This window comes from Scyliorhinus canicula, chromosome 9, assembly GCF_902713615.1.
Source record: "Scyliorhinus canicula chromosome 9, sScyCan1.1, whole genome shotgun sequence".
NCBI lineage: Eukaryota > Metazoa > Chordata > Chondrichthyes > Carcharhiniformes > Scyliorhinidae > Scyliorhinus > Scyliorhinus canicula.
Genome location: NC_052154.1, coordinates 22,254,045 through 22,398,223, shown reverse-complemented (window position 1 = coordinate 22,398,223; position 144,179 = coordinate 22,254,045). Strand labels below are relative to the sequence as shown.

Sequence of the window (144,179 nt, the reverse complement as noted above, 5' to 3'; positions counted from 1 at the left end):
TATCACTATGGCAACATTACTACAAGAGGCTTGGGTTGTCAACTGCAAGCTTGGTTCCTGACTATGGAATAAATTATTATTTGCATTGAATCTAGCTACAGATGGAATCTGTCATTGCTGAAGATCTGGCCCCAGCATTGGGAGTGATGTGATTGATACATCCCATATAGAAATTAATCATTGCCTCAGACTGGACCGAGGGTACATGCTGCTAACATAAGAAACTGTATGAATAGGGAGACTGGAGCTTTGGAGAATTGATATGGCACAATAACAAATCACAGTTACCAATATTACCACTGCGAGCTGAAAAGCATTGCAACAAAGCTGTGAACACCTTTACGAGAACACAAAATACCTGTCAAAATTTAGTGACATAAATAACACAGGAAAAATTTCTAAGGCCGCGAATCTCTGGCCGCGTTTGGCTCTCGCTGGAGCGCAAACTTGCCAGAGAATACCGGGAAGCCCTCCAGCGAGCCTCCCAACAGCCTCGTGAGACGTCGGACTCGGAAAGGCGCCCCAAATGGCCGGGACCAAATGGGAACTAGGTCATAAACCTACTTAAGGCCAACCGAAGCGGGATCCACCAGTCTTCCATGGTTCCCCAGCCTCAAACGTGGACCAGGTGGAACGGCACCCGGGGGGAATCTCCCGGGCCATCGGACACCCCTCGGAGGTCAGGGTAAGTGCAGGATGGCTCCCTGGTGTTCCCCCTGAAACGTGGGCACTTTGGCACTGCCCAGTTGGCAGCTTGACACTGGAACCCTGGCACTGCCAAGGTGCCCAGAAGGCACAGCCAAGCCAGCAGGAGCTTTGTCTGGGTGCCAGAGTGGCAGTGCAAGGGTGCCTGAGTGCCAGGGTGGCACTGCCAAGAGCCAGGGGGTGAAGGGGGGGAGAGTACAGGGCAACTAAGTAGGGGCCTCCGGGAAGTTGGGTGATTGATGGGTGGGGGTCCTGGAAGGGAGGGAGTGCTGTAAGGGGCTTGAAGTGGGTGGCCCCCAGGGACCCCATAGTGGGGTGTCCTCACTTGGGGAGTGTGGGGTAGCGAAACCAAAAGAGAAAATGCTGGAAAATCTCAGCAAGTTTGGCAGCATCTATAGGGTGAGAAAAGAGCTAATGTTTCGAGTCCAGATGACCCTTTGTCAGAGTGTGGGGTCATGCCCATGTGTGTGGGGGATGTTATTGTCCATGGGTGGGGGTACAAGCTCACTTAGAGATCGGGGCACCCTTTCAAAATGGCGGCCCGATCTCGGAGTTCAGCAGACCAGTGCTGAAAAATATTCTAAGTGTAGCCTAAACCGGTGAGAAACTGCTCAGGTCCCAAAAAAGTGAGTAAGTGTCATTGAAAAGCGGTGAGGAACTCTCTGGCAGAGCCAGCGGGAAACTCCCTGAAAAATCCGGTACAAATTAACTTGGAAATTTTGGGGAGAATCAGGCCCTAAATGTTATTTTGGGCGTGATTGGCGAGGTGTTTCTCGATGTCCGCTTTGGCAAGATCGTTGCCCACATTTAGCGGCACTTAGTGCCGTAAACGAGCCTCCATGAGCTTCTCGCTGTCTCACCATCTGATTTACCAGACACGTGCATCAGTGCCTCGCCGCTAACAAGTATTACAATCCGAGACCAGACCCTTACAGTGGCTAGGATACTGGACCAAAACCTTATTTTAAGACTGTGTGGAAAGAATGATTCACTCAAGGAGTGACTGCATGAGAAAATTTGACCGTTGGTATTTCTAAAACAAAGGTTTTATTATAAATACTATATTAATCTTTTAACATCGCATCCGAAAAAGAACAGCTTTCAATTACCCTTTATACAACTTCATATTAAACAACAAGAGAAAAGAAACATACAGCTCTTAATCTAGCTTAAAAATAAGAAGTCTTACAACACCAGGTTAAATGCCAATAGGTTTGTTTCAAACACAATTTCGGAGCACTGCTCCTTCCTCAGGTGAACCTTTCTTTAACCTAATGTTGTCAGACTTCTTACTGTACTCACCCCAGTCCAACGCCGGCATCTCCACATCATAGCTTAAAAGTAGCAGGGCATAGAGTAATACTTGCGGTACAGGACAGCTTCTGGTTCTTGGCAGACCCTTTCAGACTCTGAATATCTTCAAATAGCTGCTTCAACTGGGTTGCTTCAGCCTCTTCCTTGTTTTCAGATAAGACTGCTCTGCATTTAAGACCAGTTGTAGGCCAGATGTTTGTTTACCTGTGGAGTGGAGCTGCAGAGTTTCAATTCTTTGCCATGGAAGTATCGGGCAGGAGTGGAATACTCCTTCATAGACCAGTAAGGAGGCTACAGAAATAAGTTATTCTTACTCAATACATCAATTACAACATTCGGCATCAAATTTGACAGCAAGTGTTACCATCCAGTTGTTATAAAATCTATTTGGAGTGAATATGGGTGGGTTTCCCCATGCCGCGCCGTTTGGGAGAATCGCCATGCGCGATGCCAGTCCGTCGCTGTCCCACCATTCTCCCAACCGGCGAGAACGGCATCATCGAGGTTGGCGCCGTGCCCTGCCGGAGAATCGCCTGAGGTGCTAAGTATGGCGATTCTCCGGGCCCCCCGCTATTCAGCGGCCCAGATAGGCTGAAGTCCCGAAGCCATTCACCCCTGCTAAATAAATTTGTCAGCCAGTCGTGCTGGCTGACGATGCGGAGTGAGGTAGATGAGCGGCCGGCGTTCTCTGAGGCAGCATGTTGTGGCGGGGGGAGGGGTTTTGGGGAAGGGTGCCGCCATGCTTGGGGGGGGGGCAGGAGGGGGGAGGAGGGGAGGAGGAGGAAGGAGGAGGGGATGGGGGAAGGAGGAGGGGCTGAGGGAAGGATGCCGCTATGCTCGGGGGGGGGAGGAGGAAGGAGGAGGGAGGTGGAGGAGGGAGGTGGAGGGAGGAAGAGGGGGGAGGAGTGGGAGGAGGGGAAGGAGGAATAGGGGGACAGTGGCGAAGACACGTTTGCAAGTTGGGGTCATGCTGATGAGCAAAAACCACTGGCGCCGCCATCCCGCGCGGCCACACGCCTTGACCTTGGGTGCGCCCAGCCCCCCCCCCCCCTCTCACTTGGTACAGCGCCTCCAATCTGGCATGGCCCTACCTCCCAGTTGGTGGCTCCCCCAGCAAAGGGGGAGGGGGCACGACACGTGGTGGGGGGAGGGAGGAGTGGGGTGTGGCCCGGGGGAACTCTCGGCGTACTTACCCTGGCAGCCCTCGTGACGTCGTGGAGCTTCTTGCGGCACTGGTCTCCAGAGCGGGGATGTGCCACACAGCACTGACGGCGATGCCCACTTCACGCCAGCTGCGTTATACTGTGCTGGCCGGGTACCGGTGGCCACGTCTTGGGCACAGGATCGCCCTGCGCTCTTCAACTGCGTCCAGCAATGCCTCCAGGTCATTGTCCCGGAACCTGTGAGCGGCATGGCGGGGCTCGGTCATCTCTCTCTGTCGGGGCCTGTGCGCGGATCGCGCACGTTAAATGATGCGGCGCGGCATCATCCGGGTGTTGCGCGATGACTGCACTGCTCTGGTGTCAGTCCCACCGCGTTTCTGGCGGCCCCACTGCTGGCCCCTTTTTGGGGCCTGAATCGATGCTGCCGGCGGCTCGTTTGCGCCGTCGTGAAGCGCGACTGCGTTCACGACGGCGCGGACACTCTGACTCGCCATCGAAGAATCCCGCCCTATATCTCTCATCCCATTTTGTTCCCCATACATCCAAACAGGCAATTTCCTCCAACTGAAGCAGTCTTATTCTTGCTCAATCAAATCTGTTTTTTGCTCAATCAAACTGTTTTTTAATCTTTGTCCTTTCTATCTACTAATCTGCTAATACATTTTTAGCATTCTAATTACATATTGAACTTTGGGGATGACATATGCAAAAAAACATCTGCCTATTTCTCTGAATGTTAATAAGGTCACTCGACATTCTAATCAGGACTTTCGTATAGTGATTTGGAGGAATTTGACCCTGAGAGTAGCCCTCTTTTACTCATCATTCCATTGTAGCATTTGAACATTTTGCCTAATTGTCAATTAAATACTACACAAGCTGAATCTTGTGAACTGTCAATCTCCATCTGTGTTAACAGATTCCCTTACCACCTAGATAAATGTTTATTTGGCACTTCAGTGACCAGCATAAGAATGTTTGACCTTGCATTAGTGATGTTTCTTTTAACCCTACTGCTGTTTAAGTTTCAGGTTTCCAATTATTGGCAGCACGGTAGCATTGTGGATAGCACAATGGCTTCACAGCTCCAGGGTCCCAGTTTCGATTCCGGCTTGGGTCACTGTCTGTGCGGAGTCTGCACATCCTCCCCGTGTGTGCGTGGATTTCCTCCGGGTGCTCCGGTTTCCTCCCACAGTCCAAAGATTAGGGTTAGGTGGATTGGCCATGCTAAATTGCCCTCAGTGTCCAAAATTGCCCTTAGTGTTGGGTGGGGTTACTGGGTTATGGGGATAGGGTGGAAGTGTTAACCTTGGGTAGGGTGCTCTTTCCAGGAGCCGGTGCAGACTCGATGGGCCGAATGGCCTCCTTCTGCACTGTAAATTCTATAATCTATGAATTATCATGCAATCTATCACTCATATTGAGATAATCTTCATTATAATTAAAGTATTTCTCCTTTGGAATGGTTTACAACTGCCTTCTAAGTTTAGCCTGTTGTTATTTTTGCAGTCAGTTTCATTGCATTTAAATTCCAGTCGTTTAGGATATGTTTCACATTAACTGGATGTACATGTGGAGCCAGAGTTATGACAACAGGGAAAGAAAAGTATTACCCTGGATCCTGATTGTGTAAGAAGGCAGTTAGCACAGTCTGTAGGTGACGTGTGACTGATTAATTGTCAGCCAGGGACAATTAAGGAATCATTTGTGAAGGAATCTACAAATGATAAATGGTGTGCAGTTCATTCCGAAATTAATATTTAGTTGTTTATGGTTCTTTTTTCTTTACTGAATATTTCACTAAATTTGTAGGCAGTAAAAAAAGAATTAGTTTTCTGCAAGCTATCAGTAAGTGCTTAAAACAGAAGCACCTCATACATTAACTAGAAATGTTGAGATGTAGAGTTCATATTACATTGAAAAAAATCTAATTTATACTACTGTAACATTTATGCGCCATTAAGTTGTGCCTTGAAGAACAATAGAAGGTGACAATTCAGCCCATTGTTCCGAGGTTGGCTCCTTGGTAGTGTTGTGGAAATAATAGAGACAGAGGCTTCAAACCTAATTTCAGGAATTTTATTTAACACAATATCGTGGAGAGACTGCGGTAGGCGAAATAGCCATTCCACAGTACTCTGAGTTATACAGTCAAAACCATTATTCTTTCTAGTCTGAAATACATAAAGAAGTAAACAAGCAGCTGGCTGGCCATTGTTTATATTAAATAAACCATGGAAAGTACATACGATGAAATATGTAGTACGTATGTTCTTGCCCAAGGCTAAAAACAATTCTAGTACACATTTTGTTGTCCGTCGGAAGAACATCTTGTTACCATAATAAGGCCGAGTCGAAAATACTAAGTAGATTTTGTTTACGTTACCTGACCTAAGTTTTGTTCAAAAGCAGTGTTAAAATATTGTCAAGCATTCCCAGCATGCTTTGGCCAGTGCCTTTTCTTGAATAGCAACTAATATTAAGGTATTCTCTAAGCGTGCAACTAATCCTCGTATTAACTTCCCTTCCACAATTAGCAATATCAAGAACAAATACAAAACTAATGGCTCACTCTGCTTCAAATATTTATCTCTGAAAGATACAATAGTCTCTGTCTCAAACACCCTCTCTATCGGAAATAATATGTTCCAAAAGTTCTCTACAAATATAAATTTTTCCTCTTTCTTTTCTCATTCCCTCACTGACCATTTTAAATTTAAGCTGCACTGCCCCCCCCCCCAACCCCCGAGCCCCAATCACATAAATCTTTCCATATTCACTCAATAAAAACCCTTTATAAAGAAAAATCTCCTTTTAATACCTTTTTATCTTTCACTGTCTGTGTGACAATAGTTCCCCAAACCTCTATTCCAAACATTATTTTTTTCACCCCTGTCAAAGTGCTTTTGGTCTTTATTTTATGGATTTGTCTTCCCACATTCAGACTTTCAGGGAATTATGTATTTGAACCCTTAGATTTCTCAGTTCATCCAAACCTTTCAGCGTTTTTTCACTGAGTATATACTCACATTCCTTATTTTTCATTTCAAAATGCATTAACTCAATACTCATCCACACTAAATTGAATCTTCGATCTATCTGCCCATTCTGCCAGCCTATCTGTCATTTTGAAATCTTTTACAGACCTCTTCGCTGTTATTTAATCCCCCAACTTTTGTTTCATCAACAAATTTCAACTTTTTGCTTCCTATACCAAAGCTGGATCAGCTACATCTACTAAGAATAGACTTCGGACTGTGTCACTTCCAAACCTTTCAGTCCATACGACACCTATTCAACCGGACTTTTCAAAAATAAAACATACTGTCGGTGCAGGAAATCTAAAATAATAACAGAAACCGCTGGTAACACCCAGCAGGCCAGGCAGCATCAATGGAGAGAGGGGAAAAACAGAGTTACATTTTCTGGTCTGTGGAAAAAGGTAGAAACACAGCATGTTTTACGCAAGCACATCATCAGGGAAAGAGGTGGGTGAAGGAAGGAACGTAATGGATTGGAAAACCAGCGTGATTAAATGACAAAGTGGATGATGGGGCAAAGCAAAAGAGATGGTAATGGGACAAGTAAAGAAATTATTAACCTAGAGGAGCTGAAAATGGCAATTGCAACATCATTACCAATAGCTGCTGTCCAAAAGAATGGGATCAGTATTTCTAAGTGGAAATTGTTGAATTCAGTGTCTGGAATGCTGTAAAGTAAAAGATGAGGTGCTGTTCCTGAAGCTTCTATGTAACTTTATTGGAACAATGTAGAAGAAGGAGGACAAAGAGGTCGGAGTAGGAGTTGGTGGAGGGGGGGGGGGTGCTCGGGGTCATGCTTTGGAGGTGTGATACTGTAAACACACCCTGAATCACTCTGTAGATGTTCATCAGTGTAAAGAGGCGGAGTGTGATTGCCTTGTGCCTTTTATAGTGAGATACCACCCCTGAATGTCCTGCCTGTTCATTGGTCATGTCCTGTCCTCTGTGTTCATTAGCTGCCTGTCTGTATCATTATCTGCATGTCTGCATATCATGACATCCGGTAGACAAATATTATTTTCTTCGTATGCTCTATGGGACCTGCACTGGCATGAAGATTTTCCAGTCGTACATGCATCAACTTTTTGCAGGCCAGCCTTGCAAGTTCATTGTAGGTAACATCCTGGTTTCAGGTTGCACTACACAAGAGCATGTTGCACATCATTGTCTCATCCTTGACAGGGTCAAGACCATACAGCCGAAGTTTAACCCTATGAAATGCAGATTCAGGATCAACCAGTTTCCTTACTTGGGTCATTTACTCACTGCCAGTGGTGCAAAGCCAGGACCAGATAAGATAATGGGTATATGACCAATGGTATAAGAAGTTTTCTTTTTCAGTTAATTCCGTGTTATAGTCAAGTCACTGGACCTCTTTGTCAGCTCCTCCACCAGGATGTTGAATGGTGCTGGCAGGAGTAGCACACAGCGATCTTCAACAGACTCACACAGACACACGCAGCCCAATCAGTGCTACAATACTTTGATCTGTCCTTATATCAGCAGATGGCTCTCAGTATGGACTCAGTGCAGCCTGCATCCACAATAACAGACCAACATTCTTTGTTTTAAGGGCCCTCACTGACACTGAGACTCGTTATGCAAAGGTCAAAAAGGAGCTCCTTGCTTTAGCCTTCTCCTGTCAGAAATATCAAGATTTCATACATGGTCATCCTGTTGAAACAACTCATCAGCCACTAATAACTATCTTTAAAAAGCGTCTTCATACTATGTCTGCACAATTGCAGCGCACAATGCTAAAGCTGCAATGTTATAATCTCAGTATTATCTACAACTGTGGTAAAGAGCTGTACCTAGCTGATGCCCTCTCCAGAGCTTTCTTATTCACTGCAGGCCAGGCAGATTGTAAGGAAGACATAGACAGCTTGACCATGCCCAGTACCTCTCCACCAGTACCATCACCATACCCAGTACCTCTCCGATCACCCTTGGCACCTTTCCATGCAATCGCAGAAGGTGTAACCCCTGCCCCTTTACCTCTTCTATGCTTAACAACCCAGGCCCAAAACACTGATTCCAGGTTAAGCAGCGTTTCACTTGCATCTCTTCCAATTTGGACTACTGCATTCGCTGCTCCCAATGTGGTCTCCTCTATATCGGAGAGACCAAACGCAGACTGGGTGATTGCTTTGCTGAGCATCTTCGGTCTGTGCGCATTCAGGATCCTGACCTTCCTGTTGCTTGCCATTTTAACAAAAGACCCTGCTGCCAAGCCCATATGTCTGTTCTTGGCCTGCTGCAATGTTCCAGTGAAGCGCAACTCAAACTGCAGGAACAACATCTCATCTTTCGGTTAGGCACGCTACAGCCTTCCGGCCTGAACATCGAATTCAACAACTTCAGATGAGCAGCTCTCCCTCACCTTGACCCATTTGTTTTCATTTCATTTTAACTGTCTTTTACCATTTCTTTCTTTCTTAATTTCCCCCTCCCCAATCTTATCCACCTTTCCTTAACCTTTCTCCTCTTCGCTTTGCCCTTCCCCTCCCCCCACACCTACAGTTCATCCTCTGATGTTAGTTTCCCTGCTGCTTGACCTTTTACATCTTTTGTCCTCCTGGGTATGCCATTAGCACTCTTTCCCCTTGGTTTCTGTGGCCATTAGCACCTGGTTTCCCAGGGTTTCTGTGGCTCATCTTTCATTCTCATCCACAGTATAAATATTTCCCACTTTCTCTGTCTGTTAGCTTTGACAAAGAGTCATTGGACTTGAAATGTTAGCTCTTTTCTCTCCCTGCAGATGCTACCAGACTTGCTGACATTTTCCATCATTTTCTCTTTCGACAGCTTGACAACACAGGTGCTGTACTCTCATAGAATCCAGGAATTCAAAGATGCCTTACAGGCAGACATCACATGCATGCAGACAACTGCACAACATCGTCAGGAGGGGCAGATCAGAGTCCCCAAGGGACTTTCCCCATGTGTTCTGCACATACTTTGTCATCAGTGATTAAACAACCACACAGGATGGACTGATACTGCGTAGCCAGCGATTTATCATTCCTGTTTCTCTTCAGAGGTACTCCACCCAACAACTTTACCAGGAGCACCCTGGATTGGAAGCCACCAGTTACAGGGCCAAAGAATCATGGAAGCATGGTCTCCAGATTTGCATCGTGCAATGCACTCAAAGCTGCATCAATCAAAAGAGCCACTGTATTTACATGAAGTCCCGGACCGCCCATGGTCTGCAATCTTAAAATAGAATGGGAAATAGCATTTAGTCTCAGTTGATTTGTATTCTGGGTGGTTTGAACCCAACTACCTGCCAAACATGACGAGTAACACATTCGTCAGCAAACTCAGGAGACGTTTCGCCACAGAAAACGTCCCTCAGAGGATCATGACAGACAATGATCGGCAATTCGTCTCCACTGAATGTAGAAACTTTTCACACGCATGGAATTTTGAACATATCACGAGCAGCCCCCTATGCCCACAGTCCAATGGCCTGGCGGAACGGGAGCTACGCTCATCTAAGCATCTTCAAGAGAAATGTGCCCGGAGTTGTAAAGGTTTCTGTGCTCCTCAGCTCGCAAAGCCTGTGGCGTCAGGGTCTTCCCTCGTCAGCACCATGACTCTTTTCCAGCTGCACCAGGACCACAATTCTGCTGCAGCCCAAACATGAAAGCAGTGTCAATGATACCTCTGTGCAATGGCGACTGAGAAACGAAAATGCACTATTAGCGAAATGCCCTCAGAATAGGACTTGGTCAAACGGTCAGGATTCAGATTTTTTTCACAATCTTTACATCTCACTGACAGCACAGACAAATAGGAATTTTGTTGATGCCATTTCTTGAGCATGTGCAATTGATTTTACAATACATTATTCTGCGGCTGTATAGCTTTACCGTTGATGTCCTATTTTTATATGCTGCCATAAAATTTAACTACTTTCAGCACACCCAATGGTCTGGAAGCTATATTCAAAATTTTAAAGCCACTTTTGAATGATGATTATAACAATATTGTTTTATTGTACAAAACAACTATTAAGTTAGGTGATATCAGGCGTTCTCTGGAATGTCTGCCCAGTTTTGGAAAGCTGTTATCAGATGTAATTTAAATATTTTAAATGGACAGGAGTCCACTTGCAATGTCTAGGTCAGTAAACAATAAGGACGGCACAGTAGCACGGTGGTTAGCACTGTTGCTTCACTGCGCCAGGGTCCCAGGTTCGATTTCTGGCTTAAGTCACTGTCTGAGAGGAGTCTGCACGTTCTCCCCATGTCTGCGTGGGCTTCCTCCGGGTGCTCCGGTTTCCTTCCACAAGTCCTGAAAGACGTGCTGTTACGTAATTTGGAAATTCTGAATTCTCCCTCCGTGTACCCGAACAGGTGCTGGAATGTGGCGACTATGGTCTTTTCACAGTAACTTCATTGCAGTGTTAATGTAAGCCTACTTGTGACAATAAAGATATTATTATTAGATTGCACGTGGCCATAACAAATTGGCGATTATACGCAGCCATGCCTCGTGACCAAACAATGATGTCATAGCCTCGGTGGTGCCCACTATGCACGCAGCTGCTGTAACCTCCTACAGGTTTCAGAACCAGCATCAACTGATGCCACAGCATTCCAGTCATCCAGCCTTCAACACTGGCCCCGTACACCAGTGGGTATGCAGCGTCCTCCAGAAGCCGATCCAGCGAGCCTTGAACCCACTGACACTGATGGCATGCCCCAGGTTGTACACGTTGAGGACACCCAGTCTGAGAAAAACTACAACACAAACAACCAGCATAACCACATGCTTAGGGCATGTGATCAAACCGAACACAAGGTTCCACAACTGTCTGCAACTTGGCCTTCGAATCTCATCTTTACACAACACAAAGGTGGGGAGAGGGGGGGAAGGAATTGTGATGGGCTATGTCTTGTTAGCCTGTTAAATCTGCATGTTATAAAATTGTATCTGCACAGTTTCTATTCACATCTCACGTTACATCTCAAGACCACTGGCTGCCCCAACTTCACCTGGGAAGAGGTAGACTGAGTGGTCATGTGATGACATGGCGCTATAGTGGTCGGGAGTGCGGGGCTTCTCCACCAGAGCGCAGGCAGGGTACAAGCATGGTGTAACGGCTTAGCTCGTAAGACTAGCTTGTTGTCAGTGTTTGGGAACTCAGTATTTCTACGTAACCACCAAGCAAAGCTCAGTCCTGATGTCTTGTGTGTAATCTATCATTTGGTTAACTTTCATAAATAATAGAATGCGAACAATCACTTCAAGTCCTTGTGTTGAAAACAGCTAAAATTATTGAGTTTGCTTCATCTGTTAACTGGCCGCATCTATTGTTATAATGCATGATGTGTACCTAACATGCACAGGAATGAGAGAATAGTTAAAGTACTGGCCTGTGCCAATGTCTTCAGCAACCTTTTTAAATCATTGTTTCGAAAAAAGTCCATAATGCTGTACTTCTCCTTCATTGTAAAATAAAACATTTATTACACACAAGTAGCTGTCTGGCTGGAATAATTGTTCAACAATGAAAGGTCTGAGAAGACACTGACAAAACCCGAAATGTTAGGCACGATTCTCCGGAAAACTTTCTTAAGTTAATTTGTGGCGGGTTTTTCAGGGAGCTTCCTGCTGGCTCTGCCGCCAGGTTTCCCGCTGCTATCCAATGACACTTAGTCACTTTTCTGGGTCCCAGGGAGTTTCTCACCAGTTTAGCCCACACTTAGAGGGCACGATCCATGACCAGCGTGGCGATTGAAAGCCGGGAGACCTCAGTCCCGCGATGTATAACAGCTCGCGACATTCAACGCAATCTCGCCCACAATAGGCGGGATAACCTATTAGCAAGTCTGCATATTAGAGCGAGGCAGTAAGCTTTACTCTGATGTGCACGTTCCCAGGGTACCTGAGGCTTTGGGATTCAATCCCGTCGCCTCGGGGACCTGGGGCGAGTGTGGCTTGGAACTGGTCCTCACAAATAGAGACCAGGTGGAACGGCACTTGTGGGGGACTCCAAGGGGATCTGAGGCCCCCAGCTGCATTCTGTTTAGGCCGGTTGGTACCCTGGTGCTACTGGTGCCAGCTGTGTACAGTGCCAGCCAGGCACCCTGGCACAGCCAGCCTGGCACCCTGTCAGTGCCACCTGGGTGCTAGCCCAGCCCTGCCAAGGTCCCAAGCTGGCATTTTCTGTGTATGTGCAATTGGGCTAGAGATACCCACTGTGGGTGTTGGGGGGAGACCGGGGGACCCACTCATGTTCCGTTCGGCGGGGGTGGGGGGGTGGGGGTGGGTTGGGGAGATCATTTCGGGGAGATCAGGATGCCATTTTTAAATTTCGCTACAACGGGGAATACAGGCGCGCGGAGCTCCCCATTCTAAAAAATGGGGTTATGTACAGCCTCGGCTGCGTGTTCCCGTTAGGCTCCTTGTTCAAAGTGATTTGCGTTGAATAGCCTTCTGTTTCTCAGCACTGCGAGTGCCGGGAAACACTCGGCTAAAGGCACTTGCTCGGGGACTTTGTTCCCTTTTGGGAATGTCGCGCCCAGAATTACTTTTAGCACTGGGGAGCTGAACTCAGGGATCGGGCCACCATTTTGAAGGGCGCCAATCTCTAAGTGAGCTTATGGGACCCCCCACACATATCACACACAGGAAATGCCACCCTCCACACACACAAATGGGCACTAACCCACACCCCCCAAGTGAGGACATCCCATTATGAGGTCCCTGGGGGTATTCCCGCTTCAGGGTACCTCAAGCCTCCTTACAGCACCTCCCTTCCAGCACCCCCACCCATCACCATCCCAACCTCAGAGGCCTCTACTTATATGCCCTGCATTCCCCCACCCTTCAACCCTTCCACCCATGATCCCCTCAGCCCTGACCCTTGGCAGTGCCACCCTGGTTCTCGGGCACCCTTGTACTGCCACCCTGACATGCAGGCAGTTCTCCTGATGGCTTGGCAGTGCCACCTGGACATGTTGGCAATGCCACCTGGATACCTTGGCAGTGTCAGAGTGGCAGTGCCAAGGTGCCAGCTGGTCAGTGCCAAGGTGTCTGCTTTCCAGGGGGAGGGTCAGGGAGCCTCCCTGCACTTAGGGTCAAGGAGCCTCCCTGCACTTAGGGTCTGTGATGGCCCAGGGACATTCCGGGTGCCGTTCCATCTGATCCACATTTGTGTGGACTAGTGCTGAACGCCGTCCATCTGCAGTCTCCCTGGGGAGGTCGGAGAATCAATGGGGGCCAGTGGAGCCTGGCAGGTAGGTCATAGAATTTACAGTGCAGAAGGAGGCCATTCGGCCCATCGAGTCGGCATCGGCTCTTGGAAAGAGCATCTTACCCAAGCCCACACCACCCTATCCCCATAGCCCAGTAACCCCACCCAACACTGAGGGCAATGTTGGACACTAAGGGCAATTTATCATGGCCAATCCACCTAACCTGCACATCTTTGGACTGTGCGAGGAAACCGGAGCACCCGGTCTGCCTCATCCCATGAGGCGCGGAAGCTGTTGTGAGTACATTAAATTGGATTTATGGTGTAACCTCCCTCACACAGTGCAAAAAGAGGTTGAATTACATCACAAAAGTAGTTTGGGTCATTCAGGATCCAACACTAATACTCCCTCTTTATCTCTTAGACAGCTTCACTCAGCTCTTTACCTATCATATCAGGATGTGGTGGAAACTCTCTCCTGCTAAGAGTAACTTCTTTACACACTCGACAACTTTTCAATTCACAACTAGCCTCACTTCGCCTGCCACAAGGGCTTTTGCAAGTCCTCAAGGACTATTTTGTAAAGGAACAAGGCACAAACATTGTCTTCTCTCCATTCAAGGACAGACATGATTTACATCCAGAACTGCAGAGGAGAACTAGCACAAAAATATCCGTAGTCCACAGAAAGACAAGGAATGAGACTTATTAAAACGACAAGAGCCTGTGGCAGTTTAGCTTGCAAGAGACTGTTTGGATGCAAAGCCCTTCATGTGTAATTTTGGCTTCTTTTATTGTCTCAAAGTAGTGCTGTGAACCTTATTCTTTATTTCTTCAAGGACTTTTATCACATTGCGACAGCCAAACAAACATTTTGGTCTGTCACATGGAAGGTGCCGCCTTGGAAGAAGAGGACATTGGGTCAGTAGCCATGACCATGAGGACATGAGGATACAAGAGGGGAAAAGTGTCATTCCTCCACGGAGGAAAGAAGAATAACAGCCCTTGCCAGAGAAGAATAGGAAGCCAGATATCAAGAGTCCAGGTAAAAAGGGCAATGTTTTGGGTGCAACAATCTTTTATATGGGAAGGGGAGATTGTTCCATGTGTAAGAACAGCTGTCGTCTTCAGTGTCTGCTTCTGTGGGAGGTTTTGTTGCATGGACCAAAGATGCCTGCCCCCAGAGGCAGCCTCATGTCATAGACACATGCGTATGGAAAGCCAGAGATGTCAATCAGACACATCAAAATCCAATCATCCCCATTTTCACCTGAAATAAAAGATACAAAGCAGCCTCCTTTTCCTAGTGAACAAATGACACATTTGCATACATGATCCTGTGGGACTGTAAGTTACCCAAGACCGTTTTTGAACTGCTACCTTTTTTGGAGGTGGGTCAAATTTTTTGAAACTGCTGAACTGATAGTTTTATCATAATTAGATTATTTGCAGGTTATTCACAATGTTCCCTTAAAGGTTACTTTTTAATCAATAAAAATGAATCATGTCTATCAATTGCTACCTACCTCTAGATTGAAACAAAAAAACAGACCATACAATATGGGGAGGTAAAACCATTAATATATTAGAAACGTGGCTACTATGTGGCTGATGGTTCGCCAATATAATCTCTTTTACTCAGTGCCATAAATCTAACTTGGAGAAAGAATCTGAAGATCCCACTGATAGCTTTTAAGTGTTTCTCAATGTCCACCTTTATTTATTCCGCAGTAGGAACAAGTAGAAACACTTACTACCAATCACTCACTCACATAAACTTTTAACAGTTTCAAGGTTGACTTGAACACTTGGTGCACTTTTAATGATAGAGGTTTTGGGTTAATTGGTGATGCCATGCAGAAGCATAATTTTGACATTGATTACCAGATAATGGGGTTTCAAGTGTTCACTCGTGTTTCTTAAGTACAAAATCAAGATAGGATTTTTTTTTTTTGCAATGGGCCTGCACCGAGTGCATGAATTCACCTGTTCTCCTCACAGATATTTAGATAGATAGAGAAATACAGCACAGAACAGGCCCTTCAGCCCACGATGTTGTGCCGAACTTTTGTCCTAGGTTAATCATAGAATTTTGGACACTAAGGGCAATTTTTCATAGCCAATCCACCCAACCTGCACATCTTTGGATTGTGGGAGGAAACCGGAGTACCCGGAGGAAACCCACACACACACGGGGAGGATGTGCAGACTCCGCACAGACAGTGACGCAAGTCGAAATCGAACTTGGGACCCTGGAGCTGTGAAGCAATTGTGCTATCCACAATGCTACCGTGCTGCCCTTAAGAAGAAGTTAATCTACATTCCATTATTCTACCCTAATCCATGTACCTATCCAATAGCCGCTTGAAGGTCCCTAACGTTTCCGACTCAACTACTTCCACAGGCAGTGCATTCCATGCCCCCACTACTCTCTGGGTAAAGAACCTACCTCTGACATCCCCTCTATATCTTCCACCATTTATCTTAAATTTATGTCCCCTTGTAATGGTGTGTTCCACACAGGGAAAAAGTCTCTGACTGTCCACTCTATCTATTCCCCTGATCATCTTATAAACCTCTATCAAGTCACCCCTCATCCTTCTCCGTTCTAATGATAAAAGGCCTAGCACCCTCAACCTTTCCTCGTATGACCTACTCTCCATTCCAGGCAACATCCTGGTAAATCTCCTTTGCACCTTTTCCAAAGCTTCCACATCCTTCCTAAAATGAGGCGACCAGAACTGCACACAGTACTCCAAATGTGGCCTGACCAAGGTTTTGTACAGCTGCATCATCACCTCACGGCTCTTAAATTCAATCCCTCTGCTAATGAACGCTAGCACACCATAGGCCTTCTTCACAGCTCTATCAACTTGAGTGGCAACTTTCAAAGATCTATGAACATAGACCCCAAGATCTCTCTGCTCCTCCACATTGCCAAGAACCCTACCGTTAACCCTGTATTCCGCATTCATATTTGTCCTTCCAAAATGGACAACCTCACACTTGTCAGGGTTAACCTCCATCTGCCACTTCTCAGCCCAGCTCTGCATCCTATCTATGTCTCTTTGAAGCCGACAACAGCCCTCCTCACTATCCACAACTCAACCAATCTTCATATCATCTGCAAATTTACTGACCCACCCTTCAACTCCCTCATCCAAGTCGTTAATGAAAATCACAAACAGCAGAGGACCCAGACCTGATCCCTGCGGTACGCCACTGATAACTGGGCTCCAGGCTGAATATTTGCCATCCACCACTACTCTCTGTCTTCTATCGGTTAGCCAGTTCGTTATCCAACTGGCCAAATTTCCCACTATCCCATGCCTCCTTACTTTCTGTACAAGCCTACAATGGGGAACCTTATCAAATGCCTTACTAAAATCCATGTACACTACATCCACTGCTTTACCTTCATCCACATGCTTGGTCACCTCCTCAAAGAGGTCAATAAGACTTGTAAGGCAAGACCTACCCCTCACAAATCCGTGCTGACTATCCCTAATCAAGCAGTGTCTTTCCAGGTGCTCAGAAATCCTATCCCTCAGTACCCTTTCCATTACTTTGCCTACCACCGAAGTAAGACTAACTGGCCTGTAATTCCCAGGGTTATCCCTATTCCCTTTTTTGAACAGGGGCACGACATTCGCCACTCTCCAATCCTCTGGTACCACCCCTGTTGACAGCGAGAACGAAAATATCATTGCCAACGGCTCTGCAATTTCATTTCTTGCTTCCCATATAATCCTTGGATATATCCCGTCAGGCCCGGGGGACTTGTCTATCCTCAAGTTTTTCAAAACGCGTAACACATCTTCCTTCCTGACAAGTATCTCCTCGAGCTTATCAGTCTGTTTCACACTGTCCTCTCCAACAATATGGCTCCTCTTGTTTGTAAATACTGAAGAAAAATACTTGTTCAAGACCTCTCCTATCTCTTCAGACTCAATACACAATCTCCCGCTACTGTCCTTGATCGGACCTACCCTCGCTCTAGTCATTCTCATATTTCTCACATATGTGTAAAAGGCCTTGGGGTTTTCCTTGATCCTACCTGCCAAAGATTTTTCATGCCCTCTCTTAGCTCTCCTAATCCCTTTCTTCAGTTCCCTCCTGGCTATCTTGTATCCCTCCAGCGCCCTGTCCAAACCTTGTTTCTTCAGCCTTACATAAGTCTCCTTCTTCCTCTTAACAAGACATTGAACCTCTCTTGTCAACCATGGTTCCCTCACTCGACCATCTCTTCCCTGCCTGACAGGGACATACATATCAAAGACACGCAGTACCTGTTCCTTGAACAAGTTCCACATTTCCCTTGTGTCCTTCCCTGACAGCCTATGTTCCCAACTTCTGCACTTCAATTCTTGTCTGACAGCATTGTATTTACCCTTCCCCCAATTGTAAACCTTGCCCTGTTGCACGCACCTATCCCTCTCCATAACTAAAGTGAAAGTCACAGAATTGTGGTCACTACCTCCAAAATGCTCCCCCACTAACAAATCTATCACCTGCCCTGGTTCATTACCAAGTACTAAATCCAATATGGCCTCCCCTCTGGTCGGCAATCTACATACTGTGTTAGAAAAGCTTCCTGGACACACTGCACAAACACTACCCCATCCAAACTATTTGATCTAAAGAGTTTCCACTCAATGTTTGGGAAGTTGAAGTCACCCATGACTACTACCCTGTGACTTCTGCACCTTTCCAAAATCTGTTTCCCAATCTGTTCCTCCACATCTCTGCTGCTATTGGGAGGTCTATAGAAAACTCCCAACAAGGTGACTGCTCCTTTCCTATTTCTGACTTCAACCCATATTACCTCAGTAGGCAGATCTCCCTCGAACTGCCTTTCTGCAGCTGTTATACTATCTCTAATTAACAATGCCACCCCCCCCCCCCCCCACTTTTTTTTACCATCCTCACTAATCTTGTTGAAACATCTATAACCAGGGACCTCCAACAACCATTTCTGCCCCTCTTCTATCCACGTTTCCGTGATGGCCACCACATCGTAGTCCCAAGTACCGATCCATGCCTTAAGTTCACCCACCTTATTCCTGATGCTTCTTGCATTAAAGTATACACATTTCAACCCATCTCCTTGCCTGCAAGTACTCTCCTTTGTCATTGTTACCTTCCCCACTGCATCGCTACGTGCTTTGGCGTCCTGAATATCGGCTTCCTTAGTTGCTGGACTACAAATCCGGTTCCCATTCCCCTGCCAAATTAGTTTAAACCCTCCCGAAGAGTACTGGAAAACCTCCCCCCCCCCCCCCCAGGATATTGGTGCCCCTCTGGTTCAGATGCAACCCATCCTGCTTGTACAGGTCACACCTTCCCCAGAATGCGCTCCAATTATCCAAATACCTGAAGCCCTCCCTCCTACACCATTCCTGCAGCCACGTGTTCAACTGCACTCTCTCCCAATTCCTAGCCTCGCTATCACGTGGCACCGGCAACAAAGCAGAGATGAGAACTCTGTCTGTCCTGGCCTTTAACTTCCAGCCTAACTCCCTAAACTTGTTTATTACCTCCACACCCTTTTTCCTACCTACGTCGTTGGTACCAATGTGCACCACAACTTCTGGCTGCTCACCCTCCCCCTTCAGGATCCTGAAGACACGATCCGAGACATCCTTGGCCCTGGTACCCGGGAGGCAACATACCTTTCGGGAGTCTCGCTCACGACCACAGAATCTCCTATCTATTCCCCTAACCATTGAATCTCCTATTACTATTGCTTTTCTATGCTATTCTGGAACTTGCTGAGAATTCCCAGCAATCTTTGTTTTTAGTTTAAGATTCAGTCTGCTATCTCAATCCCAACTGTAATAAGTATCTAAAAAAAGCACGAAGACCATACTGACTCAGGTTGTGTGTGAGTGCCTATCTCCTTATATGTAGTGGTGTGTCTCAGATGGGGAATTGGCACTCTCTTCTTCTGCAAATTACTTTCCACCGTGTAATGAGGTTAAAATAAGATTGGAAATATTTCCCCAATGAGGCAATTTTCTTTTAAATAATATGTCCATTTTTCCCAAGTGCTTATTAGTTCAAATCCATTTCAATCCAACACAAATTTGGGGGCAATTTTGACTTGCGGCAACAGAATAAGACAAGCGATATCAGTTTGACTGCCCGCTATACGAGTCAATGTTCCTGATTTTTATTTCCGTTCAGGTCGGTGTGTAACAGATGGCTGAATCAATCACATTGTTTTACACTTATCAGTCACAGTCAAAATTGTCCCCATTGTCCTGTTCTGCTACAAAAAGGCAACATATTTAGAGAAGTCTTTTTGAGTTTAGCAGGGTTTCACTTTCAGCAGATGTGATTAGATTACTGAGTTACTTCCATCAGCCCCTTTCTGCACAATGTTATTTAGTCCATTATATTCCAAATGTGCTCACTGAGCAATTTCTGTAGGCATGGTTTTCCGCACCGTTATTTATTGCTTCCAACCTGAAAAGCATCTTAAAAATATTGTTTTGCACCTATTTAACATATATTAAAAGCATCTGATATTTTGTTGTTGCACAGCTAGCAAGGCAAGACCTAGGTTTATGCTGGTCAGGTTTCACTCTGTTTAACCTTTCAGCCTCTCATGAGACAATATCTCATTAGACGCACATTCGCTTCTCTCCTCACTCCCAGTGCATTTAATGATACATGTTTTACTGCAAGGAGCTCCTATGGCACCAGCAAGCACAGATTACCATCAGAAACCAAGTAGTACCAGAAAGTAAAAGTCTATTTATGTATAAATTTCAGGGATTCACATAGATTTTGAACAGAAATTGATGAAAGGATTTGGCCCTTTTTTGGAAGAAAGAGAAGTATTAAACTAAGTGTGACTCGATTGTTGTTGTTATTTTGCTCGTCTTTTGTTTGAAGGCTGACAAGACAAGTGCCAATTGCTAAAATAATTCAAAATTCTATTAGCGTGCGAAAAAAGACGGCAGCATTTGATTAAAAATTAAAGCAGGCATCAGCATGATGCCTGCTTTCTGGGCCCCCTTTGCCAATCAGAGTGCCCATCCCTCACATTTCTGCCTTGACATGTCCACCCTGTCATGTTCTTGTGCTAGCTATGGCCGGTAGGAATGATACACAATAGAACATTGTGGTTGTCACCACTGTTTGTATATATTACATATATGAGAAGTAATACGGTAAGGCTACAGGTACGGGGTAGATGTCTGCCTGCCGGCTCCACCCATTAGGTGGAGTATAAATGTGTGTGCTCACCGAGCTGCAGCCATTTTGGCAGCAGCTGCAGGAGGCTACACATCTCTGCTTAATAAAGCCTCGATTACTCTCTACTCTCGTCTCGTCGTAATTGAGAGTGCATCAAACATCTAATTCATAGAATCATAAATTTAACAGTGCAAGGGGGGCCATTCAGCCCATTGAGTCTGCACTGGCCCTTGGAAAGAGCACCCTACTTAAGCCCACACCTCCACCCTATCCCCGTAACCCATTAACCCCACCTAACCTTTTGGACGCTAAGGGTAATTTATCATGGCCAATCCTCCTAACTTGCACATCTTTGGACTATGGGAGGAAACCGGAGCACCCGCAGGAAACCCACGCAGACACAGGGAGAACGTGCAGACTCCGCACAGACAGTGACCCAAGCCGCAAATCGAACCTGGGACCCTGGAGCTGTGAAGCAACAGTGCTAACCACTGTACTACCGTGCCGACCAAAATTTACAGTTCTTGACGAGTTAAAGTATTTTACTATAAAGCAAATGTGCGGTAAAGATAACTAGAAGAAATATATTGCAAACTACTAATATTAATAAATTATCCTAGAGCCACTGCAAGATTGACGATTTACCAACACGACAAAGTCATAACTCCTATAGGTACAGAGTTACATGCTAGATTAATACGCCTGCTGGTCGGAGGTCATATACATCATTAGAGACATGATTGCTTATGCTTATCATCACATCTCCTTTTCTTTGGAAATGTAATTATTTATATTCCATGACTTTATTTTACAATACAATATGATAGGCATATTCTTTGGAGCATTTACCTATTTACAGTCCATCACAAATTCAGGGGGCGATTCTCGGAGCCCGCGCTGGACCGGAGAATCGCCGCAACCGCGCCACGACGCCCCAATGCCGGCGCACGATTCTCTGAGGTGCGGAGAATAGGCACCATTTGCGCCGTCGCGATTGGCGCAACGCCGGCCGTGGACTGCTGAAATCAGCGGGGCCGCCGATTCTCCGGCCCGGATGGGCCGAGCAGCCACACGGTTATGACAGAGTCCTCCCCTGGTCGCTGCCGGCGGGAACTCTGTGGGAACGGTCGGGGAGGGGGGGGGGGTGCCTGTGAGGGGGGCTCCTTCATCGGGGAGGGCCTCCAATGGGGTCTGGCCAGCGATCGGGGCCCACCAATCAGCGGGCTGGCCTCTCCCCCCCCCCCCGGGCCTACTTTCTGGCATGGCCGTCCCCTGAACACCGACTCCATCTTGAGTCAGGGCCGGTGTGCTAAAGAAGTCCCCCACGCATGCGCGCGATGGCGCGACCCAACTGTGCATGCGTGGGTTGGCGCGGCGCCCATTTGGCGGCCAGAATCGGACATAACCGGGTCCGGTTCGCACCGTCGTGAAACACGACGGCGTTCATGTTGATGCGAACACTTGGGCCCAATATTGGAGAAGCGGGCCCTCAGTCTCTCAGGTTTACGACTTTGCCTTGTTGATATTCTGAGCAGTGGTTGAAGTTGTGACTTTGTTTCATCTTAATTTATTGTTGTGGGTGTTTCTTGATGTTCTTCATGCATTTGTTGTGGCTCTATATACTGAACTGTAACTTTTTCAACTGTCTTAAGATTACTCACAATTTCTTCTTGTTGATTCATTACAAAAGGTTGCTGAATTTTCAGCAGAGCTCTTTTGTTTCTCCTTCAGACTGGTCCATCATCAGAGATGATTAGATACGAATGAGGACCAGCCTGTTGCAGTACTTTTGCATACTTTAACCATCCGCTCCCATTTGAATCTTCCAGTCTGACTGTGTCATCTGGTTGCAATGGTCAGAGTCTTCTCGTGGATTTGCCATCAAATCTCCTTTGCCTCTTTTTTTGAAAGCTCGGTTTCCTCTCTAATCTTCGAGTAATTGGTTCTTTTGGAATATAGGACAAGGTTGTCCTCAGTTGCCTATTCATCAGCAACTGAGCTGGTGAAAGCTCATTGTTTAATGGTGTCGCACAGTAACTCAGGAGCGTGAGATAAGTGTCTTCTCGGCTTTCTAAGGCTTTCTCCACGTTTCCGTTAGACTGAGGATACAGAGGACTCAAATTGACATGTCTGAAATCGTACTTACGTGTGAACTCTGTCCACTCATAACTATCGAAACAGGGCCCATTGTCACTCATGACAATGTTCGGTATCCCATGGCACGTGAAAAATCTCATTAACGTGCTTTATTACACATCTAGCAGAAGAATTCGCGAGCTGTGCTATTTCTGGATTATTGGGGAAAAGTATCATAGAATCTACAGTGTAGAAGGAGGCCATTCAGCCCATTGAGTCTGCACCGACCCTTGGAAAGCGAACCCTACCCAAGCCCCACGCCTCCACCCTATCCCTTTTATCCCCGTAAACCAGTAACCCCACCTAACCTTTTTGAACACTAAAGACAATTTAGCATGGCCAATCCACCTAACCTGCACATCTTTGGACTGTGGGAGGAAACAAAGGAGACACGGGGAGGACGTGCAGACTCCACACAGACAGTGACTCAAGCCGGGAATCGAACCTGGGACCCTGCAGCTGTGAAGCAATTGTGCTAACCACTGTACTACCATGCTGCCTAATGTACCGTGCTGCCCAAGTAGTCAATGGCTAAAAGGTATTCCTTTCCGTTCAGGTAAAAGAGATCCATGCCAACATTCTGCCATGGAGTTGTGATGATCTCACCCATCTGCATCGGCTCTTTCTTTGTTTGTGTTGGAACTTTTGATCGGTTTCGCTGTTATCGAGCATTACTTCAATATCATGGTTTATACCTGGCCAATAAACTGTATCCCTGGCTCTTCTCTTGCACTTTTCTCTTCCCAAATACCCTTCATGGATTTTGCTAAGTATCATCGACCTTAATGATTGTGGAATCCTTTGTTGTCGAAGCAAAAGCCCATTACATTACTTAACTCTGCCCTTACATAATATTAGCTGGAGCAGGAACCTGTAGGTCAGCCCTCGTGGAGATATGTTATCGCCTTTTGTAAGACTGTGTCTTTGGTCGTTTCTTCCTTTATTAATCTTGATTTTTCATCAGATACCAGAAGAGACTCAGTGACAAAATTCACATGTACTTGAACATCCTCATCCCGCTGGTGTATCTCTTCTGTCTATTCCTGTAGCTCGAGAAAGTGTATCAGCTACAATGAGATGCTTGCCCAGCGTGTAGATCAGCTCAAAATCCTGTTCATGTCTGGTAGACCATTGGAATATTGCACCTTTCTTGATTGTTTCTCTGAGGTATGGGGCGCGATTCTCTGCAAATGCGGAGAGTTGTAAAGGCTGCCGTGAAACTGGCCGTGTTTCACGGCAGCCTCCGTGCCCCCTCCCGGGACCCGATTCTCCCCCCCGGGCGGGGCTAGCAGCGCGGCCCCGCGAAGCACGGCATCACGGGCATAGCGACTGCCGCTAAGCCCGCGCGCCAAGCATCACAGCGGCTGACGCGTACGATGACATCAGCCGCGCATGCGTGGATTGGATGGCTCCAACCAGCGCATTCGTGGATGACGTCATCACGCATATGCGTCAAACCCGCGCATGCACGGGCCGACATGCCCCTCAGCCGCCCCGCGGACTGATCCTGCGGGTCGGCGGAGGAACAAAGATTGCGTGGGTATCGGACCCGGTGCCCACCGATCGCGGGCCCATGCCACCCTTGGCACGGCCGTGGTGTGGCCGTGCCAATCGGTGCCATGGTTGTCCGGAACGGCACTTTGCGGCCGTTTTCACGAACGGTGAGAGCAGGTGTGTTTGCGTTCGTGAAAACGGCCGTAAAGGCCTGGGAACTCGGCCCATCGGCCAGGGGAGAATCGCTGTTCGCCGTAAAAAGCGGCGAGCAGCGATTCGTGTCGTGGGGCGGCCGTGGGGGGGGGGGGGAGGTCGAGAAAAATGTCGGGAAGGCCCTCCCGCTATTCTCCGACCCATCGTGGGCAGCGGCGAATTGCGCCCATGATGTTTTAGCTGCAAGATTGGGAATAAATTTTCCAAAAAAATTTATCACTCCTAACATTCTCTTTTTTAAAAAATAATTTTTATTGAAAAATTTTGAATTTATACAACAATAACGCACCATAGTAAAATACCAAAAATAACAATAATATTAACAAACATAAATATTCGCCCCACCCCCATGCACAACACAGCATTTTAACAACAACGCAAATTAACACAATATAAAGTTACAGAATAGAAACGACAATAAGGAACACCTCCCCCCCCCCACAACCCCCCCCGGGTTGCTGCTGCTATTGACCAAGATACCTATCTTTGCGCCAGGAAGTCCAGAAAAGGCTGCCATCGTTTATAGAACCCTTGTATTGATCCTCTCAGGGCAAATTTGACCCTTTCCAGTTTTATAAATCCCGCCATGTCACTGATCCAGGTCTCCACACTTGGGGGCCTCGCATCCTTCCACTGCAAGATCCTTCGCCGGGCTACTAGGGACGCAAAGGCCAGGACAACGGCCTCTTTCGCCTCCTGCACTCCCGGCTCTACCGCAACTCCAAAAATCGCGAGTCCCCACCCTGGTTTGACCCTGGATCCAACCACCCTCGACACTGTCCCCGCCACCCCCTTCCAGAATTCTTCCAGTGCTGGGCATGCCCAGAACATATGGGCGTGGTTCGCTGGACTCCCGAACATCTGGTGCACCTATCCTCACACCCAAAGAACCTACTCATCCTAGTCCCGGACATGTGGGCCCGGTGCAGCACCTTAAATTGGATGAGACTAAGCCTCGCACATGAGGAGGAAGAGTTGACTCTCTCCAAGGCATCCGCCCAAGTCCCGTCCTCTATCTGCTCCCCGAGTTCCTCCTCCCATTTAGCCTTCAGCTCCTCCACTGATGACTCCTCCACCTCCTGCATTACCTTATAGATGTCAGACACCTTCCCCTCTCCGACCCACACCCCCGAAAGCACTCTGTCCATCGTCCCCTGCGAGGGCAGCAAAGGGAATCCCTCTACCTGTCGCCTAGCAAACGCCTTTACCTGCAAGTATCTGAACATGTTCCCTTGGGGAAGGCCAAATTTATCTTCCAGTTCCCCCAGGCCCGCAAACCTCCCGCCAATAAACAGGTCCCTCAATTTGCTGATGCCCGCCCTTTGCCACCCCCTAAATCCCCCATCCTTGTTCCCCGGGATGAACCGATGGTTACCACCCAGTGGAGCCTCCATCGAGCCCCCTGTTTCCCCCCTATGCCGCCTCCACTGTCCCCAGATTCTTAGGGTCGCCGCCACCGCCGGGCTCGTGGTAAACCTCTTAGGGGAGAGCGGCAACGGCGCCATTACCATGGCACCCAGGCTCGTACCTCTACATGACGCCATCTCCATTCTTTTCCACGCCGCCCCTCCCCCCTCCATCACCCATTTACGCATCATTGACACATTGGCCGCCCAATAGTACCCCAGAAGGTTGGGCAGCGCCAGCCCGCCTCTATCCCTCCCTCGCTCCAGGAACACCCTCTTCACTCTCGGAGTCCCATGCGCCGACACAAAGCTCAGAATACTGCTAGTCACTCTCCTAAAGAAGGCCCTGGGGATAAAGATGGGCAGGCACTGAAAGAGGAACAAGAACCTCAGAAGCACCATCATTTTGACGGACTGTACCCTCCCCGGCAACGATAATGGCAGCATGTCCCACCTCTTGAACTCCTCCTCCATCTGATCTACAAGTCTGGTGAAATTATGCTTGTGAAGAGTCCCCCAGTCCCTGGCCACCTGCACCCCCAGGTACCTAATGCTCTCCCCTGCCCGCCTAAGCGGGAGCCTACCAATTCCTTCCTCCTGGTCTCCAGGGTGCACCACAAACACCTAGCTCTTGCCTAAATTTAATTTATAACCTGAAAAGGTCCCAAACTCAGCTAGCAACTCCATCACCCCCGGCATCCCTCCCACCGGGTCCGCCACATACAGTAACAGGTCATCGGCATACAACGACACCCTATGTTCCTCTCCACCTTGCACCAAGCCTCTCCACCTCTCTCAATCCCTCAACGCCATCGCCAGCGGCTCGATTGCCAGTGCAAACAACAAGGGGGACAGGGGGCAACCCTGCCTGGTCCCTCGGTAAAGCCGGAAGTACTCCGACCTCCTCCTATTCGTGGCCACGCACGCCATCGGGGCTTCATATAGCAGCCTTACCCATCTAATGAACCCTTCACCAAATCCAAACCTCCCCAACACCTCCCATAAGTACCCCCACTCCACTCTATCGAAGGCCTTCTCTGCATCCAGCGCCACCACTATCTCTGCCTCCCCCTCAATCGCCGGCATCATGATGACATTCAACAATCTCCGCACATTCGTGTTCAGCTGCCTTCCCTTCACAAAACTTGTCTGGTCCTCGTGCACAACCCCTGGCACACAGTCCTCTATCCTGGTGGACAGGATTTTTGCCAGCACCTTAGCATCCACGTTGAGGAGAGATATGGGCCTGTATGAACCACATTGCTGGGGGTCCTTGTCCCTCTTTAAAATTAACGAGATCAGCGCCTGCGACATCGTCGGGGGCAAAGTCCCCCCTTCCCACGCTTCGTTGAGTGTCCGCACCAGCAAGGGGCCCACTAGGTCCACAAACTTTTTATAAAATTCCACCGGGAACCCATCCGGCCCCGGTGCCTTCCCTGACTGCATCTGCCCGATCTCCTTAACTAGCTCCTCCAGCTCAATCGGCGCACCCAACCCCTCCACCTTCTCCTCCTGCACCTTCGGGAAAGAAAGCCTGTCAAGGAACCTCTCCATTTCCCTCCTCTCCCCCGTTGGCTCAGACCGGTACAGTTCCCCGTAAAAGTCCTTGAAGACCTCATTCACCTCTACCCCCTTCCGCACCACATTCCCACTCTTGTCTCTCACTCCAGCAATTTCCTTAGCCGCATCCCACTTGCGGAGCTGATGAGCCAGCATCCTACTCGCCTTTTCACCATGTTCGTACACTGCCCCTTGTGCCTTCCTCCACTGTGCCTCCGCCTTTCTAGTGGTCAGCAAATCAAATTTAGCCTGCAGGCTGCGCCTCTCCCCCAACAGTCCCTCCGCTGGTGCCTCAGCATACCTCCTGTCCACCTCCAGCATCTTTCCCACCAGTCTATCCCTCTCATTCCTCTCGCTCCTCTCCCTGTGTGCCCGGATGGATATCAGCTCCCCACGAATCACTGCCTTCAAGGCTTCCCAGACCATCCCCACCTGAACCTCCCCCGTATCATTCACCTCAAGGTACCCCTCAATACTTGCCCGGACCCTCCTACACACCTCCTCCTCCGACAACAACCCCACATCCAACCGCCACAACGGGCGCTGGTCCCGCACCTCCCCATCTCCAACTCTATCCAATGCGGAGCGTGGTCAGAGATTGCAATGGCCGAATACTCGGCCTCCTCCACTCTCGGAATCAGTCCCCTACTCACCACGAAGAAATCATTCCGAGAGTAGACCCTATGTACGTGGGAGAAGAAAGAGTACTCGCGTGCCCTCGGCCTCACAAACCTCCATGGATCCACCCCACCCATCTGGTCCATAAACCCTCTCAGTACCTTGGCCGCCGCCGGCCTCCTACGCGTCCTAGAGCTGGACCGATCCAGTGAAGGATCCAACACCGTATTAAAGTCCCCCCCATGATCAGACCTCCCGCCTCCAGATCCGGGACCCGTCCCAACATACGCCTCATAAAGCCCGCATCGTCCCAATTTGGGGCATACACACTAGCCAGTACCACCTTCTCTCCTTGTAGCCTGCCCCTAACCATAACATACCTACCCCCCTTATCCGCCACCACCTCCGATGCCTCAAATAACACATTTTTCCCCACCAGAATCGCCACTTCCCGGTTCTTCACATCCAACCCAGAGTGGAAAACCTGCCCCACCCATCCCTTTCTCAGGCGGACCTGGTCCACCACCTTCAGGTGGGACTCCTGAAGCATTGCCACATCTGCCTTTAGCCTCTTCAGATGAGCCAGTACCCTCGACCACTTCACTGGCCCATTCAACCCTCTCGCATTCCAGGTGACCAACCGGATCAGAGGGCGTCCCGCCCCCCTCCCATGTCAACTAGCCATAGTCCGTCGACTGCCCGCCCCAGGCCAGCACCCCCTGCCCGACCCAGTTCCCACGGCGACAACACCTCACCTCTGTCCCCCCAGCTCCCACCAGCTCCTTCCTGACCCTACCAGCAGCAACCCGGTATTCCCCTTTCCCCCCCTCCCTTCCCCCCCAGGCTAGGAACCCTCCTAGTCGCGAACCGTCCTCCATTGTACTTCCGTAGGTCAGCTAACTTCTGCTGACCCCGGAAACTCCCGCCAATAACCCGACCCCTCCCAAAGTGGGATCATCCCCCAATCTATCCCTCCTCCAGGCACCGCTCCAGCGCGGGGAAGAACCCGCCTCCCCCGTCACAGTCTCCGCCCCCCAGCCCCGCAGCGCGGGAAACCAGAGGAAAGCCCGCGCTTTCGCACTGCCCCACCACACCCTTTTGACGCAGCTCCCAAATACCAGCCCCACTCCATACCCCCACTCCGACATAGAATACAACAAACCCCCCCAACCCTCCCCGCAAGATACAAAACTCAAACAATGCTCCACAGCAAAAAAATATAGCAGAACACCCCCGTAAATAACCATATCAAAACTGTAAAAGTACAAAAAAAGAGAACACAGCAACAGCAGAATCCAGCACTAGAATATTACAACCGACCCCGCAACCCCCAACCCCTAGTTCAAGTCCAGTTTCTCCGTCCGCACGAAGGCCCACGTCTCCTCCGGGGAATCGAAATAATAGTGCCGACCCGAATAAGTTACCCACAGGTGCGCGGGCTGCAACATTCCAAACTTTAACTTTTGCCTGTAAAGCACCTCCTTCGTCCGATTAAATCCGGACCGCCGCTTAGCCACCTCCGCACTCCAATTCTGGTAGATCCGTACTACCCCATTCTCCCACTTGCTGCTCTTCACCTTCTTGGCCCAGCGCAGCACACACTCCCGATCACTGAACCGGTGGAACCTCACCAGCACCGCACGGGGGGTTCATTTTCCTTAGGCCTCCTGGCCAGCACCCTGTGTGCTCCCTCCAGCTCCAAGGGCAGATGGAAAGACCTGGCCCCCACTAGCGAGTTCAGCATTATAGCCATGTAGTTTGTCAGGTCCGACCCCTCCAGCCCCTCCGCAAGGCCCAAGATCCGCAGGTTTTTCCGCCTCATGCGGTGATCAAGCTCCTCGAAGCGTTCCTGCCACTTCTTGTGGAGTGCCTCGTGCCCCTCCACCTTACTCACGAGGACCACGGCCTCCTCCTCTCGTTCAGTGGCCTGTGTCTGCAACTCCTTGATGGCAGCACCCTGGGTGGTCTGAATCTCTGACAGTCTTCTGTTTGTTTCCTGCAGAGAGCTCAGCACCTCAGCTTTGAAGTCTGTGAAGCAGCGCATGAGAGCAGCGAGTTGCTCTTGGGCCCACAGCCTCCACTCCTCTGGAGCTCTGCCAGCAGCCATCTTATATCCCTTACCCCGTTTTTTCTTGATCAGGCTGTATGCCTTTTGCAGAAGCTTATCACCCAAGAAATTGCTACTGTTTAAACTAATTTGACATTTGGTTTTGTTCAACTTTAAGCAATTCTTTTTAATGCTCTTCAGCGCCCTGAAAAGCCTTTTGGCGTGTTCTGCTCATGTTGTTCCCAGATGATTGTGTCATCAACATAAGCTCTGATTCCTTGAATCCCTTCAACCATGTGCTCCATGGCACGATGGAAAATTTCTGATGCAGAAATTATGCCCAATGGCATGCTTAAGAAAAAATGTCGTCCTAAAGGTGTGTTGGAAGTACACAGCTTTGTGCTTTCTTTGTCTAATTTCAGCTGCCAGAAACCTTGTGGAGCGTCTAACTTACTGAAACATGTTGCTCCTGCCATCTTGCATGCTATTTCTTCCCTCCTCGGTATCGGATAATGTTCTCTTTTAATGTCGAGGTTCAGATCTTTGGGGTCCATACAGATTCGTAGGTCGTTATTTCTCTTCTTGACACAAACCAAAGAGTTTCCCCAGTCTGCAGGTTATTCTATGTGTTTGATTACGCCTAAAGCTGTCATCCTTTCTAGCTCAGCCTTCAATTTTTCTTTCAATGGAGCTGGTACACGTCTCGGTGCATGTTTTACTGGTTTCACTTCTCCTTTAACTGGATTTTATATGTTAAAGGTAGTCAATTTGTCTTTCAATGGAGCTGGTACACATTTCGGTGCATGTATTACTGGTTTCACTTATCCTTTAACTCGATTTTATACGTGAAAGGTAAAGTGCCAAAGGCATTAAATATATCAGGAAATTCCTTCAGTATGAAATCTACCGATGCATGTTGTCTGGTTGCAGCACTGTCTGCACTATAAACCCACTTACCTAGCTCAAGTGCCACACACGCTTCCACTCCTAGGAGAGATTCATGTTCCACTTCTACAAATTAAAATGGTACTGTGTGAATTCTGTTTTTCACATTTACATCGAGCTCGCATGATCCTAGCATCGTAATTTAATTTCCGTTGTAGTCTTGCAGTGGTACTGCTTTATTCAATTGCGATTTAATTCTCCGCTCTTTTAAATCTGACAAACTAATCAGGTTGGCCCTCACTCCTGTGTCGAGTTTGAAGTTAATTAATGTGTCATTAATCATTACTGGAACTGTCCATTTGTCCTCTGGAGTATTTGCATTTACTTCACTATTGTTGCGAACTGTGGTGAAAGTGTTTGTCATTTTGCATATCATGGCCGCTATTCTCCAATCCTGCGGCCAAGTTTTGACGCCGGCGTGAAATGCGGCGTAAACCACTCTGGCATCAACGGTCCTCAATTGTCTTGTGTGCTCCCCTTCCTAGGGGGCTAGGTTGACGCTGGAGTGGTCCCCGCAGCTCCAGCCAGCACGGCATAGCCGGGTACCTGCCTCTGCGCCGGCCCTGGGCAATAGGGGGCCCGGTGCAGAGGAACATAGGCCCCCCAAGGAAATGGCCTGCCCGCCGATTGGTAGGCCCCAATCACGGGTCAGGCCACCCCCGGGGTTGGATCACTCCAGGATGGCCCCTGCAGACATACCTTCCAGGTCATGCCGTGTGGGACCTGAGTAACCCACGTCTGCGGGACTAGGCCGAACGTGGCAGGCACTCGGCCCGTCGAGGCCCGGAGAATCACCAGGGGGGGCCTCGACCGGCACGGCGGGAATCCCGTGGGTGCCCGAGAATCGGCGGGGGAGAATGGGCTAGCCGGCGTTGGAGCGGCGTCGCTCAATTCTCTCACCCACCTCCCACCCCCCCCCCCCCCCCCCCCCCGGGCGTCGGCTGCCTTTTCTATCTTCATGTCAAAATGTGTGAGATTCAAAGTACTAATCTGTTGTGCTGGCAAGTTTGCTGGCAAGACAAATTTTGATAGCATCACTAAGCTGAAGCTAATTTTCTCTTAACAGCCTCTTGCGTACCTTGTCGTTACAGATCTCGAACACAATTTGATCGCATATCATCGACAACTGTAGGGTAGCAAAATGACATGGCTGCGTCTTCAATCACAAATCGGTGAGAATTTCAAATGATTCACCTGCTTTCTGGGCGCGCGTGGGAAATATGTAGCGCTCAAACGTCTCATTTGCTTCTGGAGAGCAATGCCGATCTAATTGCTTTACAAATTCCTCGAAGTTCTTGCTCTCCGCCTCGCTATTGAAAACTAATGTGTTCAAGATTTCTATTGCTTGTGGACCTGCTAAAGTGAGCAGCAATGCAATACGCTTCTCGTCAGGCTATTTCTGCAGACAAAGGGCTGCAACATAGAGTGTGAATTGCTGTTTGAGTACACGCCAATTCTCATCTAAATTACGGGGGCCTTGAAGCTGGTGTGAAGCCTTCAGATCTTCCATCCCGGACTTTGAAGTCTTACAGTGTGCTGAGTACTAGTTGCCAGTAGTTTACAAGGTTTGTAGAATTTGTTTTTCTTTTTGTTTCTTCTTCTGAGTTATCTTTAATTATTTGGATCTTCAAAGATTCTTTTTTTTCTTATTTGATCATGAGCCCTGGTACCATGTCATGTTCTTGTGCTATGGTTGGTAGGAATGATGCACAATAAAACATCTAGCTCTTGACTAGTTGAAGTATTTTATTATAAAACAAGTGTGTGGTACAGATAACTAGAAGAAATATATTACAAACTACTTAACACTAATAAATTATCCTAGAACTACTGCAAGTATGACTATCCACCAACACGACTAACTCCCAACTCCTTCGAGGTATAGAGTTACATGCTAGATTTACACTGCCACCTGCTGGTCGGAGGTCGTGTCCATCGTTATATACATGATTGCTTATTCATATCATCACACACCTTCCCACCCTGCCCAATTAAACATGACTTCCACATCCTGAATGCCAGGGCTGACAAACATGTCCCCTGCAACCTAGTTTCCGGAGCCGTCCAACATGCCCCCAACATCACCATTGCCAGGGCCAGCCAAACCAGCGCCCAGTGAGAATGTGCGCTTACCCGGGTTAGGGAGAACACACGGTTCCTCATCCTCCGGGGACTCCTGAGGTACCAGCGATGGCCATCAATTCTGGTGTGGCACATAGCTGTTGACCTCAGATTGGCTGGAGACAGTTGGAAGTCCCACCTCACATTTAAGGGCTGTCACCTAAAAATTAAAATGGAGGGAATGGAGTGAGCCAAAAATGCAGAGGTAGAATAGCCCCTGAAATTTAAACTGGGGTGCTGAAGAGCTCATCGTCAGCATATAATCCAACCAATAGAATGATGGCAGGAATTCATTAAGTTAGATCGTACATTAAGAACAACAGTACGTTTTGAGATTGACAAGCTAGAATTTCCATGGCAACAGGTCAGTCTTTCTTGTCCAAATGCTTTCGCAGAATAGGTAGGGATGAGGAGCTTAAGTGGAGTAGGACATTAACCCTTTGAGGACTGTAAATATCATCTCTGAGGTTATTCATGAAGGCCCCGTCTTCTTAACCTTGCCCCTTGCCTGAGGTGTGGTGACCCTCAGGTTAAATCACCACCAGTCAGCTCTCCCCCTCAAAGGGGAAAATAGCCTTTTGCCATCTTGGACTATGGCGACTTTATCTTCACTTTAACAACAACTTACATTCATATAACACCTTCAGCACAGCAAAATGTCCCAAGAGAGTTAAATATTATTATATACACCTCCATTTTTAAAGAATGTGCAAGAGAGACAGCATGTTCTATGGAAGTCATTTTAACATTGTCGTGTTAGGTACACTGGTCTAACACTGGCTGCAACTGGATGCAGCGTAGATCAGAAAGATACTCCAGACATTGAAGTTAGTTCAATCAGGTTTATTGAACTAATAGCTCAGTTAGCACAGTACTCTGTGGGTTTGACACTCTGCTAACTTAAGTGTGGTTACTCTGTCTGACTGAACCAGATTAGCTCTTAGCCACGTGGAGGAGGTGTGAGATTGTAACAACACCCTTGACTGACTCTCTAGATGTTCATCAGTGGAAAGAGGCGGAGTGTGAGTGCCTCGTATCTTTTATAGTCAGATCCCACCCCTGAGTGTCCTGTCTGCTTATTGGTCATGTCCTGCTCTTTGTGTCCATTAGCTGCTTGTTGTATATCATTATGTGTGTGTCTGCATATCATGACAAACATCAACCAGGTGGAAAACTGACCAGATAGTTCAGAATGACAGCTTGTTTTTTTTCACTCTGTTGAATTCAAAGGAGAGTAAACATGGGAGGTGCAGACACATCTCTCAATCTGGTCTGGCACGATCCCTTCATGGCTGGTCAGATTAAAATTGCTCCTCTGCGTCTCTTTGTGTTTACAGCATACAATTGTATGCACTTTAGGGAAAACTGGAGAAGCAGATGTGAGATTAAAATCAATGACAAGGAGTTAAACAGAAATATGTGAGTGGGATGAGGACATTGTGTTTATTTGAGAGCATAAGATAAAAGATAGGCACGTACAAGACTGGGATCCTCAGTAGACTGAATAATTTAAGGCAAGTAGCTCTCAATCACCTCTCCTCCAAATATCCATTTAATTCTCCACATGATCTTCCTCCACTGCTTCATTAGATAACTCATTATACATGTTCATCATCCTCTACAGAAGGTAGTTAGATCTGTGCACCAACCAGATACTGGAAACTTGAACTCAAGTCCACAGGACCTAGAGATTGTGTCGATCTCAAACATTTTTTTAAGGTTCGATGAGTCCTCAAGAGATTGAATATTTACGTAATTACGTCTTAAACATTCTGATTTCTGCAGGAAATCTTTTAACCCTCAATACTTATATGTCTTGATCGATTGCCTTTTGGAAACCATTTAATATCCACCCCATTATATTGCCTCTGCTCTGCTGAATCCCCACAAGTTTATCACTTACCAGAAACTGAGCAGAACCAGCCATACAAATTCTGTGGCTACAAGAGAAAGTCAGAGGCTGGGAATTTTGTGGTGAGCAATGCATCTCCGGACTCCCTGAACAAGTCCCACCATTTATGAGGCACAAGTGTTACGGAATATTTCCCATTTGCCTGGATGAGTACAGCCCCAAAAGCACTCAAGAAGCTCTACTCCATCCAGGACATGGAAGCCTACTTTTTTTTTTGAAAAGCATTTTATTGGAGGCATTTTCAAATATATACATAACAAAGAAGAAACAACACAGAAAACAACCGCAGCAACAGAAAACAGCCTAAACATCTTCTTCCACAGCCATCTTTCCCCACCCCACTGTACCCCTCCCCATTTTTAAACTTTTAATCCAACTTAGACTGAAAAAAGAAATCTCCCACACTGTCCACACCTACCCTCCACCTCCGAAAAGAACCGGCTCATCCTGGACACCATCATGTGGGCCCTGTGAACCACTTTAAACTGAATGAGACTTAGTCTTGCACACGACGAGGACATATAAACCCTCCGCAAAACTTTACTCCATTCCCCAGCTCCCAGCGCCCCACACAGCTCCTCTTCCCCACTTACGCCTAACCTTCTCCACCGGGACGCTCTCTTGAACAGCTCCCCATATATATCTGTGACTTTACCCTCTCCTATTTCCTCCTCAGACACAGTTTGTCCTGCAACACCGGGGTGGCAGTGTCGGAAACAAAGGCACCTTCTTCCTCATAAAGTCCCTCGTCTGCAGGTACCTGACCCCATTCCCCTTCGGCAGCTGGTATGTCCCCTCCAGCTCCTCCATCCACAAACCTCCCCTCAACAAACAGATCACAAAAGTATCCTATCCCCACCTGCCACCACCCTCGGAACCTCGCACCCAAACCCTGCCGGAGCAAACATATGATTGTCACAGATCGGCAGCCACAGGTACATGTCTTCCATTCTAAAATGCTGCCGGCATTGGTTCCACACCCTGAACGCTAATACCACCTCCCGGCTCGTAGAGTATCTGACCGACAAGAATGGAAGGGGCACCAACAATAGTGCCCCCAAACTGGTCCTTTTACATAAGGGTGCCTCCATCCGGCCCCACATTGACTGCTCCTCCACCACCCATTTCCTAGCCATCGCAATGTTTGCTGCCCAATAATAGTTTTGCAAGTTTGGCATTGCTATCCTCCCTCCCCGTCGATCCCTTTCCGAGAACACTCTCCAAGCCTACGGAGCCTTACCCGTCCACACAAACCTCAAAATCATCCCATTAATCTTCCTAAAAAAGAACTTGGGCACAAAGATCGGGAGATTCTGAAACACAAACAAGAACTTTGACAATACCGTCATCTTTACCATCTGGATATGACCTGCCAATGACAATGGCAGCACATCCCGCCTCTTAATGTCTGACTTCATTCCTTCCATCAATTGCACCAAATTCAACTTATGCAACTGAGCTCAACTCCACGCCACTTGTATCCCAAGGTAACACAAACTCACTCCTAGCAATTGAAGCGGCAGCCCCCCAAAACTCCCTCCTGTCCCCGAGCATTAAGCGGGGAGCTCCCTTTGACTCATTATACATATAGATTAACAGGGGTCTCAACTCCGACCCAAACTTCTTATAGAACTCAGTTGGGAACCCATCCGGACCCGGGACCCTCCCCGTGTGCAAAGAAGCCTGTTTGAATATCACGTCATCCATCAACTTGAACATTCATTCCCTCCATCACCAATGTACAGTGACAGCCGTGTGTGACATCTACAAGATGCACTGCAAAAATGCACCAAGTTTCCTTTGACAAAACCTTCCAAATCCATGACGTCCATCACCTCGAAAGTCAAGGGCAGCAGATACATGGGAACATCACCACCTACAAGGCACACACCATCCTAACTTATAACTATACCACTGTTTCTTCATTGTCGCTGAGTCACAAATCCTGGAACACTCTTCCTAACATCACTGTGGCTGTACCTACACCCTATGGACTGCAGCTGTTCAAAAACGTGGTTTTTTTGACCTTCTCAAGGACAATTAGTGATGGGAAAGAAATGCTGCCCTAGCCATTGATGCCCATGTCCCACAAAATAATTTAAAAAAAACATTACACAGTGTTAATTTCAAGTTCAGAATGTCAGATTTGGCAACAGCATTGCTTTGTACAGGATCTTAATAAACTCCTGAGATTTACATGATATCCAGGGGTTTATACATAATGAGGTAAGGTCAACTTTGTTTACTGTTGCAGCACACCATACTGTTGGTTGCATAGAATCCCTACAGAGCAGAAGACCATTCGGCCCATCACATTGGCGCCTTCCCTCTGTAAGAGCACCCTACCTAGGCCATTTCCCCCACCCTATCCCTGTAACCTAACCTGCACATCTTTTGGACACTAAGGGGCGATTTTAGCATGGCCAATCCGCCTAACCTGCACATCTGTGGATCCTGGGGGAAACAAGAGCACCGGGAAGAAACCCACGCAGACACAGGGGGAATGCACACCCAAAGCCGGAATCAAACCTGGTTCCTGGCACTGTGAGACAGCAGTGCTAATCACTGTGCCACCATGCCATCCACTAATACCTTCAGATTCTTCAACTATCTGTCCTCTAGTCTAAAATGATTGAGTATATATTCTCACTGTTTATTTTCCTTTGCTAGTACCTTGGATTTGTTAATATGAAATGCAGTCTTCCACTGACCAGTTGACTACCTAGCCTGGCTAGAATTGTTTAGATTAGCCTATGTTTGTACTCACAGTCCTCCCCAAATCCACCTCGCCACCACTTCTTAATTTAGTGTAATCTACAGAATAAGATAGCTTTATTTTGACCTCCAGGTAAAAATCCTGTGCGTATACCATTAGCACAATTAGCTTCAGCACTAATCCGTGTGGTAGCACATTAGTGATCCTTTGCCGTCTTGTAGCTCCATTCGCAACTCCCTCACCAACCATTGCTTTATTTCTTTTAACAGTTTTCTCATAAGTGTTTTGCCTCATATTCTATGTTTTACTACTTTGGACCATTTACTTGTTTGGCACCAAAGCCTTGACAAAAGACCTTAGTATATAACATTCAGCAAATTCTGCATTATTAGCACTCCTCTTTATTTTTAAAGAACTCCAGTAAGTTCCTTAGGCAAGGACTCCCACTCCTTAAACCATTTAACTGTTTGATTTATGTCTTTGGTCCACCACTTTCTCTGTGCAGGGGTTACAGTCACACACCTGGCTCATCGTCCCCAATCGCATTTTTAAGATTGGTGTTAATGTAAAACATTTTCCAACATACAGAAAGGCCTGACTTTATTCTCTCAGAGAATCCAAAGTATCGGGAAAGAATTAAACTAATATGGCAGGTGGTGGATTAAGTTTAGTTTTGTCACCAGCAGTGAAGAGCATTCATTCACAAAATAGTTGCATGGGCTTTTCATTATCGCTAATGCCATTGCGCAGTGATGGAAGGTGGAATGTCGACCATGCATTTTGGGGGTTAGAGAGGAGTTTCCCTTGTTTTCACTGAAATTGATAAGGCTGTTCACTTCAGCCTGTATTTTTGCCTTTTCCAGCTGAATGCATGGGCACAAGTGAATGGAAACATTGGTGTCTTGCTGCTTCATGGTTGCTGGAATGGTTTTAATGGGTGGCACAATGGTTAGCACTGCTGCCTCTCAGCACCAGGGACCCAGGCCTCGATTCCGACCTCATGTGACTGTCTGTGTGGAGTTTGCATTTTCTCCCCGTGTCTGTGTGGGTTTCCTCCGGGTGCTCCGATTTCCTTCCACAGTCCAAAGATGTGCAGGTTTGGTAGATCGGCCATGATAAATTGCCCCTAGGTGGGTTAGGGGATAAGACAGGGGATTGGGCCAAGATAGACGGTCTTTTGGAGGGTTGGTGCAGAGTTAATGGGCCGAATGGCTTTCTTCTGCACTGTAGGGATTCTATGACCATCTAGTCTTTTTGCATGATCATATTAAGAAAACATTTATTGATAGAGGCAGGTTCAGTTAAAACAAATGAAACAATGTTGTCAGAGGAGGAAGCGAGACTTTGAGGTAGTGGGGCACAAAACATGTTGTAGAAGGAGCAAAGGGTATCAAAAATATGGAATCAGGATTGATTGGCATATATATGAACACACACTTTTCCATTTGATTGCAATACCTTTTGGCATAATTCCACCAATATTGGCTTAATAACTGCAAAAGATCAGTTTTAAGTTATGTTCAGTAGAATTCTGCAATTTTATACATTAATTTTAAAATCAATCACACTATGAACAGGCCCATCCCATAAAGCTGGCCATACTTGCTGGGATTTTCTGCAAATTAGATCGTTTGCAGTCCTTTAGGAAATTAAGCTGGAACTTTTGGGCACGAGGATCCTAATATGTTCTGTAAAGTTTAAAACTGCCTCAAACTAGAAAAATTGTTTCAGATTGGATTTTTTTAAGCCACGAATAATGTAATGAGCGGTGGTGATGAATTGTCACTGATTTAAAAGGCGTATTTCTTGCGAGAAACCGATTTTCAGTCGTATCACTCAAGCATTATCAAGTTAGCAATCTCAAATACATCAAGGAATATGTTTGAAGCGATAGGCTTGCAGCTTATAGATTTTGTGTTTGGCCATATCTAAATGAGTTTGAGCAGAAACTCACGGGGATGAAATCTATTCAAAATGGGTGCAATTTTGGATGTAACACGTCAGAGTTGCGAGATAAATCTAAAATGGAAAGTGTTATTTAGGAAGGGCACGATATAGCAGCCACAATGGACCTTTGGTTTAGATCTGGGCATTGTTTGGAGCCTAATATTCCTGGTTACAACACTTTCAAGACAGATATGAATGGATCTTAACCTAACAATGAGGGGAGGGGTATTTTCCAGGCGGGTTCACCACAGGCACAAAAGCCGGTTGGCTGGTACCGGTGATGTGTGCGGTGGACAGGCACTGAATCCCTGATTCTGGCACCGGTGGGGGGGGGGGGGGGGTGCCTTTCACTTTGAGAATGGGGCGCCCTCCAAAAAGGGCACCCTGATCCTTGTAGAGCCAGGCTTTCCGGCTCGATGGGGCCCCACCTGCAAAACACACCCCCCTGCTTTTTTTTCCAGAATGTCTCGAGAGAAAACCTGGCTGTTTCCCTGGTGACAAACACGCTGGTTTTCAGTCAGAGGCCTGGCACTTTGCTAATTTTTGAGAAAATTCCTCCCAAGATGGCGACCTGGTGAAGCTACGAAACAGGACGACTTGACTGCTAAACAGTGAAAGCAGCATGCAACAAACAGAGAAAGGTGGTCCCACAACCAATGGATCAGATCACTGGATCAGTCCTATCACACACAATCATGAATGGTGACAATTAAACAACTAACCAGAGGAGGGGGCTCCGCAAATATCCCCATCCTCACTGATGGGAGAGCCCAGCACATCAGTGCAAAGACAAGGTTGCAGCATTCACGATTATCTTCAGCCAGAAGTGGCCTATGGATGATCCAACTCGGCCACCCCCTGAAATCCCTGGCATCACAGATGCCAGTTTTCAGACAACTCAATTCACTCCCCCTGATATCGAGAAATGGCTGGCTCTAACCTTTCGGCTCTGCATCACCAGTCCTCGACTCCACAACCAGCAGAATATATTTAAACGTTATACAAAATTCTCAATTTATTTGCCCTTTCTTTTGAAGGCAGTGTCTCATTCTGAGATAGTTTCAAAGGTGGCAGTCATCCTCCTGTATCACACTCAAATATGTATTCTTCATGTATGATTCAAAATGAGAACATCTGAGCCAAGACCGACCCCCGTCTTCACATGCTTTCCCCGCATTTACAGTTAATAATAATAATCTTTATTAGTGTCACAAGCAGGCTTATATTAACACTGCAATGAAGTTACAGTCGCCACACTCCAGCGCCTGTTTGGGTACACTGAGAGAGAATTCAGAATGTCCAATTCACCGAACAGCACGTCTTTCAGGACTTGTGGGAGGAAACCGGAGCATCCGGAGGAAGCCCACGAGGAAACAGGGAGAACGTGCAGACTCCGCACGGACAGTGACCCAAGCCGGGATTCAAACTGGGACCCTGGTGCTGTGAAACAACAGTGCTAACCACTGTGCTCCCACTTCCAGGCAGACTCCAGTTGACTATATAGTAGAAACCCTGGAAGGTTAACCCATCCCTTTCCTTAAGGCGTTTTCCAACAGCCACCTCGCACCCAAGACCCAAATCAAGTAATTGAGTACTTGAGCATGGATGAAAAATAGAATCTGGGATTTCCAATTATGAGTCAGTACTACACTGGGGTTGCATTTACCGACATAATCAACGCAGCAACAAATGAATAAGTTATTTTCTCTTGATTCAATATTAATGCAACTTCAAACAGAATATGTGTTGGAAATTACAATGGACAAAAGAAAATTCCTTTTTCCATTTTTAATTTTGTGATTACATTACATCATCCAACTTATGCTTTTCAACATTTTTCAGTTCAGAAAATGACATCATGCTTTCTTTTATGTGATGTGCACAACATGGTTTGACATAAAACTGCATTTTGCTCCATTCAGTAATGATACCATGTCTGTGGTTTATGTTTCATTATTTTCTTAATTTAATTGATGTTGCCCCCTTTGAAGTACATGCAATCTACAGTCTTGAAAATTATGGTAAACCAAAAGGAATTTAGTACTGTTTGGGAATGTGATTGTTAAAAGAATGCTCTGATGAAAATCTAATTAAATGTGAATGATGGTGATAAAACTAAATATTAATTGCAGTTCATCATGTTCCTGAATGCTGGCTATTGAATTGTTCAACTCCTGTCGATTTTGCAAGGAAGGTCATGTGTTATGTCTTCTGGTTCCTATAAGTTAGAAATAATCACACTTCAGACGAAAAAAGGCTGAAGCTTAATCAAGTGTATTTTGTACTGTTCTCCTCATAGTTGGTAGACTGATAAACATTTACTCATCAGATAACTGCAATGCAGCAGTGAAAAGTGGTACCTCAGGAACCAGTATTCACGGGGTGGCACAGTGGCGCAGTGGTTAGCGCAGCTGCCTACAGAGCTGAGGACCCGGGTTCGATCCTGGCCCCGGGTCACTGCCTGTGTGGTGTTTGCATATTCTCCCCGTGTCTGCGCGGGTTTCACTCCCACAACCAAAAGAAGTGCAGATTAGGTGGATTGGCCACTCTTTTGATGTTCACCAACAAAACAGAACAAAGGAAACAAACTGAGGGACAAAGCAAAAAAGGGTTGCACCTGTTAAGGGTACTGCTGGAACATAAGAAAGATCGATGGAAACTTAAAAACATCAAATAAGAGTGCAATTGAAGGTGTCAATAAAGCACCCCAAACCCTGCGGTGCCCACCGTGCATGGAAGGCCTCGATGGTAGGTGGATTGGCCACACTAAATTGCCCCTTAATTGGAAAAAAAAATTGGGGACTCTAAATTCATTTAAAAAAAGGCACCTGTATTCACATTCACACTAGATCCAAGATCTTTATGAATAATACAATGGGTGGGATTCTCCGGTTCCCCAGTTGTGTTTCTCAGCCGCGAGCTCTTCACTGGCGGCTGTTCACCGCCGCCTGTCAATGGGATGTCCCATTGAAACCACTCCACTTTGCCGCAAAACCTGCTGGCGGGGATGCATCACCAGCGGGAGAAAACAATCCCAATGACCGGGGAATTCCGGCCAATATAACAGTACTTCAGGTAAATTCATTGCATATCCTCTGGTGAAATTCTCCACCTCGCAACACCGGAAACACAAACCACAATCCGGCAGAGAATTGGGTGCTTGGCCAAAATTGAGGTCGGCACCTGGTGCCGATTCGGACGCGATGCTCTGGTCTCTTGATGGTGCTAATAACTAGGTTTGTGACCCACGCTGGCTTGCGAAACTGGCATTAACATGCATTTAAATGTGATTAGTGGGTTGGTCACAGTATGCTCCACCTTTCCACGGTGCCCCATTCCTCTCAGGTGGAAGTTTGCGGGTGTGAATTACTACAAGTATTGACAAACGTAGACTCGGTGCCATTTTCAGAGGGGGAGCGGGAGGGTAACAAACAATGAAAAACTGTTGATTACTATCGTGCTTGATGGGGGTTGGCTTCCCAGGCTTGGGGCAGTAGCGGGTAGGAACTTGGCGCCAAGTCAGTGGACCTGGGGAGTCCCCCTCAGGATCGGGGTGTCCTGGCTCAGACCACCAATGTTGCAGTCTCTCTTTTAAATGCACCACTTTGGTGCTACTTACAGTATCCTGGCTATTGACACTGCTGGGTGCTACCTGCATTCTTTAAATGCTCGGATGGCCGCTGGTCATCTGGAAGCCCACCCAGGCCATCCCTCTGGTCATCCTCATACCCCAGTTGTCTCATAGATAGATTTCATAGAATTTACAATGCAGGAGGAGGCCATTCGGCCCATCGAGTCAGCACCAGCTCTTGGAAAGAGCACCCTACCCAAGCCCATACCTCCATCCTATCCCCATAACCCAGTAACCCCACCTAACACTAAGGGCAATTTGGACCTAAGGGCAATTTAGCATGGGCAATCCACCTAACCTGTATATGTTTGGACTGTGGGAGTGATGTACCATCAATTCAACTCAAGACACATTTAGGATCCGAACTGTCCTCATATCCATACCACCCCTTGTGGAGAAAGAAGGGGGGGGGGGTCCGAGGATTGGTGGTATGAGCAGCGAAAATCGATAAAGATGGGCTGCACCACTGGCTCGTGGCAAAACAATACCACTACTACTAACAACAGAATAAAACAAAATGTCCAAAGAAAAGTTCCATGGCCGCATCAGATGGTCACGATCAGCCTGTCGGGTGCCCGTGATGTTCTGGTGGACCGTCGCAGTGGAGCCGGTGACGTTGGGCCGATGGTCGTCCTTGCCTCCGGGAGCGTCGGTCGTAGATGTGTCTCCGTACCCCGGGCCGGTGGTGGAGACGCTGTAATCGGGGAAGAGGGGGAATGTGCGCTGGGTCGTGGGGGGCGCTGGAGGGGAATTGGGGTTGGGGGGAGGTGTTGATGTAGGGTGAGAAGGCCGCACGCCGGCGGGTGCCAGGTCCCGAAGCAAGACCGTATCCTGCCGACCGTCGGGATACTCCACGTACGCATACTGCAGGTTGGTGTGGAGTAACTGGACTCACTCAACCAACGGGTCGGACTTGTGCACCCGCACATGCTTCCGTAGCAAGATGGGCCCAGGGGTGACCAGCCAGGTCGGGAGAGGGGATCCTGAGGACGACTTCCTGGGGAAAACGAGAAGACGTTCATGAGGTGTTTGATTGGTGGTAGTACAGAGGAGAGACCGGATTGAGTGCAGGGCGTCGGGGATGACCTCTTGCCAACGGGGAACAGGGAGATCTCTGGATCGTGGGGCCAGCAGGATGGTCTTCCAAATGGTGCCATTCTCCCGCTCGACCTGACCGTTACCCCGGGGGTTATAACTGGTCGTCCTGCTAGAGGCTATGCCCCTGCTGAGCAGGAATGGACGCAGTTCGTCACTCATAAAGGAGGACCCCCGGTCGCTGTGGATGTACCCGGGGTAACCGAACAGGGAGAAGATGGATAGGAGGGCCTTTATGACGGTTGTTGTTGTCATGTCGGGACAGGAAATGGCGAAAGGGAAGCGGGAGTACTCATCGATAACACTCAAGAAATAAGTGTTACAGTTGGTGGAGGGGAGGGGGCCCTTGAAGTCTATACTGAGACGTTCAAAGGGGCGGGATGCCTTGATCAGATGCGCTCGTTCGGGGCGGTAGAAGTGCGGTTTGCACTCGGCGCAGACGTGGCAGTCCCTGGTAATGGTCCTGACTTCCTCAACGGAGTAGGGCAGATTGCGGGTCTTAATAAAATGGTAAAAACGGGTGACCCCTGGATGGCAGAGGTCTGTGTGGAGGAAGCGGAGGCGGTCAATCTGCACGCTGGCGCAGGTACCGCAGGATAGGGCATCGGAAGGCTTGTTGAGCTTCCCAGGACGATACAAGATATCGTAGTTGTACGTGGACAACTCGATCCGCCACCGCAAGATCTGTGCATTATTGAACATGAAAGCTACTGACCGTTGGTCTGTGAGGAGGGTAAACCTCCTGCCGGCCAGATAGTGCCTCCAATATTGCACAGCTTCGACTATGGCCTCTGCCTCCTTTTCCACCGAGGAATGGCGGATTTCGGAAGCGTGGAGGGTTCGTGAAAAGAAGGCCACGGGTCTGCCCGCTTGGTTCAGGGTGGCCGCCAGAGCTACATCGGACGCGTCGCTCTCGACCTGGAATGGGAGGGACTCCTCGATAGCACGCATCGTGGCCTTTGCGATATCCGCTTTGATGCTGCTAAAGGCCTGGTGGGCCTCCATCGACAGGGGAAAGGAGGTGGACTGGATGAGGGGGCGGGCTTTGTCGGCATAGTTGGGGGCCCACTGGGCGTAATTGGAGAAGAAGTCCAGGCAGCGTTTGATGGATTTGAGGGAGTTGGGGAGGGGGAGCTCCATTAGGGGGCGCATGCATTCGGGATCAGGGCCTATCACACCGTTACGCACTACGTAGCCTAGGATGGCTAGACGGTCGGTGCTAAACGCGCACTTACCCTTATTGTAAGTTAAATTAAGGAGTTTTGCGGTTCGGAGGAATTTTTGGAGGTTGATGTCGTGGTCCTGCTGGTCATGGCCGAGATACGGGAAGGTGGCCCGTAAACCGTGCTTGTCGACCATTCGGTCCATCTCCCGTTGGAAGACCGAGACTCCATTTGTGACACCGAATGGAACCCTGAGGAAGTGGTAGAGGCGCCCATCTGCCTCAAACGCGGTGTACGTTCGGTCACTCGCGCGGATGGGGAGCTGGTGGTAGGTGGACCTAAGGTCCACCGTAGAAAAGACTTTGTACTTCACGATCCTGTTAACCAGGTCGGAAATACGGGGGAGAGGATATGCGTCCAGCTGCGTAAACCTGTTGATGGTCTGACTGTAATCAATGACCATCCGGTTTTTCTCTCCAGTCCGAACTACCAGCACTTGGGCTCGCCAGGGACTGTTGCTGGCTTCGATAACCCCTTCCTTAAGGAGCCTCTGGAACTCGGACCCGATGAAGGTCCGGTCCTGGGCACTGTATCGTCTGCTCCGAGTGGCGACAGGTTTACAATCTGGGGTGAGATTAGCAAACAAGGAAGGGGGGTCCACTTTAAGGGACGCGAGGCTGCAGACAGTAAGGGGGGGAATAGGGCCGCCGAATTGGAAGGTCAAGCTCCGCAGGTTGCACTGGAAATCCAGGCCCAAGAGTGCCGGAGCGCATAGACGGGGGAGAATGAGGAGTTTGAAGTTTTTGAAAACCCTCCCCTGGACCATGAGGTCCGCTATGCAGCACCCGGTGATTTGGACAGAGTGCGAACCTGAGGCCAATTCAATTTTATGTTTAACTGGATGGATGGGGAGCGCTCAGCGTCTTACCGTGTCGGGGTGGACGAAACTTTCCGTGCTCCCGGACCAGCAGGCACCTCGTTTTGTGTCCATTGAGCTGGATCGTTGTCGTAGTCTTGGCGAGCGAGCGTGGTTGCGACTGGTCAAGTTTGATGGAAGCAAGTCATGGTGAGAGTTCCAGATCCTCCTCAGTGTCAGAGTAATCGCTTGCAGGGCCTTCCGTGTTGGCCCAAGATGGCGGCGCCCAGGACCCGCACGTGGAGCCGGGGCCCCAAGATGGCGATCCGCGGTTGCTGCGCGGGACAGCAGCGACCGACTTGGTCTGGCAGATCACCGCGTAGTGGCCCTTCTTCCCGCAGCTCTTACACAGAGCGGATCGGGCCAGGCAGCGCGGGCGGGGGTGCTTTGAGAGGCCACAGAAATAGCAACAGGGTCCCGCTATTTTGTCGGAGCGACCCCTGGCGCAGGCTTGGGGGGGGGGGGTCGGGGTCCACGGAGGACAGGGGTGGCGCGTGCCATGAAGTCCAGGGGGTTGCTGCGTGGCCGGGGGCGTATGCGCGGGCGTTCAGGTCAGCAACTTCCAGGAAGGTTGCAAGAGTCAGTGCCTCAGCTAGGCTGAGGACGTTCTTCTCTAACAATCGTTGGCGGATAGAAGGAGACTGCATGCCAGCAACGTAAGCGTCTCTGATTAGAAGTTCCATGTGCTCCGTCGCCAAAACTTGGAGACATGCGCACGTTCTCCCTTGAGCTGCGAGGGCCTGGTAAAACTCGTCGAGGGACTCACCAGGGAACTGTTGTCTGGTCGTCAGGAGATGCCGTGCGTATATTTCGTTGACCGGCCGGAGAAAGTGTCCTTTGAGAATCTCCATGGCCGCATCAAAGTCGCCTTCGTCCTCGATCATTGCGTAGACCGATGTGCCCACGCATGAGATGAGGATGTGGAGTTTCTGCTCCTTGGTGGGCTTGCCGGCTGCAGTCGTCAGGTAGCTATTAAAACACGCCTGCCAGTGTTTAAAAATTGCAGACGCATTTGCAGCATGTGGGCTGGTGCGGAGGCAGTCAGGCTTGATGCGAAGCTCCATTCCAAAATTCTAGCTGATTAAATTGATGTACCATCAATTCGACTCAAGACACATTTAGGATCTGAACTGTGGCTTTAATCAGCCAGTTGTGAGCCTGGTGGTCGACTACAGAGAATGGCCGACCGCCGGGAACTCTGGGTACGTATACCCCGCCTCGGAGGCGGGGCCTACTTGCCTCTCGACCAATTGGAGAGCAGTCACATGACTAGTCCCAACCAATCGGACGAGAGGCACATGACCAGCAAGAGCCAATGGGAAGCCAATGCTCTGCACCAATGACAGTGCTCATATCCATACCACCACAGGGAGGAAACTGGAGCACCTGGAGGAAACCCACGCACACACGGGGAGAACGTGCAGACTCCGCACAGACAGTGACCCAAGCCGGGAATCAAACCTGGGACCCTGGAGCTGTGAAGCATTTGTGCTAACCACTATGCTACCGTGCTGCCCCTAAGGGCTAAGCTCAATCAGGAGTTCACCAGGTGTTGGCACTCCTCAGATCCCCTGCCCTATTGCAGAGGAAGCATGGGATCTGCAAAGCTTACCACAACCAGAGGATTCCTACACCACAGCCTTTGGAACCTCTCCTGGTTCTCTGCCCCGCTCCGGGCAGAGGACTCACCAGTGACCTCCACCCTTGAGGATCACCAGCTGTCTTCTCCTGGTGAGACAGGCAGCACTGACTGCCTCTGCCACCACCTACCAGACAGTGTTCAGGAGGGCAGGTCTTCTCTGAGCCATCTTGGCATGAAGCTGTGGGTCCACCTCGGACTCCTGGCCTCGGAGAGGGGGGGGGGGGGGGGGGCAAGTCTTCTCTGAGCCATCTTGGTGGTTGCAGTGAGTGTCTGGTAAGTGGAGCGCTTAAAAACAGCTCCAGCTGCCAAGCTCTTTAGCGTTAACTCAGGCCCCAGTGGTAAGAATGCCCGCTGGGTCGGGAACTGCTCGGAATTGGCTTGAGAAGCGTGCTGACCCATTAGACTGTCCTGAATTGCTCCCTGAATAGTGTCCCCAAAGGGAACACGAACCGCATGCAATTCAGTTCCGGCATCAACACTCAAGGTGTGATTGAATGGCCTAGTTGCGCCTGACTTGGTGATGCGACGAGGCCATTAAACCTCACAAGAAGCCTCTGACGAGATCTGCAACGCTCAGATGATCTAACTAGATTTCATGAGACGTTGCAATCTGGATCTCTCAGTTAGGCTCACTTAAATACGTTACCGCACAATGGTCCCGGGGCCCGGGAACGAACGCCTGTAACTGAGACATCTCTACGGCATTGTTTAGCACTTGTCCACACAAATGTGGACCAGGCGTAACGGCATCAGGGGAGGTCTCGCAGGACTTTGGGGGTGGGGGTGGGGGGGGGCTCTGGCTAGTTGGGCTTTTGGCAGGGTGGTATTCTGGCACTCCTGCTGCCAGCTGAGCACCCTGGCAGGGGAACTCTCAGGGTGCCAGACTGGCTAGGCCAAGATGCCCAGGCACCAGGTTACCTAAGTATTTAAGACAAAAGATTGACAGAATTAAGGGATATAGGCACAGCGTGCGAAAGTAGAGTTGAGGCACATCACCTTATCAAGTGTCCTTACTCCTGCTCCTATTTCCTATATTCTGATATACTCAATGGTTACTTCAGTCCAAGTTGTGGGTCTTTGCAACATCCCTTATTTTTTCCAACAGTTCCTAACCATGTATCTGCATCTTGTCATCAGAGTTTCTGTTAAAGCATGGTCTTTGTATTTGTAGGTATTTCTCTTTCTGGGAAGCAGTCTTGTTCCCCTGTTGTTTTCTCAACCATCAGAAAAGATTAAAAAACAATTATGCTACCGAGCAAAATACCTAATTCAAAATAGTTCCCCGCTTATTAATTAGAGGCTTTAAGAGTTAATGATACATTGTTAAGTACTCAATTTCCTAAATAACAGTACTAAATTAAGTTGTCTAAATTACACGTTCAAAGTGGTCTTTCTGGGTGGAAAGGTCCATTTGAAATGACTGCCATGAGGCTCAGATTCCTTTCAACAGAGTATTGTTTTACCTTTTACTCTCCAAGCGTGACTGCTGGGAATTGAGGAGGTGGTGTCGAACAAAGCAAGGGATTTCCAAATTTAGGGGTGAAACCCCAGCTCGATATTGGTGGTGACAATTCAGTGGTCTCATCTGAAGGTAATAACAGATCATTGTACCTTTATTCTAGTCTTCATTTTTCACTCGGTACAGGAATTCAGAACATCATAGGCATAATCAACAATAAAAAGAATGATTTGCCTCACATTGCACCTTTCACAACCTCTAGACTTCTCAAAGCACTTTGTAGAATAAATTACTTCTGAAGTGCTGCTTCAATGTAGGAATGAATGAATGCAGCAGTACACCATTAATTGAAACTTGCTTAATTGGAATGATTGGATAACTTGATTTTTCTGTTACTTAAATTGCTTATTTCAAACTAATGGGTATGTTCAATTTTCTTTCAGTCTATATTATGATGGGTGACTACACTTGGGAGTGTATGAGTATGGGACAAGTTAGCAAATTTGCCTGGATTCCGTTTGTTGAAATCTGTTCAGTTGCTGTTGCTGTCATTTATCTGGGAGACAGTGGCACAAGAGAGAGTGTAGTAAATAATAAGTGTAACAGGCTACAGTGCTAATTTCAAAATTAAGCAAACAGCTGAGAGGTTAACTATTTTCATTTTATTCAATTTCAAAATCTTTGTGGCATTAAATTTTTTTTCTTAAAACAATGAAACAATAGTTGAATCGCATTGTTAAATAACTTCTTTTTACCAAGACAAAATAATAATTGAAATAATTCATATATCTAGCTTGGAGAGTACCCATAGTAATAAAGGCAGAGATTCGTCATGGAGAAAGTTCTCTTTCCTAATCTATAAAAATAGCCATGCAGAATAATGTACTTTTGCAAATAACTTTGAAAACTGTGCTCAGGGTGAGGGATGTATTTTGTGTTACAGCTCAGACTAAAAAGGGCAGTATGACGCAGTGAGTTGGCAAGTAATTCTCTGACTGAAGCATCTACTGATGATTGCAAACTATCCCCGAGGTGGACTTTTCAGAAGTTGTTTACAAATGCTTTTGATTGCCGTCACTATCATAGGAGGTTCTCATTTAAACCGACTATGTTTAAACTAATCAGCTAAGAGTACCAATATACTGAACAATCAGTTGGATCTGAAGGCTTTTTAATTTTAATAGAGGCACACTGACGTCCTGTGGAAAGTAACTATCCAGGCTGGCAGGTGTACGGTATTTAGAAGTGACTTCATACCAAAATGACTTCATTGGCAGTGGGGCATCCTGTGCCATGAAAGTCACCATGTAAAGGTATGGCTAATGGCTTACCAACTTCACATGCAGTTAGACATGCCAGGCGTTAATACATTTTACTCATTAAATATTTGAACTGAATTTTTGAATGGGCTTTACATTCATGTCACTCATCATTAAATAATAACAAACATGATAAATTATCAGTAAAATTAGCAAAGTAAAATTAACTGTTCCGTGATGAATTTCTTAAGGTTACATCTCCTGTTGTAATTTATTTTTATTTAAACACTTGTGAGTAATAATAAACTGTTTAAAGTTTCTCCATTTGAGAACAATCATTGCCCTGAGAAGCTCTAACTAAAGTTTACTGCTTTTCTGACATTGAGCTGCAAGACTCAGAATCTGTTCAGATGCTTCAATGTGTCTTGATCTCAAGTATTGGATACTGTTTTGATTGGTATCTTCCAGGAAATATCGATAGTTTGCCATCATTCCAGAGGATAATGAAAGACCACGAGGACTTACGTCAGCCAGCCAGTTTAATCGCCATAACACAGCACCATTCTGAAGGTGAAAGTTAGCTACAGGATTAAGGGCAGCCCCTTGATGTTTTTCTCCATACAGGTACCAGGCACAAAGTCGCATGAGTGGCATCTCAAGAGCTCGAACTAATTTGTCAGACCTCACCCACTCATTGGTGCTAAGTAGGCGTTTGAGTGTTTCTAGCACAGGTCCTTCAATGGCGTCCTGGATTTCTTTGTATTCAAGTTCTGTAAAGATCTGGTTTGATTTCCCTTCCTTGATTTGGAGGATTCCAAGCAACCACGTTGTGAAGCCAGGAATAGGAGACAGGCTGGAGAACTTTTTCATATGAGGAAACTCACCCTGCAGAATACAAAGACAAAAAGCATATTAATGTCAAAATAGCACAGATAACATCCTACGACTGTTGGCCTGCATCACCAAATCTGTTCTGCTACTCTTTTCAACCTTGATGACATCCTGTGGTATGTAGGCACAAGTCGCAACACTTAGATTTTCCAACAGGAGGTTTTTAAATAGGAAAATATAAAATGATCTCTTTGTCCATTTGTTCTTATATATGCTGCAGAATATTGAGGTAGTACAAATGTTGCAAAGCATTTTTTCACTGAACCTATGAACATACAAAGGAGGAGCAGGAATAGGCCATTCTGTCCCTCGGGTCTGCGTCACCATTTAATAAAATCATGGCTGATCTGATAGTAACCTCAAATCTGCATCCCGCCTGCCCCTATATTCTATCACCCTCTTGCTTACTAAGAATCTATCCATTTCTTCCTTAAAAATATTCAAAGATTCTGATTCCACCGTCTTACAAGAACGGGTTCCAAAGAACCACGACCCTCCAAGAGAAATTATTTTTTGCCTCACTTATGTTTAAATGGGCGATCCCTCGATTTTAAACAGTGACCCCCTAGTTCCAGGATCTCCCACAATAGGAAACATCCTCTCCACATCCAACCCCGTGAGAGCGCTCAGAACTAGATTAAATATTTGCTAAAGTTCCAAAGAAATTGCATAAGTCTTTATCAATTGCACATTGGCAAGATACTAAAGAGACACGTAAACCCATTGAGCAGGACAATCAGTGACATATACCTCAAAATCCCGCTGAGCAATATTGATAATGTACACAGACTAATAACTGTTAAAATAGCAGACAAATGAAACTTCATAAAAACACTAATTAATATTGCACTGTGCAATTTTAATGTGTTAACATTTCAGTTCTTGAATGATCTGCACACATTAAGTGTAGTGTGTGCATTGCATACACATCATTTATTGCCTAATTGTATCATCTCTGAAAACTACAAATAAAGATGATAATCAATTAGATGGTAGAAAATAATAGGAGTCTGTTAAAACTTTTTTTTGAGTATATACTTATCTGCAACTCTTGTTATCCGCAATTTTCCCACATCTCAGAATCGGTTAAGGATCTGTGAGAGCTCTTTTGGCAGAAAACACACGAGCTGTCTTATCTTGCTTACAATCATTACCAGAGCACGTGACAACTTATCATTTTTCACCTGCTGAGGCCCTATAAACATATCTACCTCATAAATAAAAAAGGATTAGTGCCCAGATTGGAGTGTATTATAATATATCATTCAAAATAGTCTTGTTTATAAGAAAGATGATAAGGAACTGTGGATTGAAGCAACAACAGATAAAACAGAACTGGAGCCCTGTGAAACGTAAGACTGCAAGCTGTAGATATTTGCCTGATGGTTCATTCTGTTCATTTCTTCACTCTTCAAGTAAAATATTCACCTGTCAAGTGATTCTGCAAATGACAATCCAACAGACTTCTGCCAATGATAAAATGACGAACAACTTAAGATTCATGAATTTTTCCATATGCTGATTGCGCTCCTTGTGGGAAATTTCTTAGCCCCATCACAAACTTGCTCAACTCCCAACATTCTCATATAGGACATCTGAGGTGAGGAATGGACAATAATGGATGTATGTTGGCTCTCTACCTCCAATGATTTGATGTCTGAACACACACACTTAAGTCGTTTGTCTACATTATTAGTAAAGTGGCTGTGCAGCTGGATCCTTGACTTCCTCACCAACAGACCACAATCTGTCAGGATAGGTAACAGCACCTCCTCCACAATAGCCCTCAACACCAGGGCCCCGCAAAGATGTGTGCTCAGTCCTCTATTGTACTCCCTATACACACACGACTGTATGGCAAGATTTAACTCCAATTCGATCTATAAGTTTGCGGATGACATGACTGTGGTGGGTTGTATCTCAAACAACAATGAATCAGACTACAGAAGAGAGATAGATCACTTGGTTGCATGGTGTACCAAAGAAATTGGAGATGGTCGATAAGTTCCTGGGAGTCACCATCACCCACAGTCTGTCCTAGTATACTCACGTTGATGCAACAGTCAAGAAAGTCCAACAGCATCTCTACTTCCTATGGAGGCTAAAGAAATTCGGCATCTCTGCATCGACTCTCACAAACCTCTACAGATGTGCCATAGTGAGCATCCTATCTGGCGGCATCACAGCTTGGTATGGCAACTGCGTGACCCAGCGTGGATTCAATTCCCGAACAGGCGCAGGAATGTGGCAACTAGGGACTTTTCACAGTAACTTCATTGAAGCCTACTTGTGACAATAAGCGATTATTATTATTAATTACACCTACACTCACAGATATTCATTCAATTCATTGATTATGCAATCTTACAAGAAAATGCTGACAGATTTGCTGTTAGACTGTACCAAGGAAGTAATATTAAACAGAAGGGATGCAAATCTAACGTATGGCATGCTCTTTTTTGCAATTTTGAGCTGAATCTTGTAACTCACTGAAGGTTCCTCAGACAGCACCTTCCAAACCCACGACCACTATCATCTAGAATGACAAGAGCAGCAGATACATGGGAACCCCACCACCTAGAGGTTCCCCTCCAAGTCACTCATTTATTGCCCATCCCTAGTTGCTGACCTAACTAGTGACGCTCACATTCCGTAAATTAATTTTTAAAAAAGCAGCTGTGGGCCTCCGATCCCCTTAGAGACCCCCACAAATGCCTTTCTGTCTGGTCCTTACTTATCGGGATCAGTGTTGAACGGGCTTACCCGAGATCTCTGAGGTGAAGGGGTTGAATCCCAAAGCCTCAGCTACCTCGGGAATCTACACATTAGGGTGAGGCTCGCTGCTTTGCTCTAATATTCAGATTTGCTAAAACGTGATCCCACCCATTGTGGGCTTTGCGAGCCAGGTAGATCCTGGGAGCGGCTTTCAAAGGACAGGCTGTGCTATGGCAAGCTGCTTTTGCAGTGCAGCGTGACCTTTGGATCACGCCCTTAGTCACCGACAGAGGGGTAGATGAAGGCACTGGCTTTGCAGCGTGCACACTAACCCTGTAGGGGACTCTACTCAAATGTTGTGATTGTTTCATGGCAGAGACTTCTCCATTCGGATTTGTTCAGGGTTGTTTTTCCCCCATGTAATGGAGTCCGATTTACAGGCTTTGAGATTGCCTTTGAGGTGGATGTCTTTGTATTGGAGTATTGGATGTTCTTTGGTGCGGGTTCCGTGCTCAGCTCGCTCTAGATTACAGCCTTTAGTATGCGGAACCCTCCACACAAAACACATCACCCCCAGCAAATATGTATGCGCACACATGAAATTGCGATTTATATTGGTCGAAGTCTTCCCATCCGCTCCTTGCTAAATCATCAACAACTTACATTTCCATAACAGCTGACAGAATAATCTATCAGAGCACTTTACAAGGGAAGGAGACACCAAACAGTAAGTCAAAATCATTAGAGGTGGATTGACTAAAGGAACAGCGAAAAGTGTGGGATTTTAGATACTTTTTTTTAGTAGGGAGAGAAGGTAGCACAAAGTGACTTTGAAAGGAAATTCCTGAAATGCTACATGAATTACAGGCTTCTAATGGAGAGGCCAATAACCACAAATCCAGAGACCGAGCCACTTGAGAGTGTGGACTGAGTATATTGCAACAGGCAGCACTGCTTGTGAAAATATAAAATGATACATGGGACAGGACAGAACGACACAAGATGCTGGTTGGAGTTGAGCTTCGACAGTTGAATATATTGCAAGAGAAAAAGGATAAAAAGATCTAGAGACAAGCACAAAATCTAGGTTGACACCCTAGTGTGTACTAAGGGTGCGCTGCCTTTAGGATGAGACAAACTGAGGTTCCATCTGCCCCTTCAACTGGATGCAAATGATCCAGTAGCACTATTTTAAAGAGAAATTGGAGAGTTCTCCCCGCGCCACGGCCAATAGCTATGTTTCAACCAACATCGCTTGCTTGTGGGACCTTGCTGTGTATGAATTGGCTGGTGTGTTTCTAACGATGATTAAATTTCAGAAGTTTGCAATAAATTAGTACTGCATTGTGCAGCTAATTTTTTGTCTTCTGCATTCATCAAGTGGTTGACAGGTAAAGGGATCACTCCACCTGCCTAATGAAACATGCTAGATACTAGAACCCTCTTTGTGGACGGGTTTCAAACAGAATATTACCGAACTGAGTGTGCTGAACTAGGAAGCTGAACAGTTTGCAGTAATGCAGGAGACGATTGGTTTGTCTTTTCAGCACTCAACGTCATCAATGACGTACATAAAAATAGCCTGGATGTTAGGACATCTGGCACGGCACAAAAGAAGAATGTGGCAATATAGTTGTTGAGCAGAGCGAACAACATAGCAAATTAATCTTTGTCAAGGGAATCAAAGGTAGCCTTCACAATTTGGACATTGGGATGTGACCAGTTTCTTTCTACACTCCATTCAATGCATTTGCCAAACTGTATCCAGAGTGCCAACTGGGACTGTGTTTTACAACTGTGCATGCAAGCAATTCAGACAGTACAGGTAGCGTTTACATCAAAGATAACTTGCATTTATATACTGATTTTAGCAGAAAAATCACCCCCCACGTGCTTTGTAAAGCTATATGGACAATGAAGATTGAGCCGAAGGAGAAGGTACTAAGAGTGGTGACTAAACGTTTGGTCAAACAGGTGGACTTTATGGAGGGATTTCAAGAGGTCAGGGAAATGGAGACGTTTAGGAGGGAAATTCCAGAGTGGGATCTAGGCCACTGAAGTAAGGGGTGCCAATAGTCAGTTTAATAAGGACACAGTCAGTAAATAAAGAAACATAGGGTGGGTTCTCCGGTCCGCCGGTTGTGTGTTCCTCGGCTGCGTGCCCTCAACGGCAGTGGGATTCTCCGTTCTCGCTACCTGCCAATGGGTTTTCCCATTGTGGCCACCCAACGCCGCCGGGAACCGAGGACGTGGGTGCGCTGCCGGCGCAACAGAGAATTCCTCCCATAGTTTTATTTACAACACAATATATACACTGCCCAGTAGACCCAGGTTCCTCTTCTAGTCAATGCCTCACTAGCCGATCTTCTATATAGACGTTAATAGAGATTCCCCGCGGAAGAGCTTGTACTCTGCAACGGCTCGCGGGGAAGATGATCATTCCCACCCCATAGGCCCTGTGCAGCGTCTTACAGCCAGCTTAATAAAAACAGGACAGAGTTGCAAAAAATGTATCTGAGTGGACGTCAAAACAGTTTAAGCTGCTGTGCTGTGGCTGTTGTAAACAGAAAATGCAGCAGGAGAGACTGACAAGATGCTCAATTTGGAAAACTGCTAAATGCTCACTATGTACACTGGAATTAAAACATTTATAGATAGGTACGCAAGTATACTGTGAGTAAATAGTGCAGTAATGCAAGCTAAACAATTCATGTCATTGAAATGTCAATCGTCCTGTTAAAGGTGGCGGAAATTAGCATTGAGGTTGCCATTATATGAAAGTCAATTGACAACATTACAATCTGAATGCCTGTCAACATGACTTGAATGTCAGAATTGAAATTCAGTGTTGATTAGCTTGCAGAGCTCCTATAGAAAGAAGAAGATTTCAACACTTATCTCTAAAATTCAAGGCTACTGAATGAACCTTCACCCTGAATAAATAGGAACATTATACTACTGTCACAACTTGTCCCATTAGCAAAATCATTTCTCGTGCCAAATCAAATTTAAAAGTATGTTGTAACTTTGATGAAGCCTGTCAAAAACAATTAAAATAATATTCCAAGCTCCAGGAAGCTTTCATTCATTCAAACAACTTGTCTAATATCCGAGTGTCTAATTTTTGTGATAATTCATTATGGTCATTTCAATAAAAATAAGCTAAAAAAAAAATGTATTGGCTGTCAGCTGATCAGAAGATTACTTTATCTGTTTGGGAATTAAGCCACAGCACAAAAGTGCCATCAACTTGTGTGCAAACCGTTCGCATCATTCAGAGAGCTGGTTGGTGTGAGAAATTGAAATGTCACAATGGTGAAAGAGGAGGTGTTCTTCAAAAACCTGGAGCTTAACAAACAGTGCATTTAACCTTTCCTACCACAACTCACTGCTGACAACTGATACAAAGAAAAGTTGTTTACAGAACTGACATTCCTCATCTTGATATAACAAAAAAAAGTGGATTACTTCAACAACAGTCAGCACAAAGTAATAGTGGCTGAGACTGGAAACAGTGACAAACTGGCGAATGCTGTGAGCACAGGAGTCTACATGACAGTGTTTAGGAAAGATTAATGGTCCCCGCAATTTAAATGATGAAATTCACCTATAGCTGTATTAATGGCATCTCAGAGATTGAGAGGCTGTCACAGTGATTAGCACTGCTGCCTCACAGCGTCAGGGACCCGGGTTCGATTCCAACATTGGATGACTGTCTGTGTGGAGTCTGCACGTTCTCCCAGTGTCTGCGTGGGTTTCCTCTGGGTGCTCCGGTTTCCTCACAGTCCAAAGATGTGCAGGTTCATGGATTAGATATGCTAAATTGCCCCTTTGATCCAAAGGTTAGGTGGGGTTTCAGGGATGGGGCGGCGGAAAGTGGACCTTGGTGGGATGCTCTTTCGGATGGGCGGTGCAGACTTGATGGGCCGAATGGCCTCCTTCTGTACTGCAGGTATTCTATGATTCTATTATAAATGGGAAAATATTGATACATTTTTATTTAAAAGCAAACAAGTTAGAGAAAGAGGAAGAATGAGAAGAGCATTTAAAAACATATGAACCTTAAATTTTAGGATAATGGGGACTTAATATTTAAGACCCATTTGTTTTATACCACATACCAAGCATTTCATTTCATTTCACGCTCCACCAAGCATTGATTGGCAGAAGGTGGAAATTCCATTCTCACTTTGGCAGAAGTCCTACCTTGGAGAGCTACTCCCCCAGCCCCTCCAAGCACAGTGCTGCAGTGGCCGCAAGAGGCACTGCAGCGAGGTACCTGGAACTAAGTGCAGGCATTGGAGTGAAGGTAGGTGGCAGGGAGGGGAGGATAGGTTGGGTAAATTTTATGTTTCCCCCAAGGTCTGCCATTCGCCAGCCAGTTTAAAAAGGCCCTTTTTGTGGCAAATAAGCTCCCTCCCCACCCTATCCCAAAACATTGCTTCCACTTTGGGGTGGGCAGGACTCCGGAGGAAATTCTGTCCATGCAATTTCACATTGACCGCCCCGTCTCTAAACTTACTGGGCTGGCCGGAGGGAGTGGTAAAGTTCTGGCTATGGTGTAGATGAAAACCAATGCAAGTTAATATTTCTAAAATCTAACCTGTCCTGTATTTAAGAAATTTTTGCATAGAATGCATGAGGAATGCTTATTTTTACAATAAAGCCGTACGTTTTGGGCACATTTTTCAATACTGGAGATTACCAGAGTGTTGTGGTGTAGTAGTTTCTGTTACAAGTTCACGTCATTCGTTAGTACTGGCCTCTGATCACAGAATGTTGTTGATCAGAGACCATATTTGACACTGATCCTCACAGACTTTATACTTGATGTGATCAAGACCTACCTGAAGCTCTTTTACTACTCGCTTGATGAGGTAATTTCCGAGCTCCACCCCTTGTAGTCCTTGCTGTGAAGAACTGATAGAGTAGAAAATCGCTGTGGTGATCTTGCTAACGTCCTCAGTCCTCTCAGAAGATGGACCATAGCGGACAATAGCCTACACAAAACATTCAATTTTTTTTAAAAAGGTATCTATTTTCCTAATCAGCTTTTAGAAGGTATTGAGATATCCCATCATATATTATACATTTCTCAGCAGTCAAAGCAGACTCAGTATATTATACTGTGATGACTATTTATGAAAATAAGTTTATTGAGCCACTTCATTGAATGCAGCATTTTATTTCTTATTTAAATACAATGCAAGTATTGGTAGTATGGGCAAGTATGGGCAGCACGGTTGCACAAGTGGATAGCACTGTGGCTTGACAGCGCCAGGGACCCAGGTTCGATTCACCGCTGGGTCACTGTCTGTGCAGAGTCTGCACGTTCTCCCCGTGTCTGCGTGGGCTTCCTCTGGGTGCTCCGGTTTCCTCCCACAGTCCAAAGACATGCAGGTTAGGTGGATTGGCCATGAAATATTGTCCTCAGTGACCAAAAAAGGTTAGATGGGGTTATTGGGTTATGGGGATAGGGTGGAAGTGAGGGTGGCTTAAGTGGGTCGGTGCAGACTCAATGGGCCAAATGGCCTTCTTCTGTACTGTATGTTCTATGTCCGAAGTAGAATATACGCTAGTTAACAGCATAACAATAATTGTTTTCCAAAAAAAAATTATTAAATGTCAAATATGGGTGGATACTTTTTCTCCATCAAGTCCATTTCCATGCACAATACTAATAGTCACAAAAACGAGAAGCTCAAAACAAACTCTAACTGAAAGCAATTCGAACAAAGATGGTTAAAGCATTTTTCTTTATACAAGCTAACTGGAATTTCTCCTATTCATGTGAAAACAATTTGGAGGTAACACCATGAAATGGCGTAAATGCCCATGAATGGTGCTTCTCTTTCCTTTCCGCTGATCTTCCGCCAAGTTTCAGCAGGAGATTGGGAAAATAAACTGCATGAAAATTCTACCCCATAGCTGGGAGTGAGGAAAATCAAGATGGAAGATACAGTCAATCTTCAGAATAAAAAAACAATTGCACCATAATGCTACCTGGTGCCAAAATCTTCACAAAAGCTCTCAGTATATCTCAGTATCATGGAGATTAGAAAATTCTATGAGTGACTGATCACCATGGACTTTCAAATATACAGGAACAGGGCTTCAATTTTACTATTACCAGTGGATGTCCTGTGACAGTGTTTAGGATATTTATAACAATACAAGTGTTTATTCCAGGCAGGGATTAACATTAAGTTTACTGATTTACAAGTGAATAAATCAAATTTCATTTTATTATAAAGTGTTTATTGGTGCTTTGTGAATTGAATTTCAGAACAGTATACATTATTCAGTGAAAACTGTAAAGATATGCATTTTCCTATTTTGAAAAGTGAATACATAAGCAAAATGATATGCTAGATTAATCGACTAAAGGTTGCAGCTGATATTTAGCTGGAGTGTGAAAGTTAATGAAGTTTCAATGTACTGGGAAAAAATCCTATACTTTAAGGGCAATAGATTATTATTCTGCTCTTTTGCATCAATGGGAAAATATTCTCTCGATATGGTATGATGTGAGATAGCCTGGAGTTTGATTGTTCTGCTGTGGAGCTATTAGATGGGTGAACAAAGAACATAGAACAATACAGTACAGGAACAGGCCCTTCGGCCCTCCAGGCCTGTACCGGGTGTCATGATCCCACCATTGGTCAAAACCCTCAGAACTTCCTTGTGTCGTATCCCTCAATACCCACCCTATCCATGTATTTGTTGAGATGCCTCTTGAACGCCGTTAATGTATCTGCTTCCACAACACCCCCTGGCAACGTGTTCCAGGCACTCACCACCCTCTGTGTAAAGAAACCTGCCTCGCACATCTCCTCTAAACATTGCCTCACGGACCTTAAACCTATGATCCCTCTATCAGGTCATCCCTCAAATTCCGTTGTTCTGGGCTGCACGGTAGCACAGTGGTTAGCACTTTTATTTCACAGTGCTAGGGTCCCAGGTTTAATTCCCACTTGGGTTACTGTCTGTGCGGAGTCTGCACGTTCTCCCCTTGTCTGCATGGGATTCCTCCGGATGCTCCGGTTTACTCCCATAATGCAATCAGTGCGAGTCTATACTCTCCGCATGCTAATACCCTCCAGACCAGGCAACATCCTGGTAAACCTCCTCTGCACCCTCTCCAAAGCCTTCCCATCCAACTGGTAGTGTGGCGACCAGAATTGTGCGTAATATTCCAAGTGCGGCCGTACCAAGGTTCTACACGTCTGTAGCATGACTTGCCAGTTATTATACTCGATGCTGGTGGGTGTCTTTGCCGTAGTATCACTGTAGAGGACCTGAATTTTGGCGGAGAGCTGAAAGATGATCCTGAGGTTTGTAGTTGAACGTTTTGTTTGCTCTACTAGTAGTTTCTTTGAACCACATTTTGATCTCCAGTGCAGGAATCACGAGTCAGGTCATTTCATAAGACTGTAATCCTGTCTCCTACCTGGCAGTGCCTTCCAACGTTATTTTCATTGTGGGGTGGCGGTGACGGCCTGGAACGGGGATTGCTGGCTCCTGAAACAGGCCTGATATGGAAACGGACAAGCCGGGCAGGTTGGAACACCTTGAGTGGAATTCTTCCATCCCACCCGTGGTGAGTTTGGTGGCAGGCGGGAGTGGAGAATTTAGCGGGAGACAAAGAGTCAGAAACCCACTGGCATAAAATCGCTCATCAGTTCTCCCAATGGCAGATCGGTCTTCCTGCTGGCTGGTGGCGTGAACATCATTTACATCTCATGAATGCTCATTAAAACAGCTGCCTGCCAGCATCCTATCATGCCTTTTAATCTTGTGTCACGCCAGCATGAAATTACATTGGTCTCAAACCCAATTGCTAATCAGTGGCATGCACAAGACGGTCCTCAGTCGCAAGAGACTTCAGGGTGAGTCCAGCTCTGCATGAAATGAAAATGAAAATCGTTTATTGTCACGAGTAGGCTTCAAAGAAGTTACTGTGAAAAGCCCCTAGTCGGCACATTCCGGCGCCTGTTCGGGGAGGCTGGTACGGGAATTGAACCACGCTGCTGGCCTGCCATGGTCTGCTTTAAAAGCCAGCGATTTAGCCCAGTGTGCTAAACCATAGTGCTGCGCTGCTCCTGACGCGCTACTCATCACGCTGCTAAGGCAGACCAATACCTGCCGAGCTGGTCTTCATGGACAGCATCGTGTTGTTGGATCCATGGAACCTCAGATCAGTACTGTGTTTGGGGTTGGAGAGTATAGGGGTCTCCTTGACCCTGGTGCTACACAGCAGTGTTTATCCAGACAGGACTGAGCTGCCAGACCCATGCTGCCAATGCAACAAAGGTCTGAAATTCTACCAACGGTGGAGTGCAAGATGAGGCCGAAAGGAGCTGGGCAGGTGGGGGAGTGCCTGATGAAGTCATGAGTGGCAATATGCAAGGAGGGTTATGCAACAAAGTAAGGAACTGAGTGAGGAAGGCAAACAATGGAAGGCAGAGGGGAGGGAAGTTGGAACCCAATAAGGCTGCATGAAAAGCTGACAAACAAGGGTAACTAGAGTTTTAGCATTGGGCAGAGGAATCGTTACAGGCCGAAGGAAAGAGTTGGCCCAGGTAGACTGAGCACAAATATTGAGGGTAGGACAGATGAGGAACAATGTTCAGGAAGATATTAAATACCTCTCAATTAAAGTAGATTCCTGAGAGGAAGAGGAATTGTAAAAGGGAGAAAAATGTTCCATGGAAAGCAAGGAGGTCAAGGAAGATATAAAGGCAAAAACTAGGGCATACCATACTGCAATAGCTAGTGGTAAACTGGAGGATTGGAAGGTTCATCAAAATGCTACTAAAATAAATTAAAAGAACTAAGATGATAAGACTATAAAAGGAAACTAGCAGAAAACTTAAAACACTGATACAAAAAGCTCCTATAAGTATATAAAGAGGAAGAGAATAGCTAAGGTAAATGTTGGCCCTTTCGAGGGCGATACTGAAAAAAAAAAATCGCTTATTGTCACGAGTAGGCTTCAATGAAGTTACTGTGAAAAGCCCCTAGTCGCCACATTCCAGCGCCTGTCCGGGGAGGCTGTTACTGATGAGGTAATAATGGGGAACACAGAGATGGAAGAGACACTGAACCAATATTTTGCCTCTGTCTTCATGGTAGAAGATAATAAAACATTTCCAAAAACTGCAGTTAATCCAGAGGAACTTGGTGCAATAACCATCACTAGGGAGCGGTATTGAACACACTAATGGGATTAAAGGCAGATAAGTCTCCGGGACCTGATGGCTTGCACCCTAGGATATTAAGGGAAGTGACAATGGATATAGTGGATGCATTGGTTCTGACATTTCAGAATTCTCTGGATTCTGGAATTCTCCCGGTGGACTGGAAACACGCTAATGTGACACCCTTATTCAAAAAGGGAGAGAGGCAAAAAGTAGGAAACTATAGACCAGTTAGCTTGACCTCTGTGGTGGGGAGGTTGCTGGAATCAGTCATTAATGAGGAGATGGCTGAACATTTGGAAAGACAAATCTAAATCCACCATTATCAGCATGGTTTTATGGAGGGTAAGTCATGCTTGACAAACGTATTGAGTTCTTCGAGGACGTAACCAGCAAGGTGGATAATGGGGAACTTCTGGATGTGGAATATCTAGACTTCCAGAAGGCATTTGACAAGGTGTCACATAAAAGACTGATCCAGAAGGTGAAATCGCAGGGGATTGGGGGTAAAGTACAAGATGGGATTGAGATTGGCTGACTGACAGAAGGCAAAGAGTCGGGGTACATGGGTCCTTCGTTGGCTGGCAAACTGTAACAGGCGGGGTGCGGCAGGGAGTCAGTCCTCGGACCTCAATTGTTTACAATCTATACAAATGATCTGTAATCAGGGACAGCATGTAACATAGTAAAATTTGCGGATGATACTAAAATAGGTTGGAAAGCAGGCAGTGAAGAGGAGATAAAGATTTTATAGATGGATATAAATAGGCTAGGAGAATGGGCCAAAAGATGAAGTTTAATGTGGATAAGTGTGAGGTTATCCATTTTCGCTAAAGAAATAGAAAGGAAAATTATTATCTGAATGAAAAGCATATTCAAAATGTGTCTGGGCAGAGGGATCTGGGTGTCTTTGTTCATGAATCGCAGAATGTCAGTTTGCAGGTACAGCATGTAATTAAAAAGGCAAATGGAATATTTGCGTTTATAGCAAAAGGACTGGAGTTAAAAGTAGAGGCGAGTTGTATGGGGTGTTGGTGAGACCATATCTGGAGTATTGTGTCTAGTTTTGGTCTCCTTATTTAAGGAAGGATGTGGTGGTGTTGGAGGCAGTTCAGAGGAGGTTCACCAGATTGATTCTGGGATGAAAGAGTTAATGTATGAGGGCTTATACTCGCTGGAGTTTAATAGGAAAAGAGGGGATGTGATTGAGGTATATAGAATACTGAAAAGGATTGTTGAAGTAAATGTCGACCAAATGTTCCCCCTTGTGGGGCAATCTAGAAAGAGAGGTCACAGATATAGGTTGAGAGGCGGTAGATTTAGAACTGAGATAAGGAGGAACTACTTCTCGTAGAGGGTGGTGAATTTGTGGAACTCGCTGCCCCATAGTGCGGGGAATCTGAGTCATTAAATAATTTCAAGAATGAGATAGATATATTTCTGGTAAAAACAGGTTAAAGATATGTGGGCAACAGGTATGGAGATGGATTTGAGAACAGGGAGAGATCAGCCATGATCTGATTTGAGCAGGTTTGAGGGGCTGAATTGCTCCTAATTCCCATGATTCTAAATGTTCCTTGTCAGCCCAAGCCTGAATATTGTCCAGATCGCATTGCATTTGGACATGGACTCCATCAGTATCTGAGGAGTCGCAAATGGTGCTGAATATTGTGTAATTATCAGCGAACATCTGACCTCATGTTGGAAGGAAGATCATTGATGAAGCAGCTGAAGATGGTTGATCAAAGGACACTACCATGAGGAACTCCTACAGTGATGTCCCAGGACTGAGATGACTGTCTTCCAATAATTACAACCATCTTCCTTTGTGCCAGGTATGATTCCAACCAGTGGTGAGTTTTCTCCCTGATTCCCATTGACTCCAGTTTTGCTAGGGCTCCTTGATGCCATACTTGATCAAATGTTGCTTTGATGTCAATGGCAGTCACTCTCACCTCACCTCTGGAGTTCAGCTCTTTTGTCCATGTTTGAGCAAAAGACTGTAATGAGGTCAGGAGCTGAGTGACGGAACACAAACTGAGCATCAGTGAGCAGGTTATTGCTAAGTAAGTGCCGCTTGACAGCACTGTTGATGATCTCTTCCATCACTTTACTGATGATTGAGAGTAGATTGGTAAGGCGGTAATTGGCTGGGTTGAATTTGTCCTCTTTTTCTTTACAGGATATACCTGGGCAATTTTAAGCATTGCTGGATAGATGCCAGTGTTGTAGCTGTACCGGAAGAGCTTGACTAAGCGCGGCAAGTTTTGGAGCACAAGTCTTCAATACTATTGCCGGGATATTGTCAGGGCCTGTAGCCTTCGCAGTATCCAGTGCCTTCAGCCGTTTCTTTTTCTTTTTAATTTTCGAATACCCAATTCATTTTTTCCAATTAAGGGGCAATTTAGCGTGTTCAATCTACCTACCTTGCAAACATCTTTGGGTTGTGGGGGCAAAACCCACGCAAACATGGGGAGAATGTGCAAACTCCACACGGACAGTGACCCAGAGCTGGGATCGAACCTGGGACCTCGGTGCCGTGAGACTGCAGTGCTACCACTGCGCCACTGTGCTGCCCTCCCTTCAGCCGTGAAGCTGGGGACCTGGAGGAGACCAAGATGGATTACCCATTTGGCACTTCTGGCTGATGATTATTACGAATACTTCAGCCTTGTCTTTTGCACACGTGGCGGGCCCCTCCATCATTGAGGATGGGGATATTTGTGGAGCCTCCTCTATAGGCTGAAGGGTCACTTAGTTCTGTCTATCACTTGTTGCTTATGTTGTTTGGCATGTCCTGTGTTGTAGCTTCACCAGCTTGACACCTTATTTCTCGGTATGTCCAGTGCTGCTCCTGGCATGCCCTCCGGCACTCTTCATTGAACCAGGGTTGATCCCCTGGCTTGGTGGTAATGGTAGAGTGGGGGATATGCCGGATCATGAGGTTACAGATTGTGGCTGAGATTAGAACATAGAACATAGAACAGTACAGCACAGAACAGGCCCTTCGGCCCTCGATGTTGTGCCGAGCAATGATCACCCTACTTAAACCCACGTAACCCGTATACCCGTAACCCAACAATCCCCCCATTAACCTTACACTACGGGCAATTTAGCATGGCCAATCCACCTAACCCGCAGATCTTTGGACTGTGGGAGGAAACCGGAGCACCCGGAGGAAACCCACGCACACACGGGGAGGACGTGCAGACTCCACACAGACAGTGATCCAGCCGGGAATCGAACCTGGGACCCTGGAGCTGTGAAGCATTGATGCTAACCACCATGCTACCGTGAGGCCGTTGCTGCGTCAGATTCTGCTGCTGATGGCCCACAGCTCTTCATGGATGCCCAATCTTGACTTGCTAGATCTATTCTGAATTTATCCCATTTATCCTATTTATGAAAATGAAATGAAATGAAAATCGCTTATTGTCACGAGTAGGCTTCAATGAAGTTACTGTGAAAAGCCCCTAGTCGCCACATTCCGGCGCCTGTCCGGGGAGGCTGGTACGGGAATCGAACCGTGCTGCTGGCCTGCTTGGTCTGCTTTAAAAGCCAGCGATTTAGCTCAGTGAGCTAAACCAGCCCCAGATAGCACAATGGTACTGCCACATAACACGATGGACGATATCCTCAATGTGAAGAACTGTGCGGTAGTCACTCCTACCAGTACTACCAGTACTGCAGGCAGGTTTGTGAGGATGATATCCAATATGTTTTTCCCTCTTGTTGGTTCCCATCACCGTCATGTGATCCTCAGACCTAGTCTCAGTTATGTCCTTTGGGACTTGACCAACTCGGATCAGTAGTGGTGTTAACAAGCCGTTCCTGGTGAAGCACATTGAAGTCCCCAACAAGAGTACATTCTGTGCCCTTGCCACCCTTGGTGCTTCCTCCAAGTGGTGTTCAACGTGGTACTGATTGATCAGCTGAGGCTGGATGATATGTGGTAAGGAGGTTTCCTCGCCCATGTTTGACTTGAAGTCACAAGACTTCATTGGGTGCAGAGTCAATGTTGAGGACTCCCAGGGGAACTCGCTCCCGACTGTATACCACTGTGCCACCACCTCTGCTGTGTCTTTCCTGAGGTGGGACAGGACATACAATGGATGATGATAGTGGTGTCTGTAAGGTATAGTTCCGTTTTAATTATTTAATCTATGAGACAGCTCTCCCAATTTGGTACATTACAGTGGTTCTGGAGACACATGTAGGCCAGACCAGGTAAAGATGGCAGGTTTCCTTCCCTACAGGATATTAGTGGACCAGCTGGGTTTTTAACGACAAAGGACAATGGTTTTATGATTATCATTATACTTTTTAATTCCAGGTACTAATTGGATTCAATTTCCACCACCTTCCCTAGCGGGATTCGAACGTAGGTCCCCAGAATATTACCCTGGGTTGCTGGATAACCAGTCCAGAGACAATACCACTGCCTCCCTTTTACATATTATATACTCTACATATCTTGTACATATCTATTTTTTCTCCCTCTCTCATAGTTGCAAGAAATTGAAATATTCAAATTACTCTCAAGAAAACACAGATAGAAATGAGAGACTTCAGGTTTGAATTGATTTTATTTTTCTAGATTTTAATTTTTAAACGAAATTAAGAAAATGTGATATCTCTTTCACTATGTCTGTCAGCGGTTACCACTTCCAATGTTTACCTTTTCTAACTGTGAAAGAAATAGAGATAGGTTGGTTCCAAAATTAAACTTTACCTTACAATGAGGAAAGGCTCTCTCTCATAGCAGAACACACTTTGAGGTTTAGACAACATGGAACAAAAGCTACAATAGGTCTGTAATCAACAATCTTTCATTTATGCCCCTCTCCCTCACACTCATTTTTTCCTGTTCCTTTCCAGATGTGTCATGGGATCTTTAGCATCTCCCTGAGAGGGGAGACAGGGCCTCGATTTAATATCTTATAGGATCCCTACACTGCAGGAGGTCATTAGGCCCATTGAATCTGCATCGACCCTTCGAATGAGCATTCTGCTCATTAACGAGTGCCCACCCCACCCTAACCCTGTAATCCCATAACCTTACTTGCACATCCCTGGACATTAAGGGGCAATTTAGCATGGCTATTCCAACCAAACCTGAACATCTTTGGACTGTGGGAGGAAACCGGAGAACCCGGAGAAAACCCACACAGACACAGGGAGAACGTACAAACTCCACACAGACAGTCACCTGAGGCCGGAATTGAACCCGGGTTCGTGGCTCTGTGAGGCAGCAGTGCTAACCACTGTGCCACCGTGCCGCCCATCATTCAAAAGATGCCACCAGCACTCCCTCAATACTAATCTAGTTTGCCTAGATTTTTGGTTCAAGCCCTGAAGTGGGGTCAGAGGCAAAGGTGTCTTCCAAAGTCATGGATGAAACTAAGCAATAATTTTCTTTGGAAAAATTCTCATGACTGTTTCTTGAGCATTAAAAATTTGGTACATATTCTATTTTTCATAAAAGCTGGGCACTAGCTAATTTACACTAGAGACGAACATTATCTATAATGGGCGTACCTGTATATTTTCGGAGATGTCATCCATTAGTGCCACATGTAGAACTACCAGAGGTTCCCTCGGCATAGCATTATGTGTAAAAACATAGCATCTTCTGTAAGGTCCAACTCGGTGTTTAATATCTACCCAATTTCTGACAGGATGCACTGCCTCATACCTGAAGAGAAATAAATGTGTTTGAGCTGCATTCACTGGAACACTGGAACTGAAGTGGACAATATAACAAGAGTGTTGCCTCACAGCTCAAAGGTACAACAAATAATCAAGTCTCAAGCTAAACTGTAGACCAGCAGGAAGCAAAATACAAATTATGCAGGACAGATTCTGAGCACTAATAATTAATTAAAAGTGCATTAAAAGTAATGACATTGATTCTAACTGGTCCAGTGAGCAACGGAGCGAGTTAGAAATTCGACCAGCACCAGAAATCAATCCAGGCTTTTTTTCAAATCTAGCACCTATTTACAATCTCTCAGGAAGGCTTCTTATTCAATTCACTGTTACAAAGGGAACGTTGCTTTCTTTGTGCAATTTCTGGCAGGTCAGTACACTGTAGACTACCTTAAAAGTACAATATTTTACAAGTTTTTCTGTGTCTATATTCAAAGGTGCGGAAAGTCAAAGTAGAATGTGACACTAATTGATTCTTGCTCTCACCTCCAAACACATTTCATTTGAAAGGACAAGGAAATTGGACTAATTGTTCAGTGGTTTAGGGAGCTGGCAAAGAATAATAATAATCGCTTATTGTCACAAGTAGGCTTCAATGAAGTTACTGTGAAAAGCTCCCAGTCACCACATTCCGGCGCCTGTTCGGGGAGGCCGGTACGGGAATTGAACCCGTGTTGCTGGCATTGTTCTGCATTACAAGCCAGTTGTTTAGCTCACTGTGCTAAACCAGCTCTTCCGGCACGATAGACTGAATGAACCAGCCGGCACGATGGGCTGATTGGCTTCCATTTATGTTTCAATTGGCCAGAAATTAGCGACTGACAGTCAGTTTTGAGTGTAATAAGAACATAATTTTATTTATATTGAGACAGAATTAAAAATTACTTGCAGGTCTGCTGGCAAAATGGGATTGCTTTAATAACTAATGCAAAAAGTGATTAATAATCACTTACATGCTAATTTTCTGCAGCAGATCACAAGAGGAATGCCAGGTGATACGCTCCAGGTTCAAAAATCCTACAGAAAACCAATCTGAAAGCAGCATCTTCAATATTCCATTCATTTCCTGAGATTCAACACAAAGTCAGTGAGCAAATGTGACCAACTTCAGAAGCTTTGAGGAATATTTATTTCCGATTAAACAATTACTTGTACAATAGACAGCATCCAAATGTTCTATTAATCAACCATATAGTTCGACTAATGGGTCCCTATCAGATACCATTACAATCTGTACAAATCAGCAACTAATGGAGTACTCACTCATAAAAAAGAATGCATTTTATTTTGAATATGAACAAATAGGTGCTGCTTTCTAAACCAATATTTTTTATCATAGCTGGATAGTTGTATTTAGGAAAATGCCTTGGAGCTATGAGATTTGTATTCAAGTCAAATTGTATTCACGAGCATAAAGACAGTGGTACCATTGTGCCATTACTTGGAATAAGGTGCAATGTCCAGTGAAGTTGGGACAGAATCACCTTTGTTGTAGCTTCTTGGAAAAGCTGCACAACAAGGATTTGAAGGCAAACAAATCTCAAAAATAAACAGTTAGGAGCAAAATACAGCAGAAAAGCATTTAACTGATGTGTTGCTTTATGTACTTTTGTTACATATTATACATACACACATATGAATAAAAATTGAATAGTTTCAATGAAAAATGTTAATTTTCCTATTTAATCAATGATTTGCAATTGAATAGATGCTTATTTTTACATATAATATTCAGAGGCGATTATAAAAAGACTTGCATTTATATAATGCTTTTCATGACCACTGGACATCTCAAAGTGCTTTGTCTATGAAGTACTTCTTGTAGAGTAGTCATTATTTCAATGCAAGAAATGCTAATTTTCCCTCAGCAAATTCTCATAAACAGCAATGTGATTATGATGAGATACTGTTTTTTGTGATGTTGTTCAAGGGATAAATATTAGTCATATAAATATTATGAATACATTCTGACGCTCTCAAAAGATAGCAGCTTCTTAACTTTGTCATGAATAATCTGTGAACATAATGTTGACAACAATATAAACGTAAATTACTGTGGATGCTAGAATCTGAAGCAAAAATAGAAAATGCTGGACAATCTCAGCAGGCCAGACAGCATCTGTGGAGAGAGAACGGAGCTATTGTTTCGAGTTTGGAAGACACTTTGTCAAAGCTGGAGAGAACTGGAAATAGGATCAGAGTGATACTGTTGTGGGTTGGGTGTGGAGCAGTGGGCCTGGATAGAGAGTCAGAGGTAGGTGGAGATTGACAAAGATGTCATGGCCAGAAAGACAAAAGGAATGTAAATGGTGGAGGTAATGGTTAAGAAGGATGCTGATAGTAGCACATTTTGTGCTGGTCTTCATTGCAGCAGGCCAAGGATGGACATGTGGACTTGAGAGCAGGATGGTGATTTGAAATGGCAAGCGACAGAAAGAAGAACAAAGAACAATACAGCACAGGAACAGGCCCTTCAGCCCTGCAAGCCTGAGCTGATCACGTGTCCTATCTAGACCAACCGCTTGTATCCTTCTACACCCTGTCTGTTCATGTGCCTATCCACATAAGTCTTAAAGATCGTCAACGTATCCTCACTTGGCAATGCATTCCAGGCCACCACCAACCTCTATGTAAAACATTTCCCTGCGCATGTCTGCTGAACCTTCCCCCCCCACCTTGAACTTGTGCCCCCTTGTATTTGTCATTTCCGCCCTGGGAAAAAGCTTCCAACCGTTCACCCTCGCTATACCCCTAATACTTTTATAGACTTCTATCAGGTCACCCCTCAGCCTCCATCTCTCTAGAGAGAACAATCCCAGTTTATTCAATCTCTCTTCATAGCTAATACCTTCCATACCAGGCAACATCCTGGTAAACATTTTCTGTACTCTCTCCAAAGCTTCCACGTCCTTCTGGTAGTGCGGTGACCAGAATTGGACACAGCATTCCAAATTTGGCCTAACCAACGTTCTATATAACTGTAACATAATTTTTGAGTTATTATACTCGATACCCTGTCCTATGAAGGCAAGTATGCCATATGCTTTCTTTACCACCATTTCCACCTGTGCTGCCACTTTTAAGGATCTGTGGACCTGCACTCCCAGATCTCTGTGTCTCTATGCTCCTGATGGTCCTTCTGTTCGTTTTATAGCTCCCACCTGAATTAGATCTACCAAAATGCATCAACTCGCTTTGTCCAGGTTAAATTCCATCTGCCATTTCTCTGCCCAATTTTGCAGCCCATCTATATCCTGTTGTATTCTCTGACAATTTTCATCACTATCCGCAGCTCCTACAATCTTACTATCATCCACAAACTTGCTCATCAGAAAACCGCCATGTTTTCTTCCAAGTCATTTATATATAATACAAAGAGCAGAGGTCCCTGCGGAACACCACTAGTTACAGACCTCCATTCGGAAAAACACCCTTCCACTGCTACCCACTATCCTCTATGGCCAAGCCAGTTCTAAATCCATCCAGCTAGTTCACCGCTGACCCCATGTGATTAAATCTTTTGCACCAGCCCGCCATGAGAGACCTTGTCAAATGCTTTACTAAAGTCCATGCAGATAACATCCACAGCCCTTCCCTCGTCAATCATTTTTGTCACCTCCTCAAAAAACTCAATTAAATTAGTTATACATGACCTCCGACATACAAAACCATGCCGCCTGACGCCAATAAGATTATTCACTTCTAAATGTGCATAGATCCTATCTCTGAGTATCTTGTCCAACAATTTCACTATTACCGTAGTCAAGCTCACTGGCCTATAATTACCTGAATTATCCTTGCAACCCTTCTTAAATAATGGTACAACATTGGCAATCTTATGGGCAGCACGGTGGCACTATGAGTTAGCCCTGCTGCCTCACGGTGCCGAGGTCCCAAATTCGATCCTGGCTCTGGGTCACTGTCTGTGTGGAGTTTGCACATTCTCCCTGTGTTTGCAAGGGTTTCACCCCCTCAACCCAAAGATGTGCAGGCTAGGTGGATTGGCCATGCTAAATTGCCCCTTAATTGGAAAAAATGAATTGGGTACTCTAAATTTATATATTTTTTAAATTGGCTATCTTCCAATCCTCTGGGATCTCACCTGTGGCCCAGGAGGACACAAAGATTTCTGTCAGAGGCCCAGCGATTTCATTTCTTGTCTTCCTCAGTAATCTGGGATAGATAAGATCTGGCCCTGGGGATTTGTCTACCGTAATGCTTTTTAACACACTAGCACTTCCTCCCTCATAATAACGGCCTGTTCTAAAGTGTTTACACATCCCTCTGAGACACCACCAATCAACGTGTCCCTCTCCTTTGTAAATGCCAATGCAAAATACTCATTAAGGACCAAACCTACTTCCTCTGGTTCCACACTTAATTTCCCTCTTTTATCCTTGAGTGGACCAACTCTTTCTCCAGCTACCCTTTTGTTCCTAATATACGTATAAAATGCCTTGGGTTTCTCCTTAATCCTGTGTGCCAAGGACATTTCATGATCCCTTTTTGCCCGCCTAACTCCCTGCTTGAGCTCTTTTCTACTTTCCTTGTATTCCTCAAGTGCTTCATCGGTTTTTAGTTGCCTGTACCTCACGTATGCATCTTTTTTGTTTTTGACAAGATTCTCAATTTCCCAGCTAATCCACGGTTCCTGAATCCTGTCTTACCTGTCTTTCCTTTTTACCACCACATACATGCCTGTCCTACACTCCCATCAACTGCTCCTTAAAAGCCTCCCACATGCCAAATGTGGATTTATCCTCAAACAGCTTCTCCCAAACAGGGTCTGGGTCCTGTTTGTGGACAGACCAAAAGTTTTTTGCAAAGCAGTCACCCAGTCTGCATTTAGTCTGTCCAGAGTAGACCTCATTGGGCAGCGAATACAACAGACCAGATTGAAGAAGGTGCACATGAAGCGTCGCCTCACCTGAAAAGAGTGTATAAGGTCCTTGGATGATAAGCAGAGAGGAGGTAAAGGGGCAGGTGTTACACCTTTGGTGATTGCATGGGAAGGGTTAGGTACGTTTTGGTGCAGCCATTTGGGCGCGGCCATTGTGGCGCGGCCGTTTTGGCGCCAAAATAACATTTCTTTATTTGTAAATTAGCCTCAGTTGAGTTGGCTGCTGGTGCGGGTCCGCTGTCACAAGTGTTTCGTTCTATCACCATCTTTTTATATATTTTTTAACTAAACCAATTTGCATACCCATATGATGGCTGAGGAAGTATCAACGAAACGTGGTAAAGAAAAATTTGTTCATAACGGATTCCTTTACGTCTTTGACAAAACAAGCAAAGGTGACAGCGAAGTGAAATTTTGGCGTTGTGAGCAAAACAACCGGTGAAAAGCACGGCTCCATACTAAAGCTGCAAACGTGGTGAGGCAGCTGAACGGCCATTTGCATGATGCTTCTGCTGCACAAGTAGAGGTTGCACTCGTGAAAACTAAAATAAAAAAGAGAGCACAGGAAACCCTTGAGGCACCGACTGTAGTTGTTAATGAATGTTTGACAGACATATCCCAAGCTAGTCTACCAGCCATTCCTAATATATCTGCTTTGAGGAGAATGATAAGCAGAAAGCGTAATTATGTATTGAACGCCCCCACCAATCCAAGTGATTTACAACAATTGATTGTGCCAGAATGCTACAGGATATATGTCCCTCAACCAGGAGTGGAAGAAAATTTTTTACTTTGTGATAGCGGACCAGGTCACGACCGGATATTAATCTTCGGAAGACAGAGTTGGCTACAACACTTATTGACATCTGATATGTGGTTTGCAGATGGCACATTCAGTATTGCTCCCAGCCTCTTTTCTCAGATTTATGTAATTATGGTAAAAAAAACACGGAGGAGTTACTCCTACGGTTTATGCTCTTTTGCCCAACAAGCAACGCACCACATATGCGAGAATGTTCGCATTATTGAAAGAAATCAAACCCAACTTGAAACCCAGTTCAATCGTCTGTGATTATGAACAAGCTGCGCACAGTGCTATGAAAGACATATTACCTGATGTTCAAATAAAAGGATGTTTTTTTCATTTAGCTCAAAATATGCAAAAACATCTAGCTAGTATGGGGTTCCGTAGTTTGTATAAAACTGATCCAGATTTCGCGCGTTAAAAGCTAAAATGATTATTGCCATTGCCTTTGTACCTTTGAACAAAATCGCTGAATATCTGGATGCTTTAGCGACCCAACTGCCGCAAGAACTTCAAGATTTACTCAACTGGTTTGAAGATACATATGTTGGTCGTCTGAACAGACGAGGAAATGGTAGACGAACACCTTTATCAGAGAACATTAAATGGGGAAGACCGCACAAACAATAATGCGGAGGCAGCCCACCGTCGATTGAAATATGAACTTGGCATGCATCATCCCACCATATGGAAACTAATTGATGGCCTGCGTAAAGTACAGAAAGGTAGAGATGCATATTATGAAAGGTTACTAGCCGGCCATGAACCACCACAAAAACTAAAAAAGTATAGAGATGCAGATAAAAGAATACATGAAACTGTTCTTAAATTTGAAAACATGGATGCTATCGAGTACTTGAGGAGCCTTGCTCATAATTACCAAATGAACTAAACTAAATGAACTAATTTAAGGTTTTTAAATTTACTTGCAACAATTTACTAGCCACAAAAACTTAAAAAAATTCTGTCATCTGCGCCCAAACGGCCGCGCCAAATTGGCTGCGCCCAATTGTCCCATGACGCCCAAACGGCCGCGCCAAAACGGCCGCACCCAATTGTCCCATACCGGCATGGGAAGGTGCTGTAGGAACAGGGCGTGAGGTGTTGGGGTAATGGAGGAGTGGACCAGGGTATCCCAGAGGGAATGGTCCTTCCCATTGTTAACAACAATGTCTTTTAACCTACGAATGACCCCTTGAAGGGTTATGAAATCATTTGCAAGGAAAGCAACATTCGCAAAGGAAAGCATCTGCCATAGTTGAACTATTTTGTTGAACAGATCTACCTTTTATCCTCCACTTCCTGCACATGCACATTGCATGCCGTAGGTTATGCTGTACAAAGGCACACGATGCTCATGCTAATATGCAAAGCACCAGTAAAATTGACTGTAATACTGTCACCTACTGTCTGGTGATTTCAGGAATGCTGTGATTAACAAAATTGTGCATGCAAAGTAGAAGTGGAGATAATGTCAAAGTTATCTCATCTATTCAAAATTCCCCATGCCATTATCAAATGGGTTTACAGTTTCAAATTCACTTTTAAATGTTCATTTTTAAAACTCATTTCAGTAGGGGTGATTGATGAAAAAAATCTTCAAAGTTGAAAATGTTCCTAAATTTGTAGAAGTCCAATGGTGAAAAATGTCAGAATTAGCTGGAAATTAACAATTCATATGTCACTGCTCTGAGAAAGTGTTGAGACTATAATATCAAAAAAATGGAATAGTAGATGTGTGAAATGTTTGTACATATACTGCTGAACTGTTTTTAAAAAATGCATCTTGTAATGCAGTTATTGATTTTAGCTTTCCAAATCTGTATTGTGTCCAATAAGTTTACGGGGAATCTGTGCATAACCTCCTTAGAGTATTGAATGGTACCTAATGGCGAAGACAGTGTGTTTACAGCAGTGCCAGCATTTGCGAGATCAAATTGTGTTGAATTAAAGCATCAGACCATCAAAGCATACTCGTCCAATTGTGATTCTTGTTTCTGAAGCATATCAATAAATATGTCAGATCTTGCAGTAAAATACTGAGAACAGAGTGAAGGCAGGTCAAACCTATCTCAAGACCCTGTGGAACCTTCACCACCCGGTAGTTTCAAAATGAAAAATCTCAAACCACAGTATCAATATGGTCTTCCGCTGCTCAGGTCTAAGTTGCTCAGGATCGGAAACAAATGCCTAAAATTATTCCTCAATTGATTTGTTCCTTTAGAACAGAATGTTAAAAATAGGTTCCAAAAGGACTCAGAAAGCTGGAACTTGCATTTTCTCAAGATGTTCTAAATCAATTGACAGCCAAAGTAGTTTTAAAGTATAATGACTTCGCTTTTATGTATGCAAATGGGGAAGTATTTTGTGCGCAGTAATTTGTGCCCAGTGAAGTCTCACAAACAGACATGCGATGAATAACTAGTTAAGATATTTCTGGTGCTGTAATTTGGGGATGACTGTTAGAAAAAGTTCCCATGCTCAAGTCTGAGAATGGGATTGAACCAACAACTATAAGGGTCAGAAGAGAGTCATATCACTGAGTCAAAGCTGACACTGTGGGCTTAATTCCTCACTCCCCCCCCCAAGTTTTGGTGGCGGGTGGTAGCAGATAATTTAATGGAAGCCATAAAGTTAGAAACCCAGCAGCGTAAAATCGCCTTGCATTCTCTCAATGATGAGTTAATGGGTGAACAGTCTTTCCGCAGGCTGGTGGTGTGAATGACATTGAAACAGCTTTCCACCGGCATCCTGTCAGGCCTTCCAACCTTGCATCAAGCCAGTGTGAAATTCCATCGGTTGGAAACCAGTTTGAAAGAGTGGCAAAAACAAGGCAGTCCTCTAGAGATGTTGCAGTGAGTGTAATAAAGCCTTCCTGTGCTCCTCCCGATGCATTGTACACCACTCTGCCAAGGTAGATAAGTTCCTGCCCTCCATACTGAGCTGATCTTCATGGACTGCACCATGCTGCTGGGCCCATGGACCTTCTGTGGCACCGAGTCAGATCAGTGGAGTACCTAGCTGGGGTTAGGGAGTACAGAGGTCTCCCTCCTCCTGGTGCCACACATCAGTGTCTATTTGGACAGGACTGTGCTGTGGGACTCATGCAGTCACCACACACTGGTCCGAAGTCTGATGTTGGGTAAGTGCGAGGAGAAGTCAGGGGATGGGCGGCAGGGTGTCTACTGATGAAGACAAGGGGGCAATATGGAAGGAGGGTTATGCAGGGGGGTGGGGGGAGGTTAGAGACTCTGAAAGACAGGCAGAGGGGTAAGGAGGTGGGGTGAAGAAGCAAACAATGGAAGACAAAGGGAGGATCAAGGGGAGGGAAGTTTGACTCTGAAAAGGTTGCACGTAAAGATCACCAACAAGGGGGTCCAGAAGATACTATGCCATTTAATGGAAGGGGCAAGTGGGGCATGAAAGCCTCGCAAGTGATGGGCTCGGGAGGAGTGTGGTTGAATCAAGGAACAGACTTCTTGAACCTGCTTGCGTTTTTACTTGAGACTGCTGACATCCTGCAAGGCCCGATAAAGACAGGTAGGCTGGAGGGAGTGATAGGAATCTGCTGAATTGGCATTTAAATATGGCAGCAGGACTTTTGAATCCACCAGCTGATGGCGGGCATGTAAATCAGCTGCTAGCCCACCAGGTGACTCGAAGGGGAACTCAGCTGTGCATAATGAATGAGGTTCCATGCACAGAATCCGGCTTGGGACCCTGCCATTCTGGCCAGTGGTAAAGGCACCATTGGAGCCACACATCACCACATTTAGATTCAAGAACAGATAATTCTGTCCTGAATGTCATGTATGCCTGGAAAATCAATAAGCAAACACACTGCACAAACACACTTGGGTCTTTTGAAGGTGTCACTTGTGAATCAGTCCTTCAACTCAAAGAAAACTCCAAATTGAGCTGTTGGCAAGTGTCATTCATAATTTAAGATAAACAAGAACAAAACACTGCAGAGACTGGAAATTTGAAACAAAAACCAAAAAATGCTGGAAGTACTTAGATCAGGTAGAATCTTTAGAGTGAAACAAAGTTAGCATTTCAGATCTGTAATTTTTAATTAGATATAAACTTTGGCTGTAAAGGACATAACCATTGTGAAAGTATTTCTTACTTGGAGCAATGTTGGGAAAGTTGATGCCGTATTTTGAATACATTTGTATGCTTTACAAATTAAGCAGGACAACTGTTTAGTTTATTAGTATACAGTATGTATACGCCTGCTGTGCAGAGAGCATTATTATGAGCGAATAGAGTTGGGTTGTGGTTAAATGTGCATTTTCCTGCCTCTTGGTTGCTACTTCTGATGGTCAGTAGCTATATCAGATGGAGATGAAAATAGGTACAATTCTGAAATTTGCAGCATTTAGTGAGTTAATAAATGATGGAAGTAGCTTCTTCCAGTAACGAAAATCTTTGGTTTAATAAAGACACACATTTATGAAGTCTGTATTTTTGAAAGTTTGTTTTAGAAAACAAATCTTGCCAATACTGGTTCTGAAAGTTGTGCACTAAATCAAAAGTATCCAGATGTGCTTCAAGCTTAGAAAGTGGCAACAACTTAGTGTCAGGCTCTGATCGGTACTCAAGTACCCTAAAGCCGAGTGATGCGAGAATCCGCTTCAGATTCACACTAGTTACAGTACAACTGCAGCCTGGTACAAGCTTCATCTAAAAGAAAAATGTTATTGAGCCTTTAGGAACTTTCAAAACTTTATATGGAACATTTTTAAATGTGAGGACAAACTCTTGCTTCGCTAACCATAAAAATAAACTCCTGGGGAGAAGTTCTTCATTTCAATCTCTCGAATATGGTCCTTCAGTGATTCATGGAGGATGAATTATTTAGGTTCACAGTTAATAGTGCTTTGATGATAAACATTGTTAATGTACCTCTGTGCTTGTGGGATTGAAGCCAGACTGCAACGTAACAAGCCTCTACTGAGTGCACATCGCAGCTGGCAAATACACTTCAGATTGGTAACTGCAGCCGGAGTAACAGTGTGACTGAAAAAGATTGTAACATCCTGTATCATCAACAGTTTCCATCTCTGCGTGGCATCCGAGACACAAACTAATGGAACAATAAATCAGTTTGAGAAAAGAAAACAGATAACTATACTGAATCATTATTGACCAATAAAACAAATTAGCCAATTTAAGTGTAGTCAATAACATTTTAATTTGTTTCAGAAATTCAAGCTATCTACCAGTAGGAAAATATGAACAAAAACTCAAAATAAATCAAATTTTTTTTAAAAATTGATGATATTCGCTGTCATTTCAATAGGCACTGTTGAATTATGTGTGATAGGCACCATGGGCAGAATTTACCTAAATGTTTTCAGTGTCGGTTCCAGTGAGAAAACCAGAGAGAATCTTGCTGGTATCGAGGGCCAGAAAACTCACTGTTTGTCCAGCTTCTTTGACATTTTTTTTTCCTCCCACGTGATTCACGCCACGCTTGTGGTAGCTTGCGTGATACGCTCGCCCCTCGCCCCAGGAAAATGTAATCTTTCTCATTAAATGTAAATGCCTCCCAATCCAGTCGGGATTTGGCTGCCTGGAAGCCATCACCAGGTTTCATGGAAGCAGACCTCATCAAACATCTGGATGATGTTGAGCAGAGGCATGACATCCTCTCCAATTGGCCAGATATCCAGCAAGCAAGGTCATCAACGGAGACTGTGACCACAATGGTGAGTTCCAGCTCGCTCTATCAGAGGACAGGACTACAGAGCTGAAAAACAAAGAATTACCTTCTTCATGCAGCCAGGTTAAGTCTGCCTCATGTCTCTGGCTACATCCCTTCACGTACCCATTAGACTTCCATGGTGATCTCTCTCCCAACCACCTCAGGATTCGCAACACCTATCACACAGCAGAGGATAAGAGAAGCAGCGTCCGGCGAATCGCTTTCGCGCCCTGCCTGTAAATGTAGTCACTAATCACGACGATCTCTCTCAGGTGCTACAATAGTGAGAAGATGTGAGAGTCAGAGTGGGAAAGGTCTTCAGATCCTAATCCTGATTGTTACCAAACCGAGAGACTAGGAGAGCATCCTTAGCCCTGCGCAAATGCAGGCCTTGGCCATCGGCCGAGGTCCTTCCACCTCCTCCTCAGTGGGTTGCCCTTCATCGCCCTCCTCCTCATTCAAGGAAATGTGGCTGTCCTCCATCTCCTCCTGGTCCAATTGCTCGCCTCACTGCAGTACCAAGTTATGCAGAGCACAGCAAACTACTATGACGCCTTCAGGGGGCTGTATTGGAGAGCTCCCCCCCAGCCCCCTCCAACTAGACCAGGTACCAGAACTGCATCTGGAGCTGTCCAATCACCTGCTCGACCACCATACACACTGACGCATGAACCTATTTGTAGCGAGTTGCAGCGAGTGTTTGTGGCCGGCACACTGGCGTCATCAGCCACCTCCTGAGTGGGTACCCTTTGTCCCCAAGGAGCACCAACCCCACCCGTCCCCTTGACGCTGCTCTCCCTCAAACATGATGGGGATCTGTGAGCATCCAAGGATGTAGTTATCATGGAATGCAACCCAGGAAATGTGCACACACCTGCATGTTGCGCATCGCGTGATAACAGATGATCTGGACATTAAGGGAGTGGAATCACTTGCGGTTCAACAAATAGCCCCCCATGCCATCATGGGGAGTTCAAAACCACATGGGTGCAGTGAATGACACCCTGTACCTGGTACATGTCTGCTAAGCGGGCAAAACCCATGACCCCGATGTCCTGGTCCCAGTCCAAATTGATGTACATGTGGGCCGTCGCAAATAGTGCATCTGTGACCTCCTTTATGAATTTGTGCTCGGCTGACTTGGAAATGCCACACAGGTCACTCCTGCTGCGCTAAAACAAGCTGCAGGCATACAAGTCAGAGTGGCAGTGGCAGTGGCATTTAGGGCCACAGGCGATGGATGAACTCCCAGTCATGTGGTGCCAACTCTTGCATCATTTGGCACAGGTGGTCTACCGTCTTCTGGGACAGACAGGATCTTCTCTGGCATTGAACCTCTGACATTTGGAGGTAGGAAGTTCTATAGAAAAATACCCGTGGCCGCCTCCTCCGAGGCTCTGCCAGCTGTGGCCCTGGACTCGGATGATCAATGGGGCATGACTCCCTGTCCTCTGCAGCGCAGGTCCTGGCCACGTGCAGCGGCATGTCAAAGTTGCTGCTGTTGTGCCACCTCCATCGCAATCAAAAGGATTACCAGCTCAACTGGCTCCTTCATTGTCCCAAATCAAAAACTGAAAAGAAGAGAACATAAAGAACGATGAGAGTCTTGACAATGCCCTAACCCACAACTCTCTCAGTATCTCGGACATCCACCCATGCGTATCCCTCTATGTGAGCGTATTTCCAATCAGCCTCGCTCCTTCCCTGACGCACAATAGTCACTTCATCACAGTTATCCCTCTCAACTCGACCTGAATGAAGTGCTTTGACCCTGCAGGCCGTGTGACTCCCCCACAGATGAGGGGTGGAATGCAAAAAATGAAATGAAAATCGCTTATTGTCACGAGTAGGCTTCAATGAAGTTACTGTGAAAAGCCCCCAGTCGCCACATTCCGGAGCCTGTTCGGGGAGGCTGGTACGGCAGTTGAGTGCATTCAATGGACCTGTGTTCTGACCTCACAGGGGAATGAGACATTGCCACCCGTCATCTCCTGAATGGCATGACTGATGAACGGCATCTTGCATTGGGGGTCGCATCTGTGTCACTTCTATGTTATGTAGGCGTGAATATGCGCATTGGAGTTCAATGCTTGCAGGCTCGGCTACCAACTACTTTGATGCACACAAATAACCAAGTAAACTAAAAATCAAATAAACTAAGAGACAAATTAAAGGAACAATCTCTTGAAGGGAAACTGCCTTAAACTAAAAGCAAATCACAAATCAGACTTAAAACTTGTAACTAAATTGTGATTAAAGGGGTAAATAAGGCACCCCAGCCCATGCAGAACCCTACGGTCACAGAAGTTCTCGAAGGTGCCAGTGGACCCTGCATGCCCCCTCTCCAGAGACACCCGGTCATGAATGTAGCAGCAGTAGAGGGGCAGACAATCGGGTCAGATAACCCCCTCAATCACTCCCTAGTTGCCTCGGCCTGCTGATGGCAAGTTTGGCCAGGCTTAGGAGCATGTTCATGAGGAGGTTCCCCTCCTTCTCCACGTACTGGGTGATCATAGATTAGGAGCATGGGGCTAAAGTGCAAACAAAACTGCAACAAAAGGTTCTTAAGTGCATGCAGTCTAAAACAATTTACATTAGAATGGTCCACAAGGGCTCCACAAGGCTACAAAAAGGGAAGGCATCTTGCGAGTCCATGAACCGATGCATTCTACAGTTGTATGGGACTGCTCCGTGCAACACCCTCCGTCCTAGGTCCCCGATGTTAAGGGGGAGGTTTCCACTGTACAGGGACTTCCTCTGGGGACCTCCGCCACTATACAGCAGCAAGGCCACTGTGTGTCTGGGTGATTGTCGAGGGCAAGGAAGTGAAGGGTGTGTAGCAGCAGCCCATACAGGAAACCCCTCCGCACAGTGCGTGTACAGAGGGCATTTCCGCAAGGTGGCTCAGGCTGTGGGATTCCGGCTCCTGAGGTGGGGTTCGGGGCCAATGTGAGATTCCATCTCAGCAGGGGTATGTTCAGATGGGAGTCCAACGCACATCCGTGCAATTTGGGACCACGAGCGTCATCGGGTCTGAGCACAACGAAAGGGTTAACAACCAGTGGCACACTCATGCATTGCAATGTTGACTAAATTTCCACAATTGACTCATCAAAGAAGGGTCAAAGAACTGATTAGGCAACTGGCTTCACTTTGTGGCAGGCGAGGCACACCTGATGCACGTGGGGAGACCACAATTTGCAATCAACTTCATCCTTGGAGGGCATCCTCATTCCCCAGCTCACATAGGCTGCGGATTAAAGGACATCACCAAATGTGTGCAATGCTTAATACAGCAAATGGAAGACTTCACAGGCTGCATCTTAAACATCACGGGAGGGATTCACCATCCCCCGACACCGATTTTGTAATTGGTGATCAGGCAGAAAACCCCTTCCGATGCCAAAATCGGGGTGGCGTCGGTTTGATGGCGGTTTTGTATCCTCCGTCCCCTCCGAAATGGCGTCATCACATCGCGTGCCATACGTTGGAATGGTGTTGACGCCGTGTCACCTGAAGGCCCTCCCCCGATGCTCCGTCCCTGATGGTTTGAGATCTCGACTGTGCAGGACACATGTGGTCTCAGTAGTCGGGAACCCGGCGCGGTGGCTGCGAACTCTGTCCAGCGCCAGACGCCATGCTGCTGGCTGGGGGAGGCTTTCGCAAGGCCTGGGGAGACTGTTGGGGGGTGGCCAGGAGAGCATTATTTAGCAGGTCAGGACTGCGCACGGCCAGCACGTTTTACGGCTCAAATGCTGCAGGTCGTCGCCTTGCGCATGCGCGGCCATTCTCCAGGTGTTTATAACGTGGGAGCCGGGAGTTTTACTCGGCAAGGTCACAAGATTGGTGAAGGTTCGGCGCCAATTTTGCCGACGTAAAACGCCATAGTTCCCGCATCGGCACTTGGCCTCCAAAACGGTGAATCCAGCCCCATGTATCTCAAACTGACCTATTTACAAATTATGCAAGATTCATTGGTGAATATGCAGTGCTTGTTTGGAAAGATGAACATACCACATCAAGGAAAGATTGGAGAAGTTGGGCTCGTTCTCCTTGGAGCAGAGAAGATTAAGAGGTGAGCTTATTGCGGTGTTCAACATTCTGAACAATTTTGACAGGGTAAAGAAGGATATTCTGTTTCCAATAGTTGCTTTGTCAGTGACTAGGGTCACAATTTAAAGATAGTCCGCAAGAGAGGTAGGAGGGAGATGAGGAGCAAGTTCTTTACTCAAGAGAGTTGTTGGGGCTTGGAAAGCACTGCCAGGGAGTGTGGTGGAGATGGATTCCATAGGTTTCAAAAGAGAGCCTGGATATATATTTGAAAGTGATGAATTTAGAGGGCTATGGAGATAGGGCTGGGGAATGGAACTAGCTAGGTTGGTCTTTTGGGAGCTGGTGCAGACATGATGGGCCGATTGGCCTCCTTCTGTGCTATAAACAACAAACAAACGAACAAACAAAATGCTTGTGAACAATCTCCAAACCATTCAGAAACTAGCATCTAAACTAATCCTAGGTAACACGGACCACCAATACCACTCTGACACAATCAAACAACTGAATATGTGGTAAGGTGGAAAAACCTCGAGAATGTTCTCAAGTCCCACCTCCCATTGCCATTACCTCTTGCCACAATTATATGAAAGTAAATGTGATGGAATTATGGGAGAAGAGACACCATTCCACAAAACAGATGTAGAAAAAACAAACTGTGAGACAGCCTAATCCCCCACTTTATGAACCAATAAATGATTAAGAATTTAATGAATGTAAGCTGACTACATATGATCTAGACTTTAAGACAAAATGAAGAGTGCAATGGATTTTTAATTTCTATGCTGTAAATTAAGGAGAGCTGCATTATGCAACATATTGTAATTATTTGTATGCTGAGATGATCAAAATTTTGCAATCCTTTTATTTATGCAGTGAATTCTGATTAATTGCTTGATTTGTATTGTCAGCACAATTCATCATGTCTTTATTCATTTCTACCCTACCTAGGTGCTCATTGTTCACAAATTTAAGATGCATGTGTCAATACACACACATAGGGCGGAATTCAACCTTACCTCCTTTGGCGGGATCAATGGCAAGTAGAAGATGAATTCAGCAGGAGATCCAAAAATCGTTTTCACGTCACCATGCATTTACAACGCATCTTCCGGACCACAAGATTGGTGAAGGTTCGGCGCCAATTTTGCCGATGTAAAACGCCATAGTTTCCGCATCGGCACTTGGCCTCCAAAATGGTGAAGCCAGCCCCATGTATCTCAAACTGACCTATTTACTAGTTATGCACGATTCATTGTTGAATGTGCAGTGCTTGTTTGGAAAGATGAACATACCACATCAGGGAAAGATTGAAGAAGTTGGGCTCGGTAAGGGAGAGAGGTTTCTCTACTCCAGATTCTCCACGACGGCAGCGGGAAAACACCCCATTCCAGAACACGTCTGGATCAAGCTGGCGTGCAGAAATAGGAACTTACCTGAAAAATGCCTTGGGCTGCCTTCAGAGTTTGGGATCAAAGTCACCAATGATCCTCGACCCTGCAACACCACAGCAGTGGGTAAGGGAGCATCAATCAGGTGGATCTTCCAGCTTCAGTGTCAGAGAGGAGGTTCATCTTCCAGATGGGAGTGTTCCTGGAGGTCCACCTGCTTTCTCCAGGAAGTCCATCTTTTTTCTTGAACAGTCAGTCACTGATTTTAAATATGGCCCCCAGATATGGCAACAGGACACAAACTATCAAGCCAGCCATGCCACAGAAGACTGCACAAAATCCTGAGATGCATAGAAAATTACACCAGGGATACAAGATGTAGCGTGATTTTCCGTCGGCAGGACACATGCCACATCCCCTCCACAGGACTTAGTCCCAGATGGGAGAATTCCACTGATAATTGCTAACGTTTCTCGACTTTAGAAAGATGTTTTTTTTTTAAATCACCATTTTGCAAGCAACATCAATATAATTACTTTCCTATTTCCAAATGTTATTCATTTTTGCTCTTACTTTTTAGTATCCTGTGCAGCTTTTGCTAGGCCCATTGGCAATGCTCTTAGCTTGTATCTTTTAAAATTAGATTTCCTTCTGTGAAACTTCAAGTAATATTTTTGATGCCAGAAAATTTTGTCCAGGTGAGTTTTTTTTCCAAAGAATTCTGGCTCCCTGAGGCATTAGGAATATTTCTCTCTGTGAAAGCACTGAACACTGTAACAAATTCCCACACAATTACAGCGACCTTTGAAATCATCAGAACTAAAAGGTCATAACTCTGTTTTGCTCTCCAGGGATGCTGCCTGGCCTGCTGAGTATTTCCAGAATTTTCTGTCTTTTTTTATTTCAGAATTTCAGCATCCACAGTATTTCGTTTTTGTATTACATTGACTTTTTACTTGTTTGGTCTGTCTAGCCTTACCAACACGTTTGTCCAAATGATGTGTCTGGGACCATTTTGAAAGATGTCAGAGGTCAGTGTACTCTTCTGTTTCAGAATTGGCTCCCTGGGGAGCCCTAGCCCCCAACTGAGTGACATTTTAAGCTCAAACTCATTGGAGTATGCCCAGTTATACAGGATAGGGCGTCGAAATGACGAAGCAAAGGCAAACTGGCCTAATGCCACCCCAGAATCCTCGCTCACTGGCCACAAACTTCAATTTCCTTACTGCTGGCCTTATCAGAACAATATTAACAATTAAATATGATGAGCTATATTGAAATTGACGTTTTGCACTCCACAGATTGCCAGCCCAACGTAAATGAGGCTAGGGTCTAAAAATGCCTGTACGGCAATCAAGGTAATCTGGAGAGAGGGTGGAAGAGGGAATTATAATTTAAAGCAACTTGTTTTACAGTAGCATCAGTGGAGGCCACGAGCTGTCCAGTCAAACAGGCAGTGTGTGGCATTAGCCGATTTTAATTCTACAGGGAAACCTTCTCTCTCCCTTACAAAGCAGAGACCATCCTTGAAAACAAAGTAATGTAAATGTGAAGAACTCTAATTAATTATAATTCACTTCTAGTTATAATAACTGATATTTATATGGCATTTAGTGTATTAAAATGTCCCAAAACTTTTCACAGGATCAACACCTTAAACTGAGCCACATAAAGACACATATGGCAGAAGGGCAAAAGCTTAGTCAAAGAAGAGAGTTTTAAGGAGCAGCTTCATAGAATTTACAGTGCAGAAGGAGGCCATTCGGCCCATCGAGTCTGCACTGGCTCTTGGAAAGAGCACCCTACCCAAGCCCACAACCCCACCCTATCCCCATAACCCAATACCCCTGTGATGATATGATCTGCATACTCGTCTGCCATTGGGCCAGAACGTCGGCTTACCATTGGCCCTGGTCGGTCATGTGCCTCTCGACCGATTGGCCGAGAGGCTGAGTTAACCACGCCTCTATCAACGAGGTATAAATGCTCAGAAGCCTGACGATCGTCCCTTTCCACTGTAGACGATCGCCAGGCTGTGTTCTAGTTAATTAAAGCCTGACATTGGTAAATCACTCGCCTCACGTGCAATCGATGGTGCATCAATTTAATTAACTACAACTTTGAAGATGGAGTTCCGCATCAAGCCCGAATGCCTCCGCATCAGCCCGCAAACTCCGAACTCTACAGAACTTTTCAAACTCTGGCTGACTTGCCTCGAAGGGTTCCTGGCATCTACAACCACCCCCCCCCCCCCCCACCGGGGCACAGAAGCTGCACGTCCTCCACTCCAGCGTGGGTATTGACGCTTACTCAATAATCGAAGACGAAACAGATTATGATGACGCTATACAAAAGCTAAAAGGACAATTCATCAAACCGAGCAACAGGGTATTCGCTCGACATCTGCTGGCCACCAGAAAGCAGGTCCCCGGTGAGTCTCTAGACCAATACGCCCGGGCCCTCTGTGCCCTGGGGAGAGGTTGCGCCTGTGAAGCGGTGTCCGCTACAGAGCACATGGAGCTACTCGTCAGAGACGCTTACGTGGCTGGGATGCTGTCTCCCGTGATCCGCCAGCGGATGCTGGAAAGAGACGAACTCAGTTTAACGGAGACGCTGACTCTCTCCGCCTCCCTGGAGGTCGCAGATCTAAGCGCTCCCACCTATGACCCTGGCCAGGCCGCCTCCTGGCACGCTTCCCACCAGCTACCCACCGCTCCCGGCCTCCCTCAGGCTTGTGCCGCGGGGCGACCCGATAAATCCGCGGGGCCCCGCTGCTACTTTTGTGGGTACGCTAAGCACCCTCGCTCGCGCTGCCCAGCCCGCTCCGCCCTCTGTAAGAGCTGCGGGAAGAAGGGCCACTACTCCACGGTCTGCCAGGCCAAAACGCTGGCTGCAGCGTTTCTGGAAGCTGCACAGCACTCTCCCCCCCTCCCCCAGGCCTCTGCAAACGGCCTGTGTGCCTCCCTCTCTCCTCCAGGGCCCCTCCAGCCGCTCCCGACTCGTGCCCCGCAGGCCGACATGCGCACCTCCCCGGCCCCTCCAGGCCTCTGCCTGCCCGCCGCGCACGTTTCTCCCCCCCGCCCCCGGGCCCCGGCGCCCGACCGGCTCGCCTCTCCGGGCCCCCCTGGTCCCTACCTGCCCGCAGCGGCCCTGCTTCCCCCACTCCCGGACCCCGGCTCCCCCCACCCCCGGGCCCCGGCGCCCGACCGGCTCGCCTCTCCGGGCCCCCCCGGTCCCTGCCTGCCCGCAGCGCAACTCGGCTCCCCCCGCCCCCGGCCCGCGCGCCTTACCTCCTCCCACAGCTGATGCACCTAGCCGGCGTCCTGGAGCCGGCCTGCGCGCCTCTCCGCTCACAGCGCCGGCAACGCTAGCTCCGCCTCCAGCGGCCACGAGGGCTTCCTGGGCGCCGCCATCTTGGGGTGCCGACCCCACGTGCGGGTCCTGGGCGCCGCCATCTTGGGGCCCCGACCCCACGTGCGGATACTGGGCGCCGCCATCTTGGGGAACAGACCTCACCTGGGGATCCTGGCCACCGGCTTCCACATCTGCCACGCAAGGTCCCTCCAGCATGGAATCGGACAGCGACGACGGATTTTCTCCACGGCTCGCGGCCGTTCACCCCACATATGGATCCTGGCCACCGACTTCCACATCTGCCACGCAAGGTCCCTCCAGCATGGAATCGGACAGCGACGACGAATTTTCTCCACGGCTCGCGGCCGTTCAGCTCGACCAGTCTCATCCACGCACGCTCGCCAAAACGACTACGCTGATCCACCTCAACGGCCACAAGACGGACTGCCTGCTGGACTCCGGGAGCACGGAAAGCTTCGTTCACCCTGACACGGTAAGACGCTGCGCGCTCCCTGTCCATCCCGTAACACGCAAAATCGGTTTAGCCTCAGGTTCGCACTCCGTCCACATCACCGGGTGCTGCATCGCGGACCTCACGGTCCAAGGGAAGGTTTTTAAAAATGATAAATTCCTTGTCCTCCCTGACCTTTGCGCACCGGCACTCCTAGGACTGGACTTCCAGTGCAACCTGCAGAGCTTGACTTTTCAATTCGGCGGCCCTATACCCCCCCTCACTGTCTGCAGCCTCGCGTCCCTCAAAGTGGACCCTCCCTCCCTGTTTGCTAACCTCACCCCCGATTGCAAACCCGTCGCCACACGGAGCAGACGGTACAGTGCCCAGGACCGATCCTTCATCAGGTCCGAGGTCCAGAGGTTGCTGACGGAAGGGGTCATCGAGGCCAGCAACAGCCCCTGGCGAGCCCAAGTGCTGGTGGTCCGGACGGGGGAGAAAAACCGGATGGTCATCGATTACAGCCAAACCATCAATCGGTTTAAGCAACTGGACGCGTATCCTCTCCCCCGTATCTCTACCATGGTAAACGAGATCGCGAGATACAAGGTCTTCTCAACTGTGGACCTTAAGTCCGCTTACCACCAGCTCCCCATCCGCGCGAGTGACCGACTGTACACCGCGTTCGAGGCTGACGGGCGCCTCTACCACTTCCTTAGGGTTCCGTTTGGTGTCACGAATGGGGTCTCGGTCTTCCAACGGGAGATGGACCGAATGGTCGACAAGTACGGATTACAGGCTACCTTCCCGTACCTTGATAATGTCACCATCTGCGGCCACGACCAGCAGGATCATGACGCCAACCTCCAGAAATTCCTCCAAACCGCAAAACTCCTTAACCTCACGTACAATAAGGATAAATGCGTGTTCAGCACCGACCGCCTAGCCATCCTCGGCTACGTAGTGCGTAACGGAGTGATAGGCCCCAATCCCGAACGCATGCGCCCCCTGATGGAACTCCCTCTCCCCAATACCCCCAAATCTCTCAAACGCTGCCTGGGGTTTTTCGCATACTACGCCCAATGGGTTCCCAACTACGCGGACAAGGCCCGTCCCCTCATGCAAACCACGACCTTCCCGCCGTCGACGGAGGCCTGTCAGGCCTTTAGCCGCATCAAAGCGGACATCGCAAAGGCCACGATGCGCGCCATCGACGAGGCCCTCCCCTTCCAGGTCGAGAGCGACGCATCTGAAGTAGCTCTGGCGGCCACCCTGAACCAAGCGGGCAGACCCGTGGCCTTCTTCTCCAGAACCCTCCAGGCTTCCGAACTCCGCCACCCCTCTGTGGAAAAGGAAGCCCAGGCCATAGTCGAAGCCGTGCGACATTGGAGGCACTATTTGGCCGGCACGAGGTTTACCCTCCTCACAGACCAACGGTCAGTAGCCTTCATGTTTGATAATGCACAAAGGGGCAAGATCAAAAATGACAAGATTTTACGGTGGCGGATCGAGTTGTCCACGTACAACTATGATATCTTGTATCGTCCTGGGAAGCTCAATGAGCCTTCCGATGCCCTGTCCCGCTGTACCTGCGCCAGCGCGCAGATAGACCGCCTCCGCTCCCTCCACGCGGACCTCTGCCATCCAGGGGTGACCCGCCTATACCACTTCATTAAGGCCCGCAACCTGCCCTACTCTATCGAGGAAGTCAGGACAGTAACCCGTGACTGCCACATCTGCGCCGAGTGCAAACCGCACTTCTACCGCCCCGAGCGCGCACACCTGATCAAAGCAGCCCGCCCCTTTGAACGTCTCAGCATTGACTTCAAGGGGCCCCTTCCCTCTAACAACCGCAACATTTACTTCCTGGCGGTTGTCGACGAACACTCCCGCTTCCCCTTTGCCATTCCCTGTCCCGACATGACCACATCGACCGTCATTAAGGCCCTCCTCTCCATCTTCTCCCTGTTTGGCTACCCCGAGTACATTCACAGCGACCGGGGGTCCTCATTTATGAGCGACGAGCTGCGTCAATTCCTGCTCGACAGGGGCATCGCCTCTAGCAGGACGACCAGCTATAACCCTCGGGGTAACGGACAGGTCGAGCGGGAGAATGGTACCATCTGGAAGACCATACTACTGGCCCTCCGGTCCAGAGATCTCCCTATTTCCCGATGGCAAGAGGTGCTCCCCGATGCGCTGCACTCTATCCGCTCACTGCTCTGTACTGCTACTAATCAGACACCTCATGAACGTCTTCTTGTTTTCCCCAGGAAGTTGTCCTCCGGATCCCCTCTCCCGACGTGGCTGGTCACCCCCGGACCCATCTTGCTCCGGAAGCATGTGCGGGTGCACAAGTCCGATCCGTTGGTGGAGCATGTCCAGTTACTCCACGCTAACCCGCAGTACGCGTATGTGGAGCACCCCGACGGTCGGCAGGACACGGTCTCCCTCCGGGACCTGGCACCCGCCGGCGTGCAGCCCCCCCCACCACAGACCCCCCTCCCCTTTTTCACCCCAGCACCCCACTCAGCTTCCCCATCCCTCATCCATGGCGTCTCCGCGGCCAGCTCAGGTGACGGAGACTACTCGAAGTCTATCGCTCCCGGACTCCAGGACATCAGCAGGACCATCGGCCGATCCATCGTCAACTCCTCCACTACGGCGCTCGGCCAGGACGTCAAGGACCACCAAACGACTGATCGAATCCTTCTAGAGTTCTATGGTCCCATGGACTTCCTTTTGTAAATATTGTTATGTCTGGGACAGTGGCAAGCCCCCAAATTCGACAGGGGTACGGAGAGAAAATTATTCTCCCGACGGCTACTCATATCATCAGTTCTTCCCCCCCCCCCACCCCCCCCACCCCGGGTCTCGTTCACACCCCCCCCCCGCCTTCCTTCTCCGTAAGGGTGAATGTGATGATATGATCTGCATACTCGTCTGCCATTGGGCCAGAACGTCGGCTTACCATTGGCCCTGGTCGGTCATGTGCCTCTCGACCGATTGGCCGAGAGGCTGAGTTAACCACGCCTCTATCAACGAGGTATAAATGCTCAGAAGCCTGACGATCGTCCCTTTCCACTGTAGACGATCGCCAGGCTGTGTTCTAGTTAATTAAAGCCTGACATTGGTAAATCACTCGCCTCACGTGCAATCGATGGTGCATCAACCCCCACCCAACACTAAGGGCAATTTTGGACACTAAGGGAAATTTAGCATGGCCAATCCACCTAACCTGCACATCTTTGGACTGCGGGAGGAAACCGGAGCACCCGGAGGAAACCCACGCACACACGGGGAGAACATGCAGACTCCGCACAGGCAGTGACCCAAGCCGGGAATCGAACCTAGGACCCTGGAGCTGTGAAGCAATTGTGCTCACCACTACACTACCGTGCTGCCCAACGGTATTTTTCTTATTGAAGAAAAAAGTAGGGAGACAGTAAGGTAGAGAAACAGAGTAGAGCAGTTTAAAGAAGAAACGTGGTTAATAGGGAAGTCAAGGATTTCATAGCACACATTTGGAAAACAGTAGTACAATCAGACAAAGTCAGCATGGATTTACGAAAGGAAAATCATGCTTGACAAATCTACCAGAATTTTGTGAAGATGTAACTCATCGAGTTGACCAGGGAGAACCGTTGGATTTGGTTTATTTAGACTTTCAGAAGGCTTTTGACAAAGTCTCACATAGCAGATTAATATGTAAAGTTAAAGCTATATCGATAACAAGGAGCGATATAGGATCAGAAGGCATATAATCTCTGTGGGTAGAGTTGAGGAATCGCAAAGGTAAAAAGACCCTGATGGGAGTTATGTACAGGCCCCCTAACAGCAGTCAGGATGTGGGGCAGAAAATAAATCAGGAGATAGGAAAGGCAATATTACAATAATCATGGGGGACTTCAATGTGCAGGATGACTGGGAAAATCAGGTTGGTAGTGGATCCCAAGAAAAGGAATTTGTATAATGTCTTAAGAAATGTTTTTTTTGGAGAAACTCAGAGCCTATCATGGAACAGGCAATTCTGGATTTGGTGATGTGTAATGAGGCAGACTTGATTAGGGAACTTAAGGTGAAGGAACCCTTGGGGAGCAGTGACCACAATATGATAGAATTTACCCTGCAGTTTGAGAGGGAGAAGCTGCAATCAGATGTAACAGTATTACAATTAAAGAAGGGTAACTACAAAGTCATGAAGGCTCCTCCTTCAGGCTGGCAGCCGGTGATTAGTGGTGTGCCTCAGGGGTCTGTACTGGGACCACAACATTTTACAATATACATTAATGATCTGGAAGAAGGTACTGAAGGCACTGTTGCTAAGTTTGCAGATGATACAAAGATCTGTAGAGGGACAGGTAGTATTGAGGAAGCAAGGGGGCTGCAGAAGGACTTGGACAAGCTAGGAACGTGGACAATGAAGTGGCAAATGAAATACAATGTGGAAAAGTGTGAGGTTATGCACTTTGGAAAGAGGAATTTAGGCATAGACTATTTTCTAAATGGGGAAATGCTTCGGAAAGAAGAAGCACAAAGGGACTTGGGAGTCCTTGTTCACAATTCTCTTAAGGTTAATGTGCAGGTTCAGTCGGCAGTTAAGAAGGCAAATGCAATGTTAGCATTTATGTCAAGAGGGCTAGAATACAAGACCAGGGATGTACTTCTGAGGCTGTATAAGGCCCTGGTCAGACCCCATTTGGAGTATCGTGAGCAGTTTTGGGCCCCATATCTAAGAAAGGATGTGGTAGTCTTGGAAAGGGTCTAGAGGAGGTTCACAAGAATGATCCCTGGATTGAAGAACTTGTTGTATGAGGAATGTTTGAGGACTCTGGGTCTGTACTCGTTAAGAGTTTAGGATGAGAGGGGATTTTATTGGAACGTACAAGATACTGCGAGGCCTGGATGGAGTGGGCGTGGACAGGATGTTTCCACTTGTAAGAAAAACTAGAACCAGAGGACACCATCTCAGATTAAAGGGATGATCCTTTAAAACAGAGATGAGGAGGAATTTCTTCAGCCAGAGGGTGGTGAATCTCTGGAACTCTTTGCCGCAGAAGGCTGTGGAGGCCAATTCACTGAGTGTCTTTAAGACAGAGATAGATAGGTTCTTGATTAATAAGGGGATCAGGGGTCATGGGGAGAAGGCAGGAGAATGGGGATGAGAAAATATCAGCCATGATTGAATGGCGGAGCAGACTCGATGGGCCAAGTGGCCTAATTCTGCTCCTACGTCTTACGGTCTTAAAGCGCATGTGATTACGGGTAGTGTCTTGAGATGGATAGAAAGCTGGTTAGCAGACAGGAAGCAAAAAGCTGGAATAAATGGGTCTTTTTCTGATTGGCAGGCAGTGACTAGTCGGGTACTGCAGGGATCTGTGATAGAACACCAACTGTTCACATTATATATTAATAATTTGGATGTGGGAACTAAATATATTATCGCCAAATTTGAAAATGATAAAAAATTGAGTGGGAGGGTGAGCTGTTAGGAAGATGCAGAGATGCTTCAGCAAGATTTGGACCGGCTGAGTGAGTTGGGCACATGCATGGCGGATGCAGTATAATGTGGACAATTATCCAATGTGAGGTTATCCACTTTGGTAGCAAAATAGGAAGCCAGATTGTTATTTGAATGGATGTAAATTGAGAGAGGTGGATACTCAGTGACCTTGGTGCCCTCGTGCATCAGCCGCTGAAACTAAGTGGGGTACAGCAGGCAGTAAAATGGTTCTTGCTATGGAGGGAGTGCAGCAAAGGTTTATCAGGCTGATTCCCTGGATGGATGGACTGTCATACAAGGGGAGACTAAATTGGTTAGGATTATATTCATTGGAATTTCGAAGAGTGAGAGGAAATCTCACAGAAACCTACAAAATTCTAACAGGATTAGACAGGATAAATTCAGAAAGAATGTTCCCAATGATGGGGGAGTCCAGAACTGGGGTCATAGTATGAGGATAAGGGGTAAACCTTTTAGGGCGAAGGCAAGGACAAATTTCTTAGATACAGCTCTTGGGACTGAAGGGATCAAGGGATATGTTGGGAGGATGGGATCAGGGAATCGAACTTGATCAGTCATGATCACAATGAATGAAGGAGCAGGCTCGAAGGGCCGAATGGCCTCCTCCGGCTTCTATTTTCTATGAAAATTCCCCAGCTTTTGAGCATTGGCAGCTGAAGGGTTCGGATTAGTGATTAAAATAGGAGATGGTCAGAAATGGAGGAGCGCAGATATCTGATGGTTATGGGGCTGGAGAGGTTTGCAAAGAGGGGGAGGAACAAATTAATACATAGAGCAATTTAAAATCAATAGTGTGAATTTTAAAAATTCAGCAAGTTAACTTAACCAAGAGTTAATGTAGGTTAGCAAGCACAATGGTGATAAGTGAACAGGTTTAGTGTGAGTTAGAACACAGGAGTTTGGGATGGCCTCAAAATTACAGATCATAAAACAAGGGACTGTGGCTCGGAATGTGTTGCATGGAAATAAAGCTGGAAAATGGCTTCCTGTTCACAATGCCTTCTGTCTTATCAATAGTCACATTCTGTGTGTAGCTGCTGACTGCTGCATATGTTAGAGAGCTGAACAGATAGTTATTAAAATTGTATTTCAAACCGGGTGACATGTTGATTGAAGAGTAGGTTATACAGGCAATGTACCATCTCACACCTCAACATCTGTAGCAACAGCAGTGTTTGAACAAATTCATCAAAATGTACAGAAATCTGAATTTATCAAACAGAAACCAGTCATAGAATTAAAAACACACAAAGGTTCAGGCTGTAAAATTAGAGGAAGATAAATTAGAACAGGACTGAAATTCATCTATCTTGGTATGGCAAAAGACATGATGGCAATAACTCTACTTGCAAAGCAGTAAAATTAATGAGGCATGCTCTACAAAGTTTTTAAGCCTCTGTAAGGCTTGGAAAAACAAACATTTCCATGTAAAGTCAGGTATCTTTTTTATAAGGCATGTGCAATTCTTGTCCTGCTTTGAGGATAAGATACACCTATGAGCAAACAAGATGAGTCAATTTGAGATGCATTCCACATGATCTGCCTTAGGAAAATCCATAACATCAGACGATAGAGACAGATCAAGAATGCAAAAGCTAAAGGAAAACTGCTCTGTAACCCATCAGACAGAAAGCCACAGCTCAGAGTGAATATAACTCCAGCAAGCCAAACTAAATCATGACCTGTAAAACTGCAGAATTGAGTTTGTTCAAAATTTAGATGGGTAGTTTTAATCAGTGAAGATGCTGAATCTACTGTCAATAATCTTTTTGCCAACACCTCCCAGACAGGTTTGCACTGAGTGCTGAGCTTGTGGCATTTGAGTGCTACAGTGAGAGTTTGGTGACTGAGGGAGTGCTGAGCTTGTGGCATTTGAGTGCTACAGTGAGAGTTTGGTGACTGAGGGAGTGCTGAGCTTGGCATTTGAGTGCTACAGTGAGAGTTTGGTGACTGAGGGAGTTAGGTGAGGAGGGAGTAAGGTGCTCTTTCCTATATTCCTATAAGGTGTAATTTCCTATATTTATCAAAGAGCGTGAAGGGAACCAGGAGTTTAGAGTACAGCTGACTGGGAGCAGAGTCGGAGGGCGGAGGTCCAGTTGGTCCACAGGGCAGCTAATTCTGTAAAGTAAGAGGGGATGGAGGCTAGGGCAGTTGCATGCTCCTCCTGTAGGATGTGGGTGGTGAGGGATACCACTGGTGTCCCCGCTGACTATACCTGCGGGAAGTGCACCCAACTCCAGCTCCTCAGAGACCGTGTTAAGGTACTGGAGCTGGAGCTGGATGAACTTCGGATCATCCGGGAGGCAGAGGGGGTCATAGAGAAGAGTTACAGGGAGGTAGCCACACCAAAGGTACTGGACAAGAGTAGCTGGGTTACAGTCAGGGGAAAGAAAATTAACAGGCAGACAGTGCAGGGATCCCTCGTGGCCATTCCCCTTCAAAACAAGTATACCGTTTTGGATGCTGTTGGGGGGGATGACCTACCGGGGGAAGGCCCCAGCGGCCAGGTCTCTGGCACTGAGTCTGGCTCTGGGGCTCAGAAGGGAAGGGGGGAGCATAGAAAAGCAATAGTAATAGGAGATTCAATGGTTAGGGGAATAGATAGGAGATTCTGTGGTCGCGAGCGAGACTCCCGAAAGGTATGTTGCCTCCCGGGTGCCAGGGCCAGGGATGTCTCTGATCGTGTCTTCAGGATCCTGAAGGGGGAGGGTGAGCAGCCAGAAGTCGTGGTGCACATTGGTACCAACGATGTAGGTAGGAAAAAGGGTGTGGAGGTAATAAACAAGTTTAGGGAGTTAGGCTGGAAGTTAAGGGCCAGGACAGACAGAGTTGTCATCTCTGGTTTGTTGCCGGTGCCACGTGATAGCGAGGCTAGGAATAGGGAGAGAGTGCAGTTGAACACGTGGCTGCAGGAATGGTGTAGGAGGGAGGGCTTCAGGTATTTGGATAATTGGAGCGCATTCTGGGGAAGGTGGGACCTGTACAAGCAGGACGGGTTGCATCTGAACCAGAGGGGCACCAATATCCTGGGGGGGAGGTTTTCTAGTACTCTTCGGGAGGGTTTAAACTAATTTGGCAGGGGAATGGGAACCGGATCTGTAGTCCAGCAACTAAGGTAGACGATAGTCAGGACGCCAAAGCACGTAGTGATGCAGTGGGGAAGGTAACAATGACAAAGGAGAGTACTTGCAGGCAAGGAGATGGGTTGAAGTGTGTATACTTTAATGCAAGAAGCATCAGGAATAAGGTGGGTGAACTTAATGCATGGATCGGTACTTGGGACTACGATGTGGTGGCCATCACGGAAACTTGGATAGAAGAGGGGCAGAAATGGTTGTTGGAGGTCCCTGGTTATAGATGTTTCAACAAGATTACGGAGGATGGTAAAAGAGGTGGGGGGGTGGCATTGTTAATTAGAGATAGTATAACAGCTGCAGAAAGGCAGTTCGAGGGGGATCTGCCTACTGAGGTAATATGGGTTGAAGTTAGAAATAGGAAAGGAGCAGTCACCTTGTTGGGTGTGTTCTATAGGCCCCCCAATAGCAGCAGAGATGTGGAGGAACAGATTGGGAAACAGATTCTGGAAAGGTGCAGAAGTCACAGGGTAGTAGTCATGGGCGACTTCAACTTCCCAAACATTGAGTGGAAACTCTTTAGATCAAATAGTTTGGATGGGGTAGTGTTTGTGCAGTGTGTCCAGGAAGCTTTTCTAACACAGTATGTAGATTGTCCGACCAGAGGGGAGGCCATATTGGATTTAGTACTTGGTAATGAACCAGGGCAGGTGATAGATTTGTTAGTGGGGGAGCATTTTGGAGGTAGTGACCACAATTCTGTGACTTTCACTTTAGTAATGGAGAGGGATAGGTGCGAGCAACAGGGCAAGGTTTATAATTGGGGGAAGGGTAAATACAATGCTGTCAGACAAGAATTGAAGTGCAGAAGTTGGGAACATAGGCTGTCAGGGAAGGACACAAGTGAAATGTGGAACTTGTTCAAGGATCAGGTACTGCGTGTCTTTGATATGTATGTCCCTGTCAGGCAGGGAAGAGATGGTCGAGTGAGGGAACCATGGTTGACAAGAGAGGTTGAATGTCTTGTTAAGAGGAAGAAGGAGACTTATGTAAGGCTGAAGAAACAAGGTTCAGACAGGGCGCTGGAGGGATACAAGATAGCCAGGAGGGAACTGAAGAAAGGGATTAGGAGAGCTAAGAGAGGGCATGAAAAATCCTTGGCGGGTAGGATCAAGGAAAACCCCAAGGCCTTTTACACATACGTGAGAAATATGAGAATGACTAGAGTGAGAGTAGGTCCGATTAAGGACAGTAGCGGGAGATTGTGTATTGAGTCTGAAGAGATAGGAGAGGTCTTGAACAAGTATTTTTCTTCAGTATTTACAAATGAGAGGGGCCATATTGTTGGAGAGGACAGCGTGAAGCAGACTGATAAGCTTGAGGAGATACTTGTCAGGAAGGAAGATGTGTTGCGCGTTTTGAAAAACTTGAGGATAGACAAGTCCCCCGGGCCTGACGGGATATATCCAAGGATTCTATGGGAAGCAAGAAATGAAATTGCAGAGCCGTTGGCAATGATCTTTTCATCCTCGCTGTCAACAGGGGTGGTACCAGAGGATTGGAGAGTGGCGAATGTCGTGCCCCTGTTCAAAAAAGGGAATAGGGATAACCCTGGGAATTACAGGCCAGTTAGTCTTACTTCGGTGGTAGGCAAAGTAATGGAAAGGGTACTGAGGGATAGGATTTCTGAGCATCTGGAAAGGCATTGCTTGATTAGGGATAGTCAGCACGGATTTGTGAGGGGTAGGTCTTGCCTTACAAGTCTTATTGAATTCTTTGAGGAGGTGACCAAGCATGTGGATGAAGGTAAAGCAGTGGATGTAGTGTACATGGATTTTAGTAAGGCATTTGATAAGGTTCCCCATGGTAGGCTTATGCAGAAAGTAAGGAGGCATGGGATAGTGGGAAATTTGGCCAGTTGGATAACAAACTGGCTAACCGATAGAAGACAGAGAGTTGTGGTGGATGGCAAATATTCAGCCTGGAGCCCAGTTATCAGTGGCGTACCGCAGGGATCAGTTCTGGGTCCTCTGCTGTTTGTGATTTTCATTAACGACTTGGATGAGGGAGTTGAAGGGTGGGTCAGTAAATTTGCAGATGATACGAAGATTGGTGGAGTTGTGGATAGTGAGGAGGGCTGTTGTCGGCTTCAAAGAGACATAGATAGAATGCAGAGCTGGGCTGAGAAGTGGCAGATGGAGTTTAACCCTGACAAGTGTGAGGTTGTCCATTTTGGAAGGACAAATCTGAATGCGGAATACAGGGTTAATGGTAGGGTTCTTGGCAATGTGGAGGAGCAGAGAGATCTTGGGGTCTATGTTCATTGTTCTTTGAAAGTTGCCACTCAAGTGGATAGAGCTGTGAAGAAGGCCTATGGTGTGCTAGCGTTCATTAGCAGAGGGATTGAATTTAAGAGCCGTGAGGTGATGATGCAGCTGTACAAAACCTTGGTCAGGCCACATTTGGAGTACTGTGTGCAGTTCTGGTCACCTCATTTTAGGAAGGATGTGGAAGCTTTGGAAAAGGTGCAAAGGAGATTTACCAGGATGTTGCCTGGAATGGAGAGTAGGTCTTATGAGGAAAGGTTGAGGGTGCTAGGCCTTTTCTCATTAGAACGGAGAAGGATGAGGGGCGACTTGATAGAGGTTTATAAGATGATCAGGGGAATAGATAGAGTAGATAGTCAGAGACTTTTTCCCGGGTGGAACACACCATTACAAGGGGACATAAATTTAAGATAAATGGTGGAAGATATAGAGGGGATGTCAGAGGTAGGTTCTTTACCCAGAGAGTAGTGGGGGCATGGAATGCACTGCCTGTGGTAGTAGTTGAGTCGGAAAATTTATGGACCTTCAAACGGCTATTGGATAGGTACTTGGATTAGGGTAGAATAAGGGAGTGTAGGTTAACTTCTTAAGGGCAGCACGGTAGCATTGTGGATAGCACAATTGCTTCACAGCTCCAGGGTCCCAAGTTCGATTTCGACTTGGGTCACTGTCTGTGTGGAGTCTGCACATCCTCCCCGTGACTGCGTGGGTTTCCTCCGGGTACTCCGGTTTCCTCCCACAGTCCAAAGATGTGCAGGTTGGGTGGATTGGCCATGACAAATTGTCCAAAATTCTATGATTAACCTAGGACAAAAGTTCGGCGCAACATCGTGGGCCGAAGGGCCTGTTCTGTGCTGTATTTCTCTATCTATCTCTATCTCCCAATTGGAAGAATCCAAGGCCAACGATTCGGTCTTTGAAGCAAATGAGAGAAAATTAAAACAAATGCATTCTGGAAAATCAAAATGGAGTTTCCCATAAAATGGAATACTCAGCAACCAATTAAGCCAATCATATTTGTCCCATAACCACCGTGGCCAATTTGGGCTTTAATTTCACAAGCCATCATCGAAGAATTTCCTAATATAAAATCCACTAAAGCAGCATGTATTGACCAGACAGGTAGACAACAAAGATTATATTTATTTACGATATTACACTCTCCACTCCCTGAAGCATCTCCCTCCCCAACCTGCTCCCAGGTCGGGGTTTATATACTGGAAGTTTGATTCCCCCAGTTAAAGGGGGAAACCCCATCCTCTTGTAACCGGGGGGGGGGGGGGGAGCACATACTCAGAGGTCACCTGAAATCTAATTGTCCTGATACCGTGACCCACATGGACCAGACAATGCCTCTCTCGACACTTCAAGTTCTTGAAATCACCTCCGTTCTCAAAAAACATAATCACCAGTAGAAATTCTGAGCCATCTGGCTATCAAACAGCCAATCAAAAATAGACATCTTGCATGTAAACCTACAAAACTCTTGCTAGCAAATTAAAGTTCTCCTTCAAAGAGTCAACATTGGGATTTGAATATCGAGGCTACAATATAAATTCCGAGGACTGAAACATTTACTGAGCCAATGCTCTGGGAACACAAAAACATTTTAGAAACATTTTCCTTGACTTTCTTCCCAGTTTCACAGTAAAGGATAATCAGCATTCTAGACACTTAAATGACAATCATCCGGATATCATAACTCTCAGCATGAAAGTGAAAACTGGCATCAAGGGGCCCATTGTACCAAAGAATAAACTGTGGCTTCTCCTGCCAAAAAGTACAAGACTGTCACAGACTAATTCCCCATCAGAGCAGCTACTCAGTTATGGAGCAAGAAATCTGGTACACGTCCCTCTACACTCCTGCTCTGCTGCAACTGGGTCACAACCTGTCCATTAATAACCCTCACTTGGGGAGCTGTGCAAGTCTGAAAATACAATTTTCACATTCATGTGGAATAACCATGGCACCTATGTGTTCAGTTATCATGACGGTAACTATTTAGGTGGTTTTGAATCTTGGTTGGCCAAGAAGCTATGAAAACTTCCACAAATGAACTATTATGCCATTAAGATTTATGGTCGGGATTCTCTGACCCCCCGCCAGGTCGGAGAATCCCCGAGGGGAGGCGCGAATCCCAGAGTCCCGCCGGCTGCCCTATTCTCTGGCGCCTTTTTCCGGGAGCCAGCGGGATTCTTTCCACGCCAGTCGGGGGCTATTGACAGCGGCCCCCCCCGGCAATTCTCCGGGTCCCGATGAGCCAAGCGGCCGTAACGTTTTGGTCATTTCTGCCGGCGTGAATTACTCATCTCACGCACGGCAGGACCTGGCAGTAAGTGCGGGGCGGTCCTGGGGGGGGGAGGGGGGGGGGATTCGATCCGGGGGGGGGGGGGCTGGCCCACGATCGGGGCCTACCGATCCTGCGGGCAGGCTGGTTCTGTGGGGGCCTTCTTTCCTCCGCACTGGGCCCCTGTAGGGCTCCGCCATATTGCGGGGAGCCGGAGCGGAGAAGGGACCCCCCTTGCATGCGTAGAAATACACCGGCCAGTCTGCGTATGCGCGGAAATACACCTGCTGGTCTGCGCTTTTGCGAGATCACGTCGGTCGTTCCGCCCTTCGCCGCCGGCTGGAGCGGCGCCAACCACTCCGGCATCAAACTAGCCCCTGGAAAATTGGAGAATTCCTCACTAGGTGCTGGTTTAGCTCACTGAGCTAAATCGCTGGCTTTTAAAGCAGACTAAGCAGGCCAGCAGCACGGTTCGATTCCCGTACCAGCCTCCCCGGACAGGCGCCGGAATGTGGCGACTAGGGGCTTTTCACAGTAACTTCAATGAAGCCTGCTTGTGACAATAAGCGATTTTCATTTCATTTTTATTTCACTTTCGGGGGCAGTTGACGCTGGAGTGGTTGGCGCCGGTTTTCCCGCCGGTGTAGGGACATAGCCCCATTTTTGGAGAATCCCACGCTATAAATTTGAGGAAGCAAAAAATGGTAACACCGATGTTCTTCAGAAATGTGGAATGCTAAATTTCACAATCTACTTCTGATTTTGAGGAGTTCTTTGAAAATGACAGGAGTTAAGGGCTCTCCCATTCTGCATTGTACAACGAGGCCAATTTGTACCTGATGTAGGTTAGAGAGTAGATTCAGTCGTACAACGCCAATTGGAATATAATCTTCCCGATTCTGGGTTTAGGTATGAGCCGCGGTGGCGAACTGAAGCAGTTCAAATCAAACAGTGCAAAACTACTTCTACTAAAGTCAGTGGGAAACAACATCCATCTCTGACATCTCTGACAATTAAAAGCGCAAAGAAACTGAAGAAAGAGAGATCTCTGGGGTGCACATCTTACAGCTGAAAGGGCTGCTGAAAATTGATTCCAGTGACTTACAGCATTACCACAACCTATGAAACATTGCTCTCTTGCAATCAACTTACCTTTTAACATACATAGTTATTATTCATATAACATACATAGTTATTATTCCATAGATATCACTCAAATATATTTTCCTGTATTTATAACAGCTTAGTTAAAAACAATTTGTGTACATGCAAAGTAATTTCACTTTACAATAACTCATTCTGGGTAATGGTGTAAAATAACATATTGAGTTCAGTCAAGCATCAAAGATAATTTTTGAGGAGTAATGTCATGCAACTTTGGTTTCAAGAGAATATTCCTATATTGCAGCAGTGTTGGGTTCAAAAGCATTAAACAATATTAGTTACAAATCCTTTCATGTGAAAATCTTTGTTCACTATTTTACAACAAGGCATTAACCCATGCAAACTAATGAATAATCTTGCACCTATAAAAGTATCTCTCACAACACAAAGCTATTCAGTCAGTGATTTACTTTGACACGCAGTCATTGTTGTCATTACACGGGTAAACATGCAAATTTATGCACTGGTGCCACAAATAGCAATGATAGTTTGCATGGAGGCGGTGGCCATCAGCTGAAAATTAAGGGGTGAGCCTGCCTCCACCGACCTTGAAAGCTACGGCTGAATTTTACATTGTTCAGGTAATAGTTCTCCGACATTGTGGATTCCACTCCTGTGATGTAGGATGTTCTGCCTCCAAGATCTGCTGTGCAAGTGGAGATACGGCAGTTCTTCAACATCCAGCAGCAGCCCCACTGAGAGCACGGGCCACTGCTGGGATGCAGCAGGTCCTGGACCAGCGACCATCAAGGAGGCCTGGAGTAAAGTTAAACAGCATCAGGAAGGCCTCAGTGAGAGGTTTGGGAGGATGGGTCAATCGGGAGAGAATAGGGGGAGGATCATCCAGTGAGTGTGGTCCTCCACAGGTAACAGGCTGCTTATCGGGAGGGGCTCAAGCCCTTTAGAAAGGCCACTTTCCTAGCTGCAGAAGGTAGGTGGCAGGCACAGCAAACCCACTGATCCACCGATTGTAAATCCCCCTTCCTCACAGCCTCCTCTTGGGGATCTGGGAGCGAGCTGGTGGGATGACCAAATATTCAGTTTTGGCATTGTTTGCCGAGGAAAAAATGTTGGTCACATCAGGAAAACTTCCTTGTTCTCCAGAGTGCAATGGAACCTTATACAGCTACCTGAACCAGAGCTGCTGTCCCCCAATGGGCATGGTACTTTGAAAGGGAAAGCTAGAGGTCTGAGGAGACAGGAGTACCAAGCATGTAGATACTAGTCATTATCAATCCACTGAGTCCTCAACCTCTGGCCCCAGGTATCAACATAATGGCTGGTCTAAAAGCAACTATCAGGTTCTGAAAGCCCCAAGGCATGATATGGAAATTACAATCTCAGAGGCATTTCATTCCATCCCCAGTTGCTTCCAGAACCGCAGATGCAATCTCTAATTCAGATAGGGATCGCCTGCAAATTCCATCAAATTTGTCACTCATGTTTGTTATCAATGCTTGTAAAGAGGACCATGTTCCGCATGTTAGCACGAAGCACAGCAATGTAGGTTCAACTTTCTCACCCAGAGTTGCACATCCTCAGAGACCAACCTCAGAGCCTGCACACGAGTATGATGAAATGTAACGCAGCAAAAGTGTGAAGTAATATATTTTGGGAGGAAGAATGAGATTCTAGCATCTGCAGTATTTTGCTTACTTACGTTATGATGAACCTTTGTAAAACACCAATTCGGCCTTAACTGTGTTCCTGTTTTCAATTATGGGCAGCATACTTTAGAAAGGATATGAAGGCATTAGAGGCAAATTAATTATGAGAATGGTTCCAGGGATCAGGGACTTCAGTTATGAGGGGGGACTGAAGAAGCTGAGGCTCTTCTCCTTAAAGTATAGAAGGTTGATAGCATACTTTATAGAGCTGTTCAAAATCATGAGGGATCTGGGCAGAATATACTAGATAGGGAGAAAGTATTCGCATTGGTGTTAAGGTCAAGAGCCAGAAGACGCTGATTCAAAGTGACTGGCAATAAATCAGAGGCAGTATAGGGAAATACTTTCTTATGTGGAAAATATTTAGGATCTGGAATGCATTCATTGAGAGTGTGGTGGAGGTAGATTCGAACTTGGTTTTCAAAAGGGAATTGCCTAATTATCTGAAGGGTAAGAGCAGCAATGCTACAGGAAAAGGCAGGGGATTGGGACTAGTTTTGTTGCTCTCACAGAGATCTAGGATGACACAATGGGCTGAGTGACTCCTTCTCTGTTGCAACCATCCTATTATTCCCGGTTCCTCAAATAGCCATGAATTCTGGGTTCCACAGCTCTGAATACCTACATCACCCATTTGACAGAAGCATTAACCCATTAAAATTTAGTTAAAATTATAAAATAATTTCCCATGAATGTGTTAACAAACATTACTAATAGAACACGCTAATATTTGCACTGATTTTCAGAGGTAGGGACTTTATAGTGCGAGCTAATTAATGGACAAGAATTTGCTAGAGCAGAGCATCTTTCAGCATGTCTCTCGAGTTTGATTTCTGTTTTCTTACCCTTCAACTCGAAAAATGATTGCACCACAAATTGCTGGAAATGCGAATTGATAACAGCAGCGGGCACAATAGGCCATCTGGGAACTTTGTGAATAATGGGACAAACAATCTGTCGCCTTAGACAATGGGATTTAAGGATAGAGAAATAGAAGAATGATGGAGAGGGAAATAGGATTAATTAGAATTTGATACCAAAAGATAAATAAAGTTAGGGGAAGAAATATGGGATTGAGAGAGGGAAAACTGAGATAGGAAAAGTAAGAAAAGCATTAAGTTTAAAATCGAAGGACAATTTACTGTCTGTCTGTAGGAATGAGACTACAAGGTCTCAACTGTTCTTTTATTGGACCAGAGAGACTGGGAGGAATTTAACACCATCCCCATGGCAAGTTTGATGGAGGGGAGTGTGTTTAATCAGGGAGTGTGTTTAATCAGGTAGCTAGCTGGGCCTGGCACCTTCCTGTCACTGCCCTGATTATGTCCATGGCGGGAAGACTTGTGAACGGCCTTCCTGCCTCTGCCAATTGAGGCCATTAAGTGGGCAATTAAAGCTCACTTGTATGCCTTACTCATCACCACTGATATACACCCAGTGATGGGCAGGGGACTTACCATGTGGGAAGTGCCGAAAAGAAAACCCTTTCCTGCACAAGTCATATTGTTCCAATTCCAGTACAAATCCACTCACTGTTGCTACCTCTTAACTAATCATATAACCAGATCAATAATCTACCATCAATTTCATGACTCTTCTGGAAGTCTATATAAATCACATCCACTGGTATTTCTCGATTACTTTAGGTACTTCCTCAATATCCAATTCATTAGACATGATCTACCCTTTACAAATCCATGTTTGGCTCTGTAGCTCATATTTCTTCAAGTATTTCAATTCTTAATCATATATGCTACTAACTTGCCCACATCAGATGTTAGACAGATTTATAATTTGCTAGTTTCTGTCTTATCTTCCTTAAATAATGGAGATATAATTGCAAGTTTCCAATCTGATGGGACCAGTGCTGAATTGTGTATGCTCTGGAAGGTCATTAATAAAGCATCAGCTAATTTCTCATAATCTTGTTTAGAAAAAACTTTAGGAAGCTGCAGTCCTTGATTCATTATTCGTCAGCTTGCTAGGTCAGGAAGATTATTCCCATACTCTTGTGGAGACTGACACAAAGAAATTGTTCAAAAAGCTTGCCATTTCCTTATACCTTCACTTTCAGTATTACATAAATTTGTGTTGACATTACTCTTAACTACTACTTTCTAATATAATTGTAAATAATTTATGTTAATCTTCATATCCCTCAAGTTTATTTTCATATTTTCTTCTTGTAACACTTACTCTCTCTCTTTTTTGCCCTCCTTTGCTGATTTTTATATTTGTCCTAGTCCCTTCAATAAAGTCTCATTATACATGTTAGGTGGCCCATAAATATATCGGGCGCGATTCTCCGCTGCCCACGTCGGGTTGGAGAATAGCGGGAGGGCCTTCCCGACACTTTTCCCGACCTCCCGCTATTCTCTCCCCCCCGCCTCCCTCACGGCCGCCCCACGACACGAATCGCTGCTCGCCGTTTTTTACGGCGGACAGCGATTCTCCCCTGGCCGATGGGTCGAGTTCCCAGGCCTTTGCGGCCGTTTTCACGAACGCAAACACACTTGCTCTCACCGTTCGTGAAAACGGCCGCAAAGTGCCGTCCCGGACAACCATGGCACCGATTGGCACGGTCGCACCACGGCCGTGCCAAGGGTGGCATGGGCCCGCGATCGGCGGGCACCGATCACGGTCAGCGGGTCCGATACCCGCACACTCTTTGTTCCTCCGCCGCCCCGCAGGATCAGTCCGCGGGGCGGCTGAGGGGCATGACGGCCCGCGCATGCGTGGGTTTGACGCATATGCATGATGACATCAGCCGCGCATGCGCGGGTTGGAGCCGTCCAACCAGCGCATGCGCGGCTGACGTCATCGTGCGTGTCAGCCGCCGTGACGCTTGGCGCGCGGGTTTAGCGACGGTTGCTAAGCCCGCGATGCCGTTCTTCACGGGGCCGCGCTGCTAGCCCCGACCGGGGGGGGGAGAATCGGGTCCCGGGAGGGGGCGCGGAGGCTGCCGTGAAACACGGCCAGTTTCACGGCAGCCTTTACGACTCTCCGCATTTGCGGAGAATCGCGCCCATCATGTGAGTGGAGGTTGTTTACGCATTAGGACAAAACTGATGACTTTGCTTGATTGACATCTTTGTGCAAATTGTTCTGTGATCTCTTTTGTCAATGTCCCAATGTGTATTTGCACGGATTAAGAGGTGTGAATTGCACAAAGCTTCTGTTATTAATACTTTAATGATCTGTTTGATTTACATTTTAATTGGTTTGTTGAGATACCCGTTTTTTCAAAGAGTGGGTGTTTTACACTTCATTGTTACTGCAGTTTGTTGGCTACACAAGGGTATACTGGTGAATTGGCGTGGTGGTGCTATGAGTTGGCATTTGAGCTATAAGGAGCCATGAGGAGTGTGTGGAGGGCATGAGATGGCCCTGATTTGACACGTGATCTTGGAGTTGTCATAGGGAGGGGTTGAGAGGGTGATGAGATGTAGGGGCAAGGGCTAGACGGGCTTAAAATGCAATCAAAAAACTGAAACAAAACCCCAGAAAACCACTGTTCCAACCAGCCTGCCTCGACACTTGGTTGTTCTTTAGCCACCTCCGATCTGCTTTGATGGGTTTTGGAGGTAACTGGTGAGGATACTGATGCTACAGACAGATATAGATAGGATTGGAGATTGGGCCAACTGGAGGTGGAGTTTAATGTGGATAAGTGCGAGGTTATCCATTTTGGGCCAATAAAATAGTCAGGGAAATTATTATCTAAATGGAAAGATTCAAAATGCGTCTGGGTGAGGGATCTGGGTGTCTTTGTTCATGAATCGCAGAAAGTCTGTATGCAGGTACAAATGTAATATGATAGGCAAATGGAATGTTAGTGTTTATTGCAAAAGGACTGGAGTATAAAAGTAGAGACTTTTTGGGTGTTGGTGAGACCACATTTGGAGTATTGTGTCCAGTTTTGGTCTCCTTAGACCATAAGAGCATGAGACATAAGAGCAAAATTAGGCCACTTGGCCCATCGGGTCTGCTCCGCCATTCAATCATGGCTGATATTTTCTCATCCCCATTCTCCTGCCTTCTCCCCATAACCCCTGATCCCCTTATTAATCAAGAACCTATCTATCTCTGTCTTAAAGACACTCAGTGAATTGGCCTCCACAGCCTTCTGCGGCAAAGAGTTCTACAGATTCACCACCCTCTGGCTGAAGAAATTCCTCCTCATCTCTGTTTTAAAGGATCGTCCCTTTAGTCATCCTCTCCACGTCCACTCTATCCAGGCCTCGCAGTATCTTGTAAGTTTCAATAAGATCCCCTCTCATCCTTCTAAACTCCAACGAGTACAGACGCAGAGTCCTCAAACGTTCCTCATACGTCAAGTTCTTCATTCCAGGGATCATTCTTGTGAACCTCCTCTGGACCCTTTCCAAGGCCAGCACATCTTCCTTAGATATGGGTCCCAAAACTGCTCACAATACTCCAAATGGGGTGTGACCAGAGCCTTATACAGCCTCAGAAGTACATCCCTGGTCTTACTTGAGGAAGGATGTAGTAGTATTGGAAGCAGTTCAGAGGTTGTTCACCAGATTGATTCGAGGGATGAAGGGGTTGACAGGGATGAAGGGGTTGACATATGAGGAAAGATTAAACAGTTTGGGCTTATACACACTGGAGTTTAGAAGGATGAGAGGGTATCTGATCGAGGTATATAAAATACTAAAAAGGATTGATAAAGTAAATGTAGACCAAATGTTCCCCCTTGTGGAGCAACCTGGAACAAGAGGTCACAGACTTAGCACAGTGGTTAGCACTGTGGCTTCACAGCGCCAGGGACGCGGGGTCAATTCCCTGCTTGGGTCACTGTCTGTGCAGAGTTCTCCCGGTGTCTGCGTGGGTTTCCTGCAGGTGCTCCGGTTTCCTCCCACAAGCCCCAAAAGACGTGCTTGTTAGGTGAATAGGACATTCTGAATTCTCCTTCCGTGTCCCCGAACAAGCGCCGGAATGTGGCAACTAGGGGCTTTTCACAGTAACTTCATTGCAGTGTTAATGTAAGCCTACTTGTGACAATAAAGATTATTATTATTATATAGAGGCAATAGATTTAAAACTGAGATGAGGAGGAACTACTTATCACAGAGGGTGGTGAACCTGTGGAACTCGTTGCCCAATAGTGCGGTGGAGTCCGAATCATTAAATGGTTTCATGAGAGAGATAGATAAATTTCAGATTTAAGAAAAATGGGTGAAAGGGATATGAGGAACAGGAAGGGAGGTGGCTTGAGACCAGGAAGAGATCAGCCATGATCTGATGGAATGGTGGAGCAGGCTCGAAGGGCTGAATTGCCTACTTCTGCATGTGGCACTTTAATGATATGTCAATTCATAGAACCTCTGTACGCCACCAGCGAGGGACAGGGAAAATCAGAAACAAGATCTCGCTTACGAGAATCTAGTTTCCTGACTCTTGCAAGATTTTGCACCAGTGTTACCATTTACACTCGTGGTGAATGTGGGTGCATAATTGCCCCTCCAAGATTGTGACACTCCAGTGCAATCCGGAGGGAATGCCATGGGTGCTGTCTTTTAGATTAAATGTTAAATTGAGTCCGCATCCGCTAGCTTGAGTGGATGTAAAAGATCCTTTGGCATTATTTTGGAAGAAATGCAGGGGAGTTATCTTTTAGTCAAATCTCTCCTAGTTGCCACCTATGTCAGACCCTCTACTCTCCTCCATCCCCAATGAAACAGTATAGCATTCATTACTTTTCTCCCTCACTTGAAACATTAACTCTGTTTCTCTCTTCACCGATGCGGCATTACCTGCAGAGTTTTTCCAGCATTTTATTGTATTTCCTTTCAGATTTCAGCTTCCACAGTAATTTGCTTCTTTTATTATCCCCTGTACCCTGGCTAATATTTAATCCCTCAACCAAAATGAGTTCCTCCTTCCAGTAAGCACAATTTAGCTACTGTATTTCACACAACAGTGATTACACTTCACCTGACATCCTTCCTTAGAGCAGAGAAGACTGATTTGACAAAGGGTCATTTGAACTCAAACCGTTAGCTCTTTTCTCTCCCTACAGATGCTGCCAGACCTGCTGAGATTTTCCAGCATTTTCTCACCCAGAGGGCGGTGGGAATCAAACTCGCTGCCTGAAAGGGTGGTGGAGGCGGGAAACCTCTAAAAAGTTAAGAAGCATTTGGATGTGCACCTGAAGCACCATAGCATACAAGGCTATGGACCTGGTGCTGGACAATGGGATTAGGATGCATAATAATAATCTTTATTAGTGTCACAAGTAGGTCTATATTAACACTGCAATGAAGTTACTGGGAAAAGCCCAGAGATGCCACATTCCAGCTCCTGTTCGGGTACACGGGAGGGAGAATTCAGAATGTCCAATTCTTCTAACAAGCACGCCTTTTAGGGCTTGTGGGAGGAAACCCTCGCAGATCTGGGGAGAACGTGCAGACTCCGCAGAGTGACCCAAGCCGGGAATTGAGCCTGGGTCCCTGGCGCGGTGAAGCAATCGTGCTAACCATACCTTGCCGCTATGCTTGATGACTGCCACAGACAGGATGGGTCGAAGGGCCCCTTTCTGTGCTGTGAAGCTCTAATACTACATGTACTTCATTTGAACTTTGAGAGGTTCAGTGTCCATGAAAGGCGCCATATGAATGCAAGTATTGTTTTTCTCTTCCCTTACCCTCAGCTGCGGGCTGTCTGCAGATTGAGATTGCAGGACCTGTAAGATATCCGCCCGCAGGTCGACAAGGAACTTCACCCCGCCCTCCAGGCGGCAGATGTGGCCGATGAGCAGTTTATACCGAGGGGTCAGCGAGTGCCGCAGCCTGTTCTCGGCCTGCAGCAAGGCGTCCACGTCCCGGCCCTGGGCCTCGGTCACCCGGCCGCACAGCTGGGACACCAGGCCGTGGTCGGCGCCGTAGTCGGCCGCCAGCTTGGCGAGGAGGGCCGCCCGCCCGTCGGTTTCCAGTGCCCGGTAAAAGTCCACGAACTCCTGGCTCGGGCCCTCCCACAGCGCCGGCGAGATGCCGCGACTCTCGTAGGGCGGCAGGGCGGCCACGGTGCGGCGGAGGAGCTCGTCCATGTCGGGGCCCCGAGAGGAGCAGCCGCGGGCCAGGCTGCCCCTGTAGCGGCTCAGTAGAGCCGCCGCCACCTCCCCGCGCCTCGCCCACAGCAGCGGCCAGCGCACCATGATCCAGCGCCCGGCCTCGGTAGGCCCCGTTACCCAGGCAACGGCGGCTAACTGCCCGGCACAGAGGGCAGGCAGCCCGTCCTCCCCTTCACACAGACCGCACCTCTCCTCCCGGCAAATTAAAAACCAAGAACGAGGGGGTGAACTCAGCATGACTGGGCAGAGGGAGGGGGTCACGACATAGAATATCCAGTGCAGAAGGAGGCCGTTCTGCCCATTGAGTCTGCACTGACCCACTTAAACCCTCACTTCCACCCTATCCCCGTAACCCAATAACCCCTCCTAACCTTTTTGGTCACTGAGGGCAATTTATTGTGGACAATCCACCTAACCTGCATGTCTTTGGACTGTGGGAGGAAACCGGTGCACCCGGAGGAAACCCACGCAGACGCGGGGAGAACGTGCAGACTCCGCACAGACAGTGACCCAGCGGGGAATCAAACCTGGGACCCTGGTGCCATGAAGCCACAGTGCTATCCCCTTGTGCTACCGTGCTGTCAAGCTGCCAGACCTGCTGAGTTCATCCAGCATTTGCTCTCCTCACTTCCCGCATCATTTTTGCCTTTAAGTGGCTTTTTAAATTATTATTTGTATGTCGTTGAATCTGCTTTACTTGCCCACTTCAACCCAATTTCCAGCAGAGACCATAGGGCCCTTAAAATGTACAGAGGGGGGCAAAAACTAGTCAGGATTTAGAAAATTAATTCAGTCCTGTGTTTTCTTTTTAATGAACCCCATAATTACATAGTATTGAGGCTAAACAGCACCTTGTTTAAAATAAATTATCATCATTCCTTTGAATCCTTCCATGGCTTTGCCCCTTCCCTATCTTTGTAATCTGTTGTAAAGAAACAAAGACTTCGGTCCAGAGTAGGTACTAATGGCAGAATAAAAATCAGCTCCATCTGAAAGCAAACACGAGCACAGACCGACACTCGCCAGGGGACAGACTTCATAGTCAAAAGTTGTCCTTCGCCTGCTGCAACGTTCCCGTGAAGCTCAACGCAAACTTGAGAAACAGCATCTCCTCTTCTGATTAGGCATTTGCTGTCATCTCTACTCTACATTGAGTGTAATAACACATTGTGTCCAGTTTCCATGTGTTTATTTTTCAGGTAGAGCTGATGGTTATTCTACCTCTGGATCAATGCCTCATTTCATTACTGCAACCATCATCACTCCCTTGGCCTTTTGTTCCATGACTTTGTTATTAAATCTCTCCTGCCCTCTACCCTATCACAGACCTACCCTTTTGTTTCTCCCTTCAACAGTATAAAACCCATCATATTTCTACCTCCCACATTATGAAAAAGTCATCTGACTCAGTACATTAAGCCTGTTTCTCATTCTCCATAGATATCTTTTGGGTCCAATCAACGTAATAGAATATCAGAAACGAATTCAGGGATAAATTAAAAGGGGCCACTCCTGGTAGGGGCACTGACCAAAAATAACAAAGTGCAACAGAAACTTGTCAAAAATCAAATCAAACTGTGGTAAGAGGGGTCAATAAAACAGTGTTCTCCATAGATGCTGTTAGACCTGCTGAATTTTTCTTGTAGTTTCTGTTAATTCAGATTTTCAACATCTGCAGTATTTTGCTTCAATTGAATATCTAGTTGGATTGGATTGGATTGGATTGGATTTGTTTATTGTCACGTGTACCGAGGTACAGTGAAAAGTATTTTTCTGCAAGCAGCTCAACAGATCATTCAGTACATTGGAAGAAAGGGAATTGAACAGAATTCAAGAAAGTACATGAGAATACATAATAGGGCTACACAATATATACAATGTAACTACATAAGCATTGGCATCGGATGAAGCAGACAGGGTGTAGTATTAATGAGGACAGTCCATAAAAGGGTTGTTTAGGAGTCTGGTGACAGTGGGGAAGAAGCTGTTTTTGAGTCTGTTCGTCCGTGTTATGTAGTCCATCATCCAATTGTTAATAAAATGGCCCCACAGACTTTCTCACACCCCGTCAATGAAAGTATCTGCCCATTATCCCTCATCTCTATCTCATAGTCTTTAGCCCTGATGAGGGTCTACTGGAAGTTCATATAATTCATATCCATAGACATTCGCCTGCTATCAGTCACCTTTACAATATTTGCAGTCAGGTTAGTCAGACATGACGAGTACAAAGAACAAAGAAAAGTACAGCACAGGAACAGGCCCATGCTTCCCGACTAAACTAGTATCTTCTACACTTCCTGGGTCCGTATCCCTCTATTCCCATCCTATTCATGTATTTGCCAAGATGCCCCTTAAATGTCACTATCGTCCTTGCTTCCACCACCCCCTCCGGCAGCAAGTTCCAGGCACCCACTACCCTCTGTGTAAAAAAAACTTGCCTCGTACATCTAGTCTAAACCTTGCCCCTTGCACCCGGCCAATGAAGGTAAGCATGCCGTATGCCTTCTTGACTACCTTCTCCACCTGTGTTGCCCCTTTCAGTGACCTGTGGACCTGTACACCTAGATCACTCTGACTTTCAATACTCTTGAGGGTTCTACCATTCACTGTATATTCCCTACCTGCATTAGACCTTCCAAAATGCATTACCTCACATTTGTCCGGATTAAAATCCATCTGCCATCTCTCCGCCCAAGTCTCCAAACGATCTAAATCCTGCTGTATCCTCTGACAGTCCTCATCGCTATCCGCAATTCCACCAACCTTTGTGTCGTCTGCAAACTTACTAATCAGACCAGTTACATTTTCCTCCAAATCAGTTATATACACTACGAACAGCAAAAGTCCCAGCACTGATCCCTGCGGAACACCACTAGTCACAGCCCTCCAATTAGAAAAGCAGCCTTCCATTGCTACTCTCTGCCTTCTATGACATAGACAGTTCTGTATCCACCTTGCCAGCTCACCCCTGATCCCGTGTGACTTCACCTTTTGTACCGTCTACCTTGTCAAAGGCCTTACTGATGTCCATATAGACAACATCCACTGCCCTACCTGCATCAATCATCTTTGTGACCTCTTCGAAAAACTCTATCAAGTTAGTGAGACACTACCTTCCATTCGCAAAACCATACTGCCTCTCACTAATACGTCCATTTGCTTCCAAATGGGAGTAGATCCTGTCTCGAAGAATTCTCTCCAGTAATTTCCCGACCACTAACGTAAGGCTCACCGGCCTGTAGTTCCCTGGATTATCCTTGCTACTCTTCTTAAAGGAACAACATTGGCTATTCTCCAGTCCTCTTGGACATCACCTGAAGACAGTGAGGATCCAAAGATTTTTGTCAAGGCCTCAGCAATTTCCTCTCTAGCCTCCTTCAGTATTCTGGGGTAGGCCCTGGGGACTTATCTACCTTAATATTTTTCAAGACGCCCAACACCTCGTCTTTTTGGATCTCAATGTGACCCAGGCTATCTACACACCCTTCTCCAGACTCAACATCCACCAATTCCTTCTCTTTGGTGAATACTGATGCAAAGCATTCATTTAGTACCTCGCCCATTTCCTCTGGCTCCACACATAGATTCCCTTGCCTATCCTTCAGTGGGCCAACCATTTTCCTGGCTACCCTCTTGCTTTTTATGTACGTGTAAAAAGCCTTGGGATTTTCCTGAACTCTATTTGCCAATGACTTTTCGTGACCCCCTCCTCGCCTTCCTGACTCCTTGCTTAAGTTCCTTCCTACTTTCCTTATATTCCACACAGGCTTCGTCTGTTCCCAGCCTGCTAGCCCTGACAAATGCCTCCTTTTTCTTTTTGACGGGGCCTACAATATCTCTCGTTATCCAAGGTTCTTGAAATTTGCCGTATTTATCCTTCTTCCTCACAGGAACATGCCGGTCCTGAATTCCTTACAATTGACACTTGAAAGCCTCCCACATGTCAGATGTTGATTTACCCTCAAACATCCGCCCCCAATCTAGGTTCTTCAGTTCCCGCCTAATATTGTTATAATTAGCCTTCCCCCAATTTAGCACATTCACCCTAGGACCACTCTTATCCTTGTCCACCAGCACTTTAAAACTTACTGAATTGTGGTCACTGTTCCCGAAATGTACTGAAACTTCTACCATCTGGCGGGGGTCATTCCCCAATACCAGGTCCAGTACAGCCCCTTCCCTAGTTGGACTGTCTACATATTGTTTTAAGAAGCCCTCTGGATGCTCCTTACAAACTCTGCCCCGTCTAAGCCCCTAGCACTAAGTGAGTTCCAGTCAATATTGGGGAAGTCGAAGTCTCCCATCACAACAACCCTGTTGTTTTTACTCTTTTCCAAAATCTGTCTACCTATCTGCTCCTCTATCTCCCACTGGCTGTAGTAAACCCCAAACATTGTGACTGCACCCTTCTTATTCCTGATCTCTACCCATATAGCCTCACAGCCCTCTGAGGTGTCCTCCCGTAGTACAGCTGTGATATTCTCCCTAACCAGTAGCGCAACTCCGCCACCCCTTTTACATCCCCCTCTACCCCACCTGAAACATCTGAATCCTGGAATGTTTAGCTGCCAATACTGTCCTTCCCTCAACCAGGTCTCTGTAATGGCGACAACATCATCGTTCCAAGTACTAATCCAAGCTCTAAGTTCATCTGCCGTACCCGTAATACTTCTTGCATTAAAACATATGCACTTCAGGCCACCAGACCCGCTGTGTTCAGCAACATCTCCCTGTCTACTCTGCCTCAGAGCCATACTGGCCCTATTCCCTAGTTCTCCCTCAATGCTTTCACCTTTTGACCTATTGCACCGGTGCCCACCCCCCTGCCATACTAGTTTAAACCCTCTCGTGTGACACTAGCAAACCTCGCGGCCAGGATATTTATGCCTCTCCAGTTTAGATGCAACCCGTCCTTCTTATACAGGTCACACCTGCCCCAGAACAGCTATCTATGACGCTTTCCGCCACCTGCATGCTCCTAAGTGCATCCAACTGCTGCTCCAACCGAACCATGCGGTCTGTGAGGAGCTCCAGTTGGGTGCACTTTCTGTAGATGAAGCCATCCAGGACACTGGAAGCCTCCCAGACCTGCCACATCTCACAGTCAGAGCACTGCACCCCTCTAATTGACATTGTGTCAATTAATTAGTAAATTAAATTTAAAAGTTGAAAAAAAAGTTACTGTTAACTATATATTTCCTAGCACTAGATTTCTACTATAAATGTGAATGCTAAATACAGTACTCTCCGATCTCTGGCTTAGATAACCCTCTAAATTATAATTAAGTAATTATGTTTAATTAGTTTAACAATGATTAATTTTTAAATTTAATGTAGCTTCCCAACCAGCCAATCAGGTCACAGCTTTACTGTGATGTCACTTCAGTTCCCCCCCCCCCCAACACAATTTGAAAAGGTAATAAAAATAAATAAAAATCACTTACATTTCCAGGTTCTCAGATGCTCTCTGGTTCTCTCCCTGCAGATTAAAAGTTACAGGCCAGAAGAAAGAGGGAGAACAAAACAGTAGGGAAAAAGTGCCTTTTCCCACTCTGCACTGAATTACCTCACTGCACCAAATTACCAAGTTCCAAATTCCCACTCTGGATGTATCTCACTCCAGCTGTGTCTCCTTCACTTGCGCTTTGATCAGTCAGCGTGCTCAGCCACTTAATGATATACTTAGTTGTAGATTCTAGTAACTGGTAACTAGAACATAGAACATTACAGCACAGTACAGGCCCTTCGGCCCACGATGTTGCGCCGTCCTGTGAAACCCCTCTAAAGTCCCTCTACACTATTCCCTTATCGTCCATATGCCTATCCAATGACCATTTGAATGCGTTTAGTGTTGGCGAGTCCACTACTGTTGCAGGCAGGGCATTCCACGCTCTTACTATTCTCTGAGTAAAGAACCTACCTCTGACATCTGTCCTATATCTATCTCCCCTCAATTTAAAGCTATGTCCCCTCGTGCTGGACATCACCATCCGAGGAAAAAGGCTCTCACTGTCCACCCTATCTAATCCTCTGAGCTTCTTGTATGCCTCAATTAAGTCACCTCTTAACCTTCTTCTCTCTAACGAAAACAGCCTCAAGTCCTTCAGCCTTTCCTCATATGATCTTCCCTCCATACCAGGCAACATTCTTGTAAATCTCCTCTGTACCCTTTCCAATGCTTCCACATCCTTCCTATAATGTGGCGACCAGAACTGCACACAATACTCCAAATGCGACCGCACCAGAGTTTTGTACAGCTGCAACATGACCTCATGGCTCCGAAACTCAATTCCTCTACCAATAAAAGCTAATACACCTTACGCCTTCTTAACAACCCTATCAACCTGGGTAGCAACTTTCAGGGATTTATGGACATGGACACCGAGATCTCTCTGCTCGTCCACACTACCAAGAATCTTACCATTAGCCCAGTACTCTGCCTTTCTGTTATTCCTTCCAAAATGAATCACCTCACACTTTTCTGCATTAAACTCTATTTGCCACCTGTCAGCCCAGCTCTTCAGCTTATCTATGTCCTTCTGTAACTTGTAACATCCTTCTGCACTGTCCACAACTCCACCGACTTTAGTGTCATCTGCAAATTTACTCACCCATCCTTCTACGCCCTCCTCCAGGTCATTTATAAAAATGACAAACAGCAACGGCCCCAAAACAGATCCTTGTGGCACACCACTAGTAACTGGACACCAGTCAGAGCATTTCCCATCAACCACCACTCTTTGTCTTCTATCAGCTAGCCAATTTCTGATCCAAACTGCTAAGTCACCCTGAATCCCATGCCTCTGTATTTTCTGCAAGAGCCTACCGTGGGGAACCTTATCAAACGCTTTACTGAAATCCATATACATCACATCAACTGCTTTACCCTCATCCACCTGTTTGATCACCTTCTCGAAGAACTCAATGAGGTTTGTGAGGCACGACCTACCCTTCACAAAACCATGTTGACTATCTCTAATCAAATTATTCCTTTGCAGATGATTATACATCCTATCTCTTATAAACCTTTCCAAGACTTTTCCCACAACAGAAGTAAGGCTCACTGGCCTATAGTTACCGGGGTTATCTCTACTCCCCTTCTTGTACAAGGGGACAACATTTGCTATCCTCCAGTCCTCTGGCACTATTCCTGTAGACAAAGATGACTTAAAGATCAAAGCCAAAGGCTCAGAAATCTCCTCCCTAGCTTCCCAGAGAATCCTAGGATAAATCCCATCCGGCCCAGGGCACTTATCTATTTTCACACTTTCCAGAATCGCTAACACCTCCTCCTCATGAACCTCAAGCCCTTCTAGTCTAGTAGCCTGTATCTCAGTATTCTCCTCGACAACTTTGTCTTTTTCCTGTGTGAATACTGACGAAAAATACTCATTTAGCACCTCTCCTATCTCCTCGGACTCTACGCACAACTTCCCACCACTGTCCTTGACTGGCCCTACTCTTACCTTAGTCATTCTTTTATTCCTGACATACCTATAGAAAGCTTTAGGGTTACCCTTGATCCTACCTGCCAAAGACTTCTCATGTCCTCGCTTGGCTCTTCTTAGCTCTCTCTTTAGAGCCTTCCTAGCTAACTTGTAACTCTCAAGCGACCCAACTGAACCATCACGTCTCATCTTCACATAAGCCTCCTTCTTCCTCTTGACAAGTGATTCAACTGCTTTAGTAACCCATGGTTCCCTCACTCGACCACTTCCTCCCTGCCTAACAGGCACATACTTATCAAGGACACGCAGTAGCTGTTCCTTGAACATGCTCCACATTTCCATTGTGTCCATCCCCTGCAGTTTTCCTCTCCAAGCGATGCATCCTAAGTCTTGCCTCACGCATCATAATTGCCTTTCCCCCAGCAATAACTCTTGCCCTGCGGTTTATACCGATCCCTTTCCATCGCTAAAGTAAACGTAATCGAATTGTGGTCACTATCACCAAATTGCTCACCTACCTCCAAATCTAACACCTGTCCTGGTTCATTACCCAGTACCAAATCCAATATGCCACGCCTCTTGTTGGCCTATCTACATACTGCATCAGGAAACCCTCCTGCACACATTGGACAAAAACGGACCCATCTAAAGTACTCGAACTATAGTGTTTCCAGTCAATATTTGGAAAGTTAAAGTCCCCCATAACAACTACCCTGTTATTTTCGCTCCTATCCAGAATCATCTTTGCAATCCTTTCCTCTACATCTCTGGAACTTTTCGGAGGCCTAAATAAAAGCCCTAACAGTGTGACCTCTCCTTTCCTGTTTCTTAACTCAGCCCATACTACCTCAGTATTCGAGTCCTCATCAAATGTCCTTTCAACCACCGTAATACTGTCCTTGTCTAACAATGCCAACCCTCCCCCTCTCTTACCACCTTCCCTGAACTTACTGAAATATCTAAACCCCGGCACCTGCAATAACCATTCCTCGCCCTGCTCTATCCATGTCTCCGAAATGGCCACAACATCGAAGTCCCAGGTACTAACCCATGCCGCAAGCTCACCCACCTTATTCCGGATGCTCCTGGCATCAGGGCCGGCTCAAGGCACCGGCAACTCGGGCAGACGCCCGGGGCGCCATGTGCTAGGGGGCGCCAGAGACTCGGGTCCCGCGCATGCACAGTTGGGCCGGTGCCAACCAGCGCATGCGCGGTGGCCGCCCTCCCCCAGGGCGGCCCCCGCTCAGTCCGCCCCGCTCGGTCCGCTCCCCCCCGCCCCCCCCCCCCGGGTCCGTCCCCCCGCCCCCCCCCCCTCGGGTCCGGCCCCCCGCCGCCCACCCCCCAGGTCCGCACCCCGGCCCCCCCCCTCCCGCCCCCCCCCCTCGGCCACGCCCCCCCCTCTCGGCCCCCCCTCTCGGCCCCGCCCCCCCCTCTCGGCCCCCCCCCCTCTCGGCCCCCCCCCTCTCGCCCCCCCCTCTCGGCCCCGCCCCTCTCGCCCCCCCCCCTCTCGGCCCCCCCCCTCTCGGCCCCCCCTCCCGGCCCCCCCCTCTCGGCCCCGCCCCCCCCTCTCGGCCCCCCCTCCCGCCCCCCCCCCCTCCCGCCCCCCCCCCCCCTCCCCCCGGCCCCCCCTCTCGGCCCCCCCCCTCGGCCCCGCCCCTCCCCCTCTCGCCCCCCCCCTCTCGCCCCCCCACTCGGCCCCGCCCCCCCTCTCGCCCCCCCCTCTCCGCCCCGCCCCCCTCTCGCCCCCCTCTCTCGGCCCCGCCCCCCCTCTCGGCCCCCCCTCTCGGCCCCCCCCCCCTCAGCCCCCCCTCTCGGCCCCGCCCCCCTCTCGGCCCCACCCCCCCCAAGGGCGCCGAAGTTCAGCTTGCCCGGGGCGCCAGCAACCCTAGGGCCGGCGCTGCCTGGCATTGAAGTAGACGCACTGATTGGAAGATTGTTACAACAGACGTTAGGCTAACTGGTCTATAATTCCTTGATTTCCCTCTCATCTTTCTTCAATAATGGTGTGAAATGCACAATTTTGCTACCAGGTGGAAAGAACTTTAACTTTTAAATTTAGTGAGGGTACTATTGGATCCTGACAGAGTGACCGCAAGGAAGCGATGATGGAGGCAAAACAAAAGGTTTAATTACACAATACTACTGTCCACAACTCTATTCCCCGAAGGTTCTCCCGTGTGGACTCCACCTGGGACAGGGTTTTTATGCCCGCTGGGCTCCCCTTTGTAAGGAGAATCCCCGCCCTCTTAACGGGGCAGCTCGTATTCGTCTGAGGTCACGGGCCTGTTGGACACGGAAAATGTTCATGTTCAAGTTCAACAGGTTGGTATTCAGCCCAACCCCTCACTATTACCAAAAAGGAAAGAAAGTGTGTGTGAAGATATTGACAAGTAAACTCTTTGGTGTCTTTATTGTCTTTGTTACTGTTATTTCATGTACATTCATTTTGGTGAGTCTCTGTCCCAGGTCCAGTATTAGTTTCCTTGGAATGTCTGACATAGTGACATCTTGCTCTGTTGTTAATACTCAATGATGTGGAGATGCAGGCGTTGGACTGGGGTGAGCACAGTAAGAAGTCTTACAACACCAGGTTAAAGTCCAACAGGTTTGCTTCAAATTGATTCACCTGAGGAAGGAGCAGTGCTCCGAAAGCTAGTGATTCGAAACAAACCTGTTGGACTTTAACCTGATGTTGTAAGACTTCTTACTGTAAATACTCGACACAGAGTAATTATTCAACATGTCCACACTTTCCTTATTTTCATTGACACCATGATCGTTATCAATTTTCAAGGAGCCCAGTTCTCCTGACCACACTCTTTTTCTTCATATGATTTTCAATAAAGTTGAAATAGTGTTGACTTTATATATTTCTTGCAAGTTATTTTCATATTCCTTTTTGGAGCTCTTACCACGTGTTTTGTTCCCCACTGTAGTTCTTTATACCCTCACTCGGTAGGATTTGTTTTTTGCCTTTTGTGTGCTTTTTTAAAATTTCATGCTGTATCTAACCTCTTTAATTATGTATTTTTTGGGGGAAGTAGATCTTGTCCCTTAGGGACAAATTTGAGTCATAAAGTCATTAAAGCACAAAATGAGGCCATACTAGCTCTTTGTAGAGCAATCTAGAGAGTACTGCTCTCCTGTTCCATTCCCATAGCCCTATAAGTCTATTTCCCTCAAGTAGCTATCCAACTTTCATGTTAAGGCATTGATTTCTCAGCTACCCACGTAAGAAGCAAGTTCCATGTCATAAACACTTGCTGCATGAAAACGTTTTTCCTCACATTCCTGCTGCACTGCTGCCCCAAACCTTAAACCTGGCTCCCCTAGTTTTTATACAATCAGCTAACTCTTTGTCTATCTTATTTAAACCAGTCATTATCTTGTACATCTCTATCAAATCGCCCCTCAATATATCTACCTTGCTCCACGGAGAACAACCACAGCTTCTCCAACTTAACCTTGTAGCTAAAATTTCACATCCGTGGAATCTTTCTGCTAATTTTCTTTGGCATCTTCTCAAGAACCTTCACCTCTTTCCTAAAATGCGGTGGCCAGAACTGGATGCGTTCTTCTAGTTGTGGCCTAACCAGATTTGTAATAAAGGTTCAGCTTAACTTCCCTGCATTTGTACTCAGTACCTCAATGCATCACTGTCTTACCATCTTTCAGTATGAACACTACTGTCTACCATCCATCATTCTGAAACCTCCTCCAATTGTTCAGGTTCTAACATTAATTAAAAATGTTAAACTAAATATCAGTTTAAGTTAGACTCAGGCACTGCAGATAATTCCACTCTTTCAGTTTTTACATCCTGTTCACAATACACTTTAATGAGTGCTCTGTGCAATCACTCTTATGATGCAGGATAGTTTGCTGCATTGGCACAATGATGAAGCTTGGCCTCTGCTCTGCTGACTGCAGCAGAGCTTCTCTAGAGTAGTTCAGGCACAAAAAGCATGGTTTCAGCACACTAACTGTTTGATCACATTTTGTGTGGTGGCATGGATTTCATTGTACGACTAGTGTGCACAGTTATGTGTGTCGGTTGCACACCAGATGCATGTCCTCAGATAGCCCCCGTCATCCAGTTGCCACGGTGGCTGTGTTTTTTGATGATATCACTGAGTTGTCACTGCATGTAGTTGAGAAATAGAAAGAGGCCACGACACCAGAGAGTGGGGATAAAAAACATTGCAGGTGATTCTCAAGCCACGACTATAGACACACATCGAACTAGGCAAATACCATCCAGCTGGTTGAGAGTGTATTAGGTGGTATTGCAGAAGAATGGGGTGGTTAACCGTGGCAAAGACTGCAGAAAAGTTAAGGAGCTGAAGGGGTGGGTTACCTTTGTCATAGTCTCATAGATGTCATTTATGATTTTGAAAAGAGCGACTTCAGTACCTTGGCGTGGATGGATATCTGATTGTCGGTATTCAAACCTGGAGTTGCAGGAAAAATGAGCCCAAGTTTGGGAGGCAACAGCACATTCACCAACTTTGGTGAAGAAAGGGAGGCTAAAGAAAGGGTGTGGTTTTGCAAGGATGAAGAAGGCAAGGGGTTGTTTTTAGAACAAAGTGATGACGGCAGATTTAGGAAAGAGAGGGACTGTACCTGAAGAGAGAATCGCTAACAATATTAGCAAACAAGTCAGGGAAAGGAGGTTGGTGGTCAGTTTAATAGGAATAGAATTGAGAGAGTAGGAGGTGAGTCTCATGGACGAGCTGAGCTCAGTGAGAGCATGGGGAGAAATTTGAGCAAAACTAGCAAAAGTTGCATTTTAGATTTCGAGCAGGGCGAAACAGGAAATTTGGCCTGGGGACTAGGGAAAGGAATGGAAGTAACAGAGATAGCTGATTACATGGTCTCAATCGAGAGTACTATATCTTAAATATTCCTACAGGTAGCTTCGGCACAAGGCAGTTAATTAACCAATCAGTTTCAATTTGGACATATCTATCATATCACAGTATGACATATCCTCTATAGGATTTGTTCAAAGTAATCTTTTGCTGGCATACAGACAAAGCAACGTCTTGGGATCTTTAAAGTCAAACCCATAAAATATTGGAAAATGTGTAGCTATGCAGACATGTCCATTATAGAATCATATGGTAATGCAAGATTGCCTTGAAAAAGTACTCAATCAATCATTTCTCACCCAATAGTCCACAGACTGCAATCAGCAGGGATAATATCCTGCAATGCATGCTGAAGAGGTTTCTAGACTCATCATGAATAATTGAATGTTTAAGGAGCATCATTCAATACTTTGAGGAAGGACAGATCTGAATTGAAATAACAAACAACAAAGAAAAGTTCAAACTCTGCCAAATTGTGACAGGGACATATCGATGTTGTCACTTTTTTTTCTTTTCAGGACAGTTAATTGCAGAAAAAAGGCATTCCTCTGCAGTCCAAAAATCGAAACATTTGATTTCCCAAAGTCTTCGCGTAAGTATCATAAGGCAGTCAGATAGACGGAAAGTGATATGAGCGTCAGCCTTAAGTTAGGGAAGTGGATTAAAAATGTTTTTAATTTCGTCTTTAATATTTTTTCTATCTATCCCTTGTAATTTAATAATAATAATAATCGCTTATTGTCACGAGTAGGCTTCAATAAAGTTACTGTGAAAGGCCCCGAGTCACCACATTCCGGTGCCTGTTTGGGGAGTGTAGCCATCTGGGATGGCCACTTACAACAAGAAACATGGACATTCGCAAAGCCTAAAGGGAAATATGGACAATGTAAGATTCAAGCAGGCACAGAGCCTGCATGTCTATTCGTGAACATAGAATCCAGACAGCATCAAAACTCCCAACCGATTAGCATTTTAATGGCCCATCTCCGGAAGACAAAGGATTGATACTCAGGTAACCGATACAAGTCCAGACATTTCGGTGCCACTCCCTTTACTTAGAGAGCATAAACAGCAATGTCAATGACCACTTAGGACAAGCCCAGCCATCAAGGCACCCACCCCTTTATTGGCTCAGATTAAAGGCAGTGATCGAGAACTGCCCAATTAATTGGGTCCAAACCTAAGGACCGCCCAAAAAAGCACGAACCCTCCCCCCCCCCCCCTCCCACCAAGGATAAAGAGAGACACTGCCATGTGTTCGCTCTCTTTTGGACCTGCCACTCCGGCAACGTCTATCTCCAACTGCAGCACCACGACCATCGGGCAGGAGATACAGAAGTCTGAGAACACACATGAACAGACTCAAAAACAGCTTCTTTCCCATTGTCACCAGACTCTAAATGACCCTCTTATTGACTGACCTTATTAACACTACACCCTGTATGCTTCAACTGATGCCAATGCTTGTGTAGTTACATTGTATATCTTGTGTTGCCTTATTATGTATTCTCATGTATTTTCTTGTGTTTTCTTGAATTTTGTTTAATTCCCTTTTCTTCCATGTACTGAATGATCTGTTGAGTTGCTTGCAGAAAAATACTTTTCACTGTACCTCGGTACACGTGACAATAAACAAATCCAATCCAATCCAATCCAATAAGCAAGTCCAAATTCAATGCTCGCTACCAGACAGATGAGCCTAGCTGAACCGCAGTTACTTCTCCAGACCCAGCAGATCCAGATTTGAACAAAGTCCACTGTTCCTCTGACCTAAGCCGGGTGCCTGAAGTTAAGTACAGGTTGTCATAGTGTTAGGTGTAATTTAGCTCGTAGTGTTTATGTTGCATATATAAGTTAATCTTGTATGTAAATAAAGTATTATTGAACTTGAACTAACTAACTGGTTGTTGGCTCTTTGATTGCTATCCGGTTCAACCTTGTGGTGGTATCATTTGATACCTGGCGACTCTGAAAGCAATATAATATCAATATCTAGACAAAAGAAGGGCAACCTTATTGACTGCCATATTTATTGCGAGCGAAAAAGGCAACAGGAGACTGGTACAGGAATTGAACCCACACTGCTGGGCTTGTTCTGCATTACAAGCCAGCCCACTGTGCTAAACCAGCCCCTTTCAGTGCTGCTTGGAAACATTTTCAACAAAGACCATGGATTGAACCTTGATCTTGGTTGATCTGCCGTGCTTAGTTCCCAAATGGAGCAATAACTTTGCTAAAAAATCTATTGAGGGGATCCTACCTGTACATGAAGAAAGGCAAAAAAAGTACATCTGTAAAATATTTGTTGGCTTCACCTTGTTGAATAATGTGTGACAGTAGTCTCCCTGAATTAAAAACACAAGGAGAAACTGAACGCAATGGGGGATTTTAATATGGAGGAGGCATGGTTTCAGGTGGGGACGGTGGTTAAAGCTGGCCAAAATGCGGGCGCATCGAGATGTCGGCATATTAGATTGGTTGTACGCAACTCCCGAGATGGGTTGACGACTTGCATATTAAACGCTCAATCAAAGCGAGATTTCGACATACTTTTAATTTTAGTGTCATATCCATGGGATTCCTGGGAGCCCCATTGAGGGGGTTGATTAAAATTCAAGGTAACACTACCACAAATACTCAGTACTCACAGTTGCTTTCTTAGCTATCAGTGCGATAGGGTTTGGGTTTACTCTCTACACTATGGAGGACTGAATCACATCAGCATGGGTGGCACTTTGGCTTCCTTAGATTGACCATCAGCAGCAGCATCTTGTTGGAAAACCTGCAGCTGAACGGCAATGACGAGGGCAACAGAGACGTACAGCTTGCAGGAGGTGCTACCCATGGCACATTGTGTACAGGCCAGAGAATGAGCTTCTTTGACATGCGTGAACAGCAGTCCTTCATCAGGCTCAGGTTATCGCGTCATTTGGTAGTAATCCCTGCAGACTCCTATCAGGAGACCTTCTCCCTGCTGAACCTGGCCACCACGCGTTATCAGTGCCTTTCAAAATGGAAACCACCCATAACCTTTTTCACCTTCATGTACTTAGAACATAGAACGATACAGCGCAGTACAGGCCCTTCAGCCCTCGATGTTGCACCGACATGGAAAAAAAACTAAAGGCCATCTAACCTACACTATGCCCTTATCATCCATATGCTTATCCAATAAATTTTTAAATGCCCTCAATGTTGGCGAGTTCACTACTGTTGCAGGTAGGGCATTCCACGGCCTCACCACTCTTTGCGTAAAAAACCCACCTCTGACCTCTGTCCTATATCTATTACCCCTCAATTTAAGGCTATGTCCCCTCGTGCTAGCCACCTCCATCCACGGGAGAAGGCTCTCGCTGGTTTCCAGGGCTCTACTATCCAGGATCTCCCAACCAGTGGTGTAGAGCTGCATAAAACAGGTGGCTGATCACTTGTTTGCCAGGCTCGACTTCCAGTTGGATAGGAAGTCTAGAGAAAGTCATGGAACAAAGTAGGATTAGTGGGTGCATTAGACTACCTGGGGGCATTCCAGGGTTCCTTGTGAGGGGACGAGGATGAGCCAACTCCACGGTCCTGGGGTACTGGACAAGGGTACGGCCTTGAGGTCTTGTTATGTGAGGTCACCGGGGGGGGGGGGGGGGGGGGGGGGGGGGGGAGAAGGTCAGAGAAGTTGATAAGGATTCTGTTGGAGTGGGAGTATGATCACGGGGTGGGGTGTTGTCCAGGCTGGCATACTGTATCTGACAGTTCTCATTTGGGTGTAGCTGCTGGGTGTCTCAATGCTCAGGAACTCCAGCCATCCCCAGACACATTCAAAACGCTGTACATCACTAAGGCTCACAGGCAACTCACTAGCTCAGAAGGGGTAGGCTATCTGCTTCCCCACGCCGCCTGGAAGTGGACTGATTGATGGTGTGATTCTGCCCTTCAATACTTTAACCCCTCAACCACACCCTGATCTAAATCCACCCATTTCTTGTGGTTTAAATTCTCCCATGAAAGTCTGGAACTATGCTGTGCCTGGTGCAATTCATTGTGTTTCAACAGCAGTGTTCTGGGATTAGCTCTGTTAAAGTAATGTTGTGTTTTGTTTATCATTTCAATACTGGCACAGAAACAAATGGGCAATCCTCTGGATTCATCAATCATAGTAATTTAATATTATTAACAAATACAAATTAGCATGGAAGTCACATTAATGAAACATTTCCAAAACATTGGTGTGCTTTTCAATTTGACTAAGCTGTATATTTGGTTGGAAAGACAGAGATAACTGAACACATTAATATAATGAATTTATTTGACTGTACATATAGTTATCTTTCTTTCCACAAACACACAATACAGCTAAAAGCTGTATTGGCTAGAATTGGTTACAAGTTAGTGATGATGTTGTTTCAGTTCTGATCAAGCAGAATCTTAATGGACTGTTCACCTGCTTCATTCATGTTTTGTTAGTCTTTAAACTTTTACAAAGGAACTTATTATTGCACTATTTTAGTGAATAAAATTGGTGAACATATATTTTTTAGAAATGGTCCTCATTCAGATCCTTAGTTGTTATTTTATTAATTTCTGTTTTAAACGTCAAACCCTTCTGGATATTATTTCTGCAATCAAATTAATTTCTTCCTTTCTTCCGTGTTGGATATGCAGTCTTCTATTTCCTGCCTGAGAATTGTGGTTTGGCAACTGAGCTGCCGTCTGCCAGAATTGTTCTGTAATTGTTTATTAGGAGACATACAACTTGATGCTTAGTTTTAACTTGATTTAATTTTCTGTTCTTCCATATTCAGTTATATGTTTCCTGATTAGTAGAATGATCTCATTCAGCTTATCATAGAATCCTTACAGTGCAGAAGGAGGCCATTTGGCCCATCAAGTCTACACTGATCCATTCCGCTCAATACCCAAAATCTAACCTGCACATCCCTGGACACTAACGGGCAATTTAATGTGGGCAATCAACTCACGCAGACACGGGGAGAACGTACAAACTGCACACAGATAATGACCCAAGGCTCAAATTGAACCCAGATCCCTGGCACTGTGAGGCAACAGTACTAACCACTGTGCCACCATGCCAATTATAAGTTGGTTACAAGGATAAAGAAACCTTGCTTTAATTCTCCGGGGTTTTGGTGATACAACACGTGGAATACTGTGTGCAGTGCCTCCATATTTTAGGACGAATACATTTCCATTGAGCGATATTTTACTAGATTGGTCCTTGGGATGAGAAGATTGTCCTGTGATGAGATGCTGAGTATATTAGGTCTATATTCTTGGGAATTTACAAGACTGAGAGACAATCTCATTCAAACATTCAAGGTTGTGAAAGGACTTGACAGGCTAGATACTGAAATATTGCTTGTGCTAGCTGGTGAACCTCAAATAAAGGGCAGAGTTTCAAGATGAGGAGCTGGGGATCATTTTCTTCACTCAAAAGGTTGTGAATCTTTGGAATTATGTACTCCATCGGGGTTGGGTTACACCAACATTGAATATAGACATGATTATACTACCTCAGAAAGTTAAAATCTCTTTGAGTAGATCCCACAATCATGAAACTCTTTTATACGGCAGTAGTTGAGAGTGCTATCCTTTTTGGATGTCTCTTGGTACTGTTGTATTCGGAAAGTTGAATTTTTAAGGGTATGGAGATTATTGCTTCAGATAGGAAGCGTATTTTGTGAGCAGGTACTTCTTGATGAAATCTGTTCTCAAAGAGTTTTGAAAGTGAAGTGTGTCATGAATTATGAGAATCACGCCTCGAAGAATTGGATGGGTTCAGGGAAAAGCCGACAATCCCTCGGATGCAGTACAAATTGGTTCTTGAACTTGTCAGTGCCCTTCTCTATAAGAACTTTAACAGGAGGTTAATGAATGGATCAGGACGTGCACTCATGATGGGAATCACTGACTGATTATTTTAATGTACTGTAACAGTTTTAAAATATATTTTAATCAATGTTAGACTCCTGGGATAAGGTAATTGTCGTGTTATTATTCATTTGTATGTAATTTTTTTCAGTGAACGAGCAACATACCCAAAATGAATTTCTGTATGGACAATAAATTGACAATTGAAGGGGAAAATTATATGTATTTAAGACTGAGATAGCCAGATTTTTGGTCTCTTGGGGAATCAAAGGATGTGGGGAGTAGAAAAAACTCCCCACATCCGAGGAAGTGCGAGCCTAAGATCAGCTTTGATCACATTGAATAGTGAAGCAAGCTTGGTGGGACATTTGGACTTCTGCTTCTGTTCCTTATGTTCTTATGTCACCCTGGGCACAATCCTATAACTTATCATCATGTCATACAAGGCTTTGATATATCAAGAAGGAATGTCACAGAATCTAATTTGACCAGATACTTCATAGTAGAATTTATACATTATACCCTGGTCAATATTTATTCCTCAATCAACATCACAATAAAATACGTGATCTGGTCATTATCACATTACTGTTTGTGGGGGTTGCTGTGCCCATATTGCCCTTTCAACAGCGACTACACTTCAAAAGTATCATAGTTTGTGGCATATAATTAGACCTTGAAGCCATCAAACATCCTTCCAGAACAAGGGTTGACTTAAACGCTGTGTATAAAATGTGAAGAGCAGATATGGCTGTGGGTGGTAGTCATTTTATAATGTAAAAGAAAAACTCAACACTGGTGTTATACCCCTGGGTTTGCCGCATGGAGGTGTACCACATCCTGGATTCTTGCAAACACAATGAAAGGTTTTATTAGGGATGCTGTTCATACAACCTAAGGTAGGGAACTGAAGCCCGTGCAAACATTCTGCTGACATCACTACAAATCATGTGACACTTCACCAGCAGGGATGTATTCTCTGATACATAACACCCCTCCCCCTTTACGTCTTTAGTGCAATAACTTAACATTTATACAACAGACCCACCTATGCATTATCTCTACACACATATTCAAAAAATAAGACAATCTCTCAGGTAGACTTTGATTCCTTTTGGATTGTCTTTGACGTTCTGGAACCTGGATACTCATGACCTTGGAAGTGTCTTCTGTTCCACCAGTAGGTGGTACTTCCTGGGAGGTTACTCCAGTGTCCATCTCTACAGGTATTGCAGGATTGTGCGGAGCTGACTTGACTTACTATATACCATCTCATCTTACGTTGGCCTCGAACACCATTGAAGTGAACCAAATCTTGTGACTATTTCATCTAGTTTCTCAATGATTTATTCTGTCGTCGTATATTTGATGATCATGACCTCTGGCCATTTCGAGTGTGCACCCACAATTACTAGGAATAGGTGACTCTCCAGTGTACCAGCATAGCTTGTGTATTCTCTGCCATGGCTGTATCGACAATTCCCGCAGATATAAGGGTTGCAGTGATGAAGTGTTTCTTACTTTTGCAACAATATTGACATTGCCCCACTTTCTTTGGTTTGAGCATCGAATCCTGGCCACCAAAAACAACTGCATGCCAGTTCAGTCATCCTCACCACACAAGGCTGTCCTTCATGCAGTTGGGCTTTATGCAGCACGGTAGCACAGTGGTTAGCATAATTGCTTCACACCTCCAGGATCCCAAGTTCAGTTCCCGGCTTGGGTCACTGTCTGTGCGGGGTCTGCACGTTCTCTCCGTGTATGCGTGGGTTTCCTCCAGGTGCTCCGGTTTCCTCCCACAAGTCCTGAAAGATGTGTTAGGTAATTTGGACATTCAGGTGGGTCACATGTGTGGCCTCTGCAACCCACTCTCAACCCTTCACCAGCAAGCAAGTTTTCTTTGCTCATAGTTGCGTCTGATTTTTGTTCTTAACACCTTCAGCATTGGCAGCCTGATTTGCCCGACGTGTGAGAGAGTCCAGTCCCGAGAATTTTTCTCCTCTTTCAATGCCATCTCCACCAATTTTGTCGTTCAGCAATTCTGTTTTCTTGCCTCAATCCTCGTCGCCAGGTTTTCCCCCTTTTGTTACATCATAGAGCTTGTCGCAAGAGAAAATAAATGGATACTTACAAACACGATGAGTGTTTTTTTAAAGGTATTTTATTCCAAATGTACACAACATTAACAGAATATACTGTCCTTCAAAACATTGTCAATAATCTGTACAGTTTTTCCCTTTTTAATCCAGCCCCCTCCCCCCTTCCGTGGCAATCAGCTCCTCAGATAAGGATATGAACTGCCTGCACTCCACCTCGAAACCCTCTTATGACCCCCTGAACTCGAACTTGATCTTCTCCAGCCAGAGAAAGTTGTTCGAGTCCCCAAGCCAGGCCTCCACTCCCAGTGGCTTCTCAGACCCTCAATTCAAAAGGATCCTTAGCTGGACAATCAGAGACGTGAAGGCCACGACATCGGCCTCCTTCTCCTCCAGCAGCACCAGTTCTTCTGCAACCCCATAGATTGCCACCACAGGGTCCGGCCTGATCTCAGCCTCCACTATCCTGGATAATGTCCTGAACACTGCTCCCAAAAGCTCTCCCGCTTCTCGCAGCCCCAGAACATGTACATGTGATTCACCAGCCCCCACCCACACTTCTCACATGCATCGGTCACCCCCTGCCAGAACCCACACATCCTCAAACGAGTCATGTGCACACTGTGAACCACCTTGAACTGAATCATGTTCATCCTCACGCAGGAAGAGGTTGAGTTCACTCCCAGCATTGCCTCTCACCAGAGTCCCCATCCTATCTCTCTCCTCAACTCCTCCTCCCACTTACGCTTTATCCTCACCATCTGTGCCACACCCTGCTCCCCCAACCATCCATGTATGTCCCCAATTCTGCCTTCCCCCAAATCATCAGGCAGCAGCAGTTGCTCCAATAATGTGGCACCTGCATATACCTAAACTCACTGCCCCTCAGCAGCTCAAACCTCTCCCGCAGCTCGTTCAGCCCCACAAGCCTCCCCTTGGAGAACATATCCCTAATCAGCTCCAGCCCCTCCTCCCTCCACTTTGCAGACATCCCATCCATCTCGCCTGGCTTAAACCTGTGGTTCCTACACAGTGGTGTCAATACCAACATTTAGTGCAACTTGAAATGCTGCCTCAATTTATTCCATATCCTGACCGTCGACTGCACCACCGGACTTCCCAAATACTTCCCGGGGCTAAGATAATGGGGCCGTCACTAGGGTCCTTCTACTGTACCCCCTGAAGGACTCCTCCTCCAACTTGATCCACTCTGCCCCCTCCCCACCAATGCCTCACCTTCTTCATGTTCACAGCCCAGTAATAAGGTTTGGGAGCGCTAAGCCCCCCTTTCCGTCTCTGCCTCTGCAACAGAGCCCACTTCACCTCGGTACCTATATTAACTCCAAGATCAATGCCCACCCCTCTGCCATTTTCACAATTGGTGTTGCGCCACAGGTCTCCTCCAACTCCTCAGCCAGGTCCCTCACTGTCTTCTGCCAGGTCCGATAGCCAATAGACATGCCAATTCAGGGGAGAACTTCTTATCTTGCCCTTTCCCCTCCAGTTTTCTGCCGAAACTACCCAGATAGCAGGTAAAAAGTGCCAAAGCCAACGCCTTTGAGCCGGAGCTGCCCAGTATGCAACCACTCACTCAATGGCCGTCGGCAGAAGTGGACGAAAGGTATTGTCAGGAATGTTACTTATACAATCCAAGATGGAGAACTGAAGACCACGCAAATACTGTGTCCCTGCGTCTTTGACACCCGACCAATTGACAGAATCTCTTGGCCTCAACCCTATCAAGCCCCTTCAGAATTTTGTAGCGCTCAATAAGGCCAACTCATCCTTCTGAACTCCGGGGAATATTAGTTTCTCATCATGTGACAACTCCTTGATTCCAGGAACCAATTTAGTGAGCCTTTGCTGTACCTTCTCCAATGCAAGTATGGCCTTTCTTAAACGTGGAGACAAAAACTGCACAAGGTGTTCCAAATGTGGTCCCAACGAAACACTGTACAATTGTTGTAAGATTTCTTTGTCCTTGTAATCTAATCCCCTTGCAGTAATGTCCAATATGCCATTTGCTATCTTAATGGCTTGCTGCACCTGTAAGCTAACTTTCTGTGTTCCTTGCACCACCCCGGATATAACTGAAATTCAGGTATTATTTCTTCATAGGCACCTTTTTATTTCATCAATTATATAGAATCTGAACATGTACAAAACAAATAAGCTGCATTCTTTACGTAGGCCACCAGGATGCCTATTCCACACAATACCAGGATTAGCACTGTAACACATTATTAAACCTCCACTTCATTCCATCCTCGTCATTCCAATGGTTGTCATGGACATGCACACAAACGGCTGCAGGGAACTTGTTGTTTGGCATGGTGTTATATTTGAAAATTATCATAGGCTTTCATTTTGTTTCTTTGACCATGTAATCTGTGAGTCTTGTTTTCTCATGTCCTGTTGTTTTCACTCCAACTGTTTTTGAAATTTTCCACTCCACAGCTTGGCTGCGAGGCGCATCAATATTCATGCATGTTACATCCATGTTGCCACTGTGACTTAATGGGTGCTCATGCTGTTGCCATTGCCTGATTATAAATCACTAGAAACCGGTAATTTTGGAATGAAGGTCTTTCGGCATCTCTGAGCAATCTTGGTCTACTGCTGCAATGTTAGACAGACTGTTTTTTTTTTCCCACTAAGCAGCTACAGGGCAGCTGTTGCTCTGAAACCTTTACAGGATTCAGGATTTGATTTGATGCACAAGTGCGCACGTATGCATTGCATTTCTGGTGACAGTGTAACCATTTTGACGATTTTGAAGGACCCATTCCGAGACATACTTCTCGACATCAGGCCAGTAGTTGGTCCTGGTTCTGATGGCACACTTGATCTTGGGCACCTCCTTCAGATCGGATTCCTTCTTCCATTCTCCAACCTGTTTTTCACCAACACCGAGTCCGGGGTTAAAGTACAGTTCGTGAGCGAGTTGGCACTCGTTGTAACCTTTAACTTGTAAACAGCTTTCTACTTCAGTTATTTTGCTGGAGGACCTATTTCTGTTTGTTACTCACCAGGCTATGATTGGTTTGCTTAGTGTGTCTGTCTTAAACTTCTGCGCACCTTCTTCACAACACAGCCCAAACCGCCTGCTTGACCCCGCGCCGTCTTCACAACACAGCCCAAACCGCCTGCTTGACCCCGCGCCGTCTTCACACCACAGCCCAAACCGCCTGCTTGACCCCGCGCCGTCTTCACACCACAGCCCAAACCGCCTGCTTGACCCCGCGCCGTCTTCACACCACAGCCCAAACCGCCTGCTTGACCCCGCGCCGTCTTCACACCACAGCCCAAACCACCTGCTTGACCCCACGCCTTCTTCACACCACAGCCCAAACCGCCTGCTTGACCCCACGCCTTCTTCACACCACAGCCCAAACCGCCTGCTTCACCCCACGCCTTTTTCACACCACAGCCCAAACCGCCTGCTTGACCCCACGCCTTCTTCACACCACAGCCCAAACCACCTGCTTGACCCCACGCCTTCTTCACACCACAGCCCAAACCGCCTGCTTGACCCCGCGCCTTCTTCACACCACAGCCCAAACCGCCTGCTTGACCCCGCGCCTTCTTCACACCACAGCCCAAACCGCCTGCTTGATCCCATGCACCAACATAGAGTATAAGGTAAGTAAAACATGCATTTCTGGGGTGAAATCTTAAGGCCAACAACTAATGTGACTGGGGGGGGGGATGTTGAATATATTCAAAAGCATGATTTCCATTTCTTTCTCTTTTGTTCTTCCTTTCACACTCTCTCTTTCCCCCCCCCCCCCCCCCTTTCATTGGAATGAAAACAACATTTTGTGGGTCTTCAGATATACAACATACGGTAACTATTTTATTCTTAAGGGCCGCTGAACCAAATATAACATTCTATTCTGTGGTGTTGTGGAGCTAGCATAGAATCTTTAATAAGAAAACCAAATAATAGAAGTAAGAACCTATCTAAAGTTTATATTAGAATGAAGTCTTATGCAGACTTGTGGCATTAGTCTTTCATATGGCATATTTGTATCACATGACAGATTATATTTGTGGAATTCAAATTTTATCTTTTCCCTTTTTCAATATGTTTGTGGTACTGTTTTCACTGTAAGTTACTTCACGGCGTATCATTCCAAACCTGATAAGGGAAACAAAGGCCTGCTCCCAGGCTTCTATCAAACTACTTCAGCAACTCTGTTCTGTGAGATGCATGCATAAGCATTTGTAATCTTTTGATCTTCATAGTAAATCATACCGGCTGTATGTTTTAGTGGTAAAATGCATGTTGTTGTAAGCCTAATTTAACACCTTGATGACTGCGCATCCACAGCCATCTGGCATAGAGAATTTCAAAGATTCACAACCCTTTGAGTGAGGACGTTTCTCCTCATCTCAGTCATAAATGGTCGACCACTTATCCTGAGACCGCGGCCCCTTGTTCTACATTCTCCAGCGAGGAAGGACAGCATCTCAGCACCTAAACCCTTCCAGAATCTTATATGTTTCTATGAGATCACCACCCATTGTACTAAACGCCAGAGACTATAGACCCATTCTACTCAATCCCTCATACGCAATAACTCTTTCATCACAGGAATCAATCTAGTAAAGGTTCATTGCACCCTAAGTATATCCTTCATTATTTACATAAACTGTACATAATATTCCAGGTATGGCCTCACCAAAGCCCTGTACAATCACTGAAATTACTCCTTACTGTTGTACTCCAACCCCCTTGAAATAAAACCAATATACCAAATATCTTCCTAACTGTTTGTTGTACCGGCATGTTATCTTTCTGTGCTTTGTGTCAGAATAGCTTTCAAAGACAGTCAACACAGATTTGTCATCTGTAGGTCCCTTCCTTTTTGTGGTACATATATGAAAGGGCTTTCCCAAATTCTTTTTTTTTCAAAAATTTAGTGTACCCAATTCATTTTTTCCAATTAAGGGGCAATTTAGAGTGGCCAATCTACCTAGCCTGCACATCTTTGGGTTGTGGGGGCAAAACCCACGCAAACATGAGGAGAATGTGCAAACTCCACACGGACAGTGACCCAGAGCCGGGATAGAACCTGGGACCTCGGCGCCGTGAGGCAACAGGGCTAACCAACCCTCTGCGCCACCGTGCTGCCCACATTTCACAAATTCAACTCCATCTGCCATCTCCTTGCCCATTCAGTTGACCTGTATGCCACTTTGCAAACACTGTGTCGACCTCACAGCTTACTTTCTTACTTTCCATTTAAACAAATTTAAGAAGGAGATAGCGAGGATAATAGTATGATGCAGGGTTATGGCAAGAGGGAAGGAAGGTGGAGATGAGGCCGAGATTAGATCAGCCCTGATTATATTCAATAGTGGATCAGGCTCAAGGGGCTGAATTGCTTACTCCTCGTCCTAGTTCTTATGTTATCTTCTTATGTATACCCTGTATAAAACTCATTGAGAATATGACCTGTTAGTTAACAAGGGTACATTTTCCTCAGCTTCAGTTCCCTTCACCTGTATATCCTCAAAATGTCAATGACCAAATTTCAGTTTACCTTCAGAGCTCCATCATCCTGTTCCTCGCAAATAATTGATAAGGGTAAGGATTTAAATCTATTATTACGAGTTGATCTCATTATTACTCTTTATGGTGCTGCAATATCTAGAACTTGCAGGGCTGATTTAGCACAGGGCTAAATAGCTGGCTTTTAAAGCAGACCCAGGCAGGCCAGCAGGGCGGGTTCAATTCCCATACCAGCCTCCCCGAACAGGCGCTGGAATGTGGCGACTAGGGGCTTTTCACAGTACCTTCATTTGAAGCCTACTTGTGACAATAAGGGATTTTCATTTTTTTTTCATTTCATTTCACTTGAATTGGTTTCCATGGCCACTGGAAGATGGAAAAATGAAAGCTAAGTAACTTTAAGAATTCCTACATTATAGAAAGAGATCCGTCTAGTCTGCATCAACCCTCCAAAAAGAGCACCCTATCTAGGCCCCCCCCCCCCCCCCCCACCTCAAACCCCACCCAGCCTTTGGATACTAAGGGAAAATTTAGCATGGCCAATCCACCTAACCTGCACACCTTTTGGATTGTGGGAGAAAACCAGGGCGCCAGGAGGAAACCCACCCAGACACGGGCAGAACATATAAACTCAGTCACCTGCGATTGAAATCAAGCCCATTCCCTGGCACTGTGAGGCAGCAGTGCCAACCACTATGCTACTAGGTGATTTGCTGGTTTGCGCTGTGCCATCAGCCTTTCTACCCAACCCACGCAGTTGAGAACCCATCCGAGAAGGATGCGCGAATGGGTGTCCCCTAGATGCACTGAAAGCAACTGATACAGCATTACCCTGATCTCAGGTGACGTGGCACCCATCTACAAAATTGGACCATGTAGAATCTATAAGACAAATCTGCACATCACTCCACAACTGCAAGGTGGCCTTTGCACCTACAGTATTTTAATCATTTCCAGCCTTGCAAATTCCAGTGCAGCTTCCCTTTAAGAGGGGTACACTGACTTTAGGAGCTGAAGATTAGCTGAAACACATGCTGGACTCACATGCATTTAGACCCCCTATTCTATGTGTGGTCAGCCAGCAGTACGGGCCATGCAGGGCTGCTTTCCATAGTCATGGTAATAAGAGGGCAGCATGGGGTTTGTGTGCTGCCTACCTCCAGCGGAGCTGACATGGGCAGGTTGCAAATCGTGTCTCTCACATCCAATTGATGCTGCAGACAGAGCTTTAGCCCTTACACTTATCCTTCATTTAATTAGTTTGCCATGTCATCCGTTATTGATACAGTTTCTTTGTTCCGATGTCTAGTGTAATCTGGTGCTTCTTAATTTCTCATAACCTTCAATCAATGACTTTCCTTTTGCATTCATACATATTACCAGCTTTACATTGAAAGCAGTTTGTTCAATTTGACTAGGTTTCATTTACCGTTGAGAATCCATCACATTTTTCTTTCCGGACACTGCACAGTATCTGTTTCATCCTCTAGCAGCTGGAGCTGTCTCTGGCTGTCTAAATCTAACTGTCCTCGGACTTATCATCATCATCTGCCCCATTTCATTCCTTTACTTTTTCATCTTATTCTTCCAAATCTGCAAATCCTGTCGCACAAGCTCGTGCTACTCTCTGCTTTCTCATTGTGTTGACGTCAGATGAATACACACTCTTCGGTATTCTAATTCATTCTATTCCAATACCTCAAAATTGTGGAAGTCATTCAGCAAAATTTAAAAATAGCCGCAGAGGCAGAATCTGACTGACAGTCTTGCCCCATGATCCTGACTGCAGGTCATTTCATTCCAGAGGTCCAGGGGGTGGTGGGTTGGATACCTGAACCAGTAGATAGTCTCAGGGGGCAGAGGTAGTTTTAAGTGATCTATGGGTGTATTGGTGGATCTTAGAAATAAGGCATACATTTAAGTGAATTTGACTTGGTGTTTTTGTGTAAGAAAGGGTAAAACTCTGGTTAAACTCATGTTAAATAAAGGTGTTTGTATGCCTGTGGGCTTTTGGTTTCAGTCCAACCTGTGTCTGTATTATAGAACATAGAACATAGAACAGTATAGCACAGAACAGGCCCTTCGGCCCTCGATGTTGTGCCGAGCATTGTCCGAAACCAAGATCAAGCTATCCCACGCCCTGTCATTGTGGTGTGATCCATTTGCCTATCCAATAACCGCTTGAAACTCCCTAAAGTGTCCGACTCCACAATCACAGCAGGCAGTCCATTCCACACCCTAACCACTCTCTGAGTAAAGAACCTACCTCGGACATCCCTCCTATATCTCAAACCCTGAATCTTATAGTTATTCTCCCTTAAACAGCTACATCCACCCGAGGAAATTGTCTTTGAACTTCCACTCTATCCCCCTCATCATCTTATAAACCTCTATGAAGTCGCCTCTCATCCTCCTCCACTCCAAAGAGAAAAGCCTCAACCTTTCCTCATAAAACCGCTCCTGCAAACCAGGCAGCATCCTGGTAAGTTTCCTTTGCACCCTTTTGTGCTGAGAGAGTGTACAATGTAAAAAGTAAACATGAGCTTGGAGGAACAACCAGGGGCCACGTTTGGAAAGACCGACCCTGTGATTGTGTTCAACTGAATTCATAGCAGATGGAGCTCGGTGTCTAGAGAAAGAACAGCTCTCTCAGCTCTGGCAGAAGCAGAAGCAGGATAAGGGAGCTGCAAAAAGCAGACTTTCCCAAAAAAACACCAGAAACTAAAGAAGAATTCCAGCGCCCCCCCCCCCCTCCCCCCCCAGGCCAAAATACAGGCAAAGGATGGAGTCAACCTCCCAGAAGCAGTACTATGAAGGCAGCATTCCATCCACCTCAGAACCCCCGCACCCCACCCCCTAGTACGATCCTGGAGCAGACTATAACAGTGGCTAGGATACTGAACAGAAACCCCAATATTTTATTTGTAAGACTGTGAGAAAAGGATACCTGAACCAGTAGATAGTCTCAGGAGGCATAAACCACTCTGGCGCTGGCCAGGCCGCTGAAGGTGCGGCGGATTCCACACCTTCGGGGCGGGCCGACGCCGGAGTGGTTCACGCCACTCTGTCCCGCCAGGACCCCTCGCCCCGCCGGGTACAGGAGAATCCCCCCCCCAATGTATCTAAATAACTACGCAGGGAATCCCCTTAATTAAAACTAAACTCCATTAGCCCAAGCTTTTATGATGCCTTAATTGCACATTTGACTCCCAAAACCTTTCGAACCAGGATTCTTTTAAAACACTACTGCATCAGTCATACACATACTAATGCAGGCTTTTAACCCTTACTGCACCAAATACCTATAATACAATATATCTGAAATCCATACATTCATCCCATCCCCCCACCCCACATTTCCCATAACCAGTGGACTGCATCTACGGCAGTGACTGTCCAGTGAAGAGGTACTCTTCCTGGCAGCTGAGGCCTCTTTTATTGACCAACATTTTAAAAATCTCTTCCAGGGCCCCTCCATCCAAGGTACCCCCAAATTCTCCAATCTACATCGGCAGTTTCCATCTCTGAGAGTGGGGCTGTTGATAGTTGTTGCTGGAAGGCATTCGGAGACCACATGCCACTTTTAATTGGACAGAAAGCATGCACTCTGGTCATCAATTGGTCAAAAATCGCTATGGCATCGACGTGACACAGAAGCGGGATCCAGATATTCACTTAAAGTCGGGGTTCCAACTCCAGAACAAACATTCAGCTCATTAGCTCTCCCTTTCATCCTATAATTCCGATTAAAATCAAAACCCAGTATCACTTAATCACTGCTCTCGATTTGCTTGACCTAGTGCCCTGCTACCTTCAATTTTGCTGGTATAGTGCACCATGAGCCTTGCACCTTTACCTTTAGTTCTTAATAGATATGGTAGCTTTGCAAGGAAACCAAGGAGACAAACTGGAAGGAACGAACACTCAGGGTTTTCGCTGATCAAAGCAGAATTTAATTAGGCTGTCATTGCCCACTACAACGTTCCACAGCCAAAGTTCAATCAGTAAGCATGTCAGTTTACTTAAGATTTATATCTGAGCCCATCCAGTTGTATTGCAGGTGAAGCATAGTTCCAAAACATAGCAAAATAATGTTTTCTGCTTTATCATTGCAGAGCTCAAGGTCTCACATTATTTTGTATTTAATCTTTTATATCACATCTCAGCTGCTGAAAGACAGTTTCATTGGTAATTCTTTTCAATGGGTATTGCAGTTATCCCAGCCAATATCAGCTTGCACACCATTTTACAAGTTTTCTAATTGTTGCCTTCCTCCCCGTTTTAATCCCATTTTCAATGCTTGCTGGGCTATAGCTGCACAGGTGTCCATCACCCTGCTATACCCAGTGGCCAACAAGCTTTGGCAGGCTTGATGATTATAGAGAACTTCACAGCGAAGCCTCATTCCCCAATACCTTGAATACATCATTTCTAGCAGGGATTAGGTGGATGGTCCTTGACTGATTTTCCTGCTTAACCTGGGTGCTGAGACCAATTGTGACTACCGTTATTACACAACAGCTAAGATCTGATAATCTATCAAACTCAGAGAAACCAGTCGAGGATATTCTGATCAACAGGCAATGTATGTGTTGCCTTTAACAATTAAGCCATTGGTCTGTCATTGTTTACAACTCAAATAATTTAGCTTTTATCCCCAATATTTTTGTAATGCCCTTTGCAAATGAATAATAATCTTTCTTAGTGTCACAAGTACATTAATACTGCAATGCGTTACTGTGACAATCCCCCAATCGCCACATTCCGGCGCCTGTTCAGGTATACTGAGGGAGAATTCAGAATGTCCAATTCACCTAACAAACACATCTTTCGGGACTTGTGAGAGGAAACTGGAGCACCCGGAGGAAGCCCACCAAGACACGGGGAAAATGTGCAGACTCCGCACAGATAGTGACCCAAGCCGGAATCGAACTCGGTCCCTGGCGCTGTGAAGCAACGGTGCTAATCACTGTGCAACCATGCTGCCCTCACACTATGTGAATCTTGAATGTGATCTTCAAAATGCAAAGCTCTATTAATTGATTCTACTTTGTCTTTTAGGTATTACATATTAAATTGAAAAGCAAGATAACAATATGGGGGTCAATTCCCCAACCTCTGATACTCTC

At 46.3% G+C, this 144,179-nt stretch overlaps 1 protein-coding gene across 1 annotated transcript; it reads right to left on the bottom strand.

Annotated features, from left to right (window-relative positions):
• Window positions 1-50,297: 50,297 nt before the first annotated feature.
• On the bottom strand, window positions 50,298-113,489 carry mlycd (malonyl-CoA decarboxylase). Its single transcript, XM_038806327.1, has 5 exons — window positions 112,809-113,489; window positions 70,385-70,497; window positions 69,261-69,417; window positions 59,370-59,522; window positions 50,298-51,801 (listed from the first exon to the last, which is right to left on the bottom strand). The coding sequence occupies exons 1-5, from the start codon at window positions 113,469-113,471 to the stop codon at window positions 51,274-51,276; spliced, it is 1,614 nt and encodes a 537-aa protein (XP_038662255.1). The 5' UTR covers window positions 113,472-113,489; the 3' UTR covers window positions 50,298-51,273.
• Window positions 113,490-144,179: the final 30,690 nt, after the last annotated feature.

Excerpts from the sequence above, each read along its gene's own strand:
- mlycd (XM_038806327.1), bottom strand. The coding sequence starts at position 113,471 with ATGCTGAGTTCACCCCCTCGTTCTTGGTTTTTAATTTGCCGGGAGGAG. Across the intron at positions 59,523-69,260 it reads ACATCTCCGAAAATATACAG|GCTATTGTCCGCTATGGTCC; the intron begins GTACGCCCATTA and ends TGTTTTGTGTAG. Across the intron at positions 51,802-59,369 it reads GAGTAGTAAAAGAGCTTCAG|GGTGAGTTTCCTCATATGAA; the intron begins GTAGGTCTTGAT and ends TGTATTCTGCAG.